Raw genomic sequence first — 113,477 nt, 5'->3', positions numbered from 1 at the left:
TCAGCTATCCAATATGTCTCACGGCGGCCTGTAAATAACGAATTAACTGCATCGGACAGACCGAGGATAGAAGAGCAGCGACCCACGTGTAGCGACCATAACCATAGCGGCTATGGGATTCGAACCACGGATCCGAGATCGGACGCCTTGTCCGTATGACAAAAGAGGTTAACCCCGTCAGTAAGATGACAAGGTAAGGATGTCATCTGTGGGATGACACCACGCCCTGCTACACTGACAAGGTAAGGATGCCATCTTTGGGACGACACCACGCCCTGCTACACTGACAAGGTAAGGATGCCATCTGTGGGACGACACCACGCCCTGCTACACTGACAAGATAAGGATGTCATCTGTGGGACGACACCACGCCCTGCTACACTGACAAGGTAAGGATGTCATCTGTGGGACGACACCACGCCCTGCTACACTGACAAGGTAAGGATGTCATCTGTGGGACGACACCACGCCCTGCTACACTGACAAGGTAAGGATGTCATCTGTGGGATGACACCACGCCCTGCTACACTGACAAGGTCAGGATGTCATCTGTGGGACGACCCCACTCCCTGCTACACTGACAAGGCAAGGATGACGAAGACACTCTTTCATCAAAGGCACACACGAGTCCGCCCATCCGATCCCCCTTTTTTAGTTGCTATCCCACCCTGAGTTCCAGGGCGTGTTTTGACCCGTATTCCCACAGGCAAGCTTCAGCTACAGTGACCTATAATCTCTCATTCAGACCCAGAAACAAAACAAATCCGAAAACTTGCAAGCAACTCTATATTTCTTCAGTTTCTGCAAAAGAAGGAAATATTTGGGATCCTTTAGACAATCTTGCACTATTTATATTCCAAAGACTAAACGTTGTGTTGTAGTTTTTAAACAGTCGTATTGTTACGTAAGAGTTTTGTTAGAATTATGAACTCACAGATACAGGATTAATCCTTTTCTCGACAGTGTTATCGTAAAATGCATGTTTAAACTCCGACTGTGTCAAAGTGGGATATCTAAAAAAACAAATATGTTTTGCCCCAAACATCGTAGATAGAGTTATCAACCTTGAATTATTAACGACTGTCAGATACAACCAACATATTTAACTTCTGGGGAGTTTTAGCATCCTCAGTTGACGTAATAGACTTAAAACTAAATGTTACAGCATGGACGCCAAGTATTATGTTTCCATGGTTACAGTTAATATCTCCAGTATTGTCGAAGCTCCTTGTTTTATTCCCCGAGAACGGCAGCCATGTCAACCATCAATTCTGCAAAGTGAATGTTCCACTTTACCCCGAGCGCCATGTTACCATTTTATAAAAACCACGTGCAGATAGATAAACCGGGTCTGTAACTTGATACATTTTAAATTATAACATACGCATCAGCCGGGAGTCAATGTAGAATAAATAAGTCTTGCATAAACCCTCTGGTATTTAACAAGAAAAGAAAGTGATGGCTGACGTATGATGCGTTAATCAGACCAATGATATTTACGTTGACATCAAGACCCTTTGTAAACACTGAAGCTGAGCCACACAATATTCACATATACAAAATATTTACCGCATTAACAATAGCTTCTTATCGTTTTGAGAAAAATGACTAAAATTGATTGTACGTATGAAATCATGTTAGAATAGATATGTAAATATAATATTAGTTTCTTTACTGTTTTTCTTTGTTAATTTCAGGTTTATTTCTTATGATTTATCATTTGTGTAAGGTTATATTCTGAATGCATAGTCCATGTTAATATGCGTTCGTCTGAGTATCACAACCTTTCTGCACATATTCCTCACATAGAAAGAAAGGCGTGAGGGTAGTAGTATAAGAGTTACAAGTTGCCCAAGGTGCGCGAAGAGGCATGATGCGAGAATTTGTTGTGATCGGCAGTCAAGTCGGCTAAGTGAGAAAACGATCGAAACTTGAGATATAGGCTTTACCATGAGATAGAATGGATTAAACTGACAAAATTCTGTCGTTTGGTGACTGTCACACAATGGGAGTGACGTGTGATTCGCCAGAACAGCGAAAAACTTTAGAGTATCATTAGCTGTGGCGCGGATTTTGATTTGCTTTGTGAGATTTGTTTTCATCGAACCATGTCAAACTTCAGACTGTCGCGCCTGTTGCCTAGATTTCTTCGAGGTGACAAGGACAAAAACGCTGGATTTACCAAAGATGCTGGCGACAAAAACTGCTGTAGGATTTTATTTCTGGATGACACCGAGTTGAAATTGCCACTCAAGGTGAGTCACTCTGAAAATCGACATGCAATAAATTTACTCAATAAAATTCCCCATTAACACACGCTGCTGCCACATTTGAGTTTTGATTATGTGTTAAAATCAAGCTTTAAACTGCAATATTTCTGCAAGTTCCGCTCTTTCTGTGGACTTGTTGGTAGGCAAGTTAGGCACAGACTGACAGTGTTCGCAATGTCTGTAATATTCCGACCTGACATTGCCTGTTTCGAACAGTGAAAAGGATGTTTTGATAACAAATTAGTTTGTCTATGAAGATTGTCAGGTCTCTTATGTTTCCAAGTGTTAGTGTAATTAAAATCCATGTTTGGATAGAAACCATCCTTATAAGAAGTCACCTTTTTTCCAAACAATTCAACAGTTACAAGTACCAAACATTTTTTTGTATTGCTCATGCCAGAAATAATCCACTAAATCACATCAAATGTGATTTGGAAAAACACCTTTCAGATCCTTTAAAATAATATCCTTTTACAAGGGCCGATATAAGATTTTGGAAAGGGGCGTGCACTCTAAAATACAATTTAACATACCAGCTCGTAATTCATTTTTGTTGTAAGCCCCAAATTAGTAAGTCAATGGTTATTTCTGTTGAAAACATTTCACCAAATGATATGGTTATATGTATTATTGTATGTCTTCCTTGTCTAATCTGCATTTGTTTTTAGATGCTTGATTTTGCCTATGTTATAAACAGTCTGCGCCAGTTTGGTGAGACATATACTTGCCTGTCTTCCAACTTGATAACTTGGCATCTAGCATTACAATAATAAGGCGTTCATTTTTGTTTTAACCAAACTCAAATCTTATGCTACGCATGAAACAAATGTTTTTACGCAATGCACAAATTTAGATAAAGAATACAGAAACAGACTAGACAGCGTCCCTTGACAATGATATTCATTTTACGTACAGCTTGTCAAGAGCAGTTATTGGTGTCTGTCATTTCATCCATTAATCATGACCACTATCCACATGATCATTGATTCATTCCAGGCTCTAAAGTAATTATCAAAACGTACAGTACATGACAACATTTCAATACTTAACAGGACCCTCATATTGCCTTTAAGGACGCTAAAATTAGCTATAATAATATGAAAAAATCTGGTTTTAATCAACTTATTTTGAGTGGTATATTGAATGCTATAATATCATTAATATGGGGACTGGCAGATGACATTCTACCCCAAGGTTGTCAACCTTGGCCTTTGTGCAGTTTGACACTACCATGGCTGTCAGTACTTTTTTGTAATGTAGGGTTTGAAATTAATATAAGTTTGCCGCCCCAAGACTTGCAAAATTGTGGAAGGACTTGTGACATTTCCTTGTTGACTACCCCTTCCCCCATGTGTTTGATGGCAACCCATTTTTCATTGTAGTGAAAATAGAAATGAATGTCTAACCCTGCAATGTTTTGTTTTACTCCTACCATCAGACCCCAATACACATCCACAGGAGTTACTACTACCATCAGACCCCAATACACATCCACAAGAGTTACTCCTACCTTCAGACCCCAATACACATCCACAAGAGTTACTCCTACCACCACACCCCAATACACAATACACATCCACAAGAGTAACTCCTACCATCAGACCCCAATACACATCCACAAGAGTTACTCCTACCACCAGACCCCAATACACAATACACATCCACAAGAGTTACTCCTACCATCAGACCCCAATACACATCCACAAGAGTTAATCCTACCACCAGACCCCAATACACATCCACAAGAGTTACTCCTACCATCAGACCCCAATACACAATACACATCCACAAGAGTTACTCCTACTATCAGACCCCAATACACATCCACAAGAGTTACTCCTACCATAAGACCCCAATACACATCCACAAGAGTTACTCCTACCATCAGACCCCAATACACATCCACAAGAGTTACTCCTACCATCAGACCCCAATACACATCCACAAGAGTAACTCCTACCATCAGACCCCAATACACATCCACAAGAGTAACTCCTACCATCAGACCCCAATACACATCCACAAGAGTTACTCCTACCATCAGACCCCAATACACATCCACAAGAGTTACTCCTACCATCAGACCCCAATACACATCCACAAGAGTTACTCCTACCATCAGACCCCAATACACATCCACAAGAGTTACTCCTACCATCAGACCCCAATACACATCCACAAGAGTTACTTCTACCATCAGACCCCAATACACACCCACAAGAGTTACTCCTACCATCAGACCCCAATACACATCCACAAGAGTTACTCCTACCATCAGACCCCAATACACATCCACAAGAGTAACTCCTACCATCAGACCCCAATACACATCCACAAGAGTAACTCCTACCATCAGACCCCAATACACATCCACAAGAGTTACTCCTACCATCAGACCCCAATACACATCCACAAGAGTTACTCCTACCATCAGACCCCAATACACATCCACAAGAGTTACTCCTACCATCAGACCCCAATACACATCCACAAGAGTTACTCCTACCATCAGACCCCAATACACATCCACAAGAGTTACTTCTACCATCAGACCCCAATACACACCCACAAGAGTTACTCCTACCATCAGACCCCAATACACATCCACAAGAGTTACTCCTACCATCAGACCCCAATACACATCCACAAGAGTTACTCCTACCATCAGACCCCAATACACATCCACAAGAGTAACTCCTACCATCAGACCACAATACACATCCACAACAGTTACTCCTACCATCAGACCCCAATACACATCCACAAGAGTTACTCCTACCATCAGACCCCAATACACATCCACAAGAGTAACTCCTACCATCAGACCCCAATACACATCCACAAGAGTAACTCCTACCATCAGACCCCAATACACATCCACAAGAGTAACTCCTACCATCAGACCCCAATACACATCCACAAGAGTTACTCCTACCATCAGACCCCAATACACATCCACAAGAGTTACTCCTACCATCAGACCCCAATACACATCCACAGGAGTTACTCCTACCATCAGACCCCAATGCACATCCACAACAGTTACTCCTTGTGGAAACTGGTGAGTTTGTAGCAGCTTCCTGTCTGCGAGATGAGTCGGAGTGACAGTCAAATTCCCTTCAGCATCTGGCTGTTCATGTTTACGAGCAAAACAGATGCACTAACGATTCTCTTTACCATTGAAGATTTTTGTCATTCCAAAGAAACCTATATCATTCCCTCGCCAAGCCATCAGAAGAACATTGTTGTCCAACTGATAACTGACTTGACATTGTTGATGGTGTCAGTTTCAGCTTATTGAAATTATGACCAAACATGTAGTTGTTTTTTCGCCTGTTTTAGCTACGTTTCATCCTGACATGACCTTGTGTCTTAAGCCTTGTATGCTGTTCCGTAACGTGATATTCTGATTTCCCGACCAACACTATTTTGGTGCCCACATAATGAAGTGAGTTTGATTTGATAGATAATAAAAATAAAGAAATAATGGCTTTTTCATAAGAATGCCTTCCAACCGACTAATGCTCCTTGACATACACTGCACAGTGTGTGACATTTAAGATTTGTGTCGCCTGGCATTGTCAGTCATGATGCTCCACTTGCGGGATGTGAGGCTGACTGTTGTCACAAGATGTAAGCAATATGTCAAACAAAGTATTGTCCAGGATATTATGTGATCATTTATTATGAAAAATCAGAAAGTGTAATTTGAGAACTATCATGGACAAACTTATATTACAGTAGACTCATTTTACTCCCACTGTACAGCTCATGGGTGGAATCCTGGGGAACATTTTACTCCAACTGTACAGCTCATTTTACTCCCACTGTACAGCCCATTGATGGAATCCTGGGGAACATTTTACCCCAAATGTACAGCTCATTTTACTCCCACTGTACAGCTCATGGGTGGAATCCTGGGGAACATTTTACTCCCACTGTACAGCTCATTTTACTCCAACTGTACAGCTCATGGATGGAATCCGGGGGAACATTTTACTCCCACTGTACAGCTCATGGATGGAATCCGGGGGAACATTTGGGGATTGACTGGTGGGTAAGAAGGTGGGGAGGGAGGGAGGAAAAGGGTGTGTGTGTCTCGTCATCATACAGTTACTGATCGTCATGACAAACCGTCTTCTACTAATAGTACTATATTAAGTTGTTTTGGCCAAAGGGGGAATGTACACACACATGTAGCTGATAGCGTACAGCTTGCTGATTAGGCCGTCAGGTGTCTATCTGCTGATTACCCTGACCATTAATACCTGTCAGATGATAACGAGCTTGTGAATACAGGTGTGCTTGTTGAGTATGTTTGAGTGTTTGGTCATTACATTGCTGCTAATTGTCTCAGTGAACAATTAGCTGAGCATCAGAGCAGTCTGAGCCAATAGCTTGGGTTGTTTGATTAGTCTAACAGGACTTGACACTTTCGTAAATAGATCACAAAATGCAAGAGGCTTTTACACTTTGACAAGTCAGTGTGAGGCCAGGTCACAGGTCCTTGTCTGGTGTCCATCTGTCCATCACTAAATTTGAAACTCTCCCAATCTGTTGGACATTTCAATGTTCATACATATCTACATGTTTTTTCTTTGCTTGTTTGTTGTTTAATGCCACACTCAGCAATATTCCAGCTATATGACAGCGATCTGTAAATAATTGAAACTGGACCAGACAATCCAGTGATTGACATCATGAGCATCGATCCACGCAATTGGCATACGATGACATACATCAAACCAAATCAGCGAGCCTGACCACCCAATCCCGTTAGTGGCCTCTTACGACAAGCATAGATGCCTTTTTTGAAGATGTATTCTAACCAGGATCTTCACGGGTCTTGTCTTCTTGGCTTTGTCGAAGTCAACTCTTGATGTTTCATAGATCCACAATGCCTGAATCGCAGCAGTTCACTTTTTAAAAATATTCCGTCTTCCCATGAACCCCTCCTCAGCAACAGTTATGGACTGTTTTCAGAGGACGTTCATAAGTGGCCGCTGCAGAAACTGTTTGTTTCTTCATTATTCATTCAAGAAAATGTTCATGATTGGCTTTTTATTATCACTATCTTGTAGACTGGTGAAACTCATGCATGACTACAAACTCTGCTCACGACTCTCAATAAGCAGTCAGTCACAATGACTCCAAGTTTCGTAGGGTAGGTGACAGCCCGGACCAGCCATTCCTGTCCGCTAAGACTCTCAAGAACAGTCACAATGACTCCCAGAAAGCTTCAAATGTAGAACTCAAATTATGATGCTTTTGAATGATTGATGACTGCAATTTATTTTTTATTACAGTGTAACTGCTTTGGTGTTTAGTTTGTACACATGCAGGAATTACTTATGCTTTGTTTTAATATGTATTTTCTGCTAGACAATTGCTTCATTTGAATTTTTTTTTTTCAAATCCATTCATTTTCTGAGGTCATGAATTACTCTTGCATCGAAGCAGATGAACACTGACTGAGGTTATGGAATATAAACAATTTGTTCATTGGCTTCACTGCAAGCTTTGACCTATTCAGCAGTTCAGTCTGATTTCAGGATTATTGTCGACTCTTTATCTTTATATATTTGTACATGTGTAGGCGAAAGGGCCATGGTACATTAAATGGTCTCAGCATTTAATACAGATTCATGATAATTAAGGCGTAATTCAAATACATTGCAATATTTCTCATTGTAGTTTGGTCAGTCACACATTAACGTATTACATTTATATAGTGTAGGATGAACATAATACTTTTAATGGATATATTGTGGCCTTATATTAACATATTCGTTACAAATTAACAAAAAGTGATATTCTTTTTCCATACAACCAGTATTACAAAGTTTACAGATCCTCAACTCTCGTGGTGTTTTATTGTATATACCGTCCTGCTTTAACACGTAAAGAGCTGCAACAGAAACGACTTACTGCCGACCTAAATTTACCAAGAGTTAAAGCAAATAAATATGGTTCAACACAGAATGATGTTTTAAGTAGGGAATAATAATGCATCTTAAAGCTATTGCAGACTCCCATGTTATGTGAACGGCATATTCCTCAAATAGCTTCAGATATATTTCACTGCAGGAATGGTTTGTTCACAACATTGGAAGGACAGATCGAGGCCTGTTAATTTTTTTTAATTATTAAGAACTCCTTATGCCACAAGAAGGAAGAAAGTGACGACAACAAAATACTTTAATTTTATTTCTGAACACTTGAATAGCCTGAAGATCACATGATGCAACCACGGCTAATAGCTCCCTGTCTGTTAAATGATGACAGGCTCTGCGGTCCAGGTAATTAGACAAGAGAGCTTTTCCCTGATCAATCCCCCCCACCCCAACCTACTTCCAGGGTAGGCTATTTTCTGCATGGTTGGCTGGACTAGTGAGCACCCATCTGAATTCACAGGATTGTGTTCAATGGTAGCATGTGGGGGTGTCATTGATTTCAAATTCAAATCAATATATAGACTCAAAAGTATTATGATTAATTGATTAATGTTAATATTCTGCATGTTTTTTGATAAAAATGACCTGCAATTAAATTGTTTGATAGGCATTACTTGGAAGTTGATGGATGACAAAGTAGACACAATTTATGGATGAGGCGACATTTGGTATAGATCCTTATACCGTTGTCATGCAAGTCTTGTTTGACCAAGGTGTAAGGATCTATACTGCAACGTTACCTTTACAGTAATTAAAGAAGTTGTTATCCATTACTTGAGTCGACGTTACCTGCAACTAATCAATTTGAATAAGCTTTATAAGACATGGACTGACCCATTAAATGTTGCTTGCATTTCCTGCCTCCGCATTGTGCATCTTTACTATGGTGTTCGCATACATAGAAACATCTGTGGCAAGGAATTAGTAATTTGTTATTGATATCCACAGTAAAATGTACCGATACAGCGATATCGCCATGTACTGTGACAGCCCTAGTTGCAGTGAATACTCTACTAGACAGTCCATCATACCACTAGACATTAAATAGTGTTCCCCATCACAACTTTCAAAATTCACATTTGTCTTGAATTGTGCTGAGGACAAGTGAGTGAGTTAGTATGGTTTTATGCTGCTTTAAGCAATATTTCAGCATCTAGGAGGGGGACACCAGCTGTATCTGTGTAGATATTCAAGAAGTCGACTGTGAGATACATGAGATACACCTCACACTTTGGACTCGGGTTGTGGAATGCATGTCCTGGGGTAAGCGTACAATTCCTATTTTACCAACATGAACACATTTATCAATCTTCTAAGTACTGCCCATGTGGGCCTAACAACATAGGGGACAAACGTAGCCCTGGTCGAGAAAAGTGTAATTTTAACGAAAGCTACCAAATGTTCCCTGTATAAAATAACATTCTGTATAGCTCACATATATTCCCATCAATAAAAGGATTATCTTTTAATCTTGATATGAGTTTAAAAGTAAATATTGTTTATGAAACAGAGGTATGAGGGAATGCCCAACATTTTATTTAGGGCTGGCTATCGATATAGTTTATAGTGATCGCTAATTGCAAACTAAATATCAATCAATTATCGATAAATATCGGGGAAGTATCTTTCAGCAAATATGCAAGAAAGTCCAGAAAGAAATTTACAGATTTCACGCCACTAGTGAGCAGTGACACATTTATGCATGGATTACTTTGTTGACATTTGATATACAACAAAAACAGCTGCTTTCTGTCTTTGACAATTGACAATGACAAGTCTGTTTCGGTAAATGTAAACTTTATTTCATCACAATAGTTTATTTGAGGTATTATGGATGACAACAGTTTCATATTGATAATCATTCCTCCCATCGACAATAATTCCAATTATCAGTCTTTTTTTGTCAGAACAAGATGTTGAGGTTTTCATGTAGTGAAGTTCCGAACCTTGACGTTATGTGTTACAAGTGTTACCTGATCCTAGGTGACTATGCTTGTTGTAAGAGGCGACTAACAGGATTGGGTGGTCAGGATCGCTGGCTTGGTTGATGCATGTCATCATATCCCAATTGTGTGGATCGATGCTTATGTTGTCAATCACTGGATTGTCTGGTCCAGACTTGATTATATACAGACCGCCGTCATATAGTTGGAATATTGCTGAATGTGGCTTTAAACAACAAACAAACCTGATCCAAGTGAGCTTCTGTCTCCTTTGATTATAATTAATGATCACTTTGGATGGACCCTTTGTGAACACCCTGTGTCTCTGTGACTGTGGGGTAGAACTGAGGAACACCCCCCTTCTGTACCCTCTCTGTCGCTGTGGGGTAGAACTGAGGAACACCCACTCTTCTGTACCCTCTCTCTGGCTGTGGGGTATAACTGAGGAAAACCCACCCTTATGTACCCTCCCATGGCCGTGGGGTAGAACTGAGGAACACCCACTCTTCTGTACCCTCCTCCTGTACCCTCCCATGGCTGTGGGGTAGAACTGAGGAACACCCACTCTTCTGTACCCTCCTCCTGTACCCTCCCATGGCTGTGGGGTAGAACTGAGGAACACCCACTCTTCTGTACCCTCCTTCTGTACCGTTCCATTGCTGTGGAGTAGAACTGAAGAACACCCACCCTTCTGTACCCTCCCAAGGCTGTGGGGTAGAACTAAGCAACACCCACCCTTCTGTACCCTCCCATGGCTGTGGAGTAGAACTGAGGAACACCCACCCTTCTGTACCCTCCCATGGCTGTGGGGTAGAACTGAGGACTACCTACCCTTCTGTACCCTCCCATGGCTGTGGGGTAGAACTGAAAAACACCCACCCTTCTGTACCCTCCCATGGCTGTGGGGTAGAACTGAGGACTACCCACCCTTCTGTACCCTCCCATGGCTGTGGGGTAGAACTGAAAAACACCCACCCTTCTGTACCCTCCCATGGCTGTGGGGTAGAACTGAAGACTACCCACCCTTCTGTACCCTCCCATGGCTGTGGGGTAGAACCATGGTTTAGGTGGCTTATCTGACCACTGTGGTAGTCGATACACACATTTTGTGTCTAACAGGATGTTTGTCATGAAGTGTATGAGGTGAAAAGGTATGATAGTTGCCACCCCAAATAGATTGGCTTGTTGGTAGCTTGTCTGTGTACATGTGGCCACTGTTAGCCTAACTATCAATACTTTACAAACACTCGGACCTGAGTGTGAGTGAGTGAGTTGGGGTTAACGCCGCTTTTAACATTACTGCAGTTATATCACGGGAGGAAAGCCCAAAGTGATTGAGGTCTCAGACGTGAACCACTTCGGTGAAACCCACAAGCCTGGGTATGGTGCTGACAAACCAAAAAACATAATGGGGGCGAACTGGGATTTGAACCCACAATCATAGGTTTCTTGGGTGCCCAAGAGACGCAACTCTGCACAGCGTATCGCAGCACCTTAGACGACTGGGCCACCCGTGCCCCCCTCTGACCTGAGAACGAGTTATCAAGAAAATCTCAACAAATCTTATATTTATAGTCAAACTGTCCTTGAGCTTAGTTCAAACAGTGCCTAGATTACGGATCTTGGATAAGTTATTGCAGTGTGTTTTATTAGGTACAGGCTGGTTGGAATGTGTTCGTACCCCTTGGTATACAAACAGTTATTTTTAATGGCTCACAGTTGCTGATATTGTATATCTTGATTTATATTTGATCTTTGTAAGATAGGAAATAGAAGCCTAACTTGTTGCTTGCTTCTAATTTGACAACACAGCATAATTAACTTCCTGTTCCTGAAAGTGTAATGCGCGTTTGATGGTGTATATATTGGAATGCACGTTTGATGGTGTATATATTGGAATGCACGTGGTGTATGGAGGATGATTTATAGGCAGTAGTGATGAATGGAGATCATTGTTAATCTCCGCATGTTGTCTGAGGAATTAACAAGCATCCAGTGTCTGGTCTTCATCAACATAAAGAACAAACTAGGACCAGCAACACATGAACACTTGGTTCTCCCCTCTGGAGGATGTGGGTGGCTGGGCTCATAGCTTGGTGGTCTGTTGGTGCTACCAAAATCTTTCACAAAGTAAGGATGGACTATTTTCTTCCTTGCTTCATGGACTTGGATGTGATCCTTGTCAGTAGGTGTGGACATTCAGATTATTTTCGTGATTTGAAGCTTTGGTTTATTCTATTGTAACCCGTGTTTAAGACACCCGCCTGCTCCATTGTCCAAGAGATTTTGCCTTGGCAGGTCAACTAATAAAAAATGTATATCTGATGGGTCTGGCTGATTTATGTTTTGTAGATTCAGTCACCAAAATAAAGGATATGAACTTTCATCATTAGATAATGACCCAGTATTAAAATGTTGCAGAGAACCTGATTATGATTGTTCCAGTATTGTTTTGTGCAAGTCCTGTGACACTTGTCAAGATGAAGACGTTTGTCACAACACATGTTCTGCCAGCTTGGAGAGATGTAGTTCAGGCGAGTGATTCACGGAGATGTTCTGTCTAACATCAATGCTGACTGATCGCTCGTACCCCTCTCTCTGTTTATACAGATGACCCTCCCCAACAAGGTATTGCATCCCACAGGAGCTCCATACCTGCCAAATGACATAGCTGTCAATCCTAGCAATTCTTGGAAATGTCTGATATTTCAAGCATTTGGTGGTTCAATTCTGATTTCAGTTTTCGGAGACGACTTTAAATCAAAGCCTTTTTAAACATGGCACCTTGGATTTTCCTGGTGATCACTGTCTGTTCTTCTGGAGTAGGGGTCCAAGGACGCTAGAATACAGCACCGTAGGGTATCACCCTCCCCAAATACTTGTCAGGTGACCTGATCAACCCATTGTTTCACCTGCATCCCAACATTATTTATCACAACTGGAAACAGCCATCAAAGGACCTGTTTTTAGCATTTTGAATGAAAGCGGGTAGTTCCTTATTTTTAGCTGTTGCTATTTTGCCTCTTGAATTCAAGAACCATTGCAACTAACATCAGTCTTAAACCAGCCATCTAGGCGCTGTAAAAGAAATATTAATTTAATAAAAAAAGGTGTTGGTCCATGTTACCTGTAACAAGTATTTTTTGTGTTTGGCCTCAGGGAATTAGTATAAAATTAATAATATAATGCTACTTATTGGATTGCTGGTGTGGAACACATGGTTGGTGTTACTGAAATGAATTTATTGCACCATTAATGATTCCTGGAAGCTAACCAAGGTTTTAGTTGTTCATTGTGTTTGCCTTTACTGAATGAAGATGGTTCATTTGTCGGCACATTCGGAATAAAGATTTTTCATTTGTGTTTGCCTTTAATGAATCAAAGTGGTACATCGTATACGTGTACATTTTTCTAACAAATAAGTCAACAGAAGAGCACATCCATGTCCGAGTCACTTTCTTGTTTATTTTTCCGTCAATGGATCAGTCTGCAGTCAACGTGAAGTCTCAGCTCCCTTGGGAGTATACTCTAATACATTATGTATTATGATACAAGGTTTTTATAGTTAATTTGCAACATGTCCTGGAAAACTTGAATATTTAAGTTGGGGCGAACCACCATTTCATCTTTCAAGTCGCAGCAGCATTGCGCCAGGTTCAGCTTGTTGTTTATCCTTAATTTTGAATGGTGAGATAATGATACGATTCTCTCGTCATCCCAGTGTCAGAATCCAATAAACCACTTCACCAAAACAGTAGGCCCATGTTAAGTGTATCCCCTAAGTGAGGAGGAAATTCCTAATTGTGACTATGTGTTATCGTTATTTGCCTGTCAACTGAAACTAATTGTGGTGATTTCCCTGTTACAGTCCCATAAACATACCCGCCATTGATTCCCAGGCAGCGAGCGCATGTTGTTTTACGTTGCAGGCAGCAGGTCTGCAGTTCCATCACGGCAGATATATAACATCGGAACAGGTAACTCACAATCAAACCAAGCGTTCTTAGCGTTGAGACTTAAGACCGTCATAGCAGTAATAATACAGATTGCTGAGGAGACCAGGGCCCTGATGCTGAATACAGCAGTGATTCAAATGGTCACCTGGTCACCTGGTCATGTTGGTAACTTGGATATTGCTGAGTGTGGCGTTAAACAACAAACAAACAGACACAGGACAGAATAGGTCCTGTGTTCCCTATGCTTGTTGTGAGGCCGACATTTGGACATTGACAGGTCACCATGGCTGTTGACTATATATATCATTTGTGTGGGTGATCTGGCAGTGTCGGGCAGTGGGGTAGCCTAGTGGTTAAAGCGTTTGCTGGTCATGCTGAAGACCTGGGTTCGATTCCCCACATGGGTACAATGTGTAAAGCCATTTTCTGGTGTCCCCCACCGTGATATTGCTGGAATATTGCTAAAAGCAGCATAAAACCATGCTTACTCACTCACTCTGGCAGTGTCACGATACCCTTGTGGCGTGCTCTCACTACCAACCTTGTTTTTTAGACCAGGCCACAGTTTTTCATACATCCTAGTTCCTGTATTGGAGCTGCAGTGATCTTAGTGCTAAGATCACTTGGGGGAGCGGGGCCCCAAGGTTCTAAGTGCAGGATACGTAAGGTCAGCTGGAAAATATAGCTTGTTGACTTGTCACTCACTCACCATACCTCAGTCTTGTCTATGTGCGGCACGCAACTTGCACTGCGACACCAATGTCACTTGCGACACATTGGATACGAGACCCGTTATTTTCCCTCTTCAAATACTCCAGCTTGCCCTGGCTCGGCTGACATGTTCACTGTAGCCAAACAAACTATTTACTGAAGATTTGCCAGCAGAAATATAGCGAATTAGCTGTGGACTCTACAGCCTCTGAGGCTCCATCTGTCTCTCTCATTATATTGAGTTGACAGGAAAACAGTACGAGTGATTATCGTCATGATTTACTTTTAAAAGGTCATAGTTGAAATATTGATTTTACCATTTGGGTTTAATAATGTTTGAATGTATTCTTGTTCCATTTTGTGGAACAATTTAATGTGTATGTGTTGATAAACATATTCAATTTTCAAGAATAATGCAGTAATGCCTTCACATTTGTCAAGACAGTGTGGGTACAATAACGTAGTTCAGATGAAACTCAAGGCCCAAACCATGTGAAAACCATGATTATAAAATACATCGATTGACCAGAGACAGAACAGTCTTAGGGTGCAGTGTTTTGGTTCTGGTCGTGTTAATCTGATCTGTAGATGTATCTGAACTACTTGTCCCATTTAACGCCTGGAAGGATGTTTGTTGTGGAGTCCTCAGTTAATGGTTGGTGGATGGTCTGTAAATGTTGCTCAGCCAGCAAGACGATATGATTCACCCAGGCATGAACGGAGGGATATAGTAGGTTGTAAATTGCTAATCAATATCTAAATAGAGATTTATCATTCAGATATCTCTCGTGAAAAATGCGATGTTAATCCACAAGTACTCCCGATCTGCTGGCCTGCTCTCCAAATGTTCATGTTATTGCAGCAAGAGCCCAATGTTAGTGCTCATTTACTTAAGAGGGGGACACTATTGATTGACAGGGAGGCATATGAAGCTCCCCAGTAAACTAGGTCCTCAATATACACAGCAAGCAAACAGTTTGCCATGGGCTTGTTTACCATCTGAGATAATCATGTCAACATCTCAAGTGTAAATCCGAAGCAAAGGACAAAAAACAACATATGATTTATTCTAAATTAATTTGTTACATGCGGGAAGAAAAGAGTGTGAGGATAGAATTTTTAAAACTTTCCGAGTCGGATGGTGATCAATATTGTTTCATATGGCACACGATGTCTGTGTTCACAATAAACAACTTGTCCGGGACGGCCTGCTTCATACAATTGTACTTTTTGCATTAACTGACATGAATTATGTCTTGATCAAATTTCTTACTTTCTGAGTGTGTTATTTATTTCTGTTTTTGAGCTTTATTAATGTTCCACAATGTTGTCTTTGATAAGAAGATGTTAAGATTGATAGCCCCTAACTGACTGCACTTCATAAATAACAGATCAATAACTTGTATCTACCTCAATACCCATTGACTTGTTGATGTGGATGTGTTGGTGTAAATGCTTTGATTCACGCTTTGACAGGGGCGGGTTGGCTGTGTCAGGGTGAAGTAGCAAGAGACGGGAATGTCCCATTGATGGCCCTCCGTAGACAAACACAGACTTGGCTGTCAGTGTGTACAGAGGTGTTGTGTAACTGGTACACCGAATACACGGACACGAGGGGCACGTGCTGTGTAGTGTTGGGTAGACAGTGATGTTAGTGGACAGATGACAGGGGCACCTGCTGTGTAGTGTTGGGTAGACAGTGAAGTTAGTGGACAGATGACAGGGGCACCTGCTGTGTAGTGTTGGGTAGACAGTGATGTTAGTGGACAGATGACAGGGGCACCTGCTGTGTAGTGTGGGGTAGACAGTGATGTTATTGGACAGATGACAGGGGCACCTGCTGTGAAGTGTTGGGTAGACAGTGATGGTAGTGGACAGATGACAGGGGCACCTGCTGTGTAGTGTGGGGTAGACAGTGATGTTAGTGGACAGATGACAGGGGCACCTGCTGTGTAATGTGGGGTAGACAGTGATGTTAGTGGACAGATGACAGGGGCACCTGCTGTGTAGTGTGGGGTAGACAGTGATGTTAGTGGACAGATGACAGGGGCACCTTCTGTGTAGTGTGGTGTAGACAGTGATGTTAGTAGACATCTGAGAGGGGCACCTGTTGTGTAGTGTTGGGTAGACAGTTATCAAATTTGAAAAGTAATGAAGGGATGCACTTGTAAGTAGGTGATGTGAAAGGGGTACTTGTCATATGATGGAAGTCAGGGATAAAGGCAGTGGACATATAGACAGAATAACAAACATAAACACATGACACAAATTGGATTAATGTGCATTAAACACTCTCATTAACCACACAACCACCAGCCTCTTTCAGATATGATGTGTAAGCTAGATAATATACCGACATTAAGGTAATAGCTTTTGGAAGAATAATGAAGTAGTGTGTTTGTGTTAGTCTGCTCTGAAGGATGCAACCTTCCCATGTGGCAGGTAACCACAGGTGGTGAACTGTCGGGAGTCTTCTCTGACCATCACAGTGACCTGTGTCCAGTCACGGTGGGACTTGCTGACCACTGCCCCAGGGCAGGTGCTTGTTGAGGGGATTAACACTAACATTAGTGTGGGCACTCCAGTACACTGTGGTACCCAGGTTATATCAGGTTATGCATCAAGTCGGGGTGTGTGGAGACAGGATCCGGCTTGATCCATCAAACCAGCAATGTAGACAACAGCACACAAAGGAAGCTGTCAGGATAATATGCATACATAGTGATTGATCTTACCGGAGCCTGGATTATGAAGGTCTCAAATCAGATCAGCTCTTTCGCTATATTGACCTCAGTGAGCCATGTAATATATGCTTACAATGAAGACAATCACAGTTTCAGTGTTCTACACTAGGGGGGGCCTGGGATCCTGGTATGCTGCCGTCGTACTGGAATCTGGGGATTGAAATCTGACTTTTAATGTTAAGGCTTTGAAAAGGACATTGCATTTTAGGATTTTTTTCAATTGACTGTACATATGTGTAGGCTATAGGCTAATTATGAAAATTGTTGTCACTGTTAGAAGATGGGAATGAAAGTTGTGAATGGGGTCCATGTCATTAGCATGTGAAGAATTAAGGGATCCAACGGTTTAGGTAACTATTGAAAACGTAGGTCACCATGTTTTATCGTAGACATGTGGAAGAAGGACATATCCAAATTTGACGCATCACTGACAAAAATGATTCCCACGTTTTTTCAGGTGAATATATGACTTTGCCTTTGCATGTGTTTGTGACATGCAACCAATGGAGCAGGATACACTGTTCTTTTCGAGAACACCTGGTATCATCACTATTTGGTAGTGATTCATAAACACATGGTCTTGATATGGTTGGAATCGTACAATCTGCTTTTGCCAGAGATTTCTTATGAATATGGTAAGGATTTTGTTGCTTTATTTCCAAATATATTACTAAACAGAACACCTAATTCCTCATATTACTATAGTTACTATTATTAATCTGTCTTGGCATGACAGATGAACTGTAGTAATATGAAAGAAGAGGGTGTTCTTCTTCCTTTGAGTTGTATACTGTGTTAGAAATAGGATGAGTGGCCTTACACTATGGCATAGCATGAATAAGGGTTTTGCCAAGGACCTCTCTTGTGATGCTGAGGCTTGTCACTGCATCACTGTTACTAGTAGTACACATCCTACTTGGAGTACAACTGATCTTTAGGAGTTTGTCCCCTGTGGAAGCAAGCTGTTTCTCCGGAGACAACAATCAGCAAGATGCTATTATCATCCTTTGATGTGTTTATCCACTGCGTCCTCCGTGTATTGTTGGCGGTCAACGCCTGAGTGCAGATGTTTCCTGTATCCGGGATGTGTGCACCATGGAGCCGGGGAGGGGTCGGAGATGCTACAATGCTCATTCAACTAAGTCTGACATTTCCCACTAAAAGTTTTATGGAGCTCTTAGACATGCAAGACCTCGCTTCTTATTCTCCAAACATCACTGACAGTTTCCTCACCTGGATTGGTTATCCCGACCTGTGAGTGAGTGAGTGAGTGAGTGAGTGAGTGAGTGAGTTTGGTTTAACGCCGCTTTTAACAGTATTCCAGTTATATCACGGCGTGTCAGCTTAATGTGGGAGGAAAGCCCGAAGTGATGCAGGTCTCAGACGTTTACCACTTCGGTGAAACCCACGAGCACGGGTATGGTGCTGACAAACCTAGAAACCCGACCTGTGAAGACCTGGGGTACTAAGAATAGGCCTTCAGCTACCCATGCTTGCCATAAGAGGCAACTAATGGGATCGGGTGGTCAGATCCATGACTTGGTTGATGTATGCCATCGTATCCCAAGTACGTGGATTGATGCTCATGATATCATCCACTGGATTGTCTGGTCCAGACTCTATTATTTACAGACCACTGTCATATAGCTGGAATATAGCTGAGTGACGTGTTAAGCAAAGTGTTAATTATCTCACACATAACTATGTCATACACTGGTTATCTCATGTATTGCTTATCTGACATGGGATTGCCTCCAATAATGGTTATCTCACACATAACTATGTCATGCACTGGTTATCTCATGTATTGCTTATCTGACATGGGATTGCCTCCAATAATGGTTATCTCACACATAACTATGTCATACACTGGTTATCTCATGTATTGCTTATCTGACATGGGATTGCCGCCAATAATGGTTATCTCACAACTATGCCTCTGATATTAGTAATTCTGGAACTTTGGGCAGCAGTTGCCACTTAATTGCATAAAAATGGTTAATACATGCTTTAGAATGCGATGAGTTTTGTAGCCTCATGTTAAGAGTTCATTATAATTTACTTTCAAGTGTCAATGAATCTTGTATTTGGGATTTATTTTTATGCCCTCACATAAAAATGACTTTTTTCGTTTCATTATCAACATGAACCACAATACACTGCTACCATGATTCCCGGCGTGCCCTCATTGTATAAAAGGGCACATTCAAGAGACAGTTGTCATAGGAATAATGAACTAACAAATTTTATGTGCCTACCTGTGAAGTGTCAAAAGAAAATGTACTGCTCAGACATTGCCATAGGCTGTTACAATGAACAGCCCTGCCCCCATGCCCCCAAAGTGTGTACCAACTTAATCCACCCTTCAACTTAGAACCTCCCTTCATCCGTGCCCCCAAAGTGTACACCCACTTAATCCACCCTTCAACTTAGAACCTCCCTTCATCCATGCCCCCAAAGTGTACACCCACTTAATCCACCCTTCAACTCAGAACCTCCCTTCATCCGTGCCCCCAAAGTGTACACCCACTTAATCCACCCTTCAACTCAGAACCTCCCTTCATCCGTGCCCCCAAAGTGTACACCCACTTAATCCACCCTTCAACTTAGAACCTCCCTTCATCCGTGCCCCCAAAGTGTACACCCACTTAATCCACCCTTCAACTTAGAACCTCCCTTCATCCGTGCCCCCAAAGTGTACACCCACTTAATCCACCCTTCAACTCAGAACCTCCCTTCATCCGTGCCCCCAAAGTGTACACCCACTTAATCCACCCTTCAACTTAGAACCTCCCTTCATCCGTGCCCCCAAAGTGTACACCCACTTAATCCACCCTTCAACTTAGAACCTCCCTTCATCCATGCCCCCAAAGTGTACACCCACTTAATCCACCCTTCAACTTAGAACCTCCCTTCATCCGTGCCCCCAAAGTGTACACCCACTTAATCCACCCTTCAACTTAGAACCTCCCTTCATCCATGCCCCCAAAGTGTACACCCACTTAATCCACCCTTCAACTTAGAACCTCCCTTCATCCGTGCCCCCAAAGTGACACCCTCCCATTCCTTTCAACCAACAACCTATTATCTCTTAATCAGCTGTGTTACAAAGTTATAGCAACCACTTGGTCACCTAGATAATTGTAATCCCCCATACCACAGGGTACCACAGTCCTCCATGGAAGCTCAGTACTTCCAGCCCACATGGCATAACCCCCTCCCCTACAAATACCTCCCCCTCCCCTTCAATACCTTACCCACTATACCTCTCCTTCCCACCCTGAAGACATCGCCCTCCCCAACAATACCTTGCCCAGATTACCCCCCCTCCAGCGTCCTCCTACTACAATACCTTCCCCACATAATAAACCCCAACCACCAAGACATCACCCTGGCCTAAAATACACCGCCCCTTCTGCAATTACCCCCCCCCCCCCCCCCCCCCCCCACCACCACCACCACAACCACCACTACCACATCACCCCTCCACTACCACATCACCCCTCCACTACCCAGCTAGGAGGAGGCTTCAACATGCCCTCAAGTGGGAGATTAAACAACCCTAAAAGGGCTGATATCTAAATGACCATTCACTTGTTAGCACATGCATTATCAAAGCTCTTTATAGGACCTAAAGAAATTTCCCCAAACACCCTTGGTTGTTTATCAAGTCAGAGAATTTCCAGCCATCCAAACAGGGCTCTGAAGAGGAAATGTGTTGCATAATGTGGTTATCAGAATCTGTGTGGTTACCGGCCACAGTTCAAAGCCAAGTGCCGCCGCTATCTTCAATTCCGCTCTTTATTTGTCAAATTTGTTGATAGGGTATCAGTATTTTCACCTGTAATCGTGTGAACATGTTTTCACCCTTTCTCTGCCTGTAATGTCTGAAATACCTCAAACTTGGATAATCTGCTTGTTTGACAGGCAGGGCAAAGCGGTTTTCTTCTTTGATAGAGAGCATGGGAGGAAATCTGCCTCAACCAGACTATCACAATTATCTTGTCAAATTGGCTGACCTGAAAGTTGCCAGGAAAGTAAAGGAAAGAGATAACACATCTCCTTGCATACCACAGGGATGATTGGGATCAGATCGACACCCACGGTTTACTTTCTGGACGTGGGTTGGGATCAGATTGACACCCAAGGTTTGCTGTGTGGATGTGGGTTGGGATCAGATCAACACCCACGGTTTACTGTGTGGATGTGGGTTGGGATCAGATCAACACCCACGGTTTACTGCGTGGACGTGGGTTGGGACCCACGGTTTACTGTGTGGATGTGGGTTGGGATCAGATCGACACTCATGGTTTACTGCGTGGACGTGGGTTGGGATCAGATTGACACTCACGGTTTACTGCGTGGACGTGGGTTGGGATCAGATTGACACTCACGGTTTACTGTGTGGACGTGGGTTGGGATCAGATCGACACCCACGGTTTACTGCGTGGACGTGGGTTGGGATCAGATCAACACCCACGGTTTACTGCGTGGACGTGGGTTGGGATCAGATTGACACTCATGGTTTACTGCGTGGACGTGGGTAGGGATCAGATTGACACTCACGGTTTACTGCGTGGACGTGGGTTGGGATCAGATTGACCGACTCTGTTTACTTCATGCCCATAGATTGGGAGTAAAGCTTTGATCAGATGGACTCTCTGTTTATTGTATGGCCGTAGGATAGATCGACTCTGTTTTCTGTTTGGCTGTAGTTGTAAGTAGATCAGATCAACTCTATGTTTACTACATGGCTGAAAGTAGTAATTAGATAAAATCGACTCTGTTTACTGTACAGCTGTAGGTTGTAAGTAGATCCGATTGACGCTCTGGTTACTGTTGGGGGTTGTACTGTAAGTTGTGAGTAATTCACTCAGTTTCTCACCCATTCACACGTCCACTCACTTACTCTGCCATTGACTCCCTGTTGAGGTCACACAGCACCGAGGTCATATCTTTTCTCATTTCATTCAGTTGACAGAAGAGTCGTCCACCATATCATTGCCCACACAATGCCAGCAGGGAAGTGGAAGCATTGGGTTTGAATGGACTGGGTGAACGTGAAAGCTTGCAAGATCTATCAAAGTGTCGTTAAAGCTGGAAGAACATACAGTGTATGATTGATTTGATGGCTGCATAAGCTTGTCTATGCCTGTTAAATATGCCCTCTCAGCTGGAAGATTGACTTGAAAATACCTGTAGAAAAGAACATGCACGGTTTCTTTGAGAACATCTATTTTTTCGACAGCAATTTAAGAAGCTGGCTTAGAGTTTATTTCTAACTGGCAGCGACCACCTCACTGACTTGTTTCATACTTTGAATCTCAATGGCAGTAGTGCTTGGAGTGTTGGTTATCTGTGCGGCTTTATTCCTTTGGTCAGTTTATTATGGATCAGTGTCAAATTTATGTTGGCTTTGGTTTGTATTTTTATCCCAAGATACAATTGATCTCAGATCATCCATGTGCTGTTTTTGTCCTTGATCTGTGGAGTTGGAAAATCCTTTGCAAGATGTGGTCTTAGATCTGGTGTGAAATATGACATGAGGCAGTTACAGAGTTGCCTTAGATCTAGCCTTGCTCCAAGGCTGTTCTGAAAGATAGGTCCATGGATGTATAGTTATTCTATCCTTATTATAGGCAAGTCTAGAAAAGCAGACAGCAAAGGACACTATTCTTTTATAGGGTTAACATGTTCTTATTATTTATATAATCTATTTAAGCTAATCATTATTGTCTACCTTGATCTCAACATCTAACTCTAGTTTCTGGTGGTGTGAGAGATAAATGTGATTTTAAAAATTAATTTTTCAAATTAACTTTCAGGTTACTTGTCACACTTTTTATCTACATTCCTTTTGTTGTGTTGCTTCGGTGATAAAATAACAGCAACGTTTGACCCCAACTGAACTCTTTGATGAAATAGTTCAGTCGACCAGAAGATCACTCTTTCATCTTTCTAATCCCGGTAGGTCAAAAAGCGGAAACTGTAGCCAGAATTCTGATTTCTTTGTTGAGCATGTTTTTCAAATACCTCTAGGGGCAGTAGGCGTGTGCTGACATTTCACTTTGAAATACTGGCTTTCTGAGCAACCTCAGTAATTGCTGTGGCAAAGGTGGTAAAAAAGACACAATATAATTTGACATACTGCACATGCCAGCAGCAGCATCAGCACTGTTCTTTCCATCCTCTACAATCAATACAATGTCATCTTGCTACCTGTCCAACGAGGAAACATTGTCATCAAGCTCCTCTGTAGCAGCAGTGCATTATCATGCTTCCTGTACAAACAATGAATTGTTATCATTGAACCTGGACAAACAATGAATTGTTATCATGCTACCTGGTCAAACAATGAATTGTTATCATAGTACCTGTACAAACAATGAATTGTTATCATGCTACCTGGACAAACAATGAATTATTATCATAGTACCTGTACAAACAATGAATTGTTATCATGCTACCTGGACAAACAATGAATTGTTATCATGCTACCTGGACAAACAATGAATTGTTATCATTGTACCTGGACAAACAATGAATTGTTATCATGCTACCTGGACAAACAATGAATTGTTATCATAGTACCTGTACAAACAATGAATTGTTATCATGCTACCTGGACAAACAATGAATTGTTATCAGGCTACCTGGACAAACAATGAATTGTTATCATTGTACCTGGACAAACAATGAATTGTTATCATGCTACCTGGACAAACAATGAATTGTTATCATGCTACCTGGACAAACAATGAATTGTTATCATGCTACCTGGACAAACAATGAATTGTTATCATGCTACCTGGACAAACAATGAATTGTTATCATGCTACCTGGACAAACAATGAATTGTTATCATGCTACCTGGACAAACAATGAATTGTTATCATAGTACCTGGACAAACAATGAATTGTTATCATGCTACCTGGACAAACAATGAATTGTTATCATGCTACCTGGACAAACAATGAATTGTTATCATGCTACCTGGACAAACAATGAATTGTTATCATGCTACCTGGACAAACAATGAATTGTTATCATGCTTCCTGTACAAACAATGAATTGTTATCATGCTACCTGGACAAACAATGAATTGTTATCATGCTACCTGGACAAACAATGAATTGTTATCATGCTACCTGGACAAACAATGAATTGTTATCATGCTACCTGGACAAACAATGAATTGTTATCATTGTACCTGGACAAACAATGAATTGTTATCATGCTACCTGGACAAACAATGAATTGTTATCATGCTTCCTGTACAAACAATGAATTGTTATCATGCTACCTGGACAAACAATGAATTGTTATCATGCTTCCTGTACAAACAATGAATTGTTATCATGCTACCTGGACAAACAATGAATTGTTATCATGCTACCTGGACAAACAATGAATTGTTATCATGCTACCTGGACAAACAATGAATTGTTATCATGCTACCTGTACAAACAATGAATTGTTATCATGCTTCCTGTACAAACAATGAATTGTTATCATGCTACCTGGACAAACAATGAATTGTTATCATGCTACCTGGACAAACAATGAATTGTTATCATGCTACCTGGACAAACAATGAATTGTTATCATGCTACCTGGACAAACAATGAATTGTTATCATGCTACCTGGACAAACAATGAATTGTTATCATAGTACCTGTACAAACAATGAATTGTTATCATGCTACCTGGACAAACAATACATTATTACCATGCCCCATGTTCTAAACAATATATGTCGGGTCCCCCTTTTGTGTGCGTTTCATGTAGCCACAAGCTGGGGAACTGAAGTATAGTACTGATAAAACAAAGTAAAACATTCATAAAATATTTACCCTAAGTTGGACCAGATGATCCTGTGACATGACACAATGACATACAGTAAACTCAGTCAACAAGCCCGACCACCGATCCATTTAGTCCCCCCTGATGACAAGCGTAAGTGGCTGGCAAAAACTCGTGCTATGTTTTGAACAAAGTGAAAACAACAAAATCGACAGGCCTGGACGTCTCATCCATCATCAGACATTTGATGCCTTTGCGAATGTTTGCTCAACTCGATTCTTTATGGTGGACAAATATTGGAATACAACTGGTCACAGATTTCATGACTGAGTCCCTGCTAGGAAAATGTAGCAAACCTATCGTCGATGAAATGAATTCATTAGAACAATACTAGCTTCACATTGAGTCTGCTGCAACAAGAGACACAGTTCATAAGTTCCTGACGGGGGATATGATATAGAGGCCTTCGTGTCCCGAGTTAACAGCGTTCTTAGCCTGTGTCTCATCTGCTAAATGTTTTTGGAAATATATACATGTACAAACAACAGAGGACTATTAAAACCATACACACATTGAGTTCAATTTGTTTTTCAGAAATTGAGCATTAGTGAACAAACGTATTTCAAAAGTCGATGGAACTAAACTTTTATCAATAATGATTACTGTACAATAGTAGCACTGCTGTTTTGATTTAAACAGTATTTTAGTATTTTATTTCCATTAATGTTCAGATTTTACATTACATAACGTTACAAAATGGAAAAAGGACTAGCAAACAATAATGTGTTCATTGTCTGAGGAAGATGAATCTTCATTGCCGTGGAGTATAGTATGTATGCTGAGCTGGATAACAAAAAAGTATTTATCAATTCTAAACTTGGCTAGCGTGGACAAGATAGAAAAAAGTGGAAAGCGTCTTCTCTGTTTAGGCCACATGGACAGATGCGAATATCAATCAGAAATCTATCAAATAAATGTGATTTTAAATCACTACAACCTAGCCTAAGTCTAGATAAAATCACCTGACATTGCCGCTGGCCATAACTAGCAAAAGATATAAAATTTGAAGTAAGCTTAGTTTCTCTAGAAATTAATTGCTTAAACTGAGAAAAGGAATCTACATTTCTAATATTAATATCAAGTGCATTCCAAGCTTGTATAACAGATGGCAAAAAAGATTGATTATACTGGGATAAGCATCCTGCTCTGGTCTGGAAGTCATTAGAAGTACGAAGGTTATATCAAGTTATGCTGGATATATTAGGTGGAACCCATAAAGATAGATATTTAGGAGTTAGCCCATTGACCATTTTGTAAAATATACATAATTTATGGTAATGTCGCCTGTCGGACAGTGAGCATAAGCCCGTTTCCCTATAAAGTTTTTTGTGACTGGTTTTTGTTGCACTGCTGTTTTCTTTCAAAAGGTCTGTACTATACGCAAGAAAGAATGGACAGTGTAAATTTTCAGTCTCAGAAATGGGCACTTTTAACATTGCTGACAGACTTGTCTAGAGTTGGTCAGGAGACATGTGGAGCAGGGCGCCCCCTACGATGAATACAGTAGTTTTGTCTCCAACAAGGTGGTGGAACAGTAGCGTATCTCCTACTGGTTAACACATAACGCTGAAGTCCAATGTCGGACCCATGACTACAACCAGTGAAGCCAGTTCATCTATCTCCTGCCGTAATATCGTGGGAATATTGCTAACAGCAGTCAAAACAAAACCCACCAACTCATATAGATTGGTAATTACTTATTGATAACCGATCTCCAGGTACCATGTTGTGTACATAGCAGTCTGCAGCTTTAGTCCAAGGCATGAATCAAGTAAAATCTCTTTCAGTCCAACTATGCTTGTTGTAAGAGGCGACTAACAGGATTGGGTGGTCAGGCTCGCTGACTTGGTTGATGCATGTCATTTTATCCCAATTACATGGATCGATGCTCATGATGTCAATCACTGGATTATTTACAGACTGTCGTGATATAGCAGGAATATTGCTGAGTGAGGCGTTAAACAACAAACAAACATCAGGACAGCAAGATCAGCTAATGCTAGTCAAGATCGACCCAAAATCATGTTTCTCTTGAAAGATCAAGCCAAATGAAAAAAAACTTTTAAACCCACAACACAGTATTTTTCAGAATGTCCATCATGTCCAGTGAGTGAATTTTATTAGCCTGAATTTTATAAATTTATTTCCTTCACTTATTGGAACAATAGTATTTTAAAAAATATCCCAGCCTTCCAGAATGTCAAATGTCTGTCACATTAGTCCGTTATACACCAGTAGAACCTGGTGCCGCCATTGACTTCTCCGTTCCCTTAGTCGGTCATACATCAGTCGTATCTGGTGCCACCATTGACTTCTCCGTTCCCTTAGTCGGTCATACATCAGTCGTATCTGGTGCCACCATTGACTTCTCCGTTCCCTTAGTAGGTCATACACCAGTCGTATCTGGTGTCACCATTGACATCTCACTCCCTTAGTCGGTCATACATCAGTCGTATCTGGTGTCACCTTTGACATCTCACTCCCTTAGTCGGTCATACATCAGTCGTATCTGGTGTCACCTTTGACATCTCACTCCCTTAGTCGGTCATACATCAGTCGTATCTGGTGTCACCATTGACATCTCACTCCCTTAGTCGGTCATACACCAGTCGTATCTGGTGTCACCATTGACATCTCACTCCCTTAGTCGGTCATACGCCAGTCGTATCTGGTGCTACCATTGACATCTTACTCCCTTAGTCGGTCATACGCCAGTCGTATCTGGTGCTACCATTGACATCTTACTCCCTTAGTCGGTCATACGCCAGTCGTATCTGGTGCCACCATTGACTTCTTCATCCCTTTAGTCAGTAATACGCCAGTCATACCTGGTGCTACCATTGACTTCTCCGTCCCCTCTGTACTTACAGATAGTGTATACTGATCCCCCTCCAAATCAGCCCTTTGTTGCTCTGTCTGTCACCCCTGTCTGTTGCCTGTCATATCTTAACAGAAGGCAAACATTGCTGGATCACGGCCGACCGACCGCCAGTGTTAATAATCCCTGGCTATCAGCTGCCTTGCAGCTTACCTGGCTAAGACTTCCTTAACTCTAACCTGCCAGGTATGTGCTTACATGGTCACTGTGGGCCCCCTGCAGGGACACTGACGACAGGTATGCAGGCAGGTGTGGTAGAATACACGCGGGGAGAAATCAATGACAGATTTAATGAAGTAAATAATCTTTGATGTTCTATCCTCACTGGTTCCCTTCTTCCACGAACTTGCTGTGGAGACCTGTAGGGTGGGGGGACACAACAGCTGGGGTGGAGGGTACTGATATTAGTACTCCAGAGCTCCAGATTAATTCTAGAGCCAGTAAGTAACTCTTAATTCCCAGTTTCCATTGTGTCCTGATAGTCTTCTTTGGGTATCAATATATTGGACTCCTTGCTTCCAGTCTCTTGGTTATCTTTACACCGATGAGGAGACATGTTTGTGAATAATTCTGCTTAAAATACATCCGTGGGCAGCATAACTCTCAGCAGTGACATCATGCCTCTTTAACAATGAGCAAAACATAGCACCTTTTTCCTGCATTGTTCACTACAGTAGAGATCATGTATGTGTGATGTGTGATGCCTGTGAATATGGATCTGTCGGAAATACAGGTATGCAAGCTGAAGCTGATACATCGGGAGGGGCGGTCGGGTAGCCTAGCGGTTGAAGCTTTCGCTCGTCATACCGATTACTCGGGTTCGATTCCTGACATAGGCACAATGTGTGAAGCCCATTTCTGATGTCCCCCCGCCATGATATTGCTGGAATATTGCTAAAAGTGGTGTAAAACCATACTCTCACTCACTCAGAGATTTATCGGGAATTAGGCAGTAATGAGTGATTGAGTGAGTATGGTTTAACGCATGACAAGCAATTGCTTTAAACACTAGGCTACCCGACCGCCCCTAGGCAGTAATGACATTCTTATATCATGACACATATCTGTCTCGTATCTGTCTTTTATCAGTCTTGTATCAATCATGTATCAGTCTCGTGTTAGTCGGGTATCGGTCTTGTATCAGTCCTCTATTGATCTTGTATCAGTCCTCTATTGGTCTTGTATCGGTCTTGTATCAGTCATCTATCGGTCTTGTATCTGTCTTTTATCAGTCTTGTATCAATCATGTATCAGTCTCGTGTTAGTCGAGTATCGGTCTTGTATCAGTCCTCAATCTTGTATCGGTCTTGTATCAGTCCTCTATCGGTCTTGTATCAGTCCTCTATTGGTCTTGTATCAGTCCTCTATCGGTCTTGTATCAGTCCTCTATTGGTCTTATATCAGTCCTCTATTGGTCTTGTATCGGTCTTGTATCAGTCATCTATCGGTCTTGTATCAGTCCTCTATCGGTCTTGTATCAGTCCTCTATTGGTCTTGTATCAGTCCTCTATTGGTCTTGTATCGGTCTTGTGTCAGTCATCTATCGGTCTTGTATCGGCCTTGTATGAGTCTCGTATCAGTCTTGTATTAATTAGTGTACGTCAGTCTTTGGGGCAGTTCCTCCTGTGGTTCCAGCTGTTCCAAGATGTCAGTGTGACTCTTGTTTCACAAACATGCATAACCGGCTCAAAAAGTTCTCCTTGAATAGGAAGATCTGCATACTGTCTTGACAAATGATGAATGACGGGTCCCTTTGGGTCCATGTTGAAAGGTTTCCACAGGTTCAGTGGGGAGATGTTGGTGTTTTGTGGGAGAGAGGTGAAGGAAGCTATTACTATGTAAATCAGCTCACATGATGCTGTTGAGGAGGGGGCATTTCAAAACATCTCAGCTCATTTCCTACCGAAAACGTTTCTTTGTTGGTAAGATTGTTCTGGAAGGGTTTGTTTGAGATCACTGATCATTGTCGACTGTTTATGGCTTGTCGTTGCTGTGACAGTCAAATATGGGAAGGTGTGATGTATGCAAAAGAAATTCCTTCTTACAAGATCAAAATTCCTATCTGAAAAGATGCCTAAACATTTGACACAGTCCCCATGGAGATGCTGTTGGACAACATTGAAGGTGTCACAGCGACATACTCAGGTATCACTTCTGACTGCAGTTACCCCCCTCCCAACAGAAGACAGAAACAATGGGGACCAGTTGATGGATGGAAAGGGAACTTGCTGCAGCGGCCGTGGCAGCTTCCAACTGCCCCACTGCATGCACCAGGGACCCGATCGCACACCTTCCTGCATGGAAGGGGAACAACGTGAAGGTCTATCTGCAGTCCCAACAAGTGTGTTTTAAGTCTCCACAACAACAGTTTTGTTTGGCTTGAATTTAATGAAGTGTGCCAAGTTACCAAATATCAAATAACATCTACTTTAATTTAGGTAAGGAAAAGATATATGGATGAACATCTTCTTTATTACAATGCTCTTAATAATATAGAAGTTGTTCATCCATATATCTTATTCTTACGTAGTACTTCAACTTCTAAAGGTCTCTCAAAGATGTTATTTTGATTTCTACAATGTTTCAGTTTCATCCAAGACAATGTCCTCCGTCCATCTTTATAAGCCAAGGTTTTTAGTTTGTGATTGTTTTTTTAGAACAAGGTGATCATTAATCAAGCCGCCTGTATACATGTCAGGGCCAGGCAAGCCAGTAGTTGAGGCCTGAACTTCGATCTATGCAGTGCAGGCCTGATAACATACTGTCAAGCTTGAGGCTGCTTGTTTGTTGTTTGTTGTTTGTTGTTTAACATTGCACTCAGCAATATTCCGGATATATGTGGGGAGTCTGTAAATGATCAAGTCTGGACCAGACAATCCATTGAGCGACATTATGAGCATCGATCCATGAAATTGGGATATGATGACATGCATCAACCAATCAGCGAGTCGACCACCTGATCCAGTTAGTCGCCTATTGCGGCAAGCATAGTCGCCTCTTAAGACAAGCATGGTCTCCTCTTACGCCAAGCATAATCACCTGATACAAGCATTGTGGCCTCATACAAGCATTGTGGCCTCATACAAGCATAGTCGCCTCATACAAGCATTGTGGCCTTATACAAGCATTGTGGCCTCATACAAGCATTGTGGCCTCATACAAGCATAGCCACCTCATACAAGCATTGTGGCCTCATACAAGCATAGTCGCCTCATACAAGCATTGTGGCCTCATACAAGCATTGTGGCCTCATACAAGCATTCTGGCCTCATAATAGCATAGCCACCTCATACAAGCATTGTCGCCTCATACAAGCAGTCGCCTCTTACGCCAAGCATAGGCGCCTCTTATGCCAAGCATAGTCGCCTCTTACGCCAAGCATAGTCGCCTCTTACGCCAAGCATAGGCGCCTCTTACGCCAAGCATAGTCGCCTCTTACGCCAAGCATGGGGAGCATTATGTGGTGGGAAGGCGACAGTGGTTTGTTTGTATGGATGATCATCTATTATTCATAGTCCATTTGATTATCTAATTGTGCCAGAAGTGAGGCCTAATTTTGATCATGTTCAGATGGCAGCAGTGGCATATGGTGGAGAGGATGCATGATTGTTTCCCTGGCTCTTCTTTCCATCAACATTCTTCAGTTTTATGTTCCCTTGATTCCTGGAATTTGGAACACCTTATCCAATTTCATTAACCGACTCCATGACCCATCGTTGTAAGTGAAAATTACCCAGTTCGTGGATATACACAACATGAACAACATGGTATGACGTGGCAACACCCCCCTCGGTCCCTCTGAACACATCACATGGCCCACCTTGGTTCCATGCTAAACACCCAACTGTCAAAATGAAGTTGCATGTAATTGAATTATGGCCAGAGTTTAAGATGAAGTAGTTAGGTGAGCGTCTGTGTTGCACATCGGTAATGAGAGTTGGCAGAGATGGAGCGGCCGGTAGGGTGCAAGGAATGATACTGCAGCAGGTATTCCCTAACATTGCTCCAAGGCACTACTGAAAGAAAAGTCTGTGGATGTGAAGTAATTCTTTTCTCCTTATAGGCAAGTCTGGATATGTGGACCACTCCCTTATAGGGACAACTTGTCCTCATTCTTTACAACTTCTAGAAATTATGATTTAAACTAATAATTATTGCCTCGGAGACTTGTGCAGGTCTAGGTCCTCTTCCCCCCTCTGTTTCATCAGCTGTAAGTTCAGCGATTGGTTAATCCAGTCACACTGTGCAAAGCATTATCAAGAGGGGGATGGAAGAACATGTGTCTCTGGTTCGGAGTTGGACGTGGAATAGGCCATTAAAATCATTGTGCACCTATATTGGTTTGGGAGTTGTTTTGAGTACAGTCATGTTGGTTCCTGCGAGGATAATGATTTTTGAAAAATAATAATTGTTCTTTAAGACTTGAAAAAAAAAATTGCCTGCCATAAAAATAACATTTTTGCAAGGTGTTTTTCTTTTTAAACAAATTCAGGCTCATAGTATTAGACCAGACAAATATCGGGTTTTGTATCTGTAGCTGGAAAAGAATATATCTAATCTCGATACAAAATCCAAGCCCTATTTAAGGTAGGGATGGGTATACCCTGATATAAGGTAGAGATGGGTATACCCCTATATAAGGTAGGGATGGGTAGGATGGGTATACCCCTCTGTAAGGTGGGGATGTGTACACCCCTGTATAAGGTAGGAATGGGTATACCCTGATATAAGGTAGGGATGGGTAGGATGGGTATACCCCTCTGTAAGGTGGGGATGTGTACACCCCTGTATAAGGTAGGAATGGGTATACCCCTATATAAGGTAGGGATGGGTATACTCCTATTTAAGGTTGGGATGGGTATACCCCTATATTGGGTTGGGATGGGTATACCCCTATACAGGGTAGGGTCCCTGACACCAGTCCGTGACACCCGTCCCTGACACCCGTCCCTGACACCCGACCCTGAACCCGGTCCCTGACACCCTGGTTTCTGACACCCGGTCCCTGACACCCGTCCCTGACACCCTTCCCTGAACCAAGTCCTAGACACCCGTCCCTGAACCCGGTCCCTGACACCCGGACCCTGACACCCGTCCCTGACACCAGTCCCTGACACCCTCCGTGACACCCGTTCCCGAACCCCGTCCCTGAACCCAGTCCCTGAACCCAGTCCCTGACACTTGTCCCTGACACCCGTCCCTGAACCCGGTCCCTGACACCCGTCCCTGACACCCGTCCCTGAACCCGGTCCCTGAATCCGGTCCCTGAACCCAGTCCCTGACACCCGGTCCCTAACACCCGGCCCTGACACCCGGCCCTGACACCCGTCCCTGACACCAGTCCCTGACACCCTCCGTGACACCCTTCCCCGAACCCCGTCCCTGAACCCAGTCCCTGAACCCAGTCCCTGAACCCAGTCCCTGACACTTGTCCCTGACACCCGGCCCTGAACCCGGTCCCTGACACCCGTCCCTGACACCGGTCCCTGAACCCGGTCCCTGAACCCAGTCTCTGACACCCGGTCCCTAACACCCGGCCCTGACACCCGTCCCTGACACCCGTCCCCGACACCCGTCCCCGACACCCGTCCCTGACACCCGTCCCCGACACCCGTCCCCGACACCCATCCCTGACACCCGACCCTGACCCTGGTCCCTGACACACGGTCCCTGACACCCATCCCTGACACCCATCCCTGAACCCAGTCCCTGAACCCGGTCCCTGAATCCGGTCCCTGACACCCAGACACCCATCCCTGACACCCGGTCCCTGAATCCTGTCCCTGAATCCGGTCTCTGAACCCGTCCCTGACACCCGTCCCTGACACTCGGTCCCTGACACCCGTCCCTGAACCAAGTCCCTGAACCAAGTCCCTGACCCCCGCCCCTAAACCCGGTCCCTGACACCCGGCCCTGACACCCAGCCCTGACACCTGTCCCTGAACCAAGTCCCTGAATCCGGTCCCTGACACCCGTCCCTGACACCCATCCCTGACACCCGGTCCCTGAATCCGGTCCCTGAACCCGGTCTCTGAACCCGTCCCTGACACCCGGTCCCTGACACCCGTCCCTGAACCCGGTCCCTGAACCCGGTCCCTGACACCCGGTCCCTGACACCCGGTCCCTGAACCAAGTCCCTGACCCCGCCCCTAAACCCGGTCCCTGACACCCGGCCCTGACACCCAGCCCTGACACCTGTCCCTGAACCAAGTCCCTGAATCCGGTCCCTGACACCCGTCCCTGACACCCGTCCCTGACACCCATCCCTGACACCCGGTCCCTGAATCCGGTCCCTGAACCCGGTCTCTGAACCCGTCCCTGACACCCGGTCCCTGACACCCGTCCCTGAACCCGGTCCCTGAACCCGGTCCCTGACACCCGGTCCCTGACACCCGGTCCCTGAACCAAGTCCCTGACCCCGCCCCTAAACCCAGTCCCTGACACCCGGCCCTGACACCCTTCTCTGACACCCGTCCCTAAACCCGGTCTCTGACAACAAGTTGCCTCGGGGCTAGACATAAAAACAGACAAGTGGCATGCATTAGCTCTGTCAGGCCATGTATTTGACTTGAATGAAATATGGTGTGGATTCCAGACATTCTTTGAAGTAGTGTTATGTACATTCATGATCGTGTGATCTAATTTACAAGCAGGCAGTGTAAGCTTTCAGAAGGGGTCGCATATCTTGGGGGTTCCAAAGGGGGTCAAGTTTGACTGAGTGGATTATTACGTTGGTCCTTATTCATCTCCTATTCCGCAGCCGTGTCTCGCATTTCACTGGCAGACTTCAGTGAATATATCAGTTAGAAAGTATATAAAAATGCAAGAAAAAAAGGCAGGAATATTCACGTTGTAACCTGGTACATTTGAAGTATGTATTGATCTATTCAGCCAATCCCTACATGCTGCAGATTGTTTCTAGGATAGAATTGCATGAAATTAATGGTGATTTGTATGACTCTGAAACAAGATCTCCAACTCGGGTCTGAAGGAGTTTACCCATGGTTCAACATTCCAAGTAGCCTTGCTCCAAGGCTGTACTGAAAGAAAAGTCATGCACGTGTAGTAATTTCTATCTTCCTAATAGGCAAGTCTAGATATTTGGTCAGTACTCCAGTTTCTTATAAGACAACTTGTTCTTATTATTTACATAATCTAGAACATATGATTTACACTGATAATGATTGCCTCAGAGACTTGTGCAAGCCTTCATCCTGAGCGATGAGACTCAATGCAAGATGTGTTGTTACTGTATTGTTATGAGGGGCAGTTGATTGGAAAAGTTACATTCTACTGCTGAAAGGCCAGATCTATCGTAGATTTACATAAATCTGTGCATGTAACTGGACACGGGTATCGATCCGAGCCGATGAGGCTGATTCAGTGTAGAGCGTTGCAGCAAGAGTTGGGAAGGGAAGGGGAGGGGAGGGGAGGGGAGGGGGAGAGCTCCGGTAGATGATTTACTTTTGATCTCAATGTGATGTTCTTCGAACTTGGTCTGAGTGCAGTCAGGTTTTATCTTGGTGGATGAACAACATTCCAAGCTGTCACACTCTCACACCTTGGTACACCATGCATTGTAGTCATATTTATGTCTCAGGGGAGTTTAATAAATGTGTTGTCATGTGTTGAGACTTTTGGTTGTGCCTGAAAAATCTTGTGATGGGAGCGAGGCATACAACTGTCTTGTGATGGGAGCGTGGCATACAACTGTCTTGTGATGGGAGTTACTTGTGTCTGTTCTCGTTATTTGGGTCAGCGAGTTAGGGGGAGGGAAACCAAGTGGTGTGCCATGCCATTGTTGGAATATTGCTAAACTCACTCATTCATTCACTCACTCACTCACTCACTCACTCACACACCACTCATTCACCCACCCAACTCACTCGCTCACTCACTCACTCAAACATAACCACTCACTCAAACAAACCAACTCACTCAAAGTGCGTGGTTGGTTGGTTCTCTTACGCCGCACTCAGCAATATTTCCAGCTATATGACGGCGGTCTGTAAATAATCGAGTTTGGACCAGACAATCCAGTGACTGATATCATCAGCATCGATCCAAGCAATTGGGATTGATGACATGCTTCAACCAAGTCAGTGAGCCTGACCACCCGATCCCGTTAGTCGCCTCTTACGACAAGCATAGTCGCCTTTAATGACAAGCATGGGTTGCTGAAGACCTATTCTACCCTGGTTCTTCACGGGTCCAGGGTGTTGGGGTAGCCATGTGGTTAGTGTGTCAAATCATTGTCAAATGTGGGTTTCATTCCCAACATGGTTCATGGAGACCAACCAACACCATGAGCTGCTTCTGCACTCACAGAATTGCCCCCCTGAAGACAGTTTCTTCTGCCTAAACTATTTCCAATATTAATTATCTCAGTGTGAACATATGTAGTAGTGGCCGATTTGGGGGACTTGTTGTCGAAGTCACTGAAGAGCTCAGTTCACACATCAAACCATGTTTCAGAGCAACGAGAACAGTAAAGATGCATAAATTTTTCATAGACAGAGATAACGCCTTGAAAAAATGAAAATTGAAATTGATTTCAGTTTAATCTTGTCAAAGTTCAAAGGAACTAAAGATGTGTAAACCCAAACATGTCCGGAAAATGCGTTCTTCCTGGAGAATGAATTTGGCAGTTGAATTCACACGGAAAAAATCTCAACGCATGGGAACGTTATGAAGGACGGCTGAAGCCTGCTCCAGTACCTTCGTAGTGGGAGCTCTCCAGGTCCACTTGAGATTTTCATTGGCCGTCTCATCAAGCGAAAGAGAACCCTATGTCACTGAACACTGCTATCTCCCGAAAAATCTATTATTTAGACATAAAGTAGACATGGGATGGACAATGGGCCAGCCCAGTGTTTTCCAACTCTTTTGAAGTAGCGTCCTTTTAGCGGCTGGAATTGAGAGATTCGTTGAACGTCAATGCATCGACGTGTGAGAGCTCGTCAGACCAGGGAGCGGGGTAATTAGAAAGGGGATTCAATTTGATGAAGTTTTGAAGCAAGTTTGATTTTCATTATACATCTGTAATGAAACCCCTCTCGTATGCTCTTCTAGGGCTCCACACACAGGCTCCATGCTGTAAGGGCTCCATGTTTGTATCAGGGTGGCTGAGGGGCTGTGGTGCTGATAGGATGTTTCTGATTGCCATACTAATGAGACAGTTAGCTGTGTGGGCGAGGTGTTGAAATACGGCGCACGGCCATGTTACTGTGGCCGGACACACAGTTGACTGTATTCAAGAGTGAAAAGATATCCTTGGACCTGCTATATGTTCACATAGAAAGATATCCTAGGACCTGCTGCATGTTCACATAGAAAGATATCCTAGGACCTGCTTCATCTTGCCCGAAGCACTCTGTCCAGTGTCTGTTTATGAAAAGGGAGAATATTAATTTTCTATTTTGTAACTTGACCCATTTCTGTATCCCTGATACAGTTTGAAAATTGAGTCGCAGTGATCGAAATATGGCTGACAGTGAAAGTCATAGGGTCCTTGTCATAACTCGTACATATATTAATTTAAGGGTCCTTAGATTTGAATATTCCACTGCAGAAAACCTCAAGGACCCAGCTTTGTTTGATACACTGAAGACAGAAAATTGTTTCACACAGGAAATGATTTCTCAAGTCAATAATAAATTGACAAGAGGTTATGCATTGTGACGTACACGCCGATTTTCTTGTCATGTTTGGCTTGATTGCAACAAACTGAGTTGTACCAAAGTAATTCTGTTTCAGATGCAATCAGCCGTCTGAGCTGTGACGACGGCACTTCAACACGCCATTCTGTTACTGTACACAACATCCCTCCCCTCATCAAAATGTTAGAAAGAAATACAAAGCAGCTTTATGATATTTTGAACGATGTTACCCCATAATGTTAATTCTATAGATGATTAATAGAACATAGTGTAAACACCGACACAAATGAAATAGGAATGTTGTCGCAGACGTTCTTTGAAGTTGTTTTTGTATGTCTGAGGGACAAAGGTGGAGTTGCCTGAAAGGGGAGATAAAGACGAATCTGTGGTGCATTCCTCCAGTCTTTGAACACTAGTGTGTTAAATGCTGCCGTGATTACTATGAAGGATGCCAGTTCGAGCAGGAACTGGTGTCTGCTGATCAAACCCATGTCCAGGCATCGCGTCTCCACGGCTTTCGGAGAAAATGTGATTAAATGCTACATTAAGTTTGATGAAGTTCTGCTCTAACCCAGTTGTGTGCAGTAGGGCGGAGTAATAAAGGCAAAGACCAATACTTGCCCCCTCATTTAGGGGGGAACCCAGGGGACCCACGCTTGTCGGACCTCAAACGAAGATTGACTTTTTTAAGAGGAATTAGGTATTAGCTTTGAAGTTGTAATGAGGTAATCTGTCATATGACTCTTCTTGATTTCGTGGATCTGTCTCGGACAGTCTCAAGTCATACGTCACTCATGGCCTTTCAAGTTGCCTCTTGATGAAATAAACACAGATTTGGTCACAGCAGAATGAAGTTTGAAATAAACCTGTTTGCATGGTTACATAATTTTAAGATATCAGTTGGTGAGCCTCCATTCTGTGTGACCAGACAGATTGGTTCAACACACAGCTGGGTATCTTCTGTGCCTTTGGGGGTTCCAGGGCAAGAGCCACAACACTAACTGAACTAGAAATTGGATGACTGTCAGGTTACAATGTTGGCAGGTTTTGGTAATTATTTGAATGTCTAGGATACAGAGGATATATATGGCAGGTGTGGGATATGGACTGTATATATGGCAGGTGTGTGGGATATGGAGGGTATATATGGCAGGTGTGTGGGATACGGAGGGTATATGTGGTAGGTGTGGGATATAGAGGGTATATATGGCAGGTGTGTGGTATACAGAAGGTATATTTGGCAGGTGTTTGGAATATAGAGGGTATATAAGGCAGGTGTGTGGGGTATGGAGAGTATGTGACAGGTGTGGGATATGGAGGGTATATATGGCAGGTGTGTGGGTTATGGAGGGTATATTTGGCAGGTGTGTGGGATATGGAAGGTATATATGGCAGATGTGTGGGATATGGAGGGTATATTTGACAGGTGTGTGGGATATGGAGGGTATATATGGCAGGTGTGTGGGATAGGGAGGGTATATTTGGCAGGTGTTTGAAATATGGAGGGTATATATGGCAGGTGTGTGGGATATGGAGGGTATATTTGGCAGGTGTTTGAAATATGGAGGGTATATATGGCAGGTGTGATATACAGAGGGTATATTTGGCAGGTGTTTGGAATATGGAGGGTATATATGGCAGATGTGTGGGATATGGAGGGTATATTTGGCAGGTGTGGGATATGGACTGTATATATGGCAGTGTGTGGGATATGGAGGTAATGATGATCATTGATTCATTCCAGGCTCTAAGGCGACACTTTTTTTATTTCTTGGTTTATGGATTTCAAACACATTTCAAAAGTGAGGTAGGCAAATTAGATAAACAATAAAAAAAATTCTTTGAGACAACTCAATTTTTCAAGAACATTTTATTATATCTCTGGCACACAGCTTGTGCACCAATGGCAATATAACAATATTCGTGTCATGGTGAAATGCATGAAAGCCATTTTGGCAGCATGGGCGATGATTAAACTGGTCACCACTGCGCTTTGTGTTGACATGCTTTGATGGTATTGGAGAAGGATCCCAGCGAGAAATATCAGAGTGACTTCCCTTTGCTTTACACTCCACAAGGAAACAAACTTTTGTTTGTTTGAACTTTTTATGCATTTTTTAAAGTAAATATCGGCAGTAATAAAAAAAGGAGTAATTTTTATTTATTTACTTTTTCAACATTTGGACATTGAAAGAGTGGCACATCAGTAAACCAAGGTATTAAAAGAATGTCGCCAAAAGTAATTATCAAAACGTACAGTACACAGCACAATATCATTACTTTACAGGACCCTCACATTGCCAGCTACGATCCTCAGAATGAATTATCAGGGGTCCCCTGGACCCTCACTTAGTAAGTCAAGGTAAAACCCTGCTGTTGGTTCTACGGCTTTCTTTATATCTTGTCAATGATGCTCACATGACAATTTCTCTGTACCAAAACTCTCCCGAGCTGGGGCATAAAGGGAGGTAATTGATTTTAGCAGAAGTTATAAGAATTGTCAACCAGATGACGTCACTACAGTGAGACGGATATCCCTGTCATTGAGACATCTGGCTGCTCACTGCCTGCTGTAGTTGAAATATGAATCCCGAAAAGTCATGTTCGATTGAAATTATTCTGAAATGTCAATGTTGTGTAAACATGTTACAAATATTGAAGTGACCTTGAGAATGCCAGACTGTGGAAGTGGGTGTATGGGCAGGGTGATGACCCCGGAGGTGTTCACCGGTACTCAGATATCACACCTGTTTAACGAGCACTCTATATAGATTTCACTGCAGGTCATAATACTGTTGCCTGTGTCACACCTGAGGAAGTGATCTAATTCAGGTGATAATATATATTCTATGCTGTAGGTTTGTGACTGTTGGACATATTTGTGAGGGGAGTCCTTCTGCCCAGGTAACACCAGTTTCCTTCGCATCTCCCCTCCAGGGACACAATACTGTGACATCACGTTGACCCAACCTAATGTCATTTTTATTCTGACTGGAGAAATAACTTGTTGTGGTATCTACTCAAAGAAAGGACCCTGCCAAAAGACTTTATGCTATTCCTATTTTGAATTGTATTCATGTATTTATCTGTAAGGGTCTTTTGTAGCCAAGAGATAAAATGTCCTGGGTTTTTTTTGTTATGTTTTTTTGTTTGTATAACGCCGCACTCTGCAGTATTCCAGCTATATGACAGAGGTCTGTAAATAATCAAGTCTGGACCAGACAGTCCATAGATTGACATCATGTACATTGATCCACACAATTGGGATATGATGACTTGCATCAACCAAGTTAGCAAGCCTGTCCATCCGACCCCGTAAGTCACGGGTGTATTGTACAGGTACAGCTGGGGTAGATGGTTGTCTCCAGGGGAGGGGGGTTCCCAAGTCATTGCCTCCCATGAAAGGAGAGGGCAGGAGACCAACAGAGATTTATTTACTTGATAAGGCACACAATGAAAACTTCAAATGTCATGGTGCCTTTGTGTTCTTAAAATGATTTTCTTGTCCTTCCAGTGTTTCTGAAAGGGTTTGTAATGTGAGACTGACTTGCAGTCTGATTTCAGCTGGATAATGAAATGTGTTCTTGTTGTACATGGGTGGTTTACACTCGTAGGACGCCTGCACTGGTCAACTTCGAAATTGCAATACAGTCACAACATAGATACACATTTCTGGATCCAGTTCTGAACATATTAAATGCTCAGATTCTGGTAAAGGTAGTTTTGAAGAACCAGGGTTAGCCTCAACCAGGAATCAGTCTTCCAGCCTTGAAATCAGAGGACATCTGTAGGGACAACTTGATTTTTCACATAAACCAAAAATTAAGAAATGGGTTACTGACCTGTAGTCTACCTCTGAGAAACAATGACAATGAGTGATGACTATGCCTCAGTTTCCTGATCAAAATGTTGTTTAGGAGACAGCAGAAATGGACTTGACACTTTTTGCCCGTGTGGCGAATGTCGAACCTGGGCCTGTGCATGACGATCAAACACTTTAACCACCAGGCTATGCCAACTTAATGTGAGCTTGAGTATGCTGTCAATACCCAATTCACATATGCCAGATTTCATTCAAGCGTATGCTCACTGCGCAAAATTATTATTGCCCCTGATAATGGAACAGTATGCACTGTTTTCATTCTCTTCTCCCTGGGGAGTATACAACCCAAGCTGCCTGTTAGGTACAAGAAGGTTAACAGTCACATTACAATCTCATACCAACCTAGGTCATATTTCTGACTATCTGCTTTGTTGAAGACGCTGACATGAGTACCTAGTTTGTTAGATCCAGGTCCAATTTCTCGACAGCTCCAGTTTTCTGTGTACAGCTTAAGTCCCCATTCACCCCAATCCCTTGTACATACATAGGTTGCTATATAACCTCTGACTGTCTGTTCTGTTGAAGTAGATACGTACAGGGTAGATCCCTGCCGTGCTGTCCTCCTGTCCATGTAGCATGAATTAGGATCCGTTAACAAGCACTTGGCGGGTATTCAACAATCACCTGATTGTTCAGTCGAGAAGCTGTAAATATTTCAGTGAACCAACAACTTTGAGGAGCGGTACTGTTCGTGCTTTCTGTTTTATGAAATCAATTTTTTATGGATAGTAAAAGTTTAAAGTGGGAGTAATTCATTTAACCTATTCTGAGGACTGCAAGGTAGTTGCAAGTTCAGCTTTAGGCAATACAGGGTCAGATAGGTTTGGCAGTTATTGATTTCAGTCTCATGAACTTTCAATAGCAGTTATGTATTTACAGTGCAGGCACTACACCTCGGAGTACTTGTATCTTGATATGTCGAGCTAATGGCAGCCCACTGAAGTAGCTGGCCCAAACTGCCTCATAGTTTATGTGCACAGTATGGCCTTGTAATAGTGTATATTACAATATACCTCTCTGTTATCATTGTGTGTATAGGCAATGTACCTCTGTAATGGTATTGTATATAGACAGTATACCACTCTCTTATGGTATTGTATACAGATAGTATACAACTCTGTTATAGTGTTGTACCCATGAAGATCTGGGTTAGAATAGGTCTTCAGGAACCCATGCTTGTCGTTACAGCGAGGTGACTAACGGGATCAAGTGCGGCGTTAAACAACAAGCAAAACAACTGTTATGGTATTTTATGTAGACAATATACCACTCTGTTACAGTATTGTATACAGACAGTATACCACTCTGTAATGATATTGTATACAGACAATATACCACTCTGTTATGGTATTGTATATAAACAATATGCCACTTTGTTATGGTATTGTATATGGACAGTGTACCTCTGTTACAGTGTTGTATACAGACAATATAGCACTCTGTTATGATATTGTATACAGACAGTATACCACTCTGTTAATGATATTGTATACAGACAATATACCACTCTGTTATGGCATTGTATACAGACAGTATACCACTCTGTTATGGTATTGTATACAGACAATGTACTACTCAGGGATGTGTTGAGCTGATGCATCTGACGGTGTTGAGCTGATGCATCCGACGGTGTTGAGCTAATGCATCTGACAGTGTTGAGCTGATGCATCTGACGGTGTTGAGCTGATGCATCTGACGGTGTTGAGCTGATGCATCTGGCGGTGTTGAGCTGATGCATCTGATGGTGTTGAGCTGAAGCATCTGACGGTGTTGAGCTGATGGATCCGATAGTGTTGAGCTGATGCATCTGACGGTGTTGAGCTGATGCATTCGACGGTGTTGAGCTGATGCATCCGGCGGTGTTGAGCTAATGTATCCGACGGTGTTGAGCTGATGCATCTGACGGTGTTGAGCTGATGCATCTGACGGTGTTGAGCTGATGCATCTGACAGTGTTCACCTGGTCCACCTATGTTACAAGGGATGTTTTCAGCTGGTTGACACTGGGATGCACTATCATGTTTGATGCCCTAGTGTTGGCGGGGTCAATTGTTCAGCACTATGTATGTCAGTGTCGACAGGCTGCTTATATTGAAAGCTGACACAACAACTTAAGTCTCATCACGCTCTGACTGGGGGAGAGCAAACACAAGCCTTTGAGCATCTGACGCTGCCTTGTACACTATCACATTCCTTTTGTAGCTTACTCTCTGTACAGTTTAATGGCTTGCTTGTAACATCCTCTCTATCATGTTGATGTACTAACACCACCAACATGGGGTCATTCAACCCTGTCACTGCTTGCAAATACAAATATTGTCTCTGATACATTGATACGAAAATCTGTACATATTGGATAGATCAGGAGACAACAGGAGCTTTCTCATTGATGGGCAGTGGATGTGTGCACCAGTACCAATAGTTACTCTGTAGCTGAGACTAGACTCTTGAAGTAGGTAGGGGTGTTGGAGTGTGAGAGTTTGGAGTTTTCGAGGAGAACAACGTAAGGGTTGTATGGAGCCTTGAATGTACCTTTTAACATGGGTTGCTGAAGTCCTATTCTACCCCAGATCTTCACAGGTTACCTTGTGTGAAGAACAGGAAGGTAGTTTGTCTGGTCCTGGGAGGGAACAAGCTGAAGGTACACGTAGTGAAAGAGAGTAAATGTCTGTCTTGTGTCATTGAAGACACAAAGTACCTGGGTGAAACACAGTACGTGTCTGACTCGGGTCATTGAAGAAACACAAAGTAGTTAAGTTCTACCCATGGCAGTGTCACAAACTCTCACCAACAGAGCTTTACAGCGACTAAGGATTTGAATGCCCATCTAAATGATGTGTGCGTTAATTGCTAATAAATTCTTTTCACATTTATCCAAATCACTGAAACTTGGCAAAAATAGTGAAGGAAATGTATGCACCCCAAAGATTACCTGTTGAGTAATGTTGTGAACACAATAGATTTCCTTCAGAGGCACATCTCTGTTGATGAGAATAATAGAATCACATAACATAACTGTAATTATCAATGATATCTGTCTCGGTAGCTATATACAAGAAATGTCTCAAGGACATGCAAAAGAATCAGCTCATGTAGAAACGTTTAGGCAGGTCGGTCCACACATAGTATTAACATGGGACCAGATTTCCATCAGTGCGTGTCATCTGGACCTCTGCCAGTATTATTTGTTTGTGTGTTTGTTGTTTAACACCGCACTCAGCAATATTCCAGCTAAAGGATGGCGGTCAAACAATCCAGTGATTAACATCATGAGCATCAATCCACCCGATTGAGTGACGATGACATGCATGAACCAAGTCAACGAGCCTGACCTCCTGATCTCGTTAGACTTATGACAGATTTGTCGCCTTTTACCACAAGCATGGGTTGCTTCACCTATTGTCTACCCAGATCTACCTGTCACCATTGTTCGGAGATACTCCCATGTGAGAACCATGTGTGATGTAGAAACTAGGGAGGAAACTCAGTAAGTAAACCCTTCTCTTGTTCCAGGGCAGCTCCAAGGGATACCAGCTCCTTGAGAAGGTGTTTGACCATCTGAACCTGTTTGAGAAGGACTACTTTGGAGTCAGATTTGTGGATAATCGGGGCCAAACTGTAAGTATGGAAGCTTTGTTAGAATTAGTGTGCTGATCTACCTTCAGTTGCTGGCGATCTATAGCCTGTTTTTATAAGTGTTGTTGAATGATAGTTTATTTTTACATGTTCTCAAACTAGATATTCTAGTTATTCTACTGTCGTTCGGCAAAAGGATTTTATTTAGATGTATTTCTCATGTCTAACATTTGCTGAAATAATGCCGATGTGACTTTAAATTTTAACTCACTTACTGTGACTCCTGGCAGAAGGTGAGCTACGACCCATGTCTCGGGTTATTGTTAACCCTTGGCACCATGTCCACACCACAAGAGTTGTCTTCAGGTGAGAGAAATGGATTGTACAGTCTTTCTGCTACTGTTCATTTCAAGTTGTGCGTCCTTGTGTCAGTCACTGCATTAAGATGGAGTTGCCAGGCCCATGGTAGCCCCCCTCGGCTGTCTCTGGTTTCCTCGTCCTGAGCACCTGCTCTCTGCCACGCTTCACATACCTGATGTAATGTGCTGCTGCAGAGAGCTGCCGGCATGGTCAGCATGCCCTGCCACGCTTCACATACCTGGTGTGATGTGATGTGCTGCTGCTGCAGAGAGCTGCCGGCATGGTCAGCATGCCCTGACACAACATGCATCGAGGAACTGGGAAATATCGGTGTCAGAGACACCCTCTACCTGTACAAGAACCCCCTCCTCCCCCTCTACTGTTATGCTTTATGAGAAGGCCACATTGATCTGTATGTGTCCTTTATGTGTGTTCCATTGTCTTCCAGCACTGGCTAGAGGAGAGCAAGTCCATCGCGTCACAACTCAAAGGTGAGATCCAGAGATAACCAAAGATGTTTATGTTGGGATTGTTACACAGTCCCCTTGACTTCGTCTGATTGTAACCTCAGGGTTAAAACCTAACGCTAGCCCATCAGCCCAGGGCTAGTATAAATTCATGGGGGCTCTTACAAACTTCCTAATTTCACGAATTGTTTTTGTTTTAACATTATAAGGGCCTTTTATCTTTACCCAAGCTAGTAAAGCTTTTCAGTTTTCAGACTAGTGCCAATTTCTAACCCTGGATCTATTCCTGTTCCAGCATTAGAAATTGGCACTAGTGCTATAGTCCTTGCCAAACTGCCCAGACCAACTGGGTACTGGCTGTAAGGGGACCAATCAGGTACTGGCTGTAAGGGGACCCACCAGGTACTGACTGTAAGGGGGCCCACCAGGTACTGGCTGTAAGGGGCCCACCAGGTACTGACTGTAAGGGGACCCACCAGGTACTGGCTGTAAGGGGACCCACAAGGTACTGGCTGTAAGGGGACCACCAGGTACTGGCTGTAAGGGGACCCACCAGGTACTGGCTGTAAGGGGACCCAGCTGTAAGGGGACCACCAGGTACTGGCTGTAAGGGGACCCAGCTTTAAGGGACCCAGCTGTAAGGGGACCCACCAGGTACTGGCTGTAAGGGGACCCAGCTGTAAGGGGACCACCAGGTACTGGCTGTAAGGGGACCCAGCTTTAAGGGACCCGCTGTAAGGGGACCCGCTGTAAGGGAACCCACCAGGTACTGGCTGTAAGGGGACCCACCAGGTACTGGCTGTAAGGGGACCAAGCTGTAAGGGGACCACCAGGTACTGGCAGTAAGGGGACCCAGCTGTAAGGGGACCACCAGGTACTGGCAGTAAGGGGACCCAGCTGTAAGGGGACCCACCAGGTACTGGCTGTAAGGGGACCCAGCTGTAAGGGGACCACCAGGTACTGGCAGTAAGGGGACCCAGCTGTAAGGGGACCACCAGGTACTGGCTGTAAGGGGACCCAGCTGTAAGGGGACCCACCAGGTACTGGCTGTAAGGGGACCCAGCTGTAAGGGGACCACCAGGTACTGGCTGTAAGGGGACCCAGCTGTAAGGGGACCACCAGGTACTGGCAGTAAGGGGACCCAGCTGTAAGGGGACCACCAGGTACTGGCAGTAAGGGGACCCAGCTGTAAGGGGACCACCAGGTACTGGCTGTAAGGGGACCCAGCTGTAAGGGGACCACCAGGTACTGGCAGTAAGGGGACCCAGCTGTAAGGGGACCACCAGGTACTGGGAGTAAGGGGACCCACCAGGTACTGGCTGTAAGGGGACCCAGCTATAAGGGGACCCACCAGGTACTGGCTGTAAGGGGACCCAGCTGTAAGAGGACCACCAGGTACTGGCAGTAAGGGGACCCAGCTGTAAGGGGACCACCAGGTACTGGCTGTAAGGGGACCCAGCTGTAAGGGGACCACCAGGTACTGGCAGTAAGGGGACCCAGCTGTAAGGGGACCACCAGGTACTGGCAGTAAGGGGACCCAGCTGTAAGGGGACCACCAGGTACTGGCAGTAAGGGGACCCACCAGGTACTGGCTGTAAGGGGACCCAGCTGTAAGGGGACCCACCAGGTACTGGCTGTAAGGGGACCCAGCTGTAAGGGGACCACCAGGTACTGGCAGTAAGGGGACCCAGCTGTAAGGGGACCACCAGGTACTGGCAGTAAGGGGACCCAGCTGTAAGGGGACCACCAGGTACTGGCAGTAAGGGGACCCACCAGGTACTGGCTGTAAGGGGACCCAGCTGTAAGGGGACCCACCAGGTACTGGCTGTAAGGGGACCCAGCTGTAAGGGGACCACCAGGTACTGGCAGTAAGGGGACCCAGCTGTAAGGGGACCCAGCTGTAAGGGGACCACCAGGTACTGGCAGTAAGGGGACCCAGCTGTAAGGGGACCCACCAGGTACTGGCTGTAAGGGGACCCAGCTGTAAGGGGACCACCAGGTACTGGCTGTAAGGGGACCCAGCTGTAAGGGGACCACCAGGTACTGGCAGTAAGGGGACCCAGCTGTAAGGGGACCCAGCTGTAAGGGGACCACCAGGTACTGGCAGTAAGGGGACCCAGCTGTAAGGGGACCACCAGGTACTGGCAGTAAGGGGACCCAGCTGTAAGGGGACCCAGCTGTAAGGGGACCACCAGGTACTGGCAGTAAGGGGACCCAGCTGTAAGGGGACCACCAGGTACTGGCAGTAAGGGGACCCAGCTGTAAGGGGACCACCAGGTACTGGCAGTAAGGGGACATTGGTATGTAGTCCCTTGGATGTTTCAGCTGGAAATGAGCCTCCTTAAAAATACTGAAAGTAATTATTTTTTTTCAACTTTTGCATGAAATTTTAATGAACATTCTTGATGTATCCCTGTGTATCAGTTGGTATGCGATGGGATGTTATATTTAGTGTTATTAGATGCAGACTGGTGGACTATTTTGTGTGTGCATTGTGAGGAGTAGGAGAGATTGACGCGTGGTTCAGCTGACTTGGAGGCAATTAGGCCTCTAAGTATCTCTGTAGGGGAGGCAGTTTCACAAAGCAGATTCCCAAGCGCACAGAAAACACATTCTATTTCCTACTGTTTGTCAAGCCAGCAAGTTGCTGCCAGATTTATTTACTGAGAGCACAGCTTTGGACTTTGAAAGATTTTCCTGACGCTTTTTACCAGCAAGGAGATGGTTGATTCTTTTGGCCTGATGAGATTAAAAAGTGAAATTTTAAAATTAATATGTCAATTCTTGAAAACAAATTTCAGATATGCCAATTTGTATAACATTTGTAGGAGGTTAAAGAAAGCAACACAAATGTAGGCTAAAGTAATCATGTGACCTCTCTACACAAGACAGTCCGTTCTTAATCAAAGTTTCCCGACTTCAGGGAATCCATGAAAGACACAGATAAAACATTTGTCCATTTTCACCTAATTTGAAGCATTGAAACTAATAAGTTTGATATTCAAACAGATAATTTTGTTGAAGAAAGTAATTGCATTTGAAGACAGATCACTTCTACAAAAAGTGTAAAGGTTCGATATGATGCATTTGATAATTGCATTATTTACATTATCAAAGCCTTGTGTGCATTAGCACCGTGGTCCTCACTTGGGGTGTTCCGACACACAGATACTTTGTGGAGATAAGAACAAAAGACTATTGATCGGAATTACATTCAGTTTCTACATTACTGGAGTATGCAGTGAGCGGCACCAAGGGGACAAGCTAGGCTCTTAATGTCTAAAATCAAATACAACTCGGTAACGAGGAAATATGTTAGACAAATGAGCAAGATAATGGAGAGATGGGCTTTGAAAGTTAGGATTGTTTCTGGCCTTCGTTGGGAAATAGATCCTTCAGGTCATATATATTGTAACTTCAGCATTGGTTGCTGGACATTTAACATTATGATCAAAAAGGATGGGACAAATTGTTTCAACAATGCTGCTATGGATAGACTGAGGCCACACAGACGTCATTATGTAACTCATTAAATGATGGCAACCCTCACTGAAATCAATAATTTCCAGAAATGAATGGTGATACTTTTTAAAAGAGAATTTTTACCGGTAGTTAATATCTGAAAGGAGCTGATTTCACTTTTATTCTGTCTCAGTTTATATGTTGGAGGGTCACTGGTGACCCAATCTCATGCATTGCTGCAATATGCTGTGCAGAGTTGTGTCCCTCAGGTGTGTCAGGATCCTGTGTTTGTGGGTTCTAGTCCAACATTTGGTGTGGTCAATGTTCTTGGTTTGTAAGTGTCAGAGACTTGCAAGACTCCAGGCTTTCCTCCCACATTTTGCCTGACCACTGTGATAACACTGAAAAAATACTTGCTGTGATTGGCTCAAAAGCTGCAATATTGCTGGTGTGGCATTAAGTCATATTCACTCACTCTCTCACTGAAATAATATACAAAGCTGTGTAAAAAGCCAACTAACTGCTTTATTGGTGAAGTGTTGAATGGCATGGAGACGTTTGTGTATACACTGACTTAGAGAATGACATTTAAGCTTGCAGTGGTCTGATGGCATTTTGTGTTTTGCAGGCTGCAGCACGCCCTACACATTCTACTTTGGCGTCAAGTTCTACGCTGCCGACCCCTGCAAGTTGAAAGAAGAAATTACCAGGTATGTCTGCATTTACCCTGAGAGGGGGTAGGCCGTCCAGCAATGCATCGTCCTGTCGAGCTGTACAGCGGCCTTTGATCCCTTCCTCAAGGATGCCCGGAGTTGTGCCCCTTTAGTGTCTGGGACCCATTTCACCAATCGATTCTAGTGCTCCTTCTGTCATAAGTTCGTTTCAGTACAGGGGCCACTTGCACAAAATGATCTTAGCGCTGAGATGATCGTAACTCCCATACTTTAACATAGGCTTATGATAGTCATAGCGCTAAGATCGCTTTGTGCAGGTGGGCCCTGTATTTTACGATGTGGTCGACAACCTCTGTGGTCCAGTGGCTAGAAGATCAGTGGTCTGATCCCTGGCTGTGACATACCAAAAGACAGGCAGAGATGGTACTTGTTGTTACCATGACTCGCACACAGCATGAAAGGAAAAAAAAACGAGAATTGGTTGGCTCAGAGTAAGTTTTCTGCATCTGTGTCGGGTATCAATGTTAAGACTGCAGCATGGTAATTCAGTGGGATAGCACTATAAAACCGGCTTTAGTGCGGAGTAGTACAAGCAGACACACACACACTCACATGTTCATGCACGTCACAATATATGTGCTATAATCTTGACCGCGGCATAAACCCCATTTCACCTCACCAATGTTGTTTCGAATAAGCAGACTTTTGATGCTGTTAGTACAGTGACACACAGTGACATGAGGAAAGTCAGTGCTTGGCAGGTGGGCACTCATCCATACGGGAGGGGGAGGGCGGGGGACCAAGACTCATTAAGTCAACCATATCCCAGCCTTGGAGGCCACTGATCCAGCTAATACTGTAGCCAATATGATTACCCCCAGGAGAGTGTTCAGCTGGTTTCCACAATGTCCCCTGAGCTCATTGTTGTACACAAGAGTGCCACTGGTACAATCAGCCTACCTTTGCATGAAGTATACAAAATGACTTGTGGCAGCAATACAAACTACTTGTCCGGACAATGATATATACAGAAAAACCTTTTAAAAGACTAATTTCTACTGGTCCTTATGATACCTTAGCTATATATGTTAATCACTGGAACATCTTATCCAGACTCAATTATTTACAGACCCCATCAAACTAACGTTCCTGTAGATTATCATGATGAACGACCCCAAACTAATGGTCCTGTTGATTATCATGATGAACAACACAAAACTAACATTCCTAGAGATTATCATGATGAACGACACCAAACTAATGGTCCTTTTGATTATCATGATGAACAACACCAAACAAATGTTCCTCTAGATTATCATGATGAACGATACCAAACTAACGTGCCTGTAGATATCATGATAAACAGGCCCGTGAAGATCCGGAGTAGAATTGGTCTTCAGCAACCAATGCTTGCCGTAAAAGGGGACTATGCTTGTCGTAAAAGGCGACTAACGGGATCGGGTGGTCAGGCTCGCTGACTTGGTTGATGCATGTCATTGGTCCCAATTGCGTGGATCGATGCTCATGATGTCAATCACTGGATTGTCTGGTCCAGACTCGATTATTTACAGACCGTCGTCATATAGCTGGAATATTGCTGAGTGCTGCGTTAAACAACAAACCAACCAAAACCATGATGAACAACACCAAACTCACGTTCCTGTAGATTATCATGATGAACGATGGCAGGTTCTGCTTTCCAAAAGAGATTTAATTTCAACATCAAATATTACATCTTGTTAAATATCTAACTTAAAGTTGACCAACATTAATGTATTCTGCCATGAAACTGCAAATGAATCTTGTCTTTTGTTGTTAGGGAAAATGATTTCTGCAGCAGATATACATTACACAAACTGTTTGCACTTTAAAAACAAATATCATCAGAGAGATAACTTATTCTTTTTTATGGTTTACGGACTAAGATACATTTGTGGAAATCATTATGTTTGAATTTATTGGCAGAAAGCTTTCTTGGATGAACAGTTTAGTGGGGAAAAAACCCATGCTAATATTGTGCAGGATAGTTTGTATTCTTGTAGGTACAAGCTTACATGTCTACTTCTGGGGGGGCTTTCTTCTGTCTGGGGACCTCTGCAGTGGCTACGTACACAGTGTATTTCATCAATTGTTATATGAAAAGTTAAGAATCAATTTTATGTTGTTTGTGGTTGTAACTCTTTGCTTTATCCCATCTATGAATGACTGAGAGGTTGGACAAATCAAACTATATCTCAACTATAGTATTTTTATTTCCTTATTATGGAGGTTGGTCCAATCCCTTTATCTGAAAGTAAGACAAACTTTGCCTACCAGTAAAAGGACAATTCTTACCTTAAAGGCCCCCAAATTGTGTATTGCAACTATTAGCAGCTAGTGAGTACCACTCAAAGGGCTTGCTGGCCTGCAACCCTATGATGGCTGAGGAAACATTGTTATAAGTTTCACATCGCACGGTTTATCCCTGGACTGATATACGTTGTAGAGATGTTTTCTTGGTGTTAATTTATTCCCAAACTGAGCTTGATAAATGGGCTGTCTTGCTGTGTGTTGTTTCGATGATTGACTACGTACAGTACCTTGTGCTGATCAATTGTAAGTGGCCATAATGGGATGGAATACTGTTGTTTGTTTCAAATATTCACCCTCATATGACAACTAAACTATGCTGGAATTACACTACATGTAAACACAACTCGGAAATAAGTATGCAGCGGACTAGAATAAGATATTTTGATTTTTGAAAACAGCAGGACATGCCTTGATATATTTTGTCTTTTAATAAAATAAAATATGAGAAACCATTGTTATGAATGATGTTTGATCAATTGTAACAAACCAGAATGACTGATGATTGATTATGAAATCCATTTAATTTTACTGTTCTTACACACTAAGTCTTGTTTCAAACAAAGAGGTTCCCATCCATCATGATGCTACAGTTTGCGGCCATGTGCAATGATAAGACTTAGAAATATTTAAAGTGCCTGCTACAACAGAATGAGACTAATGATGATTCATATGACCATGCTACCATGATCTCAGATTTTCACTCCTCAAATTATATACGCATCAGACACAATATTTTGCATTTGGAAATATCAGGCATTGGTTACATCAGTAATGGTCGGATGATACACCGATGCATCGGTGGATCGCGATATTTTTCTTCCTGATACAAGTATCGATTACAGTTGCACACTTTGTAAAAAATATTGATTCATTCCTTAAATGTTTACTTTATTGGCTGTTACACCAAACACTAATCAGTGGTGAAAATTAGTATTGAAAAAGTAAATATTTTCATCCATTGCACCATACTTGACACTGTCAACTGTAAATTGTCAGTGTGCTAGGTATTTGACTATCCTGTCTATGAAAAAGATGGCTTACACACCACAGATAAGTGCACATGCAAGTATCGCGATATGTATCGGATCATGAACAAAGTAGCGTGATAAGTATCGGATCACATAATTGGTGTATCGTCCCAGCCCTATCCTTGAGACATTGAATGATAGCTCCCTACCAATGAACCCATCTCGTGACATGTCATGGAAGTTGTGTTCACAGACATGTGGTCGACATGGATGACCTTCTCTACAAGACTTCCTGTGTGGACATGCATGTTGTCTGTCATCATTGGTCATCTGTCCATCATCTGTCACAGCCATATGTCAGTCAACTGTCGTAGTCTATCATCATCGGTCACTCAATGTGACAGCAGTAAATTCGTGGGGATCACATGGTCACTTTAGGTCATCATAATTTATTGGATGTTCATCCCTGTCTACCTCACAACAAGACATTCACCGGGTAGCCTAGTGGTTAAAGCATTCTCTCGTCATGCTGAAAACGGGCGGTCGGGTACCCTAGTGGTTAAAGCGTTCGCTCGTCACGCCGAAGACCCGGGTTCGATTCCCGACATGGGTACAATGTGTGAAGCCCATTTCTGGTGTCCCCCGCCGTGATATTGCTGGAATATTGCTAAAAGCGGCATAAAACCATACTCACTCACTCACTCACTCATGCTGAAAACCCTATGGTTTGATTCCCGACATGGGTACAATGTGTGAAGCCCATTTCTGGTGTCCCCTGCCGTTATATTGCTGGAATATTGCTAAAAGAGGTGTAAAACCCAACTCACTCACTCACTCACTTTACTTGATGAAACCCATCATTTACATGGTCCTAGCAAACACCCCTGCTTTCTGTGAATCACATCCTCCGGCAGTCATGGACACAGATGCCTTGTTTAGTTACAAGTTAACATAAACTTGGATAAAAATCTAACAATTAATTTAATATGTCCATAAGTCTAAGGTTTGATTCCCTACATGATTTAATCATTTCTGAACACGCCATTCCTTGTGTCTTCTCCAAGAGAGTGGGACTTGTACTGTGCAGTGTGTGACCTGACTGATCTTCCCACTCATGCTGTCAACCTCTGGTTTGTCTGATCCAAACATTGTCTATGGGCTGCTGTGATGTTAACAGAAATGTCAAAGAAACATAAACGCGCTCACTCAACGTCCTGTAAGTGGTCTGTGCAGGGACACGGAGGGTCATGGCTCATTGTTGTCCACTACCTATAGAAAATCAGTCGTCCAGTAAGAGATGATCTTGATACTTGAACCAAGGTCACTGATTGGTCAGTAGATAGGCTCTGTGCTCTGGTTTCTGTGGGAAAGTTAGATTTCCCATTATCAAGTTGGTGATATGGTTTCAGAATGTTTCAGCTGCCCTCACTTTGTCCTGCTTTTATTGAATTTGCCCGGGCTGGAAACTGTATGTAATTATGATGAAGTTTGTCGGAAATCCTGCCATGGTTTATGGCCACCTGAACCTGCTTGGCTCCTGCTGTGCTAGTCATTGCTTCTTCTAATTCTGTTAGATGGCCATTACTTACTTCATGAAAGAAAAGAAGAATATTGTGGTTGAATGTTAAAATGTTGTTAGTTGACATATGTCGAATTAGATGTAAATTGTGTAACCTTGTTACACAAACTAAGAGTCTAAAATGCGTAATTAAGCAGTTACCGTTAAACATGGTGTTCTACAAAGAAAGGTTGGACAAGGGTAACTTGATGTATTCATGGTGGTTTCATCAGGCGTATGTCCCAACAGGTTGTTAACTAGTTTATTCCCTAGCATTGGTATATGTGGCAGGTTTATTCCGCGGCAGTGGTATACGTGGCATATTTCCCTCCATGGTCTGCAGCTGAGCTTTCATTTGTAGCACAGCATGACATGCCTTCACTTAGTGCATAATGTCATCTTCAGTCTGATCATCATAAGTAACATCATTAAATCAATTGGTAGAGTTGCTGGAGACAATTTAATCGTAATGCTTTCCTGTTAAGCAGATCAGGACATGAATTTTGCGATATGCCGAGACAAAATGTCTGCTGCAAAGAGAAGTTCTGAACCAGGAATGCAGCGATAATTAAACAAAATGTACGCGGCTTTCAGATAAGGATTAAATAAAAAAAGCGAAGAGGATGCATTATGGTAGTGATGTAGAGGGGAATATCTGCGGAGAACCTGTGGCTTGATAATGTCCGTGTTGATGACAGTTACAACACGATTAATCTCTGTTCCTGTATCTCTGCCCCTGTATCTCTGCACCGAGAACTGCAGCCTGCAAGGTGTAGTGGATGGGATGAATTAATCATTACAAGCGCTTCCTTCTTCACCTGAAGCAGCTACTGTATCCACCTAGCACATCACAAGGCAGGATACCATGTGACGCCATCAGTTCCTCAATGCCGGCTGATGCAGCAGAGGGTGGCAGGTGTCCGTCTTGATTTAAACCACAAAATATTCTTCCGCTGTGATCTCGGTCTCATTGTGTTGTGTCTTAAGCCTATACAAGTTTTTTTTGCGGACAAAATATTTTGTCATGGACACATACAAATTGTGAAAGAAAAGATTTACATTGGAAGTCAATTATGAAAATTGATCAAATTTGCACATAGTTACATTTATTTTCTGTTAAGGAATACACTCTTAATTTCAGTGTAGGAATACACTCTTAATTTCAGTGTATCAATGGTTTTCTCCAATCTAACATTGAAATCTCCATCTGTTATATGGTAATAGCTTCCAGCTTGTGCAATGATAGATCAGTAAAATTCCTGCAAATCATGTTCATGCCTTGGACCCCCCAAAATATGACTGAGAGTCCCCAGAACCAAATATGTAAAGACCCAGGGGAATCCCTGCAAGGCTCCGTCTGGTGTAGTGTATCAGTAGATCTGTATTATACCCGTAACATTCTGCCAATGGAAGACAAGTGGCGGCTTTGTGGCCACACGAGCAGTTCCCGTTTCCTGTACTCTTTACATCAGCATCTGAAGTCGCACATCCTTAAAAAGGGAGACGTGAGAATGAAAATTTAATTCCCACTTAGACGAAAGTAAATAGCACGATTACAGTTGCACAGGGTCTATTTGCAGTGTAAATCACTTGCTAGCAGGGCCATGCAAGTTATCAGTGTGCCAGGTGCCCAGGAATGTGGAAGGGAGACACTCCATGATGACAAAATGTATTAAAATGCTTTGCTCGTCTTCACACTGCCAGCGATAAGAAGAGGAGTTCTTTGGGTGTCGATTAGTGCGACAGTCTCGCTGTTTGAGGGACAGATGAGTTTTAATTGCTGATCAATATGACTGTTGAGGTTTGGGATTTCCACTCTTTGAAAGTGATCCTGCTTTTCACAAGTCGATGGCTCCCTACCTGCTTGTTGCAACATGATCACACTGAGCTCTGTTTGCAGCCGGGATCATGATTGAGTTGGGTTTTGAATGACATTGATGTTGTATCTTTTATTGTTTAAAGCTGACATCAATGGGATAATAATCCGCATTTATGATTGTTGTCAGAAAATTGATTGAACCAACAAATCAAATTTGGAAATGATATAATTGATTTAATGTGTCCCTGTAGAGAAGTTTTGTTTTTAAAATAACATGATATATTGTCAGTTGGATCGCTGCTGAAGTAGAGGATTGTCAGTTCAACTAGAAGCTGATGTATTTCATAGCACCGGGCGGGTGAAGCGAGCTGCATTACGCCAAGGACTAAATAAATGATATACACACTTGGTTCATAAAACAAGCGCTATCATACTAAGGACAAGTAGAATATATACACACTTGGTTCATAAAACAAGCCCTATCATACTAAGGACAAGTAGAATATACACATGCTGGGTGTGTGAAGCAAGTCCGAAGATACTAAGGCCATATAAGATGATATACACTCTGGGTGTATGAAGCAAGTCCTATCATACTAAGGGCTATATAGATGATATACACACTAGGTGTGTGAAGCAAGTCCTATCATACCAAGGGCATATAGATGATATACACACTGGGTGTGTGAATCAAGTCCTATCATACCAAGGGCATATAGATGATATACACACTAGGTGTGTGGAGCAAGTCCTATCATACTAAGGGCTATATAGATGATATACACACTAGGTGTGTGAAGCAAGTCCTATCATACCAAGGGCATATAGATGATATACACACTAGGTGTGTGAAGCAAGTCCTATCATACCAAGGGCATATAGATGATATACACACTAGGTGTGTGGAGCAATTCCTATCATACTAAGGGCTATATAGATGATATACACACTAGGTGTGTGAAGCAAGTCCTATCATACTAAGGGCATATAGATGATATACACACTAGGTGTGTGAAGCAAGTCCTATCATACTAAGGGCATATAGATGATATACACACTAGGTGTGTCAAGCAAGTCCTGTCATACTAAGGGCTATATAGATGATATACACACTAGGTGTGTGGAGCAAGTCCTGTCATACTAAGGGCTACATAGATGATATACACACTAGGTGTGTGAAGCAAGTCCTATCATACCAAGGGCATATAGATGATATACACACTAGGTGTGTCAAGTAAGTCCTATCATACTAAGGGCTATATAGATGATATACACACTGGGTGTGTGGAGCAAGTCCTATCATACTAAGGGCATATAGATGATATACACACTAGGTGTGTGGAGCAAGTCCTGTCATACTAAGGGCATATAGATGATATACACACTAGGTGTGTCAAGCAAGTCCTGTCATACTAAGGGCTATATAGATGATATACACACTAGGTGTGTGAAGCAAGTCCTATCATACCAAGGGCATATAGATGATATACACACTAGTTGTGTGGAGCAAGTCCTATCATACTAAGGGCATATAGATGATATACACACTAGGTGTGTCAAGCAAGTCCTGTCATACTAAGGCCATATAAGATGATATACACTCTGGGTGTATGAAGCAAGTCCTGTCATACTAAGGGCATATAGATGATATACACACTAGGTGTGTGGAGCAAGTCCTATCATACTAAGGGCATATAGATGATATACACACTAGGTGTGTCAAGCAAGTCCTGTCATACTAAGGCCATATAAGATGATATACACTCTGGGTGTATGAAGCAAGTCCTGTCATTCTAAGGGCATATAGATGATATACACACTGGGTGTGTGGAGCAAGTCCTATCATACTAAGGGCATATAGATGATATACACACTAGGTGTGTGGAGCAAGTCCTATCATACTAAGGGCATATAGATGATATACACACTAGGTGTGTGAAGCAAGTCCTATCATACTAAGGGCATATAGATGATATACACACTAGGTGTGTGAAGCAAGTCCTATCATACTAAGGGCTATATAGATGATATACACACTGGGAGTGTGGAGCAAGTCCTGTCATACTAAGGGCATATAGATGATATACACACTGGGTGTTTGGAGCAAGTCCTATCATACTAAGGGCATATAGATGATATACACACTAGGTGTGTGGAGCAAGTCCTGTCATACTAAGGGCATATAGATGATATACACACTAGGTGTGTGGAGCAAGTCCTATCATACCAAGGGCATATAGATGATATACACACTGGGTGTGTGGAGCAAGTCCTATCATACTAAGGGCTATATAGATGATATACACACTAGGTGTGTGAAGCAAGTCCTATCATACTAAGGGCATATAGATGATATACACACTGGGTGTGTGGAGCAAGTCCTATCATACTAAGGGCATATAGATGATATACACACTGGGTGTGTGGAGCAAGTCCTATCATACTAAGGGCTATATAGATGATATACACACTAGGTGTGTGAAGCAAGTCCTATCATACTAAGGGCATATAGATGATATACACACTGGGTGTGTGGAGCAAGTCCTATCATACTAAGGGCTATATAGATGATATACACACTAGGTGTGTGGAGCAAGTCCTATCATACTCAGGCCATATAGATGATATACACTCTGGGTGTGTACAACAAGCTCTATCATACTAAGGGTCATACAAGCCCCTTTGATATATAATAAGACAGGATGTGTGAAATAAGCGATATAATACCAAGGATCATATATATGATAAACACATTAGGCATGTGAAATGAGCTATATCATACCAAGGATTATTAAGACAATATGCACACTATGTGTGTAAAGTATTAAGTTCTGTGTTGCCACAATGCTTAGAAGTACCCGCCGAACACCAAAGATAAAGATTTAACAGATGCAAGCAGCCACATCTTAAAAAGATCATGTAGATACGAAATCCATAGTACATAGATAGGTCTATGAAACTATTTATACAAGCAGTACCATTGACTATTTTCTATTGAGGTCTATTGAGCAAAGGAGGAATCTTTTGCTTGAAGCCAGCTGTATCTTACCAAAAAGCATATATCACTTATGTAGCCAGCAGTATCGTACCAGAAGGATAAACACATAGATTATCACATTCCGGGAACCATGATTTATGTTGATGCTACCTGTATCATACCAGGGATAGTGGTTTGTGCCTGATTATGATCATGTAATACCCAACCGTAGATAATGATTGAAACTAGCATACAGATTTAATGATGCATGCAGCTTGCTGTATCCTGGCAAGGACATTGTTGATGGAGTATGCATACAGCTTGCTGTATCCTGGCAAGGACATTGTTGATGGAGTATGCATACAGCTTGCTGTATCCTGGCAAGGACACTGTCAGTGAAGCATGCATACAGCTTGATGTATCCTGGCAAGGACACTGTCAGTGAAGCATGCATACAGCCTGATGTATCCTGGCAAGGACATTGTCGATGGAGTATCCATACAGCTTGCTGTATCCTGGCAAGGACACTGTCAGTGAAGCATGCATACAGCTTGCTGTATCCTGGCAAGGACATTGTCGGTGAAGCATGCATACAGCTTGATGTATCCTGGCAAGGACATTGTTGATGGAGTATGCATACAGCTTGATGTATCCTGGCAAGGACTGTCGATGGTTAACTGTTGGATGGTTTGTTGTTTAACGCCGCACTCAGCAATATTCCAGCTATATGACAGTACTCTGTAAATAATCGAGTCTGGACCAGACAATCCAGTGACTGACAGCATGAGCACCGATCCACGCAATTGGGATATGATGACATACATCAACCAAGTCAGCAAGTCTGACCATCCAATCCTGTTTGTCGACTCTTACCACAAGCATAGTCGCCTTTTACGGCAAGCATGGGTTGCTGAACACCTATTCTACCCCGGATCTTCACAGGTCCTATGTTGATGAAGTATGCATGCATGCTGACTGGAGGAGTCCCTCAGACAACACAGCTATTGTATGCTGCTACTGCTCAGGGGACTGAGTAGTTTCACGCCAGCTTGACTCCACACCAATAATTACACTCTTCTGGAATGTATGTATATGCTCCATGAGGGGCATCGATCCAATAACATTACAGGCCAAAATTTTAAAACTTGTTTCTGGTAACTGACTGATTCATCATTTGTCTTGTGACCCTGAAATGTTTATAAAATCTGCAAATGAACTAAATAACCTTAGTTTGGGAGGTGTGAGTGTTCAGGTTGGGGCTGAATAAGACTGATTTCTTGGAGATGTTGTCACACAAATAGTATTCAGTGTTGTCAAGGAACTGACACGGGTTGAAGTTTGTATTCACATAAGTAAATATTTCTGTTTCTTCGTTTTGTAACAGTGTGTTATACCTCAGTATCTGGTATATCAAAAGTTGAATCATATCATTTGAGTATTTTTTAACAAAAACCTGCATGGTGACCAAAAACCTGTTGAGACCATATTTATTGAAACAAACATTCTTCCCCCTTGATTTTGAACAATATATTTTGGACTCTTGCCAGCACCCATTAGTTTGGGGAAGAGGGGTGGAGGGTGATTACAGAGCCTGGTACAAGGTCACAAGGATTCAATTGTGGCATAAATGTGTATGTTCTGAATAATTAATCACACTTAACGTTGAATATAAAAAAATCATGAAACTGTCATAATTCATGGATATTGGAAAAACAATATCCGAGTTGATGTTCGACACAGTTATTTGACTTTCCCATTTCATTGAACAGCTTGAGTGGGTTTGTCAGTGCCTGAACAGGTCGATACCGGTGATCACAGGAATATAGATCGACATGGAGAAGGTTTGTTTTGTCTACTGGTTATGGCAGCAATCATATAGGGCTGATTCCCTCTATCCTGCTGAGCAGACGTCACACTTCCATCTCACACTGCAGACGTCACACCCTTCGTCTGTTGGGACATTGTCAGCAACATTAAAACGTCCAAATATTTAACTGCGTCTGGAAGCAAGTGTCTTGTGACGCTGCAGCTCAATGAATAATATTAGAGATATGTCTGAGAAATGTTTATGGTTATTGTTCTTCAAAGATTATTGTTGGCCATGCAGCACATCATGTCATCGGCAACTTGCCCAGTGTTTTAGTATTGTGATGTTTCCCACAGATAAATGTCATATGCATTGTGTATTGTCATTTCTTTCCACTGAGACTCAAATATATCATTTTGTGCTTCTGACCCTAACTGGTTTTACTGACATTCTTACTTAAGTATATGACTGATACAACTTTTATGTGTTTCTATCAGAATATTTCTAAATATATTTGAAAAGATTGCTCATGCTCCATCCTTTGGAATCTGTATTGTAGGAACCCAAATTTAATTTTCTTCAATGAGATCTTGGCGTAAGTCATACCCTGTCTGAGAGCTACTGAAGCAGGATAGGGCTTATATTCTAAATCAATTCGAGAATGTAGAAGATAAGATGCCATTATTGCCATGACTGGGGTAATAATTTATGAGGTCTCCTGATGACCTCAGTACTGGAAGAATGGGTTAATCCTGGTCTGTCTAGGTAGTGATTGACACTTGTTTGTCTACTGCAATTTCCGCTGATTGGGATCAGTGGATTGTAATTGGTTATCAGTGTCTACGAGTGTCTCTGTGGTATGTCCTGAATGTTACTAGATCTGACAAATTTTTGTTGCAGAGAACTGAAATTGGTTTGAATACATTAAAGAGGTTTGATCAATACTTCCTAACAATATAATTTCCACGGGACAATCAACGTCAGTGTAATGTCACCTTCTTTGCACCAACTTTCTGTCAACAGATTCCCTACTGCCAAACATTCTGTACATTTCCATTTACAAACCTGCTGTACGTTCATTCTGTACATTTCCATCTACATTCTGTACAACATTGTAGTCCTGTACATTTCCATCTACATTCTGTACAACATTGTAGTCCTGTACATTTCCATCTACATTCTGTACAACATTGTAGTCCTTCTGTACATTTCCATCTACATTCTGTACAACATTGTAGTCCTGTACATTTCCATCTTCATTCTGTACAACATTGTAGTCCTGTACATTTCAAACGACATTCTGTACAACATTGTAGTCCTGTACATTTCCATCTACATTCTGTACAATATTGTAGTCCTGTACATTTCCATCTACATTCTGTACAACATTGTAGTCCTGTACATTTCCATCTACATTCTGTACAACATTGTAGTCCTGTACATTTCCATCTACAAACTTTCTGTAGGGTCCAAACTACAAATCTTCTGTACCACAATGTTTCCATACACAAACATTCTGTACAATGTTTCCATACACAAACATTCTGTACAATGTTTCCATACACAAACATTCTGTACAATGTTTCCATACACAAACATTCTGTACAATGTTTCCATACACAAACATTCTGTACAATGGTTCCATACACAAACATTCTGAACAATGTTTCCATTAACAAAATATTCTGTTCAACAATGTTTTCCATTCACAAACATTCTGTTCAACAATGTTTTCTATTCACAAAAATTCTGAACAATGTTTCCAAGCACAAACATTCTGAACAATGTTTCCTAACACAAACATTCTGAACAATGTTTCCATACACAAACATTCTGAACAATGTTTCCATGCATAAACATTCTGAACAATGTTTCCATACACAAACATTCTGTACAATGTTTCATCACACAAACATTCTGAACAATGTTTCCAAACACAAACATTCTGAACAATGTTTCAATTCACAAACATTCTGAACAATGTTTCCATACACAAACATTCTGAACAATGTTTCCAAACACAAACATTCTGAACAATGTTTCAATTCACAAACATTCTGAACAATGTTTCCATACACAAACATTCTGAACAATGTTTCCAAACACAAACATTCTGAACAATGTTTCCAAACACAAACATTCTGAACAATGTTTCCAAACACAAACATTCTGAACAATGTTTCAATTCACAAACCTTCTGAACAATGTTTCCATACACAAACATTCTGAACAATGTTTCCAAACACAAACATTCTGAACAATGTTTCAATTCACTAACATTCTGAACAATGTTTCCATACACAAACATTCTGAACAATGTTTCCAAACACAAACATTCTGAACAACTCCACACATAAACATTCTGAACAATGTCTCCATACACAAACATTCTGTACAATGTTTCATCACACAAACACTCTGTACAACAATGTTTACATTTTGACAACCAATTTTCCATACACTTGATTCTCTTTCCACTGAACAGGTTCTAGTTACATGTGGATGAGGCAGTGTATACAAAATATCACCGAGCTATCGCACACGTGGGGGTGGAGCTGTACATTGTATTTCTACAACAGAAGCAGTTAAATTGTTGCTATTTCTCCTGACTTTGTTTGATGTTGTTACATCGTATTGTGTTAAGGTGATCCACTAATCTACCAATTCCGCCTTCATTTGGTGAGTAAACCAATCAGGGATGCCCTTAAAGTGAGGTGATATTACAGATACAATATATATGATATCTGACAGATCAGGGCCTGTTTTCAAGTATGACATTTATCACCATAAAACATCAAAGAAAATTATGCCGGCTGTTAGATAATTTGTTGATAGAGTATCCTTTGACCAAACGTTCTGTCAACAGATGGGGCAAGGGTGTCCCAGTCTTCTGAGGTACTGAAATTAAATGTGCAGAGTTATGTCCCTTTGCCATGCCAGGATCATATGATGATAGTTTTGGATCCAGATTCCTTCTGATTGAGTTTGATCCATGGCTTGTAAGCACCATACCCATGTTAATGTGTTTCACCAATACAATTAAGGCATATGATTCCTCCCACATCCAGCTGACAGGCCCTAGTATTATTGAAATACTGTTCAGTGCAGGTTCAAACCCAAACCACGCACTCACTGTCCACCAAACATTCTGTTTGTAAATGCTTCTTCACTACACATTATGATAACAGATTGTCTTCAGCTAAACGTTCTTTCAGCTAGAAAATCTGTCCACAGTAAGATTGGATGGTCATCTCGATAAAAAGCTGATGTCAATATTTTATCTTTTCAAAGAACTTTCTGTTCCAGGTTTAAATACTTGCTTGTGTATCCTTTGTATTTGAAGAAAATGGTCAGTATTTGCTATTTACCAAATATTGGTAACACTTATAAATGTTTGTGTATCAAAAAGTGTGTGTGTATTTATTTACAGTTGAATTTACGTAATTGTCCTTTATTTTGTCAGGTATCTGTTTTTTCTGCAAGTCAAGCAAGACATCTTACAGGGCAGGCTCCCTGTCACATTTGAAGAAGCGGTGGATCTTTGTGGATATGCTGTGCAATGTGAGTTCTCTCCCCTTACTTCATCGTAGTCAAGCTCCTTCCCAGCATGTGACACCTTCATTACACTCTCGGTAACATCGCTGTCACCAGTGTGGGTGCGGCCTTACAAGAACCTTGAAATTTCCCCTCTAATCCCAAATGTAGTAATGTTTATACTTTTGTTTATGTCTTTGGGAATGCAATCATAGTGAATTTTGAAAAGGTTTACGACTGACCATATTTCCCAGATGATTTTGCCTTCTTGTTTGTTTGATCAGATTGGTTCGAGATTGCAGAAGAACGGAAAATCAACCAACTTCCCCTTACATTCTTACCATACCAATTACATGATAGTTGTGATGAAACAGAAATTCAAATTGACGAACAGAAAATAAATTAGCAAGGGTAAGAGTATTTGGCATCATGGCAGTCGTCACTTGTTTGATGACTGTCAGCATGGTTGGGGCCACCTATCACAGTGGGGAGCTTTGATTGGTGGCAGCGATAGTGTAGAGAGCTCCGCGAACGGGATATCGCTGTGAGGAGCTTGCATCGTAGTCTGACATTCCCCTTGAGAAGCGTTTGGTTACTATCTATATGTATGTACAGGCCATCATAGCTGTGTGGACTTTGTGAGGACCCTTACTCTTGTCCTGTCTGTCTTGTCCACTGACTGGTGTTTAGCATGCTCTTTCATTACTTATACCAGAATATATGCTGTAGATATTAGGGTTATGAGGACAGGATGATGAGAGGGACCTTTTGAGTATACACCTTCAAAAGGAGATATATATTGTTCTGTCAAGGGCTTTAATGTTTTATGTGGGGGATAAAGAGCAATATTTCCCTTGAATATTGGTGTGTACTGTTTCTTCATCATGGATGTCAGGGAAGTAGTGTTTAAGTCAGGTCACACTTAACTGTCATTTGTTTGTTCCCCTGATATTTCTTCAAGATAAAATTACTTATGATGACATTGAAAACAGTGTAAGATTATATAAAAAAGGTAAGACTATATTAATAATGAATATTTTTCTCTTGGCAGATATGTTTACGTATGTTTTTTTTAGATACAAGTGATTTTTGAATTTAAAGAAAATAATTGGACTTGCTTTAGATTTGAGGTTGTTTGGGCCCCTCTGGATGTTTGCAAGATTGTTTTTTTGCCAGGGTAGCAAATTAAGTAATGTTCCAGGGAACTGTTTTGAAAATTCAACTAGTCTCAGATGTCCAATATCATAATGCTGATAACAAAATGAAAACCTTTCAAAAAAAGTAATCTGCCTTGTTGAAATTAAGTAGGCAGTATTCACTGGCTCTATTTTAGCTAAATATAGTCAGTCATCTGATCCAGATGAGAAAATGACTTCAGTAATGATACTGGAATTATTATTAAAATTTGATTGTAGTTGGAAAGTATATCAGGTTGCAGTACTCAGTGAATGCACACCAATTCCTAGATTGTCATGACGACCCAGGATCATGTTCCACAAAGTGATCATGTGACTGTTGATCTTCTATGCTTTACTAGAATATAAGATAGTTGTAGTGCTGAGATTGCTTTGTGACTCAAGGTCCAGGGCCCGTTCCGTAAAGCAATGTTAGTGCTACTATAAGTCTATGTTGACGTATGAGAGTTACGATTGTCTTAATGGTACGACTGTCATAAGTCTTTGTTAAAGTATGGGAGTTACGATTGTCTTAGTGGTACAACTATCATAAATCTTTGTTAAAGTATGGGAGTTACTATTGCCTTAGTGGTACGACTGTCATAAGTCTTTGTTAAAGTATGGGAGTTACGATTGTCTTAGTGGTACGACTGTCATTAGTCTTTGTTGAAGTATGGGAGTTACTATTGTCTTAGTGGTACGACTGTCATAAATCTTTGTTAAAGTATGGGAGTTACGATTGTCTTAGTGGTACGACTGTCATAAGTCTTTGTTAAAGTATGGGAGTTACTATTGTCTTAGTGGTACAACTGTCATAAGTCTATGTTAAAGTATGGGAGTTACGATTGTCTTAGTGGTACGACTGTCATAAGTCTTTGTTAAAGTATGGGAGTTACGATTGTCTTAGTGGTACGACTGTCATAAGTCTTTGTTAAAGTATGGGAGTTACGATTGTCTTAGTGGTACGACTGTCAAGTCTTTGTTAAAGTATGGGAGTGATGATCGTCTTCGCACTCTGTGGCACGGGGTCCTGGTGGCTGTGTCAGCTGACTGCCCAACAGCTACTGTATCAGCCGATGTATTTAGTCATGCTCGGTTATCGACGGATGTCAATGAGCATGTGGTATTTGTGCAATGTTGGCTTTGTTCATCAATTATAAAGAGAGCATGGCAGAGGTGGTGAGGTAGCTCGGTACACTTGCAGCATCAGTGGGCTTGGCTACCGCCTAATTACGAGGGATCTCTTTTTATGGTAATTGAAGAAAAATAAAAGTCAAGAGATTATCAGTGCAATGATGTTAATAAATAAAGAGGAATGTTTTATTAAGAGGAGCGATAATATTGATATTCCAATGCTTTTAAAGTTTATTGCATTAAAACATGCTATTTTATCCAATATGAGACATTATCCTGTTATAGGACTTGGATGACACACAGTCATGATACCCAGAGGCCTCATGTCAATAGTGTGTTATGTCAGTCTGGGTGTTTGATTAGCTATATTCATGTCTTCCTCTTTTCTGTACATGAATAGAGCACCTGCTTGATGTGACAAGTAGATGAGGTAGCATTTATGAGAATTGTTGATAGCCACAAAATGAGTTTTACAACTGCCATATGTGAATAAGACAAATATGTGTAAATATAGTTATATAGCACAATATGGGCGAATCATTTGTATGGTGATGCCTGGACCTGTCTCAGCATGTGTGATGAAGTAAATTGGATGGTTTGGTAATGCCGATACATTGGCGTGTTGATACACTAAGTATCTAAGTCAGGAAGCACACACAATACATTAATCGTCCATGATGCGTTCTTATCCGACTGCTTCAAAATCTCTGGAAATATTTCTTTTTTCTAAAATTTTCTAAACATTTTTTTGTTTGCTAATGGGGGTAATTTGAACCATCATTTACATTATTATTGTTGTTGTTATTATTGTTGGGGCGGTCGGGTAGCCTAGTGGTTAAAGTGTTCGCTCGTCACTCCGAAGATCCGGGTTCGATTCCTGACATGGGTACAATGTGTGAAGCCCATTTCTGGTGTCCCCCGCCATGATATTGCTGGAATATTGCCAAAAGCGGCATAAAACCATACTCACTCACTCACCCACTATTATTATTGTTATTAAATGGAGATTGTTCCAGTCTAGTATCATCTAAAAAAGATAGGCGAATTTGAGGAATGGACTGAAGATGGTCTGACAAAATCTTCCTATCACTGGCAGCTTTGGTATTGATGGGAAACCATGCCCCATGATTTTGCATCTAATTCCAGTCTAGGACTAGATGTTTTAAAATGTGCTGTGCTTAAAATTAAGCAAATGACTGAGTAATTAGAGTAATTATTAGCTGCCCGATGGAATAGAATTGGCAGAGTGCTCTAGAGACATAGCTCATACTGGCTGCGACTGCCATGTTGTCTGGGGTTGTCTCCCCCTTTCATGTCAAGTCACCACTTGTCTCAGTTCAGAGTCCTGATTGTGGTAGTTAATATGGTAGGGCAAGTGTCGCACACTGAATATACTACTCAACTTTTGATAAGGATATTCAGGTGTTCAGAAGAGCTAGAACTGGTCATCAACAACCCATGTTTGTCTTAAGAGGCAACTGTTTTTGTCATGAGAGGTGATTATTTGGATTGGGTGGTCAGGCTTGCTGACGTTGTTGATGCCTGTCATCGTATCCCAATTGCGTAGACTTTTGTCAGTCACTGGATTGTCTGGTCCAGATTTTTGTGAATCATACAAACAAACAATTTAGGAGTTCATGTGGGAATGCATTGCGCAGAGATGTTTTGAATGCTGGTGTTCAATATTCCACACATCTTGGCTTCATTTTAAGTTAAATAATCAAAAGTAGAAATTTCATTGAGCAGTTTTCTGTTTCGTAACATTACGAAATATTTCAGAATCAAAAGTTGACCAGCAGTGTAAGCAACAAGAAGGTTATAACTGTATGTCGTCATGACATTTGACATGTGCCATTGTTGTTTCAGCTGAGCTAGGTGACTACGACCCCAACCACTGTACACATGGGTATGTGTCAGAGTTCTGCTTCGTCCAGAACCAGACCGAGGACATGGAAGGCCGAATCAGTGCTATACACAAGAGACTTGCGTGAGTTCGGGAGTCACAAGCTCACTTTGGGATTCTCTGGCAGAATAAGGGGCTATCGGCTAACCTAGTGGTTAAAGTGTTCACTCATCACGCCGAAGGCCCGGGTTCGATTCTCAACATAGGTACAATGTGTGGAGACCATGTCTGCTGTCCCCTGCAGTGATATTGCTGAAATATTGCTAAAAGCAGCGTAAAACAATACTCACTCACTCACTCTGGCAGAATAGATATTGTCACAAATGTTCAGCCAACCACAAGATGTATCAAGGCTTTGAAAGGCATTTAGAAGTGATACACATAAGGAAGAAAATATATGGATGTCAACTTCTTTATTATGAGGAACACTCCGTTTCAATTTGGTGTATATACTCACTCCTTCATAGTAAGCATATTCCCTGAAAAGTTGTGTTCCTCATAATAAAGAAGTTGACATCCATATATTCTCTTCCTCACTAGATGTGATTTATTACATATGGTGGATGGGTGGTTGAGGGCACCATTGATTTTGATTTTATTGTTCGTGGCGTCGAGAACGAATGTCTGGTTGCCACAATGGGCGCTGTATTGTATGGGTAGCCGTCTGCGAAGACTCTGGCAGCTGTGGTGTCGTGCATGCTAATGGTTGTTGTGGGTCCAGGTGGCCCAGCTGTACAGAACTTTCTCCCATAGGATGGGCAGAAACCTAGATAGGTTCAAATCCCAGATTCGCTATGATTAACATGTTTCTAGGTTTGTCAGGACCATACCTGTGCTCATGGGTTTTACTAAAGTGGTAACGTCTAAGACATGTATTAGTTCAGGCTTTCCTTCCACATCATGCTGACATGCCGTGATATAACTGGAAAACTGTTCAAAGCGGCACCAAAGTCACTCTGGTTGTGGTTGCTGCTGCTGTTGCTGTCAATGCTGCTGCAGTGATGTTCTTGTATGTGATGCTGCTGCTACTGCTGCTACGATGACACTTTGTGTGTGTTGCAGTGGTCATGTCCCGGCTGTGGTGGAGTACAAGTATTTGGACAAGGTCAAGTGGCTGGAGATGTATGGCGTGGACCTCCATCCAGTCCTGGTTAGTTCACTTTTCCCTTCCAACATAGACAACAGGACGACCTCCAACATGCTTATTTGTCCCTTCCAACACACCTAGAGGTCGACCTCCAGCACGTCCACTTGTCACTTCCAACACACCCAGAGGTCGACCTCCAGCATGTTTACTTATCCATTCAAACACGCCAAGAGTTCGACCTCACTCAAGTTCACTTATCCCTTCCGTCTGGGAGGTCAACCTCCAGCACGTTTACTTGTCCGTCCCATCCAACATACCTAGAGGTCGGCCTCCATCACGTCCTCTTATCCTTTCCAACATACCTAGAGGTCGACCTCCAGCAAGTTCACTTATCCCTTCCAACATACCTAGAGGTCGACCTCCAGCAAGTTCACTTATCCCTTCCAACATAGACATCGTCACGATATGGCTGAAATACTGCAGATGTAACGTTAAATCTTAACTCACTCACTCACTCCAACATAGACAAGAGGTCGACCTCCAGCAAGTTCACTTACCCCTTCCAACATAGACAAGAGGTCGACCTCCATTACGTCCACTTATCACTTCCAACATACCTAGAGGTCGACCTCCAGCAAGTTCACTTATCCCTTCCAACATACCTAGAGGTCGACATCCATCACCTACCCAATCTAACATATGTGAAGGCCCACCTTCAAGTTCACTGTGGTCCAATTGACCACACCAAGAGGTCCACCATCAGGTCTGTTAGTTCCCTTATCCCGTCCAACATTCTTGGAGGTCAAGTTACTGTGCCTATGACTTTACCTCCTGCTGTTGTTGTGTCGTCACTATGATGTAATGCGTAACTATAACCTGATGATTACTCCGCGGAGTGAAAGTGGTCTTTTCTCTACAGCGACTGTACAAGTCCAAACAGGTAGGCGTGGCGACGGACACTAACAGTGCATATCTTCCAACTCACACCTAGATTAATACAGTATTCTGATAGTCAGACTTCTAATCATTCAGAAGGTAGTCAGGATATAGAGATTATGCATGTATTGTCCAGTTGGACCATAAGTATAAAAGTACTTTTATTCCACTCAGTTTCAGCTCTAACCCCACATAAAGCTTTCATCAATATTTGCATTGACACCTGTAGTTGTCTTGTTCATTCAAACTAGGTTACTGTGACCTAATTTCCAAATTTTTATTTTTTCCCTTTATTGTGAATTTTAAAATATGTTTTTACTTTTGCTTAGCACATATTTAAGCCCATTTATCTGACAAAGCTTTCATATTTATTAGATGCATCCCAGTATAGAGTTATGCTTTTAACCCAAATTAGGTTTCTGTGACCTGCTTTACTGGAATAGAACACACTGACATTTTCATCTCTTTGCTTTCTTATAATTAATTATTAGAATAATAAACCTATCATGCCGTTGTGGTACAACTGAAGTACCTAGGTATAGATAGAGACTGAAACTAGGCACAGATTTTATCCTGAAGCTTTGTCACTGAAACTTGTTTGTGTATATCAACACTGAATTTTACACTGAGAACACTTGAATGTATTCCTGTGCATTCTCTGAATAGTAGGATGAATGGGTCTCCGATGTTGTGACAATATTGGTTGTTCTTTGTCACAATCCCTCCGTAGGACCAGCCGTCAGCTGATTGTAATGTCCTAGCAGTGGTGAGTTATAATAATAATAGGCTATTTATATTGTGCATATTTCCACACCACACAGGGGCATGCTCAAAGTGCTATTATTACCCTGGTCACTGGTGCAGTGTGCACTCTAGAATCATTATCATCTCCCTGGGGAGTATGCAACCAAAGCTGCCTGTTAGGCGCTAGAAGGTTAACAGCCACATTATGATGGGATAGGCACCAGCCACATGGGGAGAATGTCCTGGTGTCTGTGATGCTACTTGTTGAGGACCACCCCACCACAGCAGGGTAGCTGGGAGAGCAGCCACACTGACTCCTGCTTGTGGAACAACTTGACTGTGGAGAAGTATTGGAAGAGCTTCGTTTGGGATTGTACAATATTCTGCCAACACTGAGAATAGTAGCTTGCAAGTGATGTCATAGTTGCCCCAACATTGAGAAAAGACATTTGTGAAGATATGATATCTACCCAACACTGAGAAAAAAAACTTGCAAGGAGATCATATTTCCCCCAACACTAAGAATAGAAATCTGTGAATGTGTCATTTTTACCCAACAATGAGAATGGAAACTTGCCAGGATATCATATTTGCCCCAACGCTGAGAAAAGAAACTTGCAAGAATATCATATTTGGTGACCATTTCACCTGGGTAGCTTCCATATTGACCAAAAATACCGTCCAAAGTTGTGCATGAGGGTATCTACACTTGAGGCTCCCCTACGACTGACGGTATTTCTGTTTCTTTGTTCCAGGGAGAAGGCAATATAGAGTACTTCCTCGGCTTGACGCCCACAGGAATTGTTGTATATAAGAATAAGTCAAAAATAGGAAATTATTTCTGGTAAGTTGAAAACTGTCACAATTTAATGACTTTTCTCATAACAATATGCTGTACATTTTGTTTTTTGTGTTTAGGTATTAAGCATGTTAATCAAGGTTTTTCTGGCTAATGGCTCAGTAGCAATAACATGCTACATGTGTCGGGAGGCAAAAAACAAGATTGGCATGAGAAGGGCAGACAGTACCGTTGATACATATCTCTCTTTTCTTTTTCCAGGCCAAGAATAATAAAGGTCACTTTCAAAGGAAAAATATTCATCATCAGGGTCAAAGACAAAAATGTGAGTATGCCCTCATATAGTACATCTTGAAATACCACTGAGGTCGCTGGTCTCTTGGGATCTCATTGTCTTAATCAAATAGTGTTTTGGTAATAGAATTTAATAGGCCAAACTAACACATTTAGGATTATGGCTGTCACGCCTCAGCAACATTGGTAATTGTGTCCGGTCCTGTGGGGATTCTTGGGCACCGGCCATCAGTACCAATAGCTTGTCACACAAGGTGACAAGAAGGAGTATAGGCCATCAGTACCAATAGCTTGTCACACAAGGTGACAACAAGGAGTATAGGCCATCAGTACCAATAGCTTGTCACACAGGGGGACAAGGAGGAGAACTGGCTATCAGTACCAATGGCTTGTCACACAAGGTGGCAAGAAGGTAACAAAAGCATCTTGAGCAAGTTGGTGGTTGCAATGTGTGACCTCACTGACTATGTGCCCAAACGGTGTTGAGCCTTGCTCCTGAGATCAGAACTTCTGTCATTGGTTTGCCTGGGCCAGATGTTCTTATCTTCAGGCTTCATGTGGTTGTGATCATGCTGACTGTGACATAAAAGACCACTCACCTACTGTAATTTCCTGTTTGTTTCAGAACAGTTAAAGATTTGTCCTTCATTCTTTATCTTGTTTGATTCAGAGTGACGAACACACATATGCATTTGAGCTTCCCACAAAGACAGGCTGCAAGCATTTATGGAAGTGCTGTGTGGAGCATCATGCATTCTTTAGGTAAGTTGTAGCGTTCCAGACCAACAAGTGATCAACAGTTCATAGGCACAATGATATAGCATGTCGTGACTGACGATAATATGTGTTGAATTTTGAAGTAACTCCTCTTGAATGTGTGTTTCTAGAGTTTTAACTTTTAAAGATAATATGTGTTGAATTTTGAAGTAACTCCTCTTGAATGTGTGTTTCTAGAGTTTTCTATTAACTTTTTGTAATGGACCTTTACTAATTGATATCAGCATGTGAATGTCTTCATTTCACTGTCATCTCTTTGTAATCAGCCTTGTCGTGTTTGGAATAACAAAGTTCCCCATCAAATGACTTGTCTTTGTGAAATGTGTCTTTGTTATTCAAGTCCATCTGTCTCTTGTTCAGAATGCTCAGTTATGTGACATTGCTATCTTGATTTTGTAGATAACTTGTATCTGATATTAAAACTATTTCATGTTTATGTTTGAATGTAGGGCAAACTACTTTGTGTGATCCATGAGGTGTTGTCTTTTCACTTGACTGTAAGGCTAAAGTGTTATGCTGTCAGATCAGTCAACCTAAATATGTCCCAGTGAATGAAACACAAATATGATTGAATTATTTCATCTAATATATGTTGTAGATATCGATGTTCAAAATTAAGCATTTAAGTCAAGGGGTCCCAATGTATGGAGGGCAGGATTTAGAAGGTCCCTATATTCAGACACCATTGCAGCAAAACTAAAGGACCCCAGGCCCTTCTTAATTTTGAACACATCATATTAATTATCCATTGAAAACATTCTCAAATCAACAAAGATTTGATTTTGCATTAATTCCACCATTCATTAATTATGAATCTATAAGATATAAAATAAAAGAAGTGGCCCCATAAAGTTGTTTTGATCACTTAACTTGTGAAAGTATTTTGCCCTGTCATGTATTACAGCTTTTCATTATGTTCATTGTTTATATTTAATCACCAACAAGTGGAGAAAATTGTTGCATAATTTAGGCCCTTTGAATTTAAAAGATTTTTGTCATTTCTCCCATGTTTCTGTGTAGAGAAAGCAGCCCAGTTTCTCACAGATTTTCTTCCCTTTGTTGCCAGGATCTGCAGATCTTGGTATTGAATACCAGATTTGCCTTGATTTGGATCCGTTGGTTGTCACCCCTACACTAATGTTCATGGGTTTAATCTCTGTGGTAAACGTCTATCACATGCATCATTCTGTACCTTCCTTCTTCACAGAGCTGACCGCCTCCATAGTCTCATGGTAGAACGTCCGCCTGGAGAGCGGAAGGTCCGGGTTTGAACCATGGCCGAGTCATACCAAAAGACATTAAAAGATGGTACTTGTTGTTACCCTGCATTGCGCTTGGCATCAAGGAGTTAAAACAAGGACTGGTCGGGTCGGAGTCAGTATACTGTGTCTGAGTGGGGTATTCATGTTATCATGTTAAACTGCGGCATTGTGTCTCAGTGGACTAGCACTCTAAAATCGGCATTAGCCCGGCTAGTACAAGCAGCCACACACACTTGCATGCACATCGCTATGTAAGTGCAATAATCTTGGATGTGATGTTAAACCCCATTTCACCTCACCTCACCTCACCTCACCTCACCTCTCAACAGAGCGGACACACAACAATACAGCTGAAGTACTGTTGTCCGTAGTGTTGAAACCTCACTCTACCCACTCGTATATATATGAATGATGAAATCTTGGAACTGTGCTGCCAAGAACAGCAATGAAACAATCCCTGGACAGTTTTCTCCATTTGTATCTCTAATACTGCATTTGAAATGTATCTTTGTCATCATGTAACTTCAAATTTCATTTGCTCAAACTTTTATCAATTTGTTCAAAGGATGGACGCTTTTGCTGAAATTGTGTGAAAATTTTGAGCATGGATACATTTTAGTGCCTCCCTCCCCTCACCACTCACTTGTGTCGTGTATTCTCATTGGTCAGACTAAACCAGGTCGCAGATCCTTTATCTAGGGCAGGCAAAATGTTTAGATCCGGGTCAAAACATCGACTCAGGTAAGGCAATCACTCTCAGGTGCCAGCTGTGCCTACCCCCCACCCCACCAGATCTTATCAGCGAGCTAACAATGCTCCTCTCTGTGTTGGCTTACTTTGATACTTTGGAATTATTGTGAAGTTTTGTTTGATTTTTATCAACATTTCAGCCAATGAAAACACTTCAAAGTATTATTGATCTGATTGTGGAGATTTATGGGAAGTATGGTGTGGGCTTTTATCCAAGTTTCTTCATAAAAATGACATTATCAGAGAGCTGAACAAATTCAACGATTGTTTTAATGCAGCTAAGAAAAACTTGACTGACATTATCCGAGTGATCAAAATACAATGAAACAATAAGTCAAGAATGTTGTAATATTAGTTTTTGTATGTTTGTAGATATGATTCTAGGGTGTCGTATAAGTAATGTTGAAACAATGTAGAACTAGGTTCCAAGGTGGGACTGAACTAGAAACCTTTGACAGTCAGGTTAGATCAAATGTGAGAACGTACTTGTTCAGTAGATCTGAGAGCTTATTTGTCAATATACATAAAGTAGAGACCTTGATAATTGGTAAATGTATAGAGATTACTGTTTCAGTTAATTTGGATTAAAGGGTTGAATTTCCTGTCTCACACCCCTCCATACTTCTGTAGTGATTCAGCATTAGAGACTGTATTCAACACTTACGGGGAATGCATGTATTTTTGCCCAGTGCCTAATAACGGGTTGTATCCCCTTTGAGCACCGAATGTTTTATCCAAAATTAAGCCCTGTACTAAAATACAGAATTTATGCAAACAGAACTGTGGAATTTCATTCAATTTTATTGAAACAACTTTACAAATTCAAAGGTACATAAAAACACTAATGCTCCACTTAAACACCAAAACATATTGATATGCAATTGATGAGAATAATGTGTCTTCATAAATTTGGCACCCGTGAAGAGGCGACTAAAGGGTGGTCAGACTCGTCTGACAGTTTGAGAAAGTCTAGATTATCCACAATATATCATTACCTTCCATGTGCTTTGAATGATCCACTAGCCCAAAAAGAAAAAGATAAATCTTGTTTTTAAGCCAATGAGCTAAAATACATAGACTTAAATAGGGTATAGGAAGTAGAAAGAATATGTTCATTACTCTGGGGTAATAATTTTGAAAGTTGGAACAATGTGTGCAGTATTGCAGGCTATAGGAAGTAGAAACAATGTATATCACTACCACAGGGTATATAAAAGTAGAAACAATGTATTCACTAACACAGGGTATATAAGAGTAGACACACTGTATTCACTACCAGTGTATATAAAAGTAGAAAAAATGTATTCACAACCACAGGGTATATAAGAGTAGACACAAAGTATTCACTACCACAGTGTATATAAAAGTAGACACAATGTATTCACTACCACAAGATATATAAATTAGAAACAATGTATTCACTGATACAAGATATATAAAAGTAGACACAATGTATTCACTACCACAGTGTATATAAAAGTACATACAATGTATTCACTACCACAGGGTATATAAAAGTAGACGCAATTTATCAGTACCACAAGGTTTATAAAAGTAGAAACAATATATTTACTAACACAGGGTATATGAAAGAAAAAAAAAAGTATTCACTACTACAAGGTACCGTATATCGCTGTGTATAAGGCGAGTTTTTCGTACCTAAAATGAGGGGGCTAAGAAGGGGGGTCGTCTTATACACGGAGTTGAAGATCTCACATTTTTTTCCACTGGCGATGTCAACCGGCGTCCGATAGCCAGCCCAGCATTTGACAATAAAATTTCGCATTTCGTCCTAAATAACTGTTCCAATAACTATTTCCATACATAAACATGATTTGTATCTCTTTTCCTTGAATAAAGTTTAATAATTTCTGCAAATAAAGTTGAAATGACCCTCGCCTCGATGCAGATTGTCAAACCACCTGACACGGTAAAACAATCAACATCCGTGAGCAGAGAGCCGGAAGTACCGGTAAGCATTTGCATATTGCACATGTGACCTAACATGTGATAACCGGTGAAGCTGAAATCAATTCCCGCTGTTTTTACAGTTGTATTAACAAGTGTTAGAGACGGTGTGTACAAGTGATTGTGGAATAAACACGCTGAATGTGAAGCAAACATAAGCCTAGTTAGTTACAACATAGTTAATTGGCGATTAAATTACTCACCATTGTCTCTTAGATGTTATTACTTCATAAATGAATTTTATTTTACGGGCACCAATTTGGTGTCGTACCGTGTAAACACCAAATGGCGACGTGTGCTGGAGTTACACACGCGACCTATCATTGTAGAAAAAAAACAACGCAAGATAAACATATTTTTATTGCATATATAAGGTTTGTGTGCGCACTTGTGATGTGTGTGAAATACGCATCAGTCAGAAAGCGCACGTTAAATCTTCAAAGTAACTAACTAACTAACTTGTGATGTCCGTGTGCGAAATATGCTATGTACAGTCGGAAAGCGCACGTTAAATCTTCTATATCAGTCAGACTTGTGATGTGTTTCATTCCAGGTCGCCTTATACAAGGAGTATAGGATTTTGGGTTGATTTTTAAGGCGTGTACAGGGGGGTCGTCTTATACGTGGGGTCGCCTTATACACAGCGATATACGGTATATGAAAGTAGATACACTGTATTCACTACCACAAGGTAAATGAAAGTAGAAACAATATATTCACTGCCTCAGGGTATATAAAAGTAGACACAATGTATTCACTACTACAAGGTATATAAAAGTAGATAAAATGTATTCACTACCACAGGGTATATGAAAGTAAAAACAATGTATTTACTACTACAAGGTATATAAAAGTAGATACAATATATTCACTACTACAAGGTATATAAAAGTAGAAACAATATATTCACTACCACAGTGTATATAAAAGTAGACACAATGTATTCACTACCACAGGGTATATTAAAGTAGATACAATATATTCACTACTACAAGGTATATAAAAGTAGAAACAATCTATTCACTACCACTGTGTATATAAAAGTAGACACAATGTATTCACTACTACAAGGTATATAAAAGTAGATAAAATGTATTCACTACCACAGGGTATATGAAAGTAAAAACAATGTATTCACTACTACAAGGTATATAAAAGTAGATACAATATATTCACTACTACAAGGTATATAAAAGTAGAAACAATATATTCACTACCACAGTGTATATAAAAGTAGACACAATGTATTCACTACCACAGGGTATATTAAAGTAGATACAATATATTCACTACTACAAGGTACTTAAAAGTAGAAACAATGTATTCACTACCACAGGGTATATGAAAGTATAAACAATGTATTCACTATCACAAGGTATATAAAAGTATAAACAATGTATTCACTACCACAGGGTATATAAAAGTAGACACAATGTATTCACTACCACAAGATATATAAATTAGAAACAATGTATTCACTACTACAAGGTATATAAAAGTAGATACAATGTATTCACTATCACAAGGTATATAAAAGTAGACAAAATATATTCACTACCACAGGGTATATGAGAGTAGACACAATGTATTCAGAAAGTATGGAGAGACAATGTGTTGAGTGCTACAGGGTATTTGTAAGTAGAGATAATAAGTGTTCAGAAAGTAGACATGTTGCAGCTGTGAGTGCATCTGTTTCATCACATGTGGCTCCACTATCCTTGCTGTCATGGCTTCCCATTCTATAGCCTGCTGCTTGCCCATCATCTCCGTAGAAGCTGTTCAGTCCATCTTGTGCATTGCTTCAGTTTTGTACTTGAATGAAGCTGTAAATAATTTGTACCTATTTTGTCACAAATATTTCATGAAATACATTTAAGACAATGTCTTTTAATTATTTAACTGAATTTCAACCACTTTAATTGTTAAAACCCAGCAAAGTGTATAACTATAAGGTATATTATCTGATAAGAATATTAGACAAATGACTACTCTGAGCAATGATTTCTCCCTGTGTGCAGTGGTCGCACGGAGAGGCAAACACACAGGGACGACTACAGTCGGCAACAACCCAATGTTCTGCGGATACCCAGTAGACGACAACAACGGAGGATACAGTCGGAGACGAGACTAAATGGTGAGGGAATATATGAAGGCACTCACCCACTTTCTCTACCGAACAGACTAAATAGTGAGGGACTATATGACCAGGACCTCCCACTCTCACTTCCAGACTAAATGATGAGGGACTATATGATCAGTATCGCCCTCTCCCACTTCCAGACTAAATGATGAGGGACTATATGATCAGTATCGCCCTCTCCCACTTCCAGACTAAATGATGAGGGACTATATGATCAGTATCGCCCTCTCCCACTTCCAGACTAAATGATGAGGGACTATATGATCAGTATCGCCCTCTCCCACTTCCAGACTAAATGATGAGGGACTATATGATTAGTATCGCCCTCTCCCACTTCCAGACTAAATGATGAGGGACTATATGATCAGTATCGCCCTCTCCCACTTCCAGACTAAATGATGAGGGACTATATGATCAGTATCGCCCTCTCCCACTTCCAGACTAAATGATGAGGGACTATATGATCAGTATCGCCCTCTCCCACTTCCAGACTAAATGATGAGGGACTATATGATCAGTATCGCCCATTCCCACTTCCAGACTAAATAGTGATGAACTATATGACCAGTATAGCTCACTCTCACTCAAACCTCATCAAAGTGTTCCCACATCTGTTCTTGTCAGATGTCCCTATGTCTGTTTTAGCAGGTGGCAGCGGGGGCTATGGTGTGGAAGGGGGCACAGTCCTCACTATGGTGAAGCCGGAACCAGTGAAAGCGTGAGTACCTAGATTACATTTACAGGATACCAGTGAAGATCCGGGAAAGAATTGATCCTAAGCAACCCATGCTTGTCGCAAGAGGCGAGTGACAGGATCAGGTGGTCAGGCTTGCTGACTTGCTTGATGCATGTCATTGTGTCCCAATTGCATAGATTGATGCTCATGATATCAATCACTGGATTGTCTGGTCCAGATTTGATCATTCACAGACAGCGTTCATGTAGCTGGAATACTTCTGAATGCGTTGTTAAACTACAAGCAAACAATTATTTATGGGTGTGTCATGTCTGGAAGGGGACATGTAGAAGTTGGGAGTGTAACCCATGCTTTCTTGTTGAAATCTTCCTGTCTACTTGACCCTTCTATCACACAAATTACTTACGTCATAGGTCAAGTCCTTCTCGAAATAGGTTTATTTACATGATAACTCAAGACGTACTTCAAGTGAATTAGACCTATTACATTTCACCCTTCAGTCTGAATGCACTACATACATGCCAGAGAAAATGAAAATGCATCATAGACAATTATTGTTCTTGTGTGTAATAAAAAAAATCGCACATTTGTCAACTAAAGTTGTATTTACCTTGTGTTGCCTGTCGTGTTTCCACAGTCCCCGACATCGAAGCCTCCCGGAGCTACAGGGCAAGGAGTCCCCCACCAGTGTCCGGTCAGCCCCCTGGAAGACCAACTATGAGGGGTGAGTACAGCCCTTACCTGTTGTCAATTCAGCTGAAATAATTCCGGGACCTGTTTCAGAAACCGATTTTGACACTACAAGGTTCAAACAGGGTTGAATAAACCTATTTGAAAAGGCCTTGAATGCAGCTCCCTGGCTTTGAAAAGGCCTTAAACTTGGGGAAAAAAAAGATTTGAAAAAGTCCTGTCTGTAGCGCCCAGGCTTTGAAAAGTCCTCACAATTTGAAAAAATACTTTGAAAAGGCCTTGAATGCCGCAGTTTGGCCTTGAAATGAATTTGGCTTGAAAAAATCTTAAAACTTTAAAAAATGCTTTGTGAAGGCCTGGAATTTGGCATCCATAGTAAAAGGTAGTCCTGCTTCCAAGCACTTCAAAACAATTGCGTAACATTAACCATCATGGATTTTGTTGACCTATATCCTTGTATTGCCTGAATTGTGGAATCAAGATATGGTGGTTGTAACAACTCCGGTGAGCTTTTGTACAAAGGGAATTCCCTCGTGCTGTATGTAGATTATGTGGTAGTCCAGGTCTTCCAGCCTTCAGGTAGCAGGTTCCAGTATTTGTGATGTGCGTATCCTATGATAATCCTGCCTGTGCTTCAGTGGACTGTACACCTCAGGCAAAGACTCACCACTGTCCACCCGCAGCGAGCGCCACATCTACAACCGGCAGGCCAGCGACAGTGAGAGTGCAGTCAGTCGCAGGAAGTAAGACCTTTTGGCATAACCAAACTGTATTGACAAATTTAGCTTTCCAACATGTATTTAATATTTAATATGTGTGACATAAGAGTAACTTCATATACTCACGTTAACCAACATAATGTAATATACTATTGAAATAACATGTCCTCTCTGTACGCAAGAAAAAAGAAATAAAGTGATTTTTAAAAAAAAGGAAGTAAGACCTTGTATCTGTGAGTGTCACACACTGTCAGGGTTAGGGGCGGTCGGGTAGCCTAGTGGTTAAAGTTTTCGCTCGTCACGCCGAAGACCTGGGTTCGATTCCCGACGTGGGTACAATGTGTGAAGCCCATTTCTCGTGTCCCTTGGCATGTTATTGCTGGAATATTGCTAAAAGCGGCATAAAACCATACTCACTTACTCACTGTCAGGGTTAACTCCTCACTAATCACAATAGCTTACTGAGTTTAACGCCTCTGTTACACCTGAACTAGCTGTAAATGAACTTGTATGGGTGAAGCCTTGTATGAATATCTTAGAAATGACTTAACTAAGTTCAACCACAAAATTGTAGTGTCGGAATTTCTGAACTCAATGTATTATTCTTTGTATTCTATCACCCAGTGGCGAATAGGCCCCCTACAGTCTATGCAGTCTCATAGATGACTAAATGGATTGGGAGGGTCGGACTCGGGGATTAGGTTGATTGTGTGTTATCATACCCTGACAACATAGGCTGTTGCTCACACTATCAATCGCTGGTTTGACTTAACCAGACTTGATTGTTTATGAACACACAATAAATATTTATGGTCTTACATCACATGGCTGGCGTGGCATTACACATCAAACAAAATATATTTTATCACTGCAATTGCTTGGTGGCTAACTGCAGTCTGTTGTAGAGAAATGATGTTCTTGCAGGTACTTCCCCAACAAACGAGGATCGGACAACGACAGCGAAGTGTCAGCACCTCGCAGGAGGAGGTAAGACACGGATCACTCACTGTATTCCATCATGTCAAGTTTAATACGTTGGCTCAACTATCAAATAGTTTATGGAATAAAAGTCATCTATTCACATATTGGAAAGCCATGAAGATTTAGTTGGAAGGCCATTCATGTGTAGCATCTTCCCAAAGCACGGACGTTAAATGAATTATAAAGCCCAGTTTCCACCCTTGTTGAACTAAGCTGGAATTATGGAGTTTTATTTTGGATGTATAGTCCAATCAAAATCCCATAATGAAATCGACATCCGGTTAATATATAACATGGCAACTCAGCTCAACCCGAATTCATTCCATTGCGGGATTTGCATAGTATGCTTTCCGTCAACTGAGTGTCGAGTGCTCAAGTGATTTGATGTACCTGTAAAACCTGTTTTATTATAATAAAGATCTTTATTATCCTTGAGATCGTTTTGACTGGGTGCCATGATTTTGATTGAAGCAATGCAAGTGTATGGAGAAGTGGAATCTGACTGCCCAGTAGGTGGGGACATAGAAGGGACATAGAAGGGACATAACTCGTATAGTCACTAGTATCACTAAGATAATTCCAGCCTAGTTCTGCAAGGGTGGAAACAAGACTTATAAAGTCGGTTAACTCCTTCCCATGAGGAGTTTCATAGCTTCAACTGGTGACCATTTCCTTAGTTTGATGTTGGATTTAATTACCGGAGCTTGTGTTATGATGTTGGCCGTATGTTCCAGACGGGAGATCGACAGTGGCAGCGAGTCTGATGTCTCCTACAGGAACGTCCTACAGAACCGCCGCAACCGTGTCTCCAACGACAGCAACATTCAGGGTGGCCACATACCAATGTGAGTCGGTCCTAGCAGTAACTGTCTGCCCCGTGTTACACAGTGTGTCCTTGTTATATATAGTCTCAAGTTAACATTCACAGAGTCGGGGGTCCCTTGTTTCATTGGAGCAAACCTCCAAGCTGTAACTGTCTGCCCCGTGTTACACAGTGTGTCCTTGTTATATATAGTCTCAAGTTAACATTCACAGAGTCGGGGGTCCCTTGTTTCATTGGAGCGAACCTCGAGGACCCAGGACCCCCATATTTTGAGAGCCTGCTTACAGAATACACCATCGCAATATGGCCTCTTAGTTGACTTAAAAAAACTAGCGTATGTTCAACAAACATTGAAACCAGGTATATACTACTCAAGAGAAGTTAAGGTACACCTTATATTTTTATATGACTGTAGTTAAACTCTCATGGCCATATGGAAAAAATCAGTTCTTTAACTTCTTTTGAGTAGTATCTTTATGATGTCTGTTGTCCAACCTGCTCTGTAATTGGGATCTCGTTTCAGATTATATCCGTTTGCTGACAAAGAAAATCATCCGAATGGGTAAGAAAACTTATTGTTGTAAATGTGAATATGTCTGACGAACGTTACATGGTTTCCATGTGAGGTCACCCGTGAAGATCCAGGGTAGAATAGGTCTTAAGCTTGCTGTAAAAGGCGTCTATGCTTGTCGTAAGAGGTGACAAATAGGATTGGGTGGTTAGGCTCTGTGATTTGCCATTGAAATACCAACTGCGTAGATTGATGCACATGATGTCAATCACTGGACATTGTCTGGTCCAGACTTGATTATTTACAGACCGCTGACATGGCTGGAATATTGCTGAGTGTAATCAACTGTGCGAGGTCTAGTTTTGATGAAATAAGTAGTAATTGTAATGTAGAAAATGATTGTTATTGCTTGCGTAGATATTTTGACAGTAAGCTGAATATAGTGGCATAATCCAAGAATAATTACCATTTCATGGATAAGATTTTTCTTGATAAGAATTTTCTTGATACTTCTGTATGTTATCTGACCTGTATGTATCATACCTGGGGCAACGGGGTAGCCTAGTGGTTACAGCGTTCGTTCCTCACGCCGAAGACCCGGGTTTCGATTCCCCACTTGGGTACAATGTGTGAAGCCCGTTTCTGGTGTCCCCTACCTTGATATATGGAATATTGCTGCAAGTGGTGAAAAACCATACTCACTCACTCACTTTATCATGTCCGACCTGTCTGTATCATGTCTGACCTGTCTGTATCTTGTATCATGTCTGACCTGTCTGTATCTTGTATCATGTCTGACCTGTCTGTATCATATCTGACCTGTCTGTATCATGTCTGACCTGTCTATCATGTCTGACCTGTCTGTATCATGTCTGACCTGTCTGTATCTTGTATCATGTCTGACCTGTCTGTATCTTGTATCATGTCTGACCTGTCTGTATCATGTCTGACTTGTCTGTATCATGTCTGACCTGTCTGTATCTCATATCATGTCTGACCTGTTTGTATCTTATATCATGTCTGACCTGTGTATCATGTCTAACCTGTATTATGTCTGACATGTCTGTATCTTGTCTGACCCATATGTATCATTTCTGACCTGTCTGTATCTTGTATCATGTCTGACCTGTCTGTATCATGTCTGACCTTTCTGTATCTTGTACTATGTCTGACCTGTCTGTATCTTGTAATATGTCCGACCTGTCTGTATCATGTCTGACTTGTCTGTATCATGTCTGACCTGTTTGTATCCTATATCATGGCTGACCTGTGTATCATGTCTAACCTGTATTATGTCTGACCTGTCTGTATCTTGTCTGACCCATGTGTATCATGTCTGACCTGTCTGTATCTTGTATCATGTCTGACCTGTGTATCATGTCTGACCTGTGTATCATGTCTGACCTGTGTGTATCTTGTATCATGTCTGACCTGTCTGTATCTTGTCTGACCATATGTATCATGTCTGACCTGTATGTATCGTGTCTGACCTGTATGTATCATGTCTGACCTGTCTGCATCATGTCTGACCTGTATGTATCATGTCTGACCTGTATGTATCATGTCTGACCTGTATGTATCATGTCTTACCTGTCTGTCCTGTATCATGTCTGACCTGTCTATCCTGTATCATGTCTGACCTGTCTGTATCATGTATTACCTGTATGTATCGTGTCTGACCTGTCTGTCCTATATCATGTCTGACCTGTCTGTATCATGTCTGACCTGTCTGTATCATGTCTGACCTGTCTGTATCATGTCTGACCTGTATGTATCATGTATTACCTGTATGTATCATGTCTGACCTGCCTGTATCATGTCTGACCTGTATGTATCATGTCTGACTTGTCTGCATCATGTCTGACCTGTCTGTATCATGTCTGACCTGTATGTATCGTGTCTGACCTGTATGTATCATGTCTGACCTGTCTGCATCATGTCTGACCTGTCTGTATCATGTCTGACCTGTATGTATCATGTCTTACCTGTCTAACCTGTATCATGTCTGACCTGTCTGCATCATGTCTGACCTGTCTGTATCATGTCTGACCTGTCTGTATCATGTCTTACCTGTCTGTCCTGTATCATGTCTTACCTGTCTGTCCTGTATCATGTCTGACCTGTCTGTCCTGTATCATGTCTGACCTGTCTGTATCATGTCTGACCTTTCTGTATCATGTCTGACCTTTCTGTATCATGTCTGACCTGTCTGTCCTGTATCATGTCTTACCTGTCTGTCCTGTATCATGTCTTACCTGTCTGTCCTGTATCATGTCTGACCTGTCTATCCTGTATCATGTCTGACCTGTCTGTATCATGTATTACCTGTCTGTATCATGTCTGACCTGTCTGTCCTGTATCATGTCTGACCTGTCTATCCTGTATCATGTCTGACCTGTATGTATCATGTATTACCTGTATATATCGTGTCTGACCTGTATGTAACATGTCTGACCTGTATGTATCATGTCTGACTTGTCTGCATCATGTCTGACCTGTATGTATCATGTCTGACCTGTATGTATCGTGTCTGACCTGTATGTATCATGTCTGACCTGTCTGCATCATGTCTGACCTGTCTGTATCATGTCTGACCTGTATGTATCATGTCTGACCTGTCTGTCCTGTATCATGTCTGACCTGTCTATCCTGTATCATGTCTGACCTGTCTGTATCATGTATTACCTGTATGTATCGTGTCTGACCTGTCTGTCCTGTATCATGTCTGACCTGCCTGTATCATGTCTGACCTGTCTGTCCTGTATCATGTCTGACCTGTCTATCCTGTATCATGTCTGACCTGTCTGTATCATGTGTGTATCATGTGTGACCTGCCTGTATCATGTCTGACCTGTCTGTATCATATCTGACCTGCCTCTGTCCTGTATCATGTCTGACCTGCCTGTATCATATCTGACCTGCCTCTGTCCTGTATCATGTCTGACCTGCCTGTATCATGTCTGACCTGTATTTATCATGTCTGACCTGCCTCTGTCCTGTATCATGTCCTACCTGTCTGTATCATGTCTGACCTGTATGTATCATGTCTGACCTGTCTGTATCATGTCTGACCTGTGTATTATGTCTGACCTGTCTGAATCATGTCTGACCTGCCTCTGTCCTGTATCATGTCTCACCTGTCTATCTGCAGCTCAATCCCATCTCTACACTCGGCCCCCGGTGGAGAACAGAGGCAGAGGAGGCGAAGGAGGTCTGTTGCTTAGCAACTAATTTCATCTATAAATATACACCTGGAAAAATGTAAAGCAACACCCATTCTTATTTCCCTACATCCTGCACGTCCATGATATCTGCATGTGACACTGTACATGTCTAATATACTGCTGATACCTGTTGAAAAGTTCAAGAAGTCGGTCTGTTCCTCAAGATGCTCACAAGTCATGTATCTTATCAAGCAAGAGGAAGCCACTTTTACCTGTTTGAAACCTTCCAAACCATACAGTTTCAGTGTGTGACTTAATTCTTCAAAAATCCCGAAAGTGTTTCATAAGACAATTATTACAAAATGCACATTTTTTAAATGGCTACGGATATAATATCTATAGAAGACAGGGTTTAACATTATTTTAGGTGTATATTTAAATATAAATAACATGACTTTATATCTGCAATCTGTCACTTTCTTTCAAAAACTGTGACTTAAGCCCCATTGTGTCCCTTGTAATGAACACTAGAACATCTAGAGCCTGTTTGAACACTCAGTAGCAGTGATAAGTACTGTGCTAAAGAGAACCTGAATGGCAGTTGGGATGTTTTCATAGCACATGAGAGATAAACAGAGCTTTCAGAAGGAAACCTCCATGTTCCACTACAATCTGTGCATATGTTAGATGTGTCTCCTGACTCATGTATGTTCTGTTTCAGACGTAGCAAGTCACCAGGTGGGAAGAGGCCTCCCGAGGAACTGAGGAAGTATATCGAGTACGTATTGTGCAGGATAGTAGCGTTCATCACAGACCAAAGCTTGTTGTGTATAGCCATCAATCTACTCAATGAGAGATGTAGCAGCACAATTAGGGATGTAGCAGCACAATTAGAGATGTAGCAGCACAATTAAGGGTTTAGCAGCACAATTAGGGATGTAGCAGCACAATTAGGGGTGTAGCAGCACAATTAGGGATGTAGCAGCACAATTAAGAGTGTAGCAGCACAATTAGGGTTGTAGCAGCACAATTATTGATGTAGCAGCACAATTAGGGGTGTAGCAGCACAATTATTGATGTAGCAGCACAATTAGGGGTGTAGCAGCACAATTATAGATGTAGCAGCACAATTATTGATGTAGCAGCACAATTAAGGGTTTAGCAGCACAATTAGGGATGTAGCAGCACAATTAGGGGTGTAGCAGCACAATTATAGATGTAGCAGCACAATTAAGAGTGTAGCAGCACAATTAGGGTTGTAGCAGCACAATTATTGATGTAGCAGCACAATTAGGGGTGTAGCAGCACAATTAGGGGTGTAGCAGCACAATTACGAATTTAGTATCACAATTAGAGATGTAGCAGCACAATTAGGGATGTAGTTTTCACTTTGAAATTGATTAAAAACACAGCAGAATTGATTTCTCTCATGTGGTTATGTCCCCTGTATCCAAGACGACAAAATGGTGGTGACTGACCATTGCTGAGGCATATTTAATTTAGTATGTAAAAAATAGGATCTGCATGCTGTACCTAAGAATATAAGTGTTGTTAGCTCTGAGCCAAACTTTTCATCACACGAACAGGCCTGCTTGGGGGTTTAGCAAGACGGCATCTGGCCATGCAGTCTGACATAAGGAGTCATGATAACGGTTCCTGCAGGCTGTTCCCTTCCTAGTGATACAACTGATGATGTTGCTGTTTCAGATACGGGCTGGTGGACACGCAGGGCATGTCTGAAGATCAGATGCGCGAGATCACGTACACAAAGATAGAGTGAGTATATGACTTGATGGTGGTGTAGGTCATGACATGGAAACATTTCTTTCATTGAAGGAAATCCATGTTGCCTGACAAACACTTATATGCTGAGTCGTCTTCAGTCCATTCATGAAACGGTGTACATACAGGCAGAAAATAGTATTTTACAATTTGTGTTCCAACAACTTAAGGGGGCGTCTGGATAGCCTAGTGGTTAAAGCATTCACTTGTCATGGCACTCACTCACTCACTCACTCACTCACTCACTCACTCACTCACTCACTCACTCACTCACTCACTCACTCACTCACTCACTCACTCACTCACTCTGCATCCATACAGTGATATTGTGACACAGAGTTATGTGATGCAGCAACTGTTCACTGATTGTTACCTCCCTTAGATTAATGTATTATTCTCTTTGGTGAGGAAAATATTAAACATCTTGAACTGTACATGACATTATTTTAGAGACAAGAAATATGTTTGTATTGATAGAGAACATTGACTGGTGCTTGATGAGTTTTGTTGCATTGTGTAAGGAGTGAGTGATAAAGAGAAATATTTCACATAACAGAAATTCACCGTGTCGTCATTGAGGAAGAGTTCTATCAGTTAAAGGGAGACAACTTCTAACAATTCAAAACAGATTTATTTTGACAGTTATTTCAGAACCAAAGCTGAATTAATTTTAGAAGCTGGGAACTTTTGTGTCAGACATGTTTCCACTTAGGGTTGAAAGAAGAAAGAAAAATGCAAAGTTTGACATATGATTAATATGTCAATAAACAATTTATCGTAAAATAATATTTTGTAACAAATATTTCAGAACCAAAGCTGAACCTTTTAAGATCAAATACTCACCCAAGACCAGACAGAAGATGCGGGCAGCTAGGAGAAAAAGCTTTGGGTAAGTCCTGGAGACAATGAGAAGCAAGAATATACATATGTAGGGAGTCATTGTAGAAACAGTCAGTCAAACAATTGGTAGTGTGGTCCACAGTTAACTCTCCACAAAGTGCAGTGTTTTTTGTCAGAAGATAATAAAATGTCAGAAATGTGTCCTTCACAGTAGTAAAACACCCTAAACCCTAGAATTCCTGAAAGCCTTTGAGAATCTCTTCCAGGGGTTAGGTTCCCCAAGGTCAAAGACTTGCATCATTGAGGCGTCCCAGAAACCCGTGATTATGGGTTTGAATCCCAAATTTGCCCTGGTTAAGAAAGGTCTTCAGCAACCATGCTTGCCGTAAAAGGCGACTATGCTAATCGTGAGAGGCAACTAATGGGATTGGGTGGTCTGGCTTGGTTAATGCATGTAATCAAATTCCAATTGCGTAGATCAATACTCATAATGTCAATCACTGGATTGTCTGGTCCAGACTCGATTATTTACAGACTGCCAAGATACAGCTGGAATATTGCTGAGTACAGCATTAAACAACAAACAAACAAACAAACAAACAAACCCACAGCAAGTTGACAAGCTCTGACATCCAGGGTCACATTAAACCAAACTCACTCACTCCGTAATCCTAGTATCAGCCTGTGAATAGTTGTATGGTTCAGTTAAGTGTCCATGACCAGAAGTCTCCTGATAGACAGCGTGGGATATTCTCCTGAGTTCCATGTTGTGATCATGTGTTGACAGGGAGTCTGACCGAAACTCCCAGGCCGGGCTATCAGACAAGGGCAGTGTAACGCAGTACCAGTTGTCTGGCCGAGAGAATACACAAAACAGACATAGTGGTTACTATGACAACTACTCAAATTCTGAAAACAACAGGTAAGCATTAATCAGGACGGTACTCATACCTGTAGACATCATCAAGGATTATTGTGACAGACAAACAGAAACACCATGCTATTTTCTATGAAATATGTCAGTTGTTCTTATCTAGATGTCATGGCAGTCTTAACATGAGATATGAAGTTAATATGTGTATCCTAAACTGTATGTTCCCAGTGGAGGGTATAATTCTGTGTCTATTCCCCAGTTGAGGGTATAATTCTGTGTCTATTCCCCAGTGGAGGGTATAATTCTGTGTCTATTCCCCAGTGGATGGTATAATTCTGTATCTATTCCCCAGTTGAGGGTATAATTTTTGTGTCTATTCCCCAGTGGATGGTATAATTCTGTGTCTATTCCCCAGTGGAAGGTATAATCCTATGTATATTCCCCAGTGGAGGGTATAGTACTGTGTCTATTCCCCAGTTCTCGGCAGCGGGACAGTTACGGCCAGGTGCAATCTTCCCCAGTGGTTCACATGCAGGACATGCAGATGGCGCCGGTCGTCAGGACCCGGGTAAGATCATGTTGGAGATTTTTGTGTGAAAAGGAAGTGATTCTTTTCTTTTTGTTTGTTTTGTAATTGCAAAAACTCCTCTTTTCATGTCCTCACAGTATGGAGCTGATGCATTATGTAGACAATGGCCGTGTAGCTTTGTGACAGAGCATGCTGACTGGCACTCCTGTGATGATCTTATTGATTGTGTACTGATGGTGTCTCGTATTGTTCAGAACTCTCACCCCGTCAACATGGACGTGAGTCAGCACAGTCAACACAGCAGTCATAGTCAACAGCCTCGCCACCACTACCACCGTGAGGAGCGCAGCAGTGTGTACCAGGTACGTACCCCACTGTGTATCATGTACCAGGTACATACCCTGACTGTGTGTCATGTACCAGGTACGTGCTCAGTGTGTGTACTGTGTTAGAGTCATGTTCCCCAAATCATTGATTCTCAATAATACTAACGAACACGTGGTTTGAGTTCACTTGATTCTGAGACTGGCAACATCTGTCTCCAGACTAGAGGGTGCCAAATGTTGTAGTTAAAGCCAGAAATAACACTTCTGTAAATACAAGTAAGTAATCTCTGGGAGAATAATTTGATGTTCGTGCTACTTGAACACGGCTTCGATTCCCAGGACTGTTTATGCTCATGGTATTCCTGTTTGTTATGTTCCCAGGAGGTCCACGAGACCTCTAGGAGCTCACATCACCATCACAGCCAGCGGGACGGGTCCACAGTCAGCACCTTCAACCCAGAGCAGTACAACACACACAGGTGAGACACACACCTGGCAGGGCTCTTTGAGGGGGGAGGGGCAGGCCTCATAGTAATGGGTCGACAACCCAGAGCAGTACAACACACAGAGGTGAGACACACACCTGGCAGGGCACTTGGAGGGGCTGGGTGGGTCACGGTTGGGGAGATGGATCACTTGGAGGGGAAAAGGAGGGGGACCGGGGTTGAGGGAGTCGGGCAGGACTTTAGGGTTAGTGGAGTCTTTGTGTGGAAGGGGCAGGAACATGTGTATAATCTACATATATCAGATCGGACGTGTATCATTTGTTTCCTGTGGGGAAATACTCTTTGTATCAAGTGGGGGATACATTGTACAGAAAAGTATCTGGAAACAATTATAGGTTTCCTGTGGGGAAATACTCTTTGTATCAAGTGGGGGATACATTGTACAGAAAAGTATCTGGAAACAATTATAGGTTTCCTGTGGGGAAATACTCTTTGTATCAAGTGGGGGATACATTGTACAGAAAAGTATCTGGAAACAATTATAGGTTTCCTGTGGGGAAATACTCTTTGTATCAAGTGGGGGATACATTGTACAGAAAAGTATCTGGAAACAATTATAGGTTTACTGTGGGGAAATACTCTTTTTATCAAGTAGGGGATACATTGTACAGAAAAGTATCTGGAAACAATTATAGCAGCCATGCTAATCTGGATGAAGTGTTATTGCGTAGTGAAGGGAAAAGAATGAAAAAACAAACTTTATTCTGTAGGGGGCTGCATGTTGTAAAAAATCCACCCAAAATAACTTTCCAAGAACAACTAAATAACACTTACGGATAAAATTGAATTTGTCACTGACAAGTTTCACAGATCTGTTTCCATGTCGTATTCGTGACTAGACTCTCCATTACTACAGCCTTTGGTTGTTGAGATTCCTGCTGTGAGTGGGAAGGTGATGGATGCCATGTGCCTCCACAGCTGCAGCTGTAGGCCTCGGGTGGTGATCGCACATTTTGTCACAATGTTGGTTCGATTTGTTTCTTCATTACACTGATATTTAACATGCTGTCGCTATGCCGCCCTATTGCCATTGTCGCACTGAGGGATGCGTTCATGCCACACGACCCTGTCACGGGGCATGTATTGACACTGAACGCGGCGCCATCCACGTCAAGTTGCTCTACTCTGACTTCCCACAACTCAGGAATAGGTCACAGAAATCAGTTGTAAACATAATTTAATTTACGCTATTTTTAAATTGCTAGTGAAAAATGCTTTTAGATGACAATTTAAGGAAATTTGTTGATAATGGAAAGATTTTTCTGAAATTGTATATGAATTTTAATGTTTAATGTTTTGTTTTTGAATGTTCGTAATTAAGGCCAGTGTTTAAAATACGAGTGCGCAATATGATAGTTCAGATAGTTTCACATCGTTATAGAGGAGGCCTTCACATCATTATGCATTGTCTGACAATTTGGAGAATCTTTTATTATGAAAGCTTAAAATAAGGAATGAGGTGTGAGAGGTTGCTGTGATGTATTTCTGTTCTCAATGTCTGTATAATCATATCATGTTTGCAGGAACTCAATATTTTGTTTCTCAGAAATTGTGGAGTGTTCATTGTGTTACATCATTGTGTTACATCATTGCTCTCATGTTTCATGTCGTGTCATCATCAGAGGTCGACCTTTAGGATACAAGTTCCATTTTCAAAATTATCCCTGTTAAAATCAATAACAATAGGGTTTTCAATTCAAAATTTGTTGAGCAAAACTATAATTTTTGTAAATAAAGACTTGGGTGTGATGTTCTAGATCTGATCCTTACAAAGAGCAGCTTCAAAGATGGCAGAAAACTTTAATTCCCCCCAAGGATAACAGGTACTCCGTTTGCAGACAGTTAACCCGTCTAATACTGTACCCTCTTCTTTCCACTGATTGCCTCTGCATGCTCTTTCCCTGTATCATCAAGTAGTCATAGATGAGAAGGATGGGGACCTCATTCAGTTCAGTCGTGGGGACCCCTGAAGATCTGGGTTAGAATAGGCCTTCAGCAACACATGCTTGCCGTAAAAGGCAATTATGCTTGCCATAAAAGGCGACTAATGGGATTGGGTGGTCAGACTTGCTGACTTGGTTGATCCATGCCATCATACCCCAGTTGCATAGATCGATACTCATGATATCAATCACTGGATTGTCTGGTCCATACTGTAATATTTACAGACCGCCATCATATAGCTGCAATATTGCTGAGTGCTGCGTTAAACAAACAAACATGTAGACAAGAAGGTGAGGGGGAATCTACAATTATCAGATATGTTTTTATTGTTTGTGTGGTTTTCATAGAAAATTTTGTTTGCAATTGTGATAACACTAACAATATCCTGAACTGAATTGTGTAATGACATTGGAATGTATCCTCCGAGATCATCATCATTAACACATATATCCGTTTCATTTCATTTTTATTTCACTTTGACAACTTTGGGGAAATGTAAACTGTAAAGCAAATCTTACTTTCTGATTTTCCTTTTCCGCTTTCCTGAAGGATTGGTGTTGTGTTTGCTTGAAGCAAGAATCCCAAAATACTACACATTTGTATGCATGAATGATAAACTTGTAGCAGATTGATATGTATGGATCTGATCCATGACAGTAAGGCTGAATTGTACATTCGCATGTCAGAGAGGTAAATACATGTCTCCCTGTGGGGGTTCCAGGCTAGAATTGATCCCCAACAGCCTACCGGTATGCTTGTCGTAAGAATTGACCAAATTAGTCAGGTTGTCAGACTGCGATTTCATTGACTGTCATCGTACCCCCACAGCGGGGATCGTTGATCACAATATCAATCACTGGATTGTCTGGTCCAGACTGGATTGGTTACAGGCTGGTGCTATATAACCAAATTTTGCTGCGTGTAGCATAAAACAACAAAGAAAAACTATTTTAAATAAGTATTCATCTCAAATTGATCAGTGTATTGATTCTGGCTTTTTTTAATGTCTAACGTTCTAATGACATATTGACATTCTGCTGCACTAATGATAATTCACGGTATTTTGCATGTGTGGAAGTTCCTCATTAGCACGTAATGTCTCGCCACAAAATACGGGGTAAATGTCCGATTTGTGGTGGAATGTTGAAAGTTGCTGTGAATTGTTGAGTTATCTCCCTTTGATCATTGACGATGTTCTGTAATGTTTGCTGCAGAATGTGGAACAAATATCATAATTACAAACGGTAAGTATGCTGTGAGGGTAGCAAGGAATGTCGCCGGTGTAGTCCTGTGCCTTACCTTCACTGCTCCCAGTCCCCCTTCACCCCCTCGCTTACAGCCAACTGTCTTTTGGAAAATGCTCATTTTAGTTGCAGTGTGCATTGTTTTCTGGGAACTGATTTGCAGATATTTTGTTTATTTGTCTAACTTATGTCATATTTTGTGTGCTTTATGTTTGAAATGCACATTTTGTATTTTGAGCCGTAATTTCAAGATCAGCTTGATGGCCAGCATGGATGTAGGAGGTTTGCATGGTGACGAGAGTGGATAAAGCTGTTCTATGGGGACTATGTTGTTGATTTGTCCCAGAAATAGTATGGTGTTTTAGATAACATGTGACAATTGAATAACACATTCTATACCAGTAAAATATACTAAGTGCATACTAATAATACATACATATACAGTGTATACAAATAATGTATAAACACACATTGTATACAAGTAATATTTACACACTCAGCGTATACAGGTAATAATGTAAACACACAGTGTAAACAAATAATGTATATATACACAGTGTATACAAGTAATATTTACACACACAGTGTATACGGGTAATAATATATACACTCAAAGTGTAAACATAATGCATACATTCACAGTGTATACAAGTAATATTTACATACATAGTGTATACAATATATAATAACATACAGTGTAATTGTTACAGTCAATGTGTAAAAGGACTGAAATTTTCATTAGGCAATTTACAAAATTCCCTAATATTTAAGTTATTTTAATCATATTTTTCTACTTGCAACACTGTATACACTGTAACACAAGTCATTGTATATTTTTAAAAATATTTTGGCTTCTCATCCTTTCAAGGCTTAGTCTATTCAAAAGACTCTATTGTGATATGTTTAAGCCCTTTTGAACTTTGTAATATCTTTCAGTCAATCGGATGGAAAAATAATTGTAAAATGACTGAAACATTTTGACGTTTTGTAAATTGCCCAAGTAAAAGTTTCAGTCATTTTACACATTGACTCTAACAGATACACAATATATACACACCAATTTACAAATAACTCACACTATACAGATAACGTAGCATTGTACGTAGGTAATATGTACAGAGAAACTACAATACTATCTTACAGATAGGGGGCACGGGTGGCCCAGTCGTCTAAGGCGCTGCGATTCGCTGTGCAGAGTTGTGTCCCTTGGACACGCCAGAAACCTATGATTGTGGGTTCGAATCCTGATTCGCCCCAATTATGTTTCTAGGTTTGTCAGCACCATACCCGTCCTTGTGGGTTTCACCGAAGTGGTAAACGTCTGAGACCTGCATCACTTGGGGCTTTCCTCCCACATTAAGCTGACACGCCGTGATATAACTGGAATAATGTTAAAAGCGGTGTTAAACCCAACTCACTCACTCACTCTTACAGATAATAAGTGCACATAGCTGAACAGATGATGACTACACACAGTGTCCTAGATTGGACACACACAGTTTTACAAATAGTGTATGTTTTTGCACATTGACTTCCAATAATGTACATGGCTTTTGCCACTGTATCTAAAGAAGGTAGGATGCTAGAGAAACAGATCACTTGGTTCGTATGATTCGCTTCCTAGACAGATAGAGCAAGTCTTGGGTTGGATTGTTGCTCCGTTACGCCTGTGCCGTGGTTCCTGTGCAATGTGTGCATGAGACTCCCCGCCCAGATGACTTTGTGTGCACAGCTCGGGATTCACACAACTCGCAAACAGCCCACATTCATTTTGCTTGTCAAGTTTTTGCTTGATTTGAGTTTTTTGACGTTGTGGTTATGGCATATCATTTGTTTCTTTCAATGAGTGTTTAACCTATGTACAAAAGGTTATTTTATCGGATACAATGCAGTGAGACAGTTACAGTATTGTAGGTACCTCTGTAGCAGGTAAGGTAGCATACCTGTGAATGGCTACACCCAACAAGAGTACAGTGACTTACACAGTTAATAGTTCCCTTTCATTGGCTTTTTGTAACGACACTGTACTTGTGACTATCATTGGGTGACAGCGTTTCACATAGTGTAGTTCATGTGATAGAAATGCAGAACTTTCGGGCGCCTTACAGGCAGCTTAGGCTGTATCTTCCCCAGGGAGCTGAGAAAGAAAACTAAATGAATACTGAACTGTTGACCAGGGTGTGCTGTACAAAGCAACCTTAGCTCTACGACTGTCGTAAGTCTGTGTTAAGGTAAGGGAGATAAGATCACCTTAGCGCTAAGATAGCTTTGTATAACGGCACCCAGGGTAATAATTGTACCTACTGTGTGCAGTGGAACTGTGTGCAGTGGAACTGTGAAATAGTGCTAAGCCCATGTACTCCTCCCTCTTCTTGGGGGCACGGCTGGCCTCTGCAATTCTCTGTGCAGAGTTGCGTCCCTTGCCAGGCATGCCAGAAACCTATGATTGTGGGTTCGAATCCCGGTTCGCCCCGATTATGTTTCTAGGTTTGTCAGCACCATACCCGGGCTCGTTGGTTTCACCGAAGTGGTAAACGTCTGAGACTTGCATCACTTCGGGCCTTCCCCCCACATTAAGCTGACACTCCGTGATATAACTGGAATACTGTTAAACCCAACTCACTCACTCACTCACTCTTCTTCTTCTTTTTGACTATTTAATATATATTGTGTCAAGTTGCACTGAGAGAGGTCTTATGTTGTCGTGTTGTAGGTCTCGTGGGGCTGTTGAGGGGGACAGATGGAGCTCCGGGGGCCGCTCCATGCACGCTCCCCAGGGCAGCGGACACCATGCCTCGCAACATCACACATCTCAGCAGACCAGACACCATCAGAATAGGTGAGCTTAAATGTAGGACACCAGTTGTTAAAGATTGGTGTTCATTTACTATGACACCATCATGACAAGGGGTGTGAGGCACCTTCACAAGAGGGGTTGCTGAAGTTAGACACCATCATGAGGGGATTGCTTAAGTAAGACACCATTATGAGGGGGTTGCTGAGGTTACACCATTATGAGGAGGTTGCTGAAGTTAGACATCATTATGTGGGGGTTGCTGAAGTAAGACACCATTATGAGGAGGTTGCTGAAGTTAGACACCATCATGTGGGGGTTGCTGAAGTTAGACACCATTATGAGGAGGTTGCTGAAGTTAGACACCATCATGAGGGGGTTGCTGAGGTAAGACACCATCATGAGGGGGTTGCTGAAGTTAGACACCATCATGAGGGGGTTGCTGAGGTTAGACACCATCATGAGGGGGTTGCTGAAGTTACACACCATCATGAGGAGGTTGCTGAAGTTAGACACCATCATGAGGGGGTTGCTGAGGTTAGACACCATCATGAGGGGGTTGCTGAAGTTATACACCATCATGAGGGGGTTGCTGAGGTCAGACACCATCATGAAGGGGTTGCTGAGGTTAGACACCATCATGAGGGGGTTGCTGAAGTTAGACACCATCATGAGGGGGTTGCTGAGGTTAGACACCATCATGAGGGGGTTGCTGAGGTTAGACGCCATCATGAGGGGGTTGATGAGGTTAGACACCATCATGAGGGGGTTGCTGAAGTAAGACACCATCATGGGGGGGTTGCTGAGGTTAGACACCATCATGAGGGGGTTGCTGGGGTTAGACACCATCATGAGGGGGTTGCTGAGGTTATACACCATCATGAGGGGGTTGCTGAGGTCAGACGCCATCATGAGGGGGTTTCTGAAGTTACACCATCATGAGGGGGTTGCTGAGGTTAGACACCATCATGAGGGGGTTGCTGGGGTTAGACACCATCATGAGGGGGTTGCTGGGGTTAGACACCATCATGAGAGGGTTGCTGAGGTCAGACACCATCATGAGGGGGTTGCTGAGGTCAGACGCCATCATGAGGGGGTTGCTGAGGTCAGACGCCATCATGAGGGGGTTGCTGGGGTGTAGCCTGACATGTAGCCTGGTGCTGCTGATTTACAACCTGTGTTTTTCTGTGTTTCAGCTTCCAGTCGTCACACAACTCTGGGTACCACCATCTCCCCGAGGGCCCCACCCACACGGCCCCTCCCCTGGCACCAAACCCCTACCACCGATCATCCTACAATGGCAGTGTCCAGGTTAGTCCTTTTCTGTCCTTCTTGAAGGTGTAGGTCATTTCCTGTGTTCATTGGTGTAGGTGCTAGTGCTGAGGTACGCCCCCTCTCTGACTTGTTGTAGTGCCTCGATAGGTCCCTCTCTGACTTGTTGTAGTGCCTAGATAGGTCCCCCCTCTCACATGTAGTACTGCCTAGATCGGTCCCCTCTCTGACTTGTTGTAGTGCCTAGATAGGTCTCCCCTCTCACTTGTTGTAGTGCCTAGATAGGTCCCCTCTCTGACTTGTTGTAGTGACTAGATAGGTCTCCCCTCTGACTTGTTGTACTGCCGAGATAGGTCCCCTCTCACATGTAGTACTGCCTAGATCGGCCCCCTCTCTGACTTGTTGTAGTGCCTAGATTGGTCCCCCCTCTCACATGTAGTACTGCCTAGATCGGCCCCCTCTCTGGCTTGTTGTAGTGCCTAGATCGGTCCCCTCTCTGACTTTTTGTAGTGCCTAGATCGGCCCCCTCTCTGACTTGTTGTAGTGCCCAGATTGGTCCCCTCTCTGACTTGTTGTAGTGCCTCGATAGGTCCCTCTCTGACTTGTTGTAGTGCCTAGATCGGTCCCCTCTCTGACTTGTTGTAGTGCCTAGACAGGTCCTTCTCTCACTTGTTGTAGTGCCTAGATAGACCCCTCTCTGACTTGTTGTAGTGCCTAGATCGGTCCGCCCTCTCACATGTAGTACTGCCTAGATCGGTCCCCTCTCTGATTTGTTGTGCCTAGATGGGCCCCCCTCTGACTTGCTGTAGTGCCAATATTGGCCCCCCTCTGACTTGTTGTAGTGCCAATATAGGCCCCCACTCTGACTTGTTGTAGTGCCTAGATAGGTACCCCTTTGACTTTTCATGCCTTGACAGGTCCGCTCTCTCACATGTAGTTCTGCCTAGATAGGTCCCCTCTCTGAATTGTTGTATCCAGATAGGTCCCTCTCTCACTTCTTGTGCCTTGATAGGTCCCCCCTCTGACTTGTTGTAGTACCTAGATAGATCCCCTCTCTGACTTGTTGTAGTGCCTAGATAGGTCCCTCTCTGACTTGTTGTAGTGCCTAGATAGGTCCCTCTCTGACTTGTTGTAGTGCCTAGATAGGTCCCTCTCTCACTTGTTGTAGTGCCTAGATAGGTCCCTCTCTCACTTGTTGTAGTGCCTAGATAGGTCCCCCCTCTCACATGTAGTACTGCCTAGATAGGTCCCCCCTCTCACATGTAGTACTGCCTAGATAGGTCCCTCTCTGACTTGTTGTAGTGCCTAGATAGGTCCCTCTCTGACTTTTGTAGTGCCTAGATAGGTCCCTCTCTGACTTGTTGTAGTGCCTAGATAGGTCCCTCTCTGACTTGTTGTAGTGCCTAGATAGGTCCCTCTCTGACTTGTTGTAGTGCCTAGATAGGTCCCTCTCTCACTTGTTGTAGTGCCTAGATAGGTCCCTCTCTGACTTGTAGTGCCTAGATAGGTCCCTCTCTGACTTGTTGTAGTGCCTAGATAGGTCCCTCTCTCACTTGTTGTAGTGCCTAGATAGGTCCCTCTCTGACTTGTTGTAGTGCCTAGATAGGTCCCTCTCTGACTTGTTGTAGTGCCAAGATAGGTCCCTCTCTCACTTGTTGTAGTGCCTAGATAGGTCCCTCTCTCACTTGTTGTAGTGCCTAGATAGGTCCCCCCTCTCACATGTAGTACTGCCTAGATCGGTCCCCTCTCTCACTTCTTGTGCCTTGATAGGTCCCCCCTCTGACTTGTTGTAGTGCCTAGATAGATCCCCTCTCTGACTTGTTGTAGTGCCTAGACTGGTCCCTCTCTGACTTGTTGTAGTGCCCTGATCGGTCCCCCTCTGACTTGTTGGAGTGTCTAGACAGGTTCCCTTCACCACGTGGCCTGTGATGCTGTAGTAATGTTTGTGTTGTACATGCTCGCTGTTCGTTGACATCCCTATCTGGTAAATGCATGTTTGTGTTTTCTGTTTGCCAATATTCATGTCATTTTATCTATTTTCTTCAATCTTTTTTACAGATATAATATTTTACCCAATTGATTTTGAGTGTGAGTTTTAGAATAGTTTCGATGACTTTCCCTAAGTGAAGGTCAAGAGTACAAGTATTCTTCATTGTGTTAATTTCCCCGTTCCAAGATGACATTGTAATTATCATTTTGACAAAGTATTCTGAAAAGTTAAGTTTCTACTCTTGACCTTTGTTTACTTGCAAATAAGTAACAGTTACCCTAATTATTTCATTAATACGAACAAAGATTTATCATTACATTGCTGTGTGTAAAATTTCTAAATGATGTAACAAATAAATCTCTTTGAGGCTGGAATAGGCTGGTTTCTTTGTATTTTATATTTAATTTCAACTTGTATCTTGTTTCTAAATTAAACAATTCTTAATGACAAATAAATGTTAATGTTTCATGGAGTTCGTATTATTGGAATAATTCTGGTAACGGCTTGAGGTTGGACTTGTATTCATACTGCTAATCCATACACTGCTGTAAGTGTGGTGATTTTGTGACGGCTAACAAATATACTAGAGACATCTAACAACTTCTCTTCATGGTGGGTGGGGACTAACAAGTCCATGCATAGTCCAATCAAAATTGTGTAACAAAATCAGCATTCGATTTGTAAACTGCCCGGCAGACTTTGGTCGATTGCAATTTGCAAAGCATGTGTACCGTCAACTTAGCGTCAACAGATATTTTTCAAGGTGCTTCCATGATTTGATGAACTTCAGGAAGTAAGACCTGTTTTATTACAATATAGATCTTGATTATCAATCAGATCATCTTCTCTGGGCGCCGCCATTTTGTTTGAGGCAAATGCAAGTGATATCAAGAGTTGGAATCTTATTGGTCAACAGAAGGGACACAGAAGGGATGTAACTTGTAATAGCCACTGGTGGCGCTACGAACGAACCCAGAAATTCTAGCCTACTTCGCCAAGGGTGGACTTGTATAGTCAGTTGACTCCCTTGACTCGGGAAGATGAGTGAGTGGGTCACAGTACCTCCTACTCTCCACAGTAGCCAGCCATAGTGGGGATCAGGTGGAACATGACGTGACTTAGACGATTGTGACTTCAAACCCTGGCGATGTGGCTCATGTTATCATGTTATCACTGACTCTTCCAGACTCAATTACTAACAGGCTGTCGTAATATGGCTGCAATATTGTTGAAGGCAAATATATTGTATTTAAGTTAAACTTTACAGAATAACACATGATCATGCAATTTCTGCGTAAATCATATCCTTTGAGACCATATAGTCGGCGGAGTGAACACCATGCCATAGCTGTCATACATGGCTGACTGGGCCATGTATCTGTGGAGTGAACACCATGCCATAGCTGTCATACATGGCTGACTGAGCCATGTATCTGTGGAGTGAACACCATGCCATAGCTGTCATACATGGCTGACTGGGCCATGTATCTGTGGAGTGAACACCATGCCATAGCTGTCATACATGGCTGACTGGGCCATGTATCTGTGGAGTGAACACCATGCCATAGCTGTCATACATGGCTGACTGAGCCATGTATCTGTGGAGTGAACACCATGCCGTAGCTGTCATACATGGCTGACTGGGCCATGTATCTGTGGAGTGAACACCATGCCGTAGCTGTCATACATGGCTGACTGGGCCATGTATCTGTGGAGTGAACACCATGCCGTAGCTGTCATACATGGCTGACTGGGCCATGTATCTGTGGAGTGAACACCATGCCATAGCTGTCATACATGGCTGACTGGGCCATGTATCTGTGGAGTGAACACCATGCCAGTCAGTGACATCAATATGTAATATACAGGCTTGGTATATGTGGCAGCTTGCTGCAGACATGCTCCTCTGTAACCCCTTGAGGAATTACAGAAAAATATAAGTTTCTTATGTTACCCTCAACTTCAGCCAATCAGAATACACAGGCATGCATCCTTATCAACCAATCACAATTCTTTTGACATGAACGCCTACAGCTTGCGGTATCCAGCCTTTTCATGTTCAGTCTTTTTGGAGGGCGAGTTTATACTGATATTGCTGTGTATAAGGCGAGTTTATACTGATATCGCTGTGTATAAGGCGAGTTTATACTGATATCGCTGTGTATAAGGCAAGTTTTTCATACCTAGAATTAGGGGGCTTTCAAGGGGGGCGTCTTATACACAGGGTTGAAGATTTTGTTTTTTTCCCCAACACAAAGACACTGAGCACGTAACACCGGAAATACCATGTCAACAAATCCATACTGAAGTACGCAAATTAATCATGTAATTACACTGTCTGGTTATAATATGTGTTCATTGTATATCATTGTATGTTTGTAATCTATTTTATTAATTTTATTCAAAATTTCATTCAAAATTTCATTCAATATTGTATTCATTCATTTCGGTGAAGTGATTGGTAGATCACACAAATCACAGTTACTTACAGCAACCACGGTCAGATTACCACTATTGATGCCTTAAATGCGATCAGCTGTACCAAAGTGCTACACTTATGGTAATTAATTTATTTCAAATATATATTGTAAAGCTGATACCATTCTTCGGATCATTGTATCAAATTCTTTAAATTTATATAGGGTAATTTTTAACCGAATCACAGGTATATTCCGAGAAAATGTGTGTACAGATTATGGCTGCTTCCGGCAATTTAATCAGTAAATCATCAAATTTGTATTGACTAAGGTTAATTGTAATGATCTCTTTGTTTCCTTGAATTTGCTGGGATACGATGTAATTGTTTTTCAGTGGAAGACAAACACGTTGTTATTGCAATGTAGGTATTGTGTATCTGCTGGTGATGGGCTTCATCGTAATTCACCTTATAGACAGGGTATATAAATTAGCAAAGATTTTGAAGGCTTGTACTGGGGGGGCGCGAGGGCTGGGGCGATACACCAGCTGTGCGATCCGATATGTATCACGATACCTCACTCATGATCCGATACGTATCACGATACCTCACTCATGATCCGATACGTATCACGATACCTCACTCATGATCCGATACGTATCAGGATACCTCACTCATGATCCGATACGTATCACGATACCTCACTCATGATCCGATACGTATCACGATACCTCACTCATGATCTGATACGTATCCGATACCTCACTCATGATCCGATATGTATCATGATACTTGCATGTGCTCTGTGGTGCATCTTTTTCATAGAGAGGATGGCCAAATACCAAATTGCGTTATGCATTGTCTTTTTTCTGATAAAATATAGAAAAAATGAGGGTTTCCTGGTCTCAAATGTAGAAAAATGAGGGTTTCCTGGTCTCAAATGTAGAAAAATGAGAGTTTCCTGGTCTCAAATGTAGAAAAATGAGGCTTTCCTGATCTCAAATGTAGAAAAATGAGGCTTTCCTGGTCTCAAATGTAGAAAAATGAGGGTTTCCTGGTTTCAAATGTAGAAAAATGAGAGTTTCCTGGTCTCAAATGTAGATAAATGAGAGTTTCCTGGTCTCAAATGTAGATATTGTCACAGTTACTCTGTTGTTGAATGACATAAGAAAAACTCTCTTGAACCATGATGAATGGATGACATCATCTTCAGTTATCTGCGACAGTGCCATCCTGCTTGCAAACAATGAAAGCAACGGAACAATTGTTATAATGCGCAACTGTTTCTCAACTATTGTCTCGGTTTTTATTTCAACTCTATCTTGACTATATTTCAACTCTATCTCAACTAACATGCAAAATCTACTGCATACTTAGCTAGACCAGTCTTATTCAGTTTTTCACTAAAAAACCCATTAAACCAGCACTTAATAAAACCATACACAAGTTAAATTTGTTGTTGTTGCAGTAGAAATAAACTTTGTTTAAATGTCAATGAAACTTAAATAATTTTGATAATAGTTGCTAGGCAATGTCCCTTTAGCTTACACACAACCAAATGTTTTCCCATAGACTTCTATAGTAACGTTATATATTTTTTTAAAATAGCTAAGCATTCAACAGCTATTACCTGTACGTGTGTGCACAGTTTGGCCTTAGAGCAGCAATAAAAAAATAAAAAAATGACTAGCTTAGCCAGCTCCTTTTCCGAGTACAGGAAGCTAAACACACCACCCCCAGCTTCGCACCAAATGTCACCTACTTGAAAATAGCTGTGGTCACATTCAGCATAAGTCATCATGTTGAAAAAGACAGTACTAAATATAGAAAAACATGGTCAGTTTAATAACTGAATGGATGTACATTTGAAAGACATAAAAATCTTACAGAATATCCTCCAATCACAGCTTGCATATATCTCTCGATCTGCACTGAAGGCTCCCTACGAAAAACCCCTACGAAAACCCCACTGTCCAAACTGGTTCTGATTTGTTGTAGTAGAACCTTTAATATTGCCTTGTTTCATGTTAGAAAAATCTGTAATTCACAGAAGAACATAAAGACTGTCATGTCCATTTTCAGGCTTGATACAGGATGTTTATGAGATGAGTTTTAGGCTGGTCCAGAGGCTGATGAGGAGTGCTCAACACTGTGCCTCATCTTGTCTGATATAACACTAGGACTTCTCCCTGAACACCCATGTGTGTCTCTTCATGGGCTGTATTTTGGATCAAAATGAAAGCATATGTACGTGATTAACATTTTTAGTTCAGTTTATTATTGAATGAAAACAATAATGATTGACATTATTTTTTTATTCAGTTCAGTAACCTATCTTCAATTAAATGCAGCTGTATATTTTGGGGACTCCCAGAAAGTGAACTACATAGATAATTTTCTGAGGAGCCCTTCAGTACAATTTGTTTGTTTGTTGATTGTTGTTTAACTCTGCACTCAGCAATATTCCAGCTATATGACGGCGGTCTGTAAATAATCGAGTCTGGACCAGACAATCCAGTTATTGACATCAAGAGCATCGATCCACGCAATTGGGATCGATGACAAGCATCAACAAAGTCAGCGAGCCTGACCACCTGATCCCGTTAGTAGCATAGTCGCTTCTAATGGCAAGCATGGGTTGCTGAAGACCTATTCTAACCCAGATCTTCACAGATCCTTCAGTACAAAATCATGAAAAATAGAGAAAGTTCCGATATCAAGAGCATACATCTAATGAAAGTATTGGCCCCGAAGGTGTCGTAATAAGGTTTGTTTGTGAAAACAGTTTTTGACTGAAACCTTTTCCAAGATGTTCATGCTGTGTTCAGGAAGTCAATCGTAGAATCGATAGAAGTATTTGTGGAATCAGAGTCTGACATCTGAAATATTGTCCATTCCTAAACTTAATCAATATTTGTGGTTAAGACTTTGATGGTTGCTCTCAGCTCACACCAGTGCGGTATCTTCCTGGTGTTGGAATTGTGCGGGATTCACACATGCATAACTAATTTGAACATGGGTTTGTGAATGTTGCCCATCTTACAGTTGGTATCTATTTATTAACAATCTATGGATCGGAGCACAGCATCGATGGAAGCATCCTAAACAACCAATCAACGGATGAAAAACTGTTTCCATTTATTTTTACAAACTCCAGTAATATGTATTATCTTGGGAGTTGTTGTATTCTTTCAGTTTTAAAAGTCAAGGAAATCTTTTTGGACATGTTACAAGATTATATGAATATTTTGAAATAGAAATTTGTAAACGTTCATCAGTAACTTCATCAGATGTATAAACTATCCAATAATGTGGAGGCTATGCCAGTGTTTAGGGTTGGAGTGTGAGGGAAAGGCTAGCCTCCTGCTAGGCTGCTCATCATGAGGAGAACTTTCCTTTGTTCTGGGTCAACTTGACCCAGCTGATCAGGGCTGTGCTATGTTTAGCACTACTGGCATTGATTGAAAGTCTGGCAAGGCTACAGCTAGTATAGTCAAGTTTCGCCTGGATAAGGCAGGGGACCTCGTGGCGCAACGGTAGCGCGTCTGACTCCAGATCAGAAGGTTGCGTGTTCAAATCACGTCGGGGTCAACATAGTTTTGTTTTTACTACAGATATACTTCCTGTATGTAGACTTAGTTATGCTGTGTATCCAGTCGTTTATTTCCTGGCTCACCAATATTTTTAGGCAACAATATTGGTATTAACATCTTGAACAGTGCCACTCAGACTTGACATTCCATAAGTTTACCAGATACATTTATGGTTTTAAGGCAATCGCTTATCACCAAATATTATGAACATATTTTTCATCCATACCGTTAAAGATTTGAAGGATGTGCAAGAATGCACTCACTCACTTTAAGGCATTGTTGCTATAATACAAATACTATTGTTGACATACAGACGTCATTGTTGGCATTAAACAGACATCATTGTTGACAATGTTTCATGACATCACAGTAGAAATGACATCACAGTATATCATTGTGTACACCGGTATGTTTACTTCAGAAATAAATGCCTCATGGTCATTGTTTATCGTACAATAAAACACTGCAGTGGTTTATTCTCCCTGCAGTGTTTTATTGTACGATAATTAAGGGCCACGGAAAATCTTGCCTCAGACGTTCATTATAACCCCGACCTAAAAGGGCTTGGCTGATACCAAGGAATTCTGTCCTTCTGTCTGTCCTTCTGGGAACATATTTTCCTGTGCAAGCTTTTATTGTGGACACTTTTTAAACCTATTGGAGAAATGCAATGCAAAGTATGATTTCAATATTTGGATTTTCTGAAAAGAGACAGCATTTTTTACTTAGATTTATTTTTCTTAAACATTTATGCGACCTACAGTTTTTCAGATTTGTGTAACAGTTTCCATACTAATAGAAAAGGGGAAGAGAAAAGTTTGATTTTGATGTGTGTGTTTTCTGAAAACATGATGTTCTTTTCATGTTGTGAACTTAGAAATGTTGTATACTGTAACATTTGTGCAACTTCTCACTTGAAAACTATGTCATGGATTCTTTTCCAATTGTGGGTACAGTTTCTATACCAATAGGAGAGGTGCAGTGCAAAGTGTGTTTTCAATATTTGGATTTTCTGAAAAAATACAGCTATTTTGTATTTTTACTTTGAATGTTATTATTGAAACATTTGTGTGACCTATAACTGGAAAGATACTTGATGGATTCTTTTTACATTTCGGGAACAGTTTTCTATACCAATTGGGGAGGTGCAGTGCAAAGTTTCGTTGTGATAAGTGGATTTTCTGCGAAAATATTGCTTTTTCATGTCTTGAACTTAGAAACATGATGGAGTAGAAGTCGGGGGTATTAGTGAGCCCTGTTCACTTTTGTCTTGTTTTTGGTCTGTCAAGTTTGTTGTATGTAAAATGTGGTCGAAGCAACCACCACTTCATGTTGACCATAACATACATGAACTTGACGTACGATAATTTTGAGTATCAACATTTATGTTGAACACAACCAGTGTTCATAATTCAGCATGTCATAACCCAAATTGCAAGGGTACAGTTTTTACGGGGTCCCTAGATTCAAAGCCCATAAAAACCTCAAAGATCCAGGGACCATCCCGTTCCCACCCTCCCCCCGAATTTGGAACACTGACATCATTAACTGTCCTCTGTATAGCTATGTTTTCTTTTATTTCATTTTATCAGTATTTGTTAAATTGAAAAATGAAATGAGGTCATACTTTTATAACACATTAAGAGATATGTTCTTATTTAATATTAAGGCATCAATTATTAAGTGTTATGTACTATTGATAATTCATGTATGGAGACAATTATGGTAAGAATGTTGTGATAACATGAACTTTTTCTCCTTATTTCCAGTCCAACTCTCGAAGTCACATAGATCCGTCAAAACGTCTGTCATCTGGGTCTCGCTATGCTCCCCCGTCCCGTCCGTCACCGGCACCAAGTGACCAATCAGGAAGCAGAAGCATCAACAGCAGCATGACCTCGGAAACTGTCTCGCAACACATCCGACCACAAGGCTACACCTCCGATCTGTGCACTGAGTTATGATAGGGAGATAGAAGATGTAGATTGTTACTGTGCTGGACCTGGGAGAGAGGCTTGTTGCCCAGCAACAGATGGAGAGAGAGAGAGATGACATATGGAATAGCCATCGTATCTACCGGTAGTACAATTTGCGGTCATTGTAATGGAATACATGGTCACCTAGATGAGTGAAAAATAAGCCCAAACCAGTATGTCAGCTTTTGTTCGGCTTCCACATTGCGAGGTCATTGGAGCAGAAGCCTTCATAGATTCAGGGTTAAACTGAGCTTGTGACCTTGCTGTCGACATCTTACTGCCATCAGTTGCTTGTAAGAATGGATATCAATGAAGAGTCAGTGTCATCCTGCCTTACAAACTTTACCGAACTCTAGTCACTTCACTCTGGACCTGTTCTCTCGGTGTGCTGCTAGGCAACAAGAGGTGTGTGTATGGATGACTGCGCGTGAATGGATTTAATGGAAGAGGATCGGCACTCCCAGTTGTGATGATTGTCATGACCTGGGTTTTCATTGTACCTCTAGGAGTATCTCCCCTTGTAGATAACTCTCTGAGGACTGCTAGGTATGAACACTTTATTCAATGGAGATATTCATCATAATCATGTCTTGCACTGTAAGCGCATCAATCAAGGGGAGATAAATCTAGGCATCGTGGAGAGCCTTGTTCGTGAAGCAGATCCTGCTTCCTATATTAAAGTTGTTAAATTTGCTGTCTACAAGGTGATATTGATCGTGTCTCTATGTTCTTCTTCTGTAGATGTTGATCAAACTGTATCTATGTTGATGTGATGTCAAATGGGACGCCAAGTCAGATCAACATCAACATCAGGATCAGGGCTATATCAGGTCTCTATGGACAGATCTGATCCGTATCAGGGCGGGTATTAATCAATATCATACTAATATCAAACCCTTAAGGGTGCAAAGATACAGTTTCAGATGTCAATACTGAGTTTTTATGATATCAGTAAATATAAATTTTCATATATAATGGTATGTATCATATCGCAAACTTCGATAATAATGTGCATTCTGCCACAACTGTATAGTTGCACCCTCAAAGGTCATGTGCACCCCTTCACATCGCATGCCCTGCATGTTGTGTTCGGACTCCCAACAGTTTGTGAATGTCCGACTCATGGTATCTGATAAAAGATTAACTTGTGTAAGAGCTTTTCAAATCTTCTTTACTAATAGCCGGGAGCCATCTATTATTCAATCTTCCAGAGAAGTGCATGTATACGCCATGCCGGGTTTTCTCGGAGGTGGACGGTAGTCAACTGTAGCAACTGTGCGATTGTAGCCCTGAATGGAGGATTAATACTCGGTTGTGCTTGCCTCACAACTACTTACTGAATCTGGTGTACACAGTGTATGTAATTTATTCAAGCATGTATTTATGTCTTCCTCTGTATTGGAGCATATTCACTAGCTGAAGGTCGTGTTAGACTAGTGCTGCGAGACCAACTCACATTCCAGCCTTCTTGCGAGGGAACCAAGGTTCCGCCATCTTGGTTTCCGGGCAGTAGTGTATCTGAGAGATCCCCAGGCGTGTCGGAGGTCAAGACGGCCGTGCCACGTGTAAATGTGGATGTTTTATGCTGCCGGGGAACAGTTTCAAATGTTTCTGTCAGAATTGCTCAGTATGGAGGATAGTAAAAGATTTGTTTGAATTTTCCCTGAAGAGTTTAATATCATATTGGACAGGAAAACGTTTGCAAATAATATCAGGCAAATGATGTCAATTTGAAATATTCTAAATAATGTTATCGTATTAGAGATTGTCATATTTAGTCATTAGCGAAACTGTAATTTACGTATTTGTAAGTGTCATATACTAAACCATACAAGGTAGATTTGAGGAATGTTTTCAATAAAAACAAAACGTCTACAGTTCTGACAGTGAATGAGTTAGTGAATATTTGTGCCCCACTTTTAACAGTGTTACAGCTATATAACATGACTGTGACATGACAGTTATCACACAGCTAACCCTTACTGGGATTCAAACCTGCTCACAGTTTAGTGCACGACCAACAGGGTTTGTAAGAATGGATGAGAATGTCTGATGTCGGCCATCGTGATTCCTGGTCAGCAGGACAAGCTTCCTGTATGTCAGCAGCGAGTCAGTCAGTATTTGTAATATTTGATAGGCAATATTTATTTCACCACCCAATATTTGTATATTTGCAAGGTAATGTCATGTTGAACAGTAGAAATGAAATGATATATAGAGATTTAACCACCACTAATTGTTACAATGTGTCCAGGTAGGTTACTGCTGTTGTCCCAGCCATCTGTTCCCAGCATGGATGTGCATTATCTGCATCAAGTGTCTAGTTTGAAGCATACAGTTGTGTGGGCAATGGTATTGTCTGAGCACTTGGAAGCCACCAATACACTCTCATTGTTGCCGTTTTGAGGTTACATTTAATTATAATTCCGAACGGTTGTAATGTTGATCAGACAAACTACAGTAAACCATGGGTACAACGAACTCAAAGGGAGCACTAATTCTAGTTCGACATAACCGTAGTTCGTTATAAGCATGTTTTCAGCATATATACAGCAAATTGCCAGGACCTAAACAAAAAACAGTTTGATATACCCGTCAGTTCGTTATGAGCATGCTCGTTGTAAACGTAGCTTACTGTAGATAGATCGACCAAACAGCTGGTGATGATGATGTGATGCAGATATTGATGTGTTGATGCAGTTATAGATGTGTTGATGCAGTCCATGATAACACTTTAGACATGGACTGTTACGTGCAGGATAATTGCCCCACTGAATTGTGCCAATGGCTGAAAAGTGGCATCTCGGATTGGCAAAAACTGGACCTTTTTTCCTCATGGATTCTTACAGGTTTTGTGGTCTTTTCTTCATAATTTTTTAAAACACAGAACTGTAGAAAAGGACAAATCAATTGAAAAGTCAAAAGGTCTTCTTGCTATTTCAGTTCCTGGGGTTCCAATATATACATTTACTTTTTCATTTTTCAAAGTTATTTTCCTAAAAAAATGTGGAAGTCTGAAAGAATAAGTGTCATATTTTCTATCATTTTTAAAATCTTGATTTTTAAAAAGAGATTCATTGTTCCCTATGGGTAACCTCAGGTCAACATTGAGAGTGTATTCATCTAGTAGCACTTCCACCCATTCACCAGCCTAGAGCAAGTTACACATTGTGTGTAGAGTACCCATCATGCATATGGTGCTGCTGCAGTACAGCAGTTACCTCCCCTGTGTGATACCATGTTATACACTGGATGTCGTTGATAGAAGAACGTCACTTCTTGTTTTACAGGAACAAGCTTTTATTAGCATTGTCCAGGAACATCATGTTTGTTTTCCCGTGATGTTGATGTCAAATGTTGCCATCTTCAGCTGTTATTACCGATTTTATAAATAAAAAGTTATTCTGTGAAAACAAATGGTG

General features: G+C 41.7%; 1 protein-coding gene and 1 non-coding gene across 9 annotated transcripts; both read left to right on the top strand.

Moving 5' to 3' along the window:
* Nucleotides 1–1,867: 1,867 nt before the first annotated feature.
* On the top strand, nt 1,868–112,860 carry LOC139452873 (band 4.1-like protein 4). Of its 8 annotated transcripts, XM_071235023.1 has the most exons (33): nt 1,868–2,255; nt 45,375–45,479; nt 46,246–46,288; nt 50,355–50,436; nt 65,345–65,442; nt 69,591–69,711; nt 70,690–70,777; nt 71,634–71,654; nt 73,150–73,238; nt 73,455–73,518; nt 74,158–74,249; nt 76,196–76,267; nt 80,263–80,378; nt 81,030–81,102; nt 81,719–81,805; nt 82,410–82,514; nt 83,415–83,477; nt 84,206–84,316; nt 84,818–84,856; nt 87,957–88,016; nt 88,691–88,747; nt 89,677–89,745; nt 90,560–90,640; nt 91,379–91,513; nt 91,943–92,033; nt 92,249–92,356; nt 92,702–92,799; nt 94,584–94,649; nt 95,985–96,014; nt 98,728–98,853; nt 100,005–100,119; nt 102,139–102,168; nt 109,849–109,930. In XM_071235023.1, the coding sequence occupies exons 1-32, from the start codon at nt 2,109–2,111 to the stop codon at nt 102,142–102,144; spliced, it is 2,658 nt and encodes an 885-aa protein (XP_071091124.1). In that variant the 5' UTR covers nt 1,868–2,108; the 3' UTR covers nt 102,145–102,168; nt 109,849–109,930. The 8 variants fall into 8 exon arrangements, with proteins under 8 accessions (XP_071091124.1, XP_071090703.1, XP_071090640.1 ...); XM_071234602.1 differs by lacking the exon at nt 102,139–102,168 and having other exon boundaries at nt 81,033–81,102; nt 109,849–112,860; XM_071234539.1 differs by lacking the exon at nt 102,139–102,168 and having other exon boundaries at nt 109,849–112,860.
* Trnaw-cca (transfer RNA tryptophan (anticodon CCA)) lies at nt 108,006–108,077 on the top strand. The gene has a single exon. It is a non-coding gene; the product is annotated as a tRNA-Trp (tRNA).
* Nucleotides 112,861–113,477: the final 617 nt, after the last annotated feature.

The sequence above is a fragment of the Haliotis cracherodii genome, unplaced genomic scaffold (genome assembly GCF_022045235.1).
Source record: "Haliotis cracherodii isolate W230 unplaced genomic scaffold, xgHalCrac1.p SCAF_1, whole genome shotgun sequence".
NCBI lineage: Eukaryota > Metazoa > Mollusca > Gastropoda > Lepetellida > Haliotidae > Haliotis > Haliotis cracherodii.
Note: the sequence above shows the minus strand (reverse complement) of the source record. Positions and strands in the feature narration are given on the sequence as shown.

What these genes read in the sequence shown, in the direction of transcription:
- LOC139452873 (XM_071234539.1), top strand. Translation starts at nt 2,109, where the DNA reads ATGTCAAACTTCAGACTGTCGCGCCTGTTGCCTAGATTTCTTCGAGGT. An exon ending in TGGACCTCCATCCAGTCCTG is followed by an intron (nt 70,778 to 71,633) that starts GTTAGTTCACTT and finishes TTTTCTCTACAG; the next exon opens with CGACTGTACAAGTCCAAACA. An exon ending in GTCGGAGACGAGACTAAATG is followed by an intron (nt 80,379 to 81,029) that starts GTGAGGGAATAT and finishes TGTCTGTTTTAG; the next exon opens with CAGGTGGCAGCGGGGGCTAT.